The sequence below is a fragment of the Thunnus thynnus genome, chromosome 19 (genome assembly GCF_963924715.1).
Source record: "Thunnus thynnus chromosome 19, fThuThy2.1, whole genome shotgun sequence".
NCBI classification, from domain to species: Eukaryota; Metazoa; Chordata; class Actinopteri; order Scombriformes; family Scombridae; genus Thunnus; species Thunnus thynnus.
In genome coordinates, this window is record NC_089535.1 from 12,970,493 (window position 1) to 13,114,671 (window position 144,179).

Sequence of the window (144,179 nt, forward strand, 5' to 3'; positions counted from 1 at the left end):
CCTGATACAGTGTTGGTAGTTAGCCAGATACTCAATTTGCACATGCGGGCAGAACTATGGGCTTGCTCTGGTTTCACTATCAGTGCTGTGATATGCCATAGATATGCAAGATAAATGTATAGGGTAGATGCTGCATGTAAGATATAAGATACATTGAGTTTGTTGGCTCATGTTTCTCAGCTTTGACAAGAAATTTCCAAAATGTATGAATGACCTGTACAAAAATGTATCTATAACACATTTGGGACAAAAAAATTCTCAAAAATAATCTGAATTTTTGTAGTTCCATGGCTTTAAAATGCATCATAGTTCTTGACTTGGTCAATATTCAAGGAATGTACAAAATTATTTGAAAGATCACTCATTTTGTCTCAAATGAGAGACATTTTTTAAGAACAGAACTCACAAGACAGTGCTTCGTTTTGGTTTAGGTGACAAATTTATTAAAGTCCTGTGTCTTTAATCAGGAATCATCATCATCATCATCATCATTGTCATTACCAGAAGGAATAAATAAGACATAAAACATTTTCCACATAAACAAACATATACATCAGACCCTGGGTGCTACAGCAGTTCCTCCTTGGGGGTCGTTTTCAGTAGAACAAAACGAACGAGATACATCCGAGAACACACAAATGCATAGAAGTAATTGGACCCCTAGGTACCATTTAAGACAACATCTACATTTTTGCCTATATCCCTGTTAAAGAATGTACAAAGTCCTCATATCTGGGTTCTGATTCATGACCAAGAAGGGGTTTTGTATAAAAATAAAGTCTCCACAATGATAAACCATTAGTATATATATATATATATATAGACATTTGGCAACAACCAGACATTTAAAGACTCTTTAAACTTTGAACTGAATTCTGCACCTGAACACACTGTAGATAACAAAAAGCAGTGGGAGGAGATGAGAATAAAGAGGGACGAGAGTCGGTTAAACTCAAAATGAATGGTATCTGAACTTTCTGAGTCTGTGTCTGTGGTCTCTACATTGTTCTGAAAAAGCTAATAGTGGTACCTGAAAACAGAACTTTTTGACATATTCTTTGCTTTACGTCCAGTTTTTACTATTGAAGTACAATTATTAGGCCAAGTGCTTTTAATGAAGTACATTTTCCTCCTTTCTTTTCATCCAGATCAGATATTAAATGGACTTGATAATCAGATGTTGGTGAAATCCAAAGACAGTGTCACAGTAACTGTCCAGTCTGTCCTGTGTGACTATTTCCCAATTTCTAAAAATCCGACAGAAGACACAGAACACAAACAAAGTTTTAAAAAATTAACATGTCCAATTTGTTGTCATTGACCAATCAAAACTGCCCGTGGTCCACTTCATCCAACCAGGAGGCAGGACTGGCAGGGAAGTCTGGGTATCCTCCACTGCTTCCAGTGGAGAGGTCTGAGCTGGGTCCATTGGCTGCCCCCATGGAGACCCTCACGGCAGGGTTGATCCCAGGCCCGCCGCCTTGGGTCATGATAGAAAGGCCGGAGTCTGGGTAGACCAGGCTGGTGATGAGAGGCTGGTGTCTGGGTAGCGCCTGGAGTGAGCCCGGCGACTGCGGAAGGCCATAGGGGCTGTTGGAGCGGATGTCATGGAACTGGTCTTGAGTGGGGAGGACGCCATGCTCCAGAGGGAAGGAGCCATGGTTGTTGCCCCCTTGGCGGCCGCCCATGGCTGGAGAGGACTCACTCAGGCTGCTGTAGATGCCGTTAGTGTGGCCAAGCTCTGACATCGGTGGTTCATCTGTGCAACAAGGACAAGTAGACAGGTGGCATTTGTTATTGTGGTTGGATGGTATTTACTAAAATGACCAAGTAGGGCTGCAACTAACGATTATGTTCATTTTTTATTAAACTGCTGATTATCTTCCCTTCTTTTAATTTATTAGAGCTCACAGTGATGCCATCAAATGTCTTGTTTTGTCTGATCAACAGTCTAAAATCCAAAGATATTCAATTTACTATCATGTATCATGCAAAGAAAAGCTTTAAATCCTCACATATGTGAATCTGCAACCAGCTAATTTTTAGCCTTTTTGCTCAAGGAAAGACTAAAACAATTATTGGATTATCAAAATTGTTTCCAGTTAATTCAGCTTGTCACCAAGCTTCTAATACCTCAGTCAAACATTTTCTCAATTGAATGTCACCACAAGAAACTAAACAAATAATGCAATTTTGAATGAATACCTAATGATAAGCAGGTAAAGATCAACCATTCAGCTGGTATTGTGCGTGGTGGATCATTGTCACAGTGTCAAGCCTTACTGGACTACACTTGAATAACATTGTTAGTAACACCTGTTCTTGTCCTGCTATGCCATGTTGAAATGTATGCCATGACAAAGGCCTATTTGTCTCCTTTTGTGTGCTTGACTCTACCTGTAAAAGACACCTCGGCGTCGCTGTCCATGCCCTCCTCCTGGATGCTGTCCTTGTCCGATTTGGAGCTTCCCCGCGACCTCTTCATGTTGCGAAAGTACTGCCCCCACCTCTGCCGCCCAGCGTCTTTCTTCAGCCTTTTCTCTTTAGCTCGTCTGTTCTGAAACCAAACCTGAAGGAGAAAAAGAAGACATGTTATATTTGGCAATGGTTTTGGTGATTCATTTTAAATAGAGAAAATGTAATCAATAAAAAGCATTTCTAATTACTGAAAAAAAGCCTTGAGTCAGTTGCAGCAAAATTCAACAAAATCCTTTCTAATGCAATTTAATTTAAATTTATTTACACTATTCTATATATTTTAAACAAATAGTATACAGTGTGTTTTAGTCATCATGCATCTCAAAGTCCTCTACATGCAAAGACCACCTTAATGCACATATTATACTCCTAAGCATTAAAACAGAATTAATTTTCAAGGACTGTCTGGACACTGCTTGACTGAAACAGTGACTCTGGACAGTAACCCTGGGACCGGCATCCCCTTACACCCGATTTATCATGCTTTTAATTAACTTTACGACAGCTACAAGTTGTCCTCACCCCAGGGAGCAGACAGGTTAAAATGCCACTGACTTAAATTATTTCAAGTTTTCTATATCCTCTTTTGATCTGATCCATAAATTTTAGGTTGCACTTCAGGAAAACATACATAGATCTCAACTGCCTGTGACTTCACTGCTTGAAAATATCTATGAAATCTGATAGAAAATTAAATTTTCTCATTAATCTGATCTCACACACAGAATTAATCTATTTCTTGCAAGCACAAAAAGCAGTTTTACATGCTTCTTAATGATATTCCGCCCTGGGTGAACCCTCTTCACCTCTTTCCTTTCACTGAATAATGAGGAGCATTTTAGTGGCTTCCGTCTCTACTTTTGTCCTTGCAAATAAAACAATATATATGACCACCACCTAGCAACCGGCGTGAGGCTCCTCAGCAGCAGACAATATGCGAGGGGGCCCTCTTAGCATTGTTAACGAGCTTGCACTTAAACCATGCTGACTTTCATGTGGACTTCATTTTACTCCATCTAGCCGTAAATTCCCCCCAAACTCACACACACACACACACACACACATGTTCGTACAGTAGGCTTGTGCCAGTTCAGCCACAATTGTCCCTTGATAATGAAGTCAGGACACTAATGGAACAGCCCTTAATGGATAATAATATACTTTACCTGCACAACCCGCATATCCAGGCCCGTCTCTGATGATAGCTGCTCCCGGACGTGGCGGGCAGGTTTGGGAGAGTTATTGTATGCGTTCTTCAGCGTTTCCAGTTGTTTAGCCGTGATGGTTGTTCGTGGCCTTTTTGCAGTCGAGTCTGCTTCTGAAAGATGGAACAGACAATACACAATGTGAACCAATGCTGGGACAGAAGCTATTCTGTTGATAAGTGTATATTTTCAAGGTTTCTCAATAAAAATGTGAGTAGATGAATTTTATAATAATGAAATTCACAAGAAATAAGAAATTAGAGGATGTATATAGTAAGTGTATAGCATACAGTAGAAGTCTGATAGTGTTTTCCCCTCTGCCTTTCATTATCCTTGATTCATTTCATTGCTCTCTGATATAAAAATGAATTATGATAAAACAAATATACTATCAACAAGAGAAATCTTTCTGTATAGAGTCTCAGGATAAATTCTTCCTTTGCATACATGAAAATTTTTGATAAAAACACACATTCATAGCACCTAGTAACATAAAGCAGTTTGTATAATATACAACATTCTATTTTAACATGAATGAATAAATTCTCTTCTGCCTATAAAGCAAAATCTGGCATCCTGTGCATAATTGCATCATGTCTGCATAGCTGCTGGCCAGCACAGCAAAACACGGGGCACATCATCCAAATGGATGCCGCCCAAGTAATTGCGCCCTCTCATTAGTAAAATAAACGTGTGTGTTTTTTGTGAAAACTTGCGTTAACTCGTTGCATAAATCAGCACTTGGTGCAGGGCAGTAAATTCAAACAAACAGATGGGGAGATAAAACTTGACCATGTCCAGTCTGCTCGGTGAGGAAACAGTCTGCTGGGATTCCAGTAAAGTAGATGTGGTGTTAGTGGACTCTTTATTGATATAAACTGGGTATCTAATGAAAATGCTTTGGGCTGTTGGCTTTATAGCAGATCAACAGTGTTCAGAGGAAATCTGAAACACTATCAATGATGACAGATGTTAAAGTATATTCACTACAAGCTAACTATATATTTAAAAGCAATACATGTGCACCAACCTATATATAGTGAATATAAATATCTATAGTGATACTCATTGTGTAGTTGTAAAAGTAGATGTGATACATGATACATGTAATAAAAATATCATAAACATAAAGTAGTTAATTTGTAAAAAAAATTGTAAAAATGTAAAGTGTTACATCATTTACAGAAGTATGAATAAAACACTAATTAAATGTCTCTGTAGGAAATTGTCTCTAATACTTTCTGTATAAATAGAAAAAGGATAAATCATTACAGATAACAGATTATAACATTAATTCTCGTTTGATTCATTTTTTAGTTAAAAAAGTTAAAATAATGACTAACCCAGAGGCATGAACATTTTTGTTTTAATGCATTTACATTGTTTGTTTTTTAGTAAATTGAATTGTATTATATGTGACTAGCCTTGAATGTATTTCATGTATTTTGAGTCAGACATATATATCTTTGTGGTCAGAGTTTTTTACTGCTCAGTACCTAATAAACAAAAAGGCTAAATAAATGTGAAACATGTGCTAAAAAACTACCAAAATGTGAATTCATTCCAAATGGCATCAGACAAAACATTTAGACATTTAAATCATTATAGCTGAGCAGCTCTTGTACATCTAATGTAATAAACATAATAATAGTTTCCCCCCCTAACTTATAAATAATATGAATCCCTGCATATAATCACACAAAAATGCACAAGAGTTCTTGGGCTTCTATCTTCTCTCTCTCATACACACAGGTCGACACACACATCTCTCTCTCTCTTTGTGTCTGTGTACACGCACACACGCGCAGCACAATAACAGGAGTTATTGAAAGCTGATTCCCTCAAGTGCAAAGTGCACGTGTAAGCCTCCAGGCCTCCGCTTTACGCAGTTCGCTATCGATTGGGTTGCGGGCAACGATGCAATTAGCGCAGGTGGGTCAGAGTTTATGGGTGACCTCATTGTCACGCCAAACCCACAACTCAAAGCAAGTACTTAAAAACAGGTCTGTGTAAAATCGTAAATAATGTTGTCATCCAAGCCAATAACAGAAATGCTCGGGACGGTCATTTAAAGATGAACCTCACCTCTCTGTTTGGCGGTCTCGTAGTCGGCCTTGCAGACCAGCCTGCTGTCCTCCATCAGATAGTACTCGTCACCTGTGGCCAGTTGCCTTTTGCACACGATGCAGGCAAAACAATGCAGGTGGTAGACAAAGTCCTGCGCTCTCCTCACAACCTGTGTGGGCGGTATCCCCTGCTGACAGGCTGCGCATTTGGTCCCGAATCTCCTTTTGGGAATTTAGAAGGTCGCCATCAATACATAATACCTTTCCATACATTCATTTCTAAATATTAGCAACAAAGAGAGAAAAAAATGTCAAAAATATCCCTGAGACATTTTTTGAAAGCTACTCACTTGAAGAAATCGTCTTTGCAGTAGACGCTGTCGCCCCTGCTGAAGCACTTGTCCGCCAGCTGTGCCTGGCAGTCGCTGCATTTCAGGCACTTGCTGTGCCAGTGGCGATCCAGCACTTTGAGGATGAAGCGGTCCACGATGTGTTGATTGCAGCCTGCACATACTGGGATCTCTGCAGGAGACATAATGCGCAATAACATTTAGTCTAAAACAAACAAACAAACATTGTCCATAAAACAGGCTGGAGGACAACTGAACCTGCTTATTGTAAATACCTGAAAATATGTGCATCCTTGCCACACTTATAACACGATTATATGTTAATGATCGCACCTGTTTAATTATACAAGACTCTCATTGACGGGAAATTTTTCACCGTCAGTGATGTAGCTTATATCTTTCTGATCACGCCATTTCCCCCCATTTTAGCTTTTCTTCCTTTCCTTTCTGGACATTTATTTGGTCGTTTCATTTTTTAAAAAGGATTTTATAAAACAGTCTGTAAAATACTACACCAATTTTATTAGGTGATCAAATTACATTGAGCTGTATTCAACAGAACAGAATTGTCGTATATTTTCTAATCACTACATCATCATCATCACCATCATCATCATCATCATCATCATCATCATCATCACTGCCACCTCCACCATCACTCTTTTTGTATCACACGTCCCGAAAGAAACTTATGAATGTCATTAATCCACGCTTGCACGTAGTATGTAGAAAATGCAACAACACCACAGTTTCCCTAATTGCATAAGCACCACAATGCCATGATGGAGAAGAGGGCATGTTGGTGAAAGAAAGAAAGAAAGAAAGAAAGAAAGAAAGAAAGAAAGAATAAAATTAAATGGTCATGATAGTAGCGTGCACCTATATGAGCCTAGATTGGATCGCGTGTGTAAAAAGGCATGATTAAATAAGCTGGAGGGTAACACTTTACCTTAGATCCTTCTATTTAGCATTTATAAGCAAATATTTAATAAATGCTTTGTAACACACTATAATGTAGTTATAAAGATATATGAAGACATGTAAAGTGTCTATTATTATCACTATTTTTATTTTTATTTTTATTTTTATTTTTATTATTTCTTATTGTTGTTATTATTATAACTTCTCCTATTTTATATAATTACAACTGTGTTTTACTATATTGTCATTCATAATCTGTTTATACACCAGCCTCCACTTCTGGGTACCCACATGAAGAGTTATAGTTGTTGACTTATACATTGATAAACACTTATATCTGTTAATAACTACATAATAGTGTGTGATAAATCATCTATTAAATGTTTGTATACTATTTATAAATGCTAAAATAATAGAGGGACTTAAAGTCACCTGACATCACTCAGTGGTGTCCTCACATTCACTAGTTTTGGTGCAACCTAAAGATTTTGTCAAGCCCATGATATTGAGGACATCAATTTCCAGCAAGTCGGCCTTAGCTTCATGTGATCGAGGAAAACAAAAACAAACATTAGTCCATAGTCCAAGCTCAGTCTCATAATCAAGACAGGCCTCAAATATTTTATGTTATTTTACATTTCGGCTTTCTCATTCATTCACACCTGCATTTAAGTAAAACTATACATAATTAAACGACTCACAATATTTAAAGTGCTTATAAAATATGATATAAATAAATTGATATATGTCCTTATTTATAAACCATGATAAAAAAAAAAGAAAATTCCCACACTTATTCTGCCTATACATTACAATGAAAAATAGCTTGAGAATGCATAGTCTATATGGAAAATCCTGCAGAAAAAAGAGGAACATTTCAAATCCTTATATGGCAGCATCAGCTTAGAATTGATAGCTCATTAACGAATAGTGGTTGGTTGGTTATTATTTTGTCACTTTTAACAAGCTGCAGCCTACATTTACGCAAGGTCGGTTTCAGATACACAGGCCTGCAGAACAACATAAAACCCCATTTGAGGTATTTTAACCGTCCAGCAAACCCCTCAAGCAAAAAAACAACGGAGTAAGACAATAGCTTTCTGTTGCATTTTATTATCAAGCACTAAAAACAGCTAAAGTAGTAATAAGGGCAACTAAAATGCCAAGTAAGACGTTATCTGGCCACTTTATTACTTATTAAAAGAAGCGCAACCACTTCATATTCCATCCGTGCAAGGAATCGCATTCCTATTGTTCTGTTGTGACAATTCATAAAACATTAATGAGCCATTTCTTCTGGCATCACCAGCGAGCCCAGCACAAGTGCGGTGGGAGCCACGTCAAGAACAGGTGTATCCAAGTCATCATTAATTCATCGCGCTCTGTAAAACTAGAAAGCTGCGGCCTATAGTCTCACTGTGCAAACCAATAAGGTGTCCAAGCAATTTGCTCACCTTGTAGGCCCACTTGGAATATTACAATTATAGATCCCAATCGAAATATCTTACGTATCCACAATGTCTGTGTTTGGAGCAGGTGAGATTCGATGCAGCATGATGAAAATTGGACGTTTTCTGGATGTTGGTAAATAAGGCGGAAGCACAACCATTCAACAAAAGTTCATAGAAAAAAAAAACATAGCATCTGTTTGACACTGTATTCTTCCACATGCACAACCTTCTGAATCTTTACAACAGACTCTGGAAATGCGTAAAACCGATCCTCCAAATAAAAACGTTGATAAACTGAGTTACGTCTGATTTATCCTCCAAAACACAGGACTCAGGTGTAGATCTGCCCACGTTAGGCCGTTATATCGACAGTCAAACAACCACTCAAATAAATCAAAGGTTAAAGTCCGGTGCGTAAAAGTTGCAATGCCGAGATCTGATGCAACGAAAATGGCACATTTCCTCTGCCTCAAGTGCTTTAAAACGGCGGGATATTTCTCCAAAATTAAAAAGACTGCAGAGGTGTAGCATCCAATATCCATTTACCAGTTTGAGTATATGAAGTACCATCTCATTGAGCATATTGGAAGCAGTATCAGCAGACCGCAATTACTCCTACAGCCGTACTTTCAGGCCTATTTGAGAGGTTAGGTAAATAAAGACGCTAAAGTCCAGTATGTATGATCACACGCAGGATGTAAACACAAATATGTGTAGTATAAACAGCGCAAAAACGAAAAATTATAATCATATTTTGGCTTGCGGTTACCTTTCCGTAGTTCGTCACTGTGCGACAGCAACGCAAGGAGCATCTCCGTGTTATTTGGTGCCTCTTTTGGAGAGTTGCGCTCACCATGTCCATCCATTGCTCATGATTTACGCTTACATTAATGCAAATCTGTCCTGTGTGTGATCTATCCAGGCAGAGTTTGTCAAATTTGTGAATAGCACGAGCCCCCCCAATGTGAGCACAAGGGCGCTAGTGTGCGGCGGAGTTTTGCTTTTATGCTTCACTGTGTTGAAGCCTGTGCAGGATTACGCTGCGCCGTTTCCTGGGCGACAGGGAGATAGATTAACATCACCCACCTAGTATCTTACCCGGAAGGAGAAAAAAAACAGGAGGTGAGGGGGGTAAAAGCCAATAGAGTTACAGTATTGGGTGGTAACGTTACTCAGAAACGCGTTACAATATTGTATTACTTTCAAAACAAGAAGACAACAAGAAAATAATTTATTTTCTCTACCTCAACTTTTAATTCGAAAAAATTCAAATCCACTTTTCTCTAACTCTGAAATTACTTCGTCCCATGATATTTTATTTCTCTAAGTATTACCACCATTACACTGAACATTAGGATGTTAATAGCTTTTTGGTTGACCAGTTCATTCATAAAAAGGAAAGAAAAAGGCGTGCCAGTGCTATTACAGTGTTGTACGAGGGTTACAAATGCCTTCTTTAAAGAATAACTACAGCAAATATTATGCAACAGATTTTAGCAACAGCTTCTCCATTGTTTTATCAAGTTAGGACATAATAGTGTTCTCTATTTTCTTATCTGTTTTGAATTAGAAGCCAAAGGAAGAGCTTTATTAGATCAACAGATGTTAATGATCCCTGTGTGTGATCAACACAAACTAGATGCACAGCCTCAAATCCAGACACCTGGACATTATTATGTTTTAGATTTATTAAGTAAATCGACCAAAGTAGTTTCTTGCGAGGACACGCCTTGGGAATCCGTTTTTAATTCAGATTCCGGTACTGCTATGCGTAAAAGAAAGATTGGGCCCCCGAGAGAAACCTGCAGTTGAATTTAGACCCCTACATTGGCCTGTTTTTTTCAAGTAATTGATGTATTTTTTCTGCAAAGCATATATGGCTATATTGTTTATTAAAACAACTAAAATAAAAATAGCATTTGCCCAGCAAAATGCAAAATTGCCGTGCTTTTATACAGACAGTTGCAAGTATTTTCACACTTGAAAAAAAAAAAAATTCACTGTATTCTCCTTCTTCTTCTTCTTCTTCTTCTTCTTCTTCTTCTTCTTCTTCTTCTTCTTCTTCTTCTTCTTCTTCTTCTTCCTCTTCTAATTATTATTATTATTATACATAAACAATGCATTTTTTAAAAATGAATTTAACATACTTATTTTAACTTATGGCAATGTGTATCTATTGCTTTGTATTCGATGAGATTTTAAATAAGTGATTTTAAATATCTGATGTAGTCTTACACACACCCACACACACAATCTTCATCTCATGTGCTTTGAGTGCTCAAAGACAAGTGTTTATTTAGGGGAGAGATTGGCTGTTCAATAACATGTTGATCGGGCCAACACCCCAATGAATTTTATTGACACTGATCTTTGGCACAAAAGAGCGCCTGGGGAAATCACGGGTAGTGCCACAGCACGCCCGGGCCGCTGATGAATCTAAAATCAATGTCCTATTTGCCTGCATTTCAGAAGTATATGAAAGACGTTTTGGAGAAAAGGTGTGCGGTTCATGGGTGCCCTTCTTACTTTTAAGCTTTGTAATATTTCTTTATGTCATATTGATCGCTCAGTTTTGAGGGGTGAGTCCGACAGTAATGTGACAACAATGCGATAAAATGGCCATCATAGTAATGGTCAGTCAGTCAGTCAGTCAGAGAAAGCCATAAGGATGATAAAAAAAAATAAATTCCAGTTTTTCGTTTAAGTTTTTTGTGTTAATTTGAAATTTGAAATTGAAGTTGCAGTGGGAAAAAAAACATATAATTTTAAATTTCTCTGTCAAATTGCGTTCACAAACAACCCATTTATGTAGCTAAATACATATATTTTTGCGTTTAATGGCCGTAACTTAGAAAAAATGATGTCTTACTAGAATAAATATTTAAAAAATTAGGGCTCATTCACAGGCCAAACATGCATTTTCAAGTCTTTGGAGGCATTTTGAACAACCCACTAATAATTTAGTTATTGCTGCTGGAAACCTATGAATGCGACCACCACTGCGCTCCACCTCCTTCCCCCAGGCAACCTGAGGTGTCCCACCTGTCAGGGCAGGAATGTGACACCTGTTGAGCACTTTTGAGCCGGTGGGCTGCGGGTGAGAGCAGCTCCGCGTCTGCTGGCAGTCTGTCGTAGCTATACAGCCGCAAAAGGCTGCTGTCGCCACAGTGGGTCCGGTGGTCTCTCCCCTATCCGCTAGATCTGCACCCTGCGCTCCCGTGACAACCGCAGGCGGCGGTGTGAAATGACAGCACGCGCATAACATCTGTTCGTGTGATTCTCCCAACAATGAAGGCTCATTACAGATTCATAACGTCTCCCGCACGCAGTGCAAAAAAAGCGCCTCTAAACAGTCTGTATACAACAACATGGGTCGTTAAATAACGGAGCGTTTTCTGCAACTTTAATATCTTCACTTTTTTGTGCGCATGTCCCATTTGAGTGTATCCAAACCGCAAACTATTTAACATACATCATATTTGAAAACCTTTTTTTTAAGTTAACAGTCTCTTTCATGCTTGTCAGAGTTGACTCAACAATACAAGGACCCTCCCGTCCTGCTGTGCTGATCTCCTGTATTATCCTCCATTTCACGCCTAATTGTGACTCATTAGCGGACCCCAGGACATCAATTAAAACTCAGTACTTCCTGTATTTGATAGATGCTCTTTCCCAAACAACAAAAATACACCGCGTAGCATACTCACAGCGAAAAAAAATTTAAAGTGGCTCTTACCTTGGCCTGCACTATAACGGGAGAAATTTCCGGTGTTCTGACAACTTGACCCCGGGTGTTCAAGCAACATTTTGAAGATGCTTCGACGGTCCGACGGAAGAAAACAGCAGCGCCAAAAGACGCACGCCTGTGATTTTAAAAGAGCCTTATAAGCTTGTGCGTGTGCCCGATGGATTCAAACCCGCACTTTTCCGGCGACTTATCCTCCCAAGAGCGAGTTGAGCTCTGTTCGATGGCAGCTTGGTTTCTGAAAAGTGTTAAAAAGGGCGTCCGTCGACCTTTGTCCTTTCGTCAACCGCCGAGAACGGAAACTGTGAATATTCATCAAGTTGCTCTTTGATTCCGCGTTGATAAGCTCGAGATGAGGTGGAGAAGATGGGGCGGGTGGCAGTGCAGAAGTGTCTGACCATTAGCAGCGTCAGCTGACCTGACTGTGAGCCCGACAGCCTGCGACTTAACTTCAACTAAAGAAAGCGGCGGTCAGCGCTGGCTCTGTCCAGGGTGCTGAAAGGGGGAGTTTCTCTAAACGGGCTGGAGGCGTGTGTGGTGCTCCTATATCCCCCTGGACACACACACACACACACACACACACACACACACACACACACACACACACACACACACACACAAACACAAACACTTGCCCTCCCTTCTCTCTCCTTATCTATGTTGTGTTGTGCACGTGTCTGTCTTTCAAGGCGCACAATGGGGCAATTGGGCATTGCTGAGGACAATTGTTGTCAAGCGTTTCCATCTCTGCGTCTCTCTTTTGTTTGGTTAAAAATAGACTGCTTCACATTAATGATACAAGTGGTCGTCATACCGTTAGGTTAGTTTATATGGTGTTACGGTTACAGACTATACTCAGATTTTAAAAAACAACAACATCAACAAAAAAAACAAACAAAAAACAAAACAAAACAAAACAAACAAACAAACATGCATCATAAGACATGCCCATCCTTACTGTTGGGATTTGGTTAAAATGGTTGACATCTGTATTAATTTTGAAAGAAAACACGAGTTCTGAGAAAAGCAATGATAAGGTTTTTCTCATCTGCAAATGATTCCGTTAATGAGGAATATGGACACTGTAAAGACATAGAATGATTATGAGGAATAAGTGGTTTGAATCTTAAAATACATAGAGGTAACTCCGAATCACTAACATCTTTCTTTCTTTCTTACTAATATGTTAGCTAATTTTATGCTTTCCTGTAAAATTTCAGTTGAAGTAGGCGCTTGCGCAGAGCTGCGCAACTATTTGGCTGAGTGCCATGCCTCATGCTTTTGAGACCGTGCCAATTATCATCATAAACGCACAAAACTACTCTGACGTAGTCCTACAGCTTTGATTCAATTTTACTCGCCCAGCACGCCAGCCCGCAAGTGGTGTAAGCCAATTAGACCTATATGCTCTTCATTAGTCCACTCAGGGCAATTAGCCTCTCAAACTTGGAAAGAAATCAACTGGCTTTTTCCCCCTTTCGTCATTATATCTAAACTACTTTACAACCTTTTTGTGTCCACTCAGCAATTCCACTATACATTCCCAATGTCAAGATTTTTAAAAAAACAAAAACAAAAACAAAAAAACAACACTATCCTGTCAGTGGATGCTTGTTTTCAAGGATGAGAAACAAGTTTTTGTGTTTTTGTGCATGGGCAGTAATCTCTGGTCAACAAGTCGGTCTGGATCTTTATGCAGATTAAGGGAGAACTGTTTGTAAATCTGGAAGGAGCTGTACACAGTAACTAGGATCCTAAAGCCAATGCAGCATCAACAGAGCTTAGACTACAAGCACAACAACAGGACTGCTCTCCTTTCCTTTTCTCCACTGTGAGAAGAGAGCCTTTTCTCAGATTGTCTTTGCTGTTCCCCTGTAACTCTGTGCATGGTGAAGATGTGTAGATACTCATGCGTGTTTTACTAAAAGATCTATGTAATTCAGACCCCAAAAAACCCTCTTACTATTAAAGGTGAATGAATACTCTACGATGCATCATGAGTGAACCATTTTCCTGTATTTATCAAATGTTTTGGTATCCTAAAAACAGAATTGTTGCTAATATTAAGCAATGTATGCTGTTAATGTATGTTTAATGATGCATAGAGTGACAAACTGGAAGGAAACACGGGGCAAAAATCAGAAATAAAAATTATAAATGTATGAAAAACTATGCTGTTACTGACACTTTTCTATAATGACTGTCATTTCTTGCATGAACATTCTGTGTTGTGTGGTACCTTCATCTCCCTTGCGTGACTATTATGTTGAGCCGACAAAACATCTTCAACCATGCAGAGGCTTTTATCCTGTTGTGTTTGTCCTCTGTGAAGCCTATGAGCATCATCACAGAAAATTGGTGAAGTGTTAATACACCTGGGTCCTCCTTGAGAAAGCAGCTGCAATCAGCCCTTAATGGTCCTCCATAAAGACTCGGTCCTTTGCATCTATTAGAACTTGATTTTTGACCTTGAGTATGTGCAGGTTCAACAGGCTCACAAGTACCTCAGGCCCTTAAGGATTATTTCAAAAGAACAAACAATATGCTGCATATGAAACCTCTGTTTGCCTTCAAGTGGGGTCACTTAAAGTACCTGAAAAGAGGCTGAAATAGTTTCATGAATACAAATCTTTACTAAGATCAGTTGTGTTTCATGTATGATAGAAAATTCTCTTAGCTTATATTTGTAGTTTTACAATAAAAAGAACTTTAGTTTGGGCAGAAATATGTACATTTTTACTACAGGTGTAAACAAAAATAAAACATTAGAGTAGATTTGAACTTTATAGTGTCTGATCCAAGCTATATTTCAAGAAAAATGTCCAGAATTTTATTTTATTTTTTTAATTTCCCTGCTGCTAATACTGTATTTAAAACAGTATATTTTTGTCTGTAATATTCTATGACATATGCTTTCATGGATGAAGAATGTATTTTTAAAAAACACTATTTTGATTTGGGATTTGGACACTGCTTCACCAGTGTTTTGCAAAAAAGACAATGTATGCATCAACTGTACCTAAATATCAAATCTGGACAGCTTTCAAAAAATATATTTGTTAAACCAGCCAAAAATCAGGAGCAGTTTTCTAGACGATAAAACTATTTATATAATAATAATTGCCTTAATTTAACTTAATGACAAAAGTATGAATAGAAGAATGAAACATTTTGAGAATAGGCTCCTCTAATCTACTGGCCATTTCTCAAAGGAGATTTCAGAGATTTTCTTAGAAGTTGTGTTTATATGTTGTTTAAATACCAAAACTGACTATTGATGTACTGGCTGTTTTTGCATGCACATATTTGAGCACATGATCTTGCTTTGTTTGTATTTGCCATTTCACATGCTATTGTATGTCCACAATTGTCTCCGCGTGCCATGCTGTGCTGTCCTGAATTGTGTACATACAGTATATGTGCATACATGTCATGTGTTGTATGAAACAGCTGAGTTGGGACACTGAGTGTTACTGTGGGGGGTCCATGTGCACCCATGCCACCCCTCTGACACCAGGCTGCCATTGTGATCCTGTCATGATCAATCATGTCCTCCAAAGGCTGGCCTTGTCCAGGAGGGAGGGGACCAATCACACGCCTCATTACCCAGGCTTGGTTACTCCTAAGCGGAGTAGTCCCAGGACACCTCAGCCTGTTGCTGTCTGGAGAGAAAGAGGAAGAGAGCAAGTGCGTGTGTGAAAGAGAGAGAGATGAGGGTTAAGAGATGAATAGTTAGCAAGATAATGTAAATGTGACTCAGAGTCAAAGCTGAGAGAATGTCATTTGAATGAGAAAAACAAACAGTGGATACACAAAAGAATAGAAAGTCAAAAGAAATTAAATTTAGATAGCTGTGGTTAGTTTAAGATGGAAAAGTCAATTACACCTGGAAAACTTTAAGGAACTCAAAGTTGAGCCAAATAATATTTCTAAATATGGTGAACTCCAGCCACCTTCTCATTTACTGATAAAGGTCCACCCTCTCAGTCCCCTGAACAACCATCATCTAGTTTTCAACCATAGTGAGCAGCTCTCATTGTTTTGAAATGGCTCCATCTGGCAAGGTTTCACTGACCAGGCCAGCCGTGGCTCGCTCCCCCAGCAGCTGGCTAAACTGCCCAACCGCTTTTCCGCTTGGCCCTCGGAGTAACCGACACTCTTTGGTGGCTTTGCCTCTCAAACACACACGCACACAATAACACACGAGGCTAACTGTCCCCCGGCCTGCCAGTCTTGGGGTCAGCTGGCTGGAGTCGAGGAAGGGGAGGGATGGAGGGGTGGTGTGGGGCAGAATGGGTGACACCATTTAGCCCTTTGTTATTCACCCCAAGACATCCCGAGGATAGCTAACTGGAGAAATAGGTCAGAAGTGTTTCATGCCTACTGTAAAATATATTTATTTTTATGATCTTTCAAAATTTGGACGAAAGCTCCTAGTTGTGACTCAAAGTCAGCTTCACTTTTAAATCAGTTATGATTCATCACACTTCTTATCATTATGGGCTTAACTCAACAGCTGGCCCTTAAGAGTTCAATGCAGGTTGCATTATTTGTGCATGAGGGTCTACTCTAGGCTAAAAAGGCTGCCACCTCTGCCCGGCATCAGCCCCTTTGAATATTGATATGCTAATGATGAACAACACAGGGAACAAAGCCTGACTGCTACCACTGGAAACCAATACAATGGCCCTTCAGTCAGGCCTGACACTTTTACCACCCAACATGTGTCCTCAGTTTCATGCTCAGACAAAAAAGGCCAACAACTGTCCATCCATTTATATGGGTGATGCTGTTACTCTGTTCCGACGCACCGTCTGGGGACCTGGCTGGTTACGTTGTGTTTCGCTTGTCTTTGTCCAGGGTGGGAAATATCAGCTTTTTAGAGCAATGATAAGCCACCCAGAGGCCGACATAATGCCTGGGAGGTCAGAGTTCAAACCTTTCAGGCAAAGCTGAGGCTTGACCTAGCTTGTCATTACAGATGTTGGTCTGCTGTGGGGTCTCTCTGGCTTGCATGTGGTGTATTTTGATAGGAAAACTAAAAAGAGAAGATAGGAAATTCTGAAGAGCTTAGCGGTGATCTGAACTTTACATCTTTCAACTGGTTTAAAGTAAGTTAATCAGCTTTGGAAGTTTTAATAGGATTTTCTTATTGTGTTGCACAGTGACATGTTTTGATCAAAAAGAGGCATCCATGCAGCCATGGATGGATGTCCATGGCTCAGGGTATGTGGTAGATCATTTAATAGAAACAATATTTAACAGAATATAATACATAAGGATCGATGCATTATTTAGAGATTTATTATACGTCTGTGATGACTAAATGTTGTTCTATTTCAGAAAAAAATATGATTTTTAGCCGTTTTTAAAATGCCAGCCAACACAAATGGCCAACTGAACTTTTCCACAAGTAATACTGCTGCCGTGTGTCTTAATGACATTCTTTATATGCTTGTGGTGTAGCTCTACTGCCTTTCTGTCAGTCAGTCTGCAACTTTGGTCCAGACTGAAATATCTCAACAATTATTGGGTGGATTCCCAAGAAATTTTGCACAGACGTTCCTGGTCTGCAGATGACGCATACTACTGACTTAAAGGACCAGTGTGTGAGATGTAGGGGGATCAATTGGCAGAAACGAAATATAATATTCATAAGTATGTTTTAATTAGTGAATGATCACCTGATAATAAGAATCATGTTTACATTACCCTAGAATTAGCCCTTTATATCTACACAGGGACCAGGTCCTCTTCCACAGAGCCCACCATGTTGCATGTTTCTACAGTAGCCAGAACGGACAAACCAAACACTGGCTCTAGAGAGGGCCTTTCGTGTTTTTCACGTGTTTTGCAGCTACGATAGGTTATCTTACATGCTTGGAGGGGAAAGGGTGAGGAATTCAGTTGGTTGCAATTTGCAACCTTACTGATAGATGCCACTAAATCCTACACACCGATCCTTTAACTTTTCATCTTGTGTCACCATGCACTTGATATTTTTGTTTTTTTTAACAAAAAACTTTCCATAATTACTGTATGGATTGTCATGAAATATAGTTTAGCCTGAAAAACCAATGACATTCTGATCAGCCTCAGCTGTATTTAGTGCTTATTAGCAAATGTTAGTATGCTAACATGCAAAACTAAAATGGTGAACATGGTTAATATTATACTGCTTAAACATTAGCATGTTAGCATTTCACTGTGAGCATGTCAGCATGTTGACACTAGCATTTAGGTCAAAGCACCACTATGCCTACCCTCACAGGGCTGCTAACGTAGCTGTAGACTCTTATTAATTGAACAGAATACTTCTGTTCAGGACCATTAAGACCCAGCTGGTGTGCTTTTAGTATCATGATATTAATATCCACAATGTCCAACATCATTTCTGAATAGCAATTAGTCCACAGCTTAACAAGCTGATATGACTTGTCACAGCTGGAGAAGCACAGGTGTATCTAATTACATTGATGATGACTCTGGTCCATTTAGGTGTGTCAGTAATCCTCAGCAGTCAGCTTACATAATACTATGGCCCTGGCATTCAGACATTATCAATATTATTAGTATGTTTTACAAGTCAAAACCCAAATTCAAAAGACATAAATCAGTAGTCCTATTAGTCCCATAGTCCTACAGACCTACTGCCCTATACTGGATGGAAAATGGATGAAAAACAAGTTATTATTTTTAAAAAGCACACTTTTACACTTTTCAAGCATGTCCATAAGTTTGTACTCTTTAGAGGACCCTGAGATTATAAGATATATTGCCTGTGGTCCCAAATGACAGAAATGTAAGGAAAGAAGAAAAAAGAGGGCATGGCACAATATCTTGAAAATGCTGTCAAAATAATATTTTTCATGTAACTTTCTGTTTATTATCATGTCATGATGTGATTTTGTAAATACATCCTTTTATTTATGTAATGTTTATCCCTTCATAAGGCCTAAAAATTAACTGCTAGTACGACAAAATACTAAATCATGTGAAAAAGAAACAGTGGCTCAATTTAATGCTGTGTTAGTGAAGATTTTTAAGGAGGTCATGTGTGGCAGTGACCGCTTATAATTGAACTCTAATTGAAATCTCTGTTGCACCTCTCTCTCTCTCTAATGAGCCCTCCCAGAGACAGCTATAGTCCCGCAATCTGGTCCAAAACAATAAGATGTTCAGATTATAGTTCCCTCTTTGCAACATGAAACAGCCATAGCTCTAAAACACAACAAACACTTACACCCCATCTTTCGTTTTACTTTCTGTACACCTTTCACACTGTCACTCCTTCATGTATCCCTTTCTTTCACCATTAGTAGGTGGAAAGCAGAGAGAGGACCACTGATTAGCGAGTGCACAAGGCATCAGTGACCTCGAGTGATGGATGTAATCCTTCTGCTGCAAAATGAACGTATTTATTATTAGTAATTTATTTGCGGATTAATCATACTCGATGTCAGAGCATATCAGACAACCAGCCTGCCATTAGTATCACCGGGGTCAGCTGTTTAAAACCCAACATTTATCATTGTGTCGCTATTAGATGTCATTATTGCTGAGCTGGCCAGGATTCAGTGAATTAGAAAGCAATTCATTGGGAACGTTGTGCAAATCACACATCCCAGGCTGACATGCCAACAGTTTTTTAATGTTTGTTTAATTTTACACTAATAATACAATGTTATTTGCTTTGAATATGTACTTCCATGACTTTTAAGAAGTTGAGCAGATGCAATATAATGTACTTTTTTTCAATCAATTTGTTTTTTTCTTCTTTACATGAGCTGACAATGGTTGCATTGGGAGTCATCTCTGAGTTGTCTTAGACTAACAAACTAAAGATGGATGTTTGTGTACCCGTGGGTGGTGGAGGGTGTGTGTGTGTTTTTTTTCCTTTCTTTACCATTGAGGGGAGGGTGGGTCTAAACATTACGGATAAGAGGTTGCCCGGCACACGCCTGCCTGACGGTCGTAATCCCACAGTCTCAGACTCATGACCCACTTTCTTGGAGAAGCGTGATGGAGCAGCGGCCTCTTACCCAGGAGGAGCCTCCAGACGCAGGGTGGAGGGGAGGAGGGACACCCCCCCCCCCAACACACACACACACACACACACACACACACACACACACACACACACACACACACACACACAAGACAAAGGAAAAGACAGACTCTTGCAGAAGACTCCAGAAAGCCAAATAAGAGGTTCAGGAACACTAATACCTCAACCTGATGCTCTTATCATTCTAATAAATAATTCAGAGAACATGCCACTTTGTTCTTGGCTCAAGACAATTATTAGTTGGAGCCCTCCTTCATTCTTGATTTCACCTGTTGTTGTGTTTGAGATTCTTAATAAAGGATATAAAGTGCCATTTTATGCAGACGATGTTCTATTTTATTGGAAGATTTAAACTGAGAAAAGATATTAAAGAGGAGAAGCCTTCAGTGGAACAAAGTGGCAAATATGCTTGGCCATCATATCAGATGGATCATGATCTTCTTGGGATGCTTCTGAGCATCTTGTGCCAGTGTAATGCAAAGACTGAATTAAGCAGAGATCAGCCACTAATACAAAGGAAATCAAAAGAACAGCTTCTCTATTATTGTGTCTTATCCCTTGAAAACATACTGACCGACATCATGGCACGAGCCAAAGCCAAATAGGTCAACAAATGCTGCACTGATGCATTAGATCATATCACCACCATGCATCTTATTTTTTTATTAACCACCACCGCCACCCGCCCCTCCTCTTCCTTTTTTGTGTTGTTGAAAACATCTCCCCACGCACACCACAATACACGCCGCTCTTACTTCTCTCTTTATCTTAATCCCTGGCAGACTTTAAGTGTCTGGCATCGGGGCAAAATCCCAAACTGGAGAGGAGCGTGTTTGGAGACCTAATCCCCTTACCCATAGACTCGAGTTGCCCTCAATTCACCTCTCCCAAAGTAGGCCAAGAACAAGGAGCCACAACAGAGAGGCAAGCGGCTTCACGAGGCTCAGCATTATCATGCTGCCAGACAGACAGACAGAATGAAGCACACGTTGGCACAGACACACACACATACACACAGACGGACGCATGGACAGATGATGTATAAGCTGATGTACGGTATAGTACAGTATAGGCACACATGCGACAAGCTGATATCCAGACACACCCAGATGCTAACCTGAAAATCATAATCACGCTTTTGCTTCCATGGTTTCCTCTCCAAGGCTGAGTGACACTCTTCTCCTACATCACTTGCCTTTAACCTTCAACCTTTCCTGTCCTTCAACAGTCACCTTTTAATGTTTCAGTCAACCAGTGGAAGGTGAAACTGATCAGCTCCTCTTCAGTGTGTACAGTCTCCATTTCTCCTGATTAGATAATAACTTTCTATTAACATACAGAGGCTCAGTCAGAGATAACACCCTGTTAACAGTATGACAGGAGGTGCTGAATATAAGCTGTGAACACAAATCAATATTTTTTCTAAATCACATCCCCATATGCTGTTTTCAGCAACTTGTAAGCTTGTGCAGATGATTAAAAATATGTTGCAGGCTGCAGGAAATGCCATCTTTAAAAGGCTTGGTGAAGGTGAAGTTTCCATGGAAACTTATGCTGATAGCACTTACCTTAATGACAAGTGTAACTAATGACATGTCAGCCTTGGACAGTATTGATGAAGTCTTTCTTGATGTAAACATGTTCATGGTGGTCCGCTCAATGATAAATATAGACACTCATACACCACCTAAAACAACCCCTCACTTTAAATCAAATCAAATGGTCAATTGTGGTAACATCTTTCCAAACATTCTTAAATTCTTTATCAATCAAACACTTGCATACAAGCAAATATGGTATTATTTTCAACTGCATACCTATTTGTGACAGGTTGCTTAGCATGTAATGCATAAACTGAAGTACAAAATCTCCGTAACTCAGTGGCTTATACATTACTAGTTGTTAATATCAAATCCACATGATTTTCTATTAAATTCTATGCAACCATTTCCTTTGCATATGCTCTGTTAATGTACTTTACACTCACACAATCTTCACCTCAGCAACAAGTCTGTCTTGAGTAAACCCAAGTGAGAGAGAAGTAAACAACACTGCCACCCTTTGGCTGTCAGGAGGAAATCTACCCTTTCATGTTGAGTTTACAATATGTTGAAAAAAATATATATACCATATGTCCCTATAGACAGTATGACAATATGACAAAAATCTACAATTTACAGTAAAAATTTAAAAAGCAAACAAGACAAATTAACATTATATTGTTAAATTATGTGATTATAAATTTGTAATCTGTCAATCTGTATTTACTGTATTTCACAGACACAGTATACATGTAGCACATGGTAAAGGTACAGTAAATAATCACATGATTTGTTGGAAATCCCATTCAGAAACATGTCCGCATAACATTATGGGAAACTGAGGCAAACAACGCTTCTATATTAAGGGGGATTGTTGGAGGCCAAAGCATTGTCTTGGGGATTGCTGCAAGATAACAGGTTTAAGAGGTTTAAGGATAGGGCTAAGAGACTTCAGCTCCAGTTGGACTCTCAGATTTAAAGGCTCATCCATTGCTTTCCCCCCTTCCCTTCCTTCACTCATCTTCTCTCGCAGCTCCCAGGCTGAGTTCTGGAGAAGATTATGTCTGATTTTTCCATTATGCAAATTGTTTTCTCCGTCCAAGCCCTCTGTCATCATTTAGGTTTGTTGAGAGATTGCTTTCTCATTTGTACCAAACCCAACAGAAAATAGCCAGGTTTTAATGTAGTGCATTACAACAAGCTACAAAGGCCCATTGTCCTGCTTTCAGAAACCAGAAAGCTCAGATGTTTAATAGGTATTGTACTGTAGAGAGAAACAACACAGGATCCGTTATTGTAATGGATTTATCAGGTAATCTTGCACTTACTGTGCTGATTTTAAAATCCTAAAAGTTAAGTGAATGTTTTGATCACAAGTTTGACCACATTTCTGTCATTGCTTGCCAAAAATAATCATGGATTTGTAGCCTGATTGGATTGGTAATGTATATTTGAAATGACGTAATACAGTATGTCATTAAAGAACGTTCTCTTTGGCTCTATGGGTTCCCCAGAATGGTATGTTGCTATTGCTATTACATATTTTAATAAAATATCACATATTTTGCATTTTATTTTTTGACAATGCCTGGATGGATGAATGTGATAAAATTAACTGTACACTCAATACAGTACAGTACAGTATGACTTTGATCTCAAATTCAGTAGAATGTGACACATTTTGAGGCTGACTACATACATGGTTTTGCATATGTGGAATACAAAATGTAAAACAATAATCATTTAATAAATCTGGAAATTAACATAAAGTTCAAAACGTGCTAAATCCCTCTGATTAAATCAGCAAGGGCACAGATTGAAGGTAATCATCAGAATGCCTCACACAAGAGGTCAAGTGGTCTTAAACAGGCTTAATCTATGTATGTACCATATGATAAGCTCAAGCTTTACATATTAAGCAGGCTGCACAGTTTCAGTTTGAAGGGCCTACTGTACACCTACTGCAAGTAAACTACACTTAATTCTTTGCGTTCATGTTGCACCTTTTTAAAATAAGCTGTCTGGTCTGCAGGATCAGAGACAAATGATGATGTTGGTATTGTTTTAACATTATGCAGTCATAAATTTCTTACAACTTGTTTACAATCACCATTTATCTTCCTCTGTCTATTTAACCTGCCTTTCACCCACTGTCCTACATCCATCCATCCATTTTCTTTCATATCCTCTAGAGGTTCACGAAGGAGCTGGAGCCAATCTCAGCTGACATTGGGCGAGAGACGGACAGGTCACCAGTCAATCACAGGGCTGACATATAGTATAGAGACAGACAACCATTCACACACACATTCACACCTACGGGCAATTGAGAGTCACCAATTAACATTACTTGCATATTTTTGGTCTGTGGGAGGAAGCCAGAGTACCCACAGGCAGGCACAGGGGGAACATGCAAACTCCACACAGAAAGGCTCCAGCTGGCAGGTGGGTTTGCATTAAGAACCCTGTTGCTGTGAGGCGACAGTGCTAGCCACTTCACCACCGTGCCGCCCTCACTGTCTTACAGTAGGTGGAAAACTTGGCGTCAATTTATCTTGCAATATTCATTAAAGTAGAAGCTTTCTGATATTTAAATGGAGCCCCATTGTGTGATTCATGTTATTTGTCACAAAGATGTCACAAAGTCCTTGTCTAACTCTGTATTTACTTCACTTTTGAGATTGTAATAGAGGAAAATCTACAAGTACAGCGGAATCAACTCAACAGATTGAAAGAATATGTGTTCCTTATATTTTATACATTAAGTGATCATGTCAATTTTTTCTGTTTTGTTTGTCACGTACATAGCAAGATGGGTGTGCAGATGGCTGCCTCAGTGTTCTCTCTCTAGAACTTTTTCTGTTTTTGTTTATTTGTTCAGTCTTCAGCACTCCTTTAGGCTTTGTTGTCCTTGTTTTGGCTGTATGCCAATGTGTATCTTCCTGAAGACTGTTGTGTTTAAGTACATTGAGAGCCACTAGAAACCAGAGTCAAATTGCTTGTATGCATAAACATATTTGGCCAATAAAGCTGACTCTAATATGGAACTCTCTCTCCTACTACCCTCTTTTTCCTACTGTATGTACTGTGACTCATTGGCCTTTGTAGTTATACTGTACCAGATCTTTTGCATGATATAGAAGACGCTGCAACATGATTTTTTAGGAATTTAAAGCAAGCATTTCAAGTACTTTATAAAAAAAAAACAGGTACTGGTATGCTATTATTTTGTTTTTGCCTCAGTTATACTTCCTTTCATACACATACTGTAGTCTTGTAACCACCTGACAACTTCAGTCTTCTATTTCTCTGGTCAAAGCACAAACAAATACATACAACATATGCAACCCACTGGTCACTGATTTCTCACAAGCAAATATAAATAACTTTTGTCTCGTGTCATATAGTACAGTGGAAAACACATATCACCAGTTACAAGTTGAAGCATGAACTCCCATGTGATGCTGATGATGCACACAACTTGTGCAATTCAGGAATGCTTCCCTATACCTTTGAAATGGCATACAACTGAGAGGTCAGAATTTATGGGGAACTGGTGCTTTTCTGTGGTATTTTATAATTCAGTGAAACGCATGCTGGTAAGATTTAAGGCACACAGATTTGTGAATTTGTGGTTATAAAGTTTCATGAGGCTGTGATTATCCTAAAGATCACAATAGATCATTTTATACAGTGAGGTCAAGTTTCAAAAAATGGTCTCACTACAATGAAACGGCTACTATGGGGACTAACATCATCACACATGAACACAATTGGGCTTATTGAATCCACAAGAGTGCCAGCTTTCCAGTCATACCAAATTTATGCAATTCCAAAACTGTTTAGGGAACCCCAGTATGAAGACATATTCAAATACACCATTTTTTAGAATAGGTGAAAGTAACACATTTATACTGCATGCAAAAAAACTGCATGGTTTTTGCCCCAAACTGCCTGGGATTAGCATGAAGTGGGCATGTCTGTAAAGGGAAGACTCGTTGGTACCCATAGAACACATTTTCATTCAGATATCATGAGGTGAGAGGTCAAGGGACCCCTTTAAAATGGCCATACTAGTTCTTCCCTCGCCAAAATATAACTACTTTGGAGCATTATATAGCCCCCTTCCCAACAAGCTAGACATGGTTGATACCAATGGATGCCTTGGGTCGTCTAGTTTCATATGATAGTAGTATCTTCACTCTAGCTTTACAACTGAGCCTGTTACAGTCTCTGAAAGATAGTAATGTCAGCTGAGGACACCGGCAGAGTACTGAAGCCACAGTCTTGAATAAAACTAGTTCAGGTGACTGCTTGGACACTCAGGAACAGCAGCAGAGATGTTGACACAAGGCCATCTACACTATTCTAATAGTAACAAATGACACAAATTCTGCCACAATAAAAACACAAGAAAGAAGAATACAGATGAATTAAATTAATCAACCACCCACTCACTAATTCTGATGTTCTTTTTAGTGGTGAAATGTCACAAGCAGCAATTATTCAAAAAGAATGTCTGCCCACATGAGCACCTGTACATTTTCAGGAGGCCAATCAGAAATAGGTCCAGTTGTTATTTCTATCCTTTCAGGTTTGTGATGAGGATATAGAACAAATATTTTTATTGCACAGAGAGCGAATGGGGGGCCAAGGTGGGAATCTGGAAAATGCATCACTGACACGAGCCAAACCCTGGAACTGAGCAGGATTTGGAGACAACAGTGACTTCCCTGCTGTGAACAGGAGACACTAAGAAAACCAAAGGTTCCTTCTCTTGTTTTCCCTCCTCACTGTTTTGTGTTTTTGTGCCAAAATGGTTCAAGATAAAATATCAGAGAGAATAAAACTGTGACCCTTGTGACTCAATGTGAAACAGTACAGTTTTTTTTCCACTAACATGCAGTAATATCCAGATGGAGTAAGGAAAGTGCTTGTCCCTTTGTTACATACTGACTCCAACCTTTTGAAAAACAATACAATATGTTTAAGAGTACCTAATAGATGCAGGCAGATGGTTTTGTTTTTCTGAAATGGGCTGGCTCACAAAAGAGAAACAAATTCGAGTTGTTCAGTTTAAATCTGAAATCAGCTTACCTCAATCTCATTTTGCTTTTGTTGCTCCTCGTTGTCTGTAATGAGCAGTCGCTGGTGCTGCTGATATACTGTGTGGTTTGAGGATTAAGGCAAAAACATAGAAATGTCAAGCAAGAGACCAGGGGAAAACACTTTTTTTTTTTTTAGAGATAGAAAGAAGAAAAAAGTAGCTGTCTGGAGGAGCTTATTATTCTGAATGTACAAATGGTACTTCATTAGAATAAGTGGTTTCAATAGAAATAATGAAATGGCAGACAAAAACAAATATAAAGCATAAGTATGTTTTTCTTGTTATCCTTAGTTTGTTCAACCAGGAGTTCTAAATAATAAAGAAATTTGATAAATATCCATACATTTTTTCTGATAATGTAGTATTGATAAAAAAAGTCATTTGGAACAGTGTGATATACAGTATATGATGAATTTTAGCCACCAGCTGCTTTCTATCATAGTTTTTTGAACATCACAGAGAAGACCTGTGTTCAACATGACAGATGATGATCCTTTAAGCTTATCAGACATATTTAATATTTATAACACTTTATTGCCTTAAGTGTGTTACTGTGTGTTGTGGAGGTTGACGAGGGCTGGGAATTGCATGGATGTGTGGCTCTATAGATTAAATTCACATATCTGAATCCCATTATGCATGGTCATGTTGCTATTAGAATATAAATCTGTACATACAGTTTAATTTATAACAGACAAAATTGTTATATTTGTTATTGACAAATATTTAAAATTATGTATTATTGTATAAACAACTACAGTAGGTGCAGCATGTGCATATGAGATGTAATAGAGGGTGTAATCAAGTTTTGAACATACATTAATGAGGTCAATGAATGAACAATAATAGTACAAATAGTGAAATTAAATTAAATATACCCAGGATCCAAGACAGAGAAACATTTTGGGCAAGTAAATGGAATTAAATTACACAAAGCAACAATAAACAGCCAAAGATCATATAAAGACCTCACAATAAAAGCAATATTTAAGTATTTAAAAGATGGTGAAACTCAATGTCAATGTAGAGTCAACAGTTTTTGGTTTTGGACCCTCAACAAAAACGTATTAAGTAAGTAAGTATGTAAGTATTTTGCATTTGAAATGGATATCATTAGACTGATATGTTTGTGTTGTTGGTGTTCCATTCATGTTTCCTGCATCCTTGAGATCCTTGAACTAACAAAAACTTAGCCTGTTCATTGTCATTCATTAGTGCAATGCTGCACTCCTATGGTGAAACTCAGGTACTGCAGAGACCTCTTAATTATATGACGTCAATACACCACAAAACCTCAGTGTGACATGAAATAAGTCATATTTATGTAAACAAACAAAACAACACAGCTTTACATCTTCTTTAACATGTAATTAATTATGAAGGACACATTTAGCTATCGATATGTAAGTAACTAAATCCATATGGTGATTTAATACATGAATATCTGTGACAGATAATATTAGATTGGCATGAGATAAACAGTATGATAAATGAATAGATTGATTGATGGATGACCGTAGGTGTTACATGTTTATTAGGTGCATCTCTAAAAAAATGAGAAAACATTTAAGACAAACACAAGAATAAGACAGGATCATACCAGCAATGTCACTATTAAGATGGCATGTTGCTGTTGATACAACAGAAGAAGAACCTCATTATATAACTGTGGCAGCACAGGCACAACTATGGAGCAGAGGGATGAACCTGAGTAGTCTGATATTGGTTTTCACAAACTGATACATTACATAGTTGTCTATATGTTAGGTGGAACAGAACAGATGGTCCCAAATGCAGGAGACTGCAGGCAGAGCAAGGCTGACAAATAACTCATCTTGTCTAGGTTTGTGTAGGCAGAACAGAACAAACCAAAAACAGAACAAAGGATCCAACAAAACTGAACTGAAAACCAGAACTTAAATACAAACTGAACTAATGAAGCAACAAGGAGCAGGTGGCAAAACACAAGGGCAGGCTGGGAGCTGATTGGCTGGGAAAGACACATGGAGCAGGGCAGGGCTAACGAGACTGAATGCAGGGCAGGTGTGGAGGGAAGAGCAGGCTGAGGAAAACAATAAAAAAAACACAAAAGGCAATAGTTGCTCTGGGCTATTGAGGACAAATCAAAAACAGAACTCCATCCATGGGTAATATAAAAGTCTACAATATAATCACGTACAATCCTCTTCATATATAAACCGTCATTCATTAAACTGTCTCGGAAATACACAGCAAATTAACTCAGTCCAGTCTTAAACAGGCAAATTTTGGTGTGCAAGACTGCTTTGTTGCCCCGTTAGCTTTCAGTTTGCAATTATGAGGGCATCAAATCAGGTGGTGGGGTGAAGGGGCAACAGGGTGGACTACAAGGACAGAAAAAGTTCAGGATTGAAATTTGAAATGCTGCATTACTTATATTTAACCAAATATGATTGAAAATGTGTTTGGTATAGCTTAACAGCCTTAACCAACTTACATATCCTGCAGGAACAGAACAGCGTCATTTGGACTCCTCTTCCTCCCCACCTGTTGAATGCCAATCCAATATTTACTCTTTTAGACCTGACAGGTTCACTAATATTTGTATCTCCATGGCCCCCCATTTTCTGCCCCTTATCCAGGTCACATTAGCAGCAGGGTAAGCAAAATAGCCCAGAAGCCCTTCTCCTCAACTATATTTAGTCTAATGTGAAGGAGGAGCTTTGAAAGGAGACCTGTTTCTCTTTTACTTGTTACACAATTGACCTTCATGTAGTGTACAGCTGATTTGTGTAAATGATCTTGGAGCAGCTTGCTCACAGGTAAGGGGAAGGACTCAACCTGAGGAGGAGGTGAACTCAGAGAGGCCGGAAAAAACAAAACAGTAAGCGTAAAGGTGCTGAATAGTACCAGCAACACATTCAGATTTTGTTTAAAGGTCCTGAAAAACTATCTTTCCAATCAACCTCTTATAATAAATGAGGGTCTGACATGGACGCTAAATGTTCTGCCAAAGTTAAAACATTTTAGGTTATTTCACGCAACAGATTTATGTTTTTGTCTTGGCTTTTCTCACTGGTTAAATGGCTCATTTGGGAAATGCTGATGTACTTCTGTGCAACAATCAGGATTTAGCGACATTTTAATCAAAATGTGATAACATTTGATGGGTTGTTTGCTTATGATGCCAGCACTGTCAATCAAGCATATTAGCTGAGTGTTGGAGTGTTAATATATTAAATAATCATATTTTTTTTTACTTTACTTTACTAAGTTTAAATTTGATGGTTTCTCATTTAATCATTAATATTCATCGTCATAGAGAATACTTACAATTTGAAATCAAGTTTTAAGGTGTTTTAAAAACTAATAATTTATTTGTATGGTGAGCATTAAGAATTGTGGGCAGAGCTGTAGCCACCATCAAGGACACTAAAGTCACATCCTAGATATTTTTTGCTGTGAATCTGCAACTTTGGGTGATATTATTTTATGGGCTGGTTCCAGTATTTTTAGACTCAATATATTCTACTGATATTTAACTACTTTAATTAAATTAAAGAGTAAATGACTCAGTAAATGACAGTGTGGAGAGGTCTTTGAAACATTTAGATCTTCATGTTGGGAAAGAAGATTTACAGACGATATAACTGAACAGAGACGTACAAAAAGTAAAGCAAAAGTACCCTGTTATTTTTATTTTTTAAATTCCCCCTCCAGTCAAAAGTGTATCTTTCTTCTTCTTATTTCATGTAGATGTTTGAACTTCACTGTACACAGAGTTGGACCCTAGAAGACTTTTTCACATTCATCTGCTAAGGGGGAAAAGTTTCACTGTGCTCACCTTGAATCAGGTTTTGAGGCGTGAACCTACAAGTAATTTGTGATCTACACAACTACTTTGGAGCCAATCCTAGTCCAGTATGCAACTTACACAGTGTGATGTGGAAACTTGAAACCTCCAGTGAGTATACACTGAGAATTAAACAATTTGAAATGAAAAGTATTAGCATGTTCATAGCTTCTGAATGAGAAGAAGATGTCATTTTAAGGATTTGAACCTGTTAATCACATGTTTTTGTGGAAAAATCAGATCAGGCACAAATTATGATTCGAAACAGTATTTTTTTTGTATATCTTGACATGTCTGGAAAGGATCTTCAGTGTTTATTTGTATAAGGAAGCAAAATTAACTCATGCCACATACTGCAGCAAAACAGAACAAGACACAAACAATATGAAAACAATGATACAATAAAAGTTAAAATGACAAGCACCAGATCACCCATGACTACATGAATGATCCCTGATGTGATGTGAGTGTGGACCAGAGAGGCTTATGATATTTTTGAAGGACGCTGCATTAAGTGTCCGTAAATAAAAATCCCTTTAAAGAGAGAAAATCCTCAATTTTGGAGAAGAAACAGTGTTTTATTGTTAGTGCTACAGCTCTCTTGCATGTCAACGCACATATTAAGTGATGCTACATGTGAAAGACATTACCATTCCTCACTGTCCAGCTCCTCATAAGCAACTCCCCGGCCTGCGACGTCATGCCGGGGGGCGGGACTGTGTGTTTTTATGATTTATTTGCACAACACCTCACTTCCTCAGCAGCTGCCATTGCTGTGCTGCTCTGTTTGTGGTGAATGAGGGAAGACGAGAGAGTTGGGGGCGGGGGTGGGAAAGAGACAGTGGTAAAGGACGAAAGAGAAAGAGGGAGGGAGGGGACAGAGAAGCGGAACGACTCGAGAAAGAAGAAAAAGGGTTGCTGCTTCAGAGGGGAATAATTGTGAAGGGGCCTCATAGCGGGAGGAGGGAGGCACATTAGTAGCGGCTCTATGGCTCAGTCGGCTGCTAACGGTGTGGACCAGGATGTGGCCAGCAAGCGGCTCCACTCAAGGTAAGGATCCTAGGTGGTACATGGGCAGACAGGGGAGGAGGGGGGTCTTCAGCCTCGTAGCTTGTCATATTGAAGAAGAAAGATTGGAGACGGGAGGGAGCGGCTGAAAAGACAGAAAGGAGGGAGAATAAAAGAGGCTGCCAGCTCACTAAAGGAGGAGCTAGACAAGGGTGAACTTAACCAGTCAGCTTTCACTGATTTAAAGCTCAAGACCCAGCCACAGTTGCAGCCAAAGCCCGGTTCCAAGCCTCATTCCTGGCTCGGGTCATTGAGCTGCTGTGGCTGGATTCTGCAGACTGAGAGGAGCCTCATAAGATGTGGACGTAGGAGGGAAATAGCAAAGAGTGTCTGCGTCCAGGTGGACAGTACACACGTGCCATGGAGGTGCAGGATCACACCATATGTGCAGGGTCAAACGACAGATTGAAAAATGACTGACTCCATTAAATTGCTGTCTGATAGATTTGTATACCATGTTCCTTCCCCCCCCCCACTAATATCTGTGTTATTGTGCTATTTGTGTGTCAAAAAACAGTTTCAGTTTCAACTTTTAACTGTCTTTCAATGCTGGTGTTACATCATATTTGGTGACCCATCAGATTATGTGACCGACCCTGATATTCTTATCATAACCATCTAACTCCTCATGCCTAAACCTAACCAACACTACAGTTCACAGAATCTGATGGGTCACCAAATATAGTGTATCACCAGTCTCAATGGAGCACTCAGTATGTTAAGGTAATAGTTTGTCTGTTATGCAATATCTCACACTGTGGTATTGAGTTGTATTAATGGACATGACAACGTTTGAACTACTAATAGTCTTCTTCAGGTGACAAAACATATTGTAAGCAGACAGAAACTAGCATTCTGGCCTACTTATTCAAGGGCTGCAACTATTAGAATTATTCCCATTATCAAAAAAAATCTGCTGATTATTTTTTTGATTAACTTATTAATTGTTTTGTTGATAAATTATCTGAAAATGGTGGAAAATGCCCATCCTGTCTGATTCAAATGTTTTTTTTTTTATCTGCCCAGAGAGTCCAGAACTCAAAGATATTCAGTTTACTATCAAATATTATGAAGAAAAGCATCAATCACCCAGTTTTGAGAAGTTGAAAGCAAACCTTTTGTTGGCATTTTTGCTTGAAAAATGACTGACACCATTAATTGGCTGACTAATTTATGGACTAATCATTGTAGCTCTCTCTATAACTGTATGTTGACAGTGACACTTGGCTCAAGGGAGAGTTCAATGTGTTGTTTACTTGACCCTGTGTCATGCCATATCTCAGACACCACCGATCAGGTTTTGGTGAAACTTGAATGAGAATGAAATGGTTGAGTCTCTGTTTTGTGTTTTGACATTTTAAAAATTACTAATCACAGTAATGCTCATTAGATTAGCGGGGCCTCTTATCTTTGTTAATCTGTCAGGTAGAATAAATCACACAGACCACTGACTGGATTTCGAAAAAACTTCAGGAAATTATGTATCTAATAAGTACATGGTCACATTTTCAAAAGGAATGGTTCAAGAGATATTTTCTGAAAACCTGGTATTACACAGAGTGGGCTGCTGGGAATGTTAATAACTGTTGAGTTATGAAGTGACATTCATAAGCCCTACAAGGTTGTCATGGCCATGAGATACACACACACATAAACACGCATATGATCATATGGCCAGCTCTAAACTCTGTGGTAGCTTTCCCTCTATTTTGCAAACAGATAAAGTCAATACATAACCTTTCTAAAATGCGGGTTGTGGATATTTGTGTGTGTGCGCACTTGTGCTTTTTTGTTTGTAGCTTCTAAGGACACACATGTGAGAAACAAAAGGATATTATCTGCGGTGCCTTTGTCAACTAACAATACAATAACACGCTTTTGTTTTGCAAGGCTTTTGGCTCCAGTCATTAATTCTATTTATCGGATATTGCAAGATGAAAACCATGTCAGGCTAGAGGCAATTTTCAAAGCTTATGTGTATACTTTAATTACAACATGGGCCTATTCTGTTAAATTAGATGGTAATCTCTGCACTGAAACCTTAGTTAGACTTGCTTCTTTATATAATCTTTGTCCTCTCTCGTAAAACAGTTTTACTGTATCTCCATACCTACATTACACACACAGAATTGGCTGCAGAACATAGGCATAGGCATCAAAAGCAGGTGCCCTTAAGTATCCTTAAATATCACCTCATTGTGAATGGATACATGCCTGACACTGGACATGGGTATGTCATGAGATCCATGTCATGTTCTTAACAGAGACCATATCAAGGATCTTATAAATGAGTAATTCTTATTCAGTACATATTTTTAAGCCGCATGTAAATTTAAATTGACTCATTTTGAAGCCAAATGCTACAACAAACCTCCAGTGTGTCAATTTTGGAAGCTCTACAGTAGGAATATTATTCCTCCCTATTATTTTCTCTCACTCTTTTCTTGGACCGCATTGCATGCTACTGCGCCATTGATATTGTGACAGACAACATGATTTAGAGTGAAGAGAAACAGAATCATGGAGATTTAAAAAAAAAAAAAAAAAAAAAAAAAGCAGTTTTACAAAAGAATCAGACAAAAGAAGAAAGAAGTATCCAGCTCTAACTGAAAGAGACATGCACTGCAAGAGGAAAAACATTCCTAGAGAGTTTCTCTTTGGTTGCCCTGACAACGAGCCGTGGCACTCTGTAATTATGGCTGGATTACTACTCTGAGCACAGAGTTTCTTAGCGAGGCCAAGGATCATGGGGACAGTAATGTGGATCTCTGAATATGGAATATGTGAACAGAGGAAGAGCTCCAAGTAAAACAGAGAGATACTGCTTGTTTTTATAAGCAATATTTCATAATATATTTTCAAATAAATGAAAAACAGTGCCTAAAGATGTATACCATTTTCACCATGGGATTTAATTGTTAGTGAGATACATTTAATCACAATTACTCACACTTGTTGCTCATTCTGTATATAATATTCAGATTAGGGTTACTAATCTTATTGTATTTCAGCGTTTCTTACTATTTAATAAATGCTAAATCAGATCTTCAATGGAATCTCGTTTGATTGTCCTCTCCCCCTAATTATGTATGACAATAATCTGGGATATTTTGTTTTTGTATACACACATACTATATATATACTTTTATGAAGTGAATACATAATAATCATAATAATAAAAATCAAAAACCCAAATGGAATATGTTCTGTCTGTGGAAAGATTGCAGTTTGAGGGAGAAAGTGTGGGATCAGAATGACGCACAGTTAGAGTACATTTGTTGTGGTAAAGTCTGCATATCAAGTACAGCTGGAAACATAAACCAGAGGCTCAATTCGATTTGAGTTTGTGCAGTTATGGTCATGGTTATATTATGCTTTAGACACAGTTGATCACATGAATGTTTGTGAAATGAAACTGGACCAGAAGAACATTTATTTTTGACTGCTGACACTAATGCTAATTGTTTGAATTGTTATGTTAGTTAAGGCTGTTACAGTTATGTTGACATTATGTGCCATTCCAATATTTAGACCATGTTTGAGGATTTCAACTGTGAGTTCTGAAATTTTCAACACAGTGGAAATGGCCAATGCTGACTTAGATTTTCATTAAATTCATAAAAAACGCATCTGGAGAGGTTGTTTAGGGCATTTAGCAGGTACATATTGCTGCATATTCCCAAGTATTTTAGGTTGAAAAAGTTGCATTGTGTAGAAGGGGTCTTCTTAAATTATTTATCAGTGGCACTCCAGTGAATATCTTATTTTACGTCCTATTGTCTTTCAGAGGGGAAGAAGTACAGTATCCTCTACAACTATGTGAAAAAGGTGCAGTACAGTACCATTTATGGACAGAATGTTGTTATATAGCCTTGAGATGTAGACTAAACTGAGGCTAGCTTGTTTTACACTAACCTTTATTTGACATTGTATATTTTTCATAGATGGTTTCTTTCACTAGTCATTCTGAAAAGGTTACTTACTGAACCCTCAGTTGCTTCATCTTAACTGAACTTTTATATGGCAAAACGTAATCTTACCCCGATCTTCTTGCGGAGGAACATGATCTGCACATATTTAAGTATCAACAGTGAAAACATTGTGGTTGGTGATTTGACAAAGGTTCATTGTTCGCATCATGCTGTTTTCCACTGAAATGACAAACCTTAGACACAGTTCAGCTTACATGCAAACTTCTCTTCTATCTCTCTTAACTTACTCCCTGAAACCTGTCTCATATGTTACATGTACTCCGTGCTGCCATGGTAACAGCACTGGGAGACTGTCTTTCTTAGACCACAGGCAGGCTATTATGGGATGAGTGTCTCCCAAACAGACCAATTAGAGCAGTAATCAGAGGGGAGAATGGCAGACTGTACCGCACACATCCATTCTTACACCGACCACAAAGATGGCAAGAATGAAAGTCACTTTGTGAAAATCCTCTCATGCAGACTAATCCCTTTTTTTTGTTAATGTCTTGTTGTCTCCTTGCTTTGCCTTTCTTTTACATATTCATAAATGCATTTTTCTCACTCTTGGTCTGTTTGTTTCTAACCCCTCTTTCTGTTTGTCAGTTCTCAGACTACCTCCCATGCAGTAGCCTCCTTTTTTTTTTTTTTCCTTTTTTGACTTTGATCAAGATGCATTCTAACATATTGGCCTCTAACTTTACAACTTCACAGCTTAAGACTTTTAACCATGTCACCAGGTGCTCTTTAGGCTACACCCTTTTTCCACAAACTGTTTTACAATTCAGGGGTGGTTTACAGACGCCCCATCACCATCTGAAGCTGGACTCATATCTTTTTTTCTCATCTTCTTCCCCTCCTCTGTAACCACACCTCTGTAGTTACTCGCTTCAACTGAACTCCTCATCACTATCATGCTCTCGTGAAGACACTGCGCTGATGTCCGAACATCCATGTTTGATTGGATAGATATTAGGTTTCTATCCTACTGCTTCCATCCTTTACTCCTTCCATACAAGACACATATAAGTCCTTGCCAGTCATGTCCATTGCCTCTTGTACACATGTGAGCTCTTGCTTCCTGTCGACATGCTGAAACCTTGTCTTTGCAGCATCAGAAAGAATCACAGCCTGCTCAGTTCCATACTGCTGATGTAAGCTGAAGGGTCAGTGGTGAGTCTTAACAGCTGATTGGTAAACTACATCTGGCTTTTAGTGTCTCCTACATCATGGATGTGCTTGCTCAAATGTAAATATATTCCCTCTGTGATTGTTTGTAACTGCACAGACTATGTACCTTTCATCCCTCTGGCTACTGCTATTAATGCCTGCCCCACTTTCCTGTTTGCACTGAAGAGTAGCTTTGGCTAATCTTACAACTTTGTGGGTCCTCCTTTGGGGACTTGTTCAGATCTAGTTGCTGGAATTATCAACCATTCAGGGCTTTTTTTCCTGCTCAAGCATTTCAGAGCTGGAGAGTTTACCCCCATATTCAAAAGCCTCAACTGTTGGAGAAGTAAGTGTTACTATTTTAAGTCCATTTAATTTAATGTCAAGGAGATGATCTTGCATTTTCAAGAGCCTCATTGACTGTTATCCACAGTGGTAACCAGTTCTGTCCACTTTCCAGAGTTGCCAGCCCTCCTAAAATATGTTTGGAGTACTTTCACCTTTGGGCTCAGTTATGTTGCTCCAACAACATAACAATCATTTAATATCAGGTCACCCTTTGAGGGAAGGGGCAATGAAAACTTAAAGGTTCAGATGGCTCAATATTTATTCTTGCCTTAAGAATTGGTATTGGGGCCAATTAGGGCATATTTTGATGGATCTGCTCTCCTTCATGACAGCCCACAGTGCAAGGATTTCTCGACATGAAAGAGTGAAAATTAGAATCATAGTGGAAGCGAATTCAAGAAGCTTTGGCGTTGGGGTTGTAAACTGAAAGCACCTCAATAGCTGCTGAATTCATCCAAAATTGACCCAGAAATTACAAGTAAACTGATTTATGCTGTAGATTTAAAATTCATTTATCTCAAAAGTGAAAAATCTTTAGCTTCCACCTATTGTTAGCAGCACACGTGACAGAATTTTAATTAACTTCTTCCCTTGTATCCTTGACTTTTTTTTATCAGAGAACCAGATATTTTCTAATGCAGTTGTTAATCTTTTGGTCTGATGATTAAACCGGGGAGTTTCATGTCCATCCAAATTGTAGACGTGTGTAGGCTTTGGGAAGAATGAATGGGAGTGTGTCTGTAGTTCCCACAACACTAACAGAGTGATTTGTGCTCTCTCTAGCTGATTGCGTCACATAGATTTCAGAAGGGATAGATGATTGTTTTCCATATCTCCCACTCCCAGAGAGTTATAAGCATCAAGGGAAAAAAAGCAAAAAAACTAAAGACCCTCTGGTTGACGCTCCCATGGTGAGTTCACCCATGGTCAATTGATTTTTTTGTCAGATCAAAGAGGACATGTTTCTCCCTGGCCCGAGGCATCAGTGTCTGACTGAGAGGGGTCATCTGATTGAGTGGTCAAATGGGTAACTGGTATTGAGACACTGTGTGCATGTGCTGTATGCAACAGAGATAATGGAGATGGCAGTGCTGCCTGTCAACAAAAGGAGTGTTCTGGCGTTCTGTAAATGACACAGAGATTGTATGACAAGAAACAAGCGAAAGAGAAGGTCTCCTCTTCACCCAAGACAGACAAACGACTCCATTTATCCCTGCTATTTACACATATTAGAGTCATCTTATGGAATTAACAAAGTTTTTTGTAGTTAAAATGTTTTTTTTTAATCACATCTAAGCTGTCCAGATTTTTTTATGAGACACGTTCACTTTTTATTAATTCAACTTTGTACAACCTTGTCAGTTTAGTATATTGCTTCTATGACCTTATGCTTAGCTTTTTTGAGTAAATTTTATTCATTTGGTACAGCATTGCATGGAAATGCACCATTACTGAATGGAAATAAAAGAATCATTACTCTGTGTGAAGTTTGAGAGTCATAATTTAATTTAATGTTGATTATAATAAATAATTTCTGTATTGGGTTGGCAATCGAACCAACTATAAATGCCCAACTTAATGAATTAATCTGCATGCAAAGTCTTTGACACAATTTGGGAATTATGGGATTCCCAAGTTGTGGCAATGGGAAAATGAAAAGCTTTAAGTAGTTAATTATTTTAAGACAATTTAGTTGAGAGTCAATATATTTAACATTTGGCTGGTAACAAGTCATAATGTGATGTATTACATTATGTGTTTTGTAAGATGCATCATAAAAATAATTAAACCAAGAATAACAGACAAATAACCTGAACATAAATTTTGAGTTCTCATCCATACGTTTGCTTGCTTGCAGTGAAAGTAATTTAAAGTCTTGACATTTATAAGTCCCTTACCCCCTCTTCATTCACAGTCTTATACAGCATGTCTTGGCTGGTGACCTAATAATGTTTCTGCCGGTGTCAGCAGATAGTTGGATTAGTCTGGGCCTCTCACTGTGCTGTGTGGTCTCTACCAAGGAGGTGCAGGTCACTGGATTAGCGATTTTCTCCCTCTCTCATCCTTCCTCTCTGTTTCTCATTGGGGCATCGGTCAAGCTTAAAAGTACTGTGTTTGCTTTGTCGTCACTTACTGTCCCCCTGCTCTCACCCACAATGTTTCCTACATTATACCCTCCCTCGATTTTTAAAACGTGTCTTGTTATTGCTAGGCGGAACAATGGATCTCGCTGTCAAAGCTGAGGATAGGTGGAAGAGGATCAAAGGAGAAGGGAACACATTCCTAATTGGGATAGTAAAGTCTGAATGACATAACAGCAGCTGGCTTCTTTGCCTCTTGATTAAATTCAGTCGGATTAGTGAAACATGCCTTCTGTTAGACTTTTGAATCAAAATGTTTTGGCTAAGAAATACATCTGCAACTGGAGCCACTGTTTCGTGGGATTTTCTACTACTCCCTCCTGACTGTCGTTGCTACGAGAGAAGTTCAGCATTTAGTTTTTGGAAGGCTCACGAGGACTTGAAAAGCAGATGTGATTCTTGGCTGGTCTGGGACAGCGCATAGAACTTTCAGTTGGATTGTGTCCAGGTTCACTGCAATTTTGCTGACATTGTGGATTCCACTGGCGTAATCCAATGGACAATATGGACTTGACAGAAAAAAACAAAGAATCTGGTAGCTGGATATTTCATCTCGATTAGTTATATCAGCTGATATGACTCAGTATTGTATTGTCAGTGATAAGTGCACTGCTTGAATGAACTGGAATATCTCTGTAAAGTGTTGCTCATTACTCTGTTTTTCGGGACATAGGTAGTCTTGTAAAGCTTGCCCTCATGGCATCTGATCATTGCCCTCTGACTGGGGCAGAGAGAGCTATGTGTAGACTGGTTCATCGTGGACCTCGACCTCAAGCTATGCTAAAGCCTTTACGCTTGGAGCTACAGGTGTATGTGGACAAAACACGAAGCAGGCAAAAACACAGGTACCGCTAGAACACCAAAAAGGACCAGTTCTGTGTTAATTTTGTTGCCTGGCAAGCAAACATTGAGAAATTTTTGATAGAAGACATGCTAATAATGTTCCTAAAGCCCTGCCTGGATGTGATCACGTTGGTAATGTAAATTACTGTTAGTTACCAGTTGCAATAAAACCTGTTGGCACAGGTTTACAGAGGTACATTTGCATTTAAATTTACACCTTACACTTATAATCCAAAAGAGCTTGTACCAAGTGAAATAGTAAAATGTGCTTGTACCTTACAAGGAACCAAAGCAGTGATTTGTGCATAATGGATGCCTGTGTCCCTAACATAATCATGTATTATGGTGAATTGCTCCTGGTGAGGCAGATTAAAAGAAAGAAAGAAACAATAAGAACAAAAAAGATGGGAACCTGCTCAGTATAAATTGAGTGATAGACTTGATGAGAGAGGAGGTCTGCAAATGAGTGAAATGTCTCTTGAATGCACCAGTGGAACAAATTGCCAGTCCCTTGAGTTTTCTGCTAAACCAGCAGGTGAAACTACATATGGTGCACATCTCTTTGCTATACTTTTGAATGGTTCCATTTGTAAAACAGATTAGATTCAAGGATAATCCTTGCTTAGCTCTACATTCTAGTACCTTATCTGGAATTTAGAGCTTCAACCAAATTTGGTCAGTCTTTAGTTTATCCTGGATTATACAATGAATCTGGGGTGTATACTACTGGTTACAACTCAGTGATGACTGATGAGGCCTTGTTGTGCTTATTATGAATGTCTTCAGCATGTGCAAACTCATTTTTAAGGATCCTATGGTTAATAGTACACTCTGACACACATTTCTTATAACCAAACACAGTTTTGGCTTGATACATACATCAATCTTACATCTTGCAGTTGTAAAATGCTTACTTTTCAAATGATTAAAATATGTTCAATCAAGTACCTGAATCTCATTGTCCTCTTAACAATAAGGGACTTGTCAATAGACATAAAGTTAACATCTGTTTTACATTCCCCAAGTCAGCGTCATTGATCCAGCAGTTGCCATGGTAAACAAAGCATTGAGGAGGTGGTTGGAAGACTCCCCTTCACTTAGCTTTTGATAGTTATGTCTGGAATGTGTGGGTCTATTATATTTCAGCTTAGCAACGTACAGTACTGTACGGCAGCAGAGATACACTTGGATCAAATGGTTGTCACAGGACTGACTGAACATTACTGAACTGCTTGTTCATGTTCACAACATGGACTTTAAACAATATCAGTTAATGAATTACTCAAATATTTCTCCACAGAAAGCATGACTATACAATAATTGTGTAGACTGTGGAAAGACAAACAGATTAATCAGCTTAATATAATCAACTATCAATACAAGACAACTGTGTGTCTATAAATCAAACTCTTAAAAGACTGACTAATATGAGCAGTAATGAGTGAAAAGTGCAACACCTTTTCAAGGTGCTCATCTCAGAGCCTTAGACTCAGTTGCTAAGGCAACAATCCACAGATGTGGCTATAGAACTTGTTGTCATGGTGATACTGCCAATTTGTTCCTCACTGTGAGAGGATGTTGCACTACCACTGTCCATCTCACTGTACATTGTTTTATCTGTGCACGTACAGTATGTTTATATGGGTTTTCTCTCTTTTCCTGTGTGTGTATGTGACTGTGTGCGTGCACCATTCAGGATGGAGGCGTCTTGCTTGGAGTTGGCCTTGGAGGGAGAGCGGCTGTGCAAGGCCGGGGACTTTAAAGGTGGAACAGCGTTTTTTGAGGCAGCTGTGCAGGTGGGCACAGAAGACCTGAAGACACTCAGTGCCATCTACAGCCAGCTGGGCAACGCCTACTTCTACCTGAAGGAGTACGGCAAAGCCCTGGAATACCACAAACATGACCTTACCTTGGCCAGGTGAGCATTTTATCCTTTAATGACTGCTGTACTCTACACTGTATAGTAGAAGTTGCTCCCAAATTGCCTCTACTTGTTTTGAGCTGTACAAAGGTTTGAGAAAATAGGTACTGGATTGGAGATGCAATGATTAAGTTGTTTAATCGATTAGTTGATCAAAAGAAAATTTGTTGGCAACTATTCATAATCGATTAATCATTTCAGTTATTTTTTGAGCAAAATACCAAACATTCTTTGGTTCCAGCCTCTCAAATGAGGCAATTTGTTGTTTTCCATATATGATAGTAAATTGAATATCTAAAAATTTTGAACCATTAGTCAGACAAAACAAGCAAATTGGGTTCATCAATGTGGGTTGTGAGAAATTGTGACTGCCATTTTTTCACTATTTTTATTTGATCCATTGAGAAAAAAATCGGCAGCCCTATAATCCTATACTGGATATACTTACTCAGTTTACTTACCACTGTGTTCATTTGAATTTGAGAGGGGTATATTCATCCAGTCAGATATTAAGTAGTGTGAAAATTGCTCAACTGTACACCATCGAGAGTATCCAGTTGTATTTCTGATAAATCACATTCTCCAGCCTCGGAGAAAAGGGACACTAAACACATTTTTTTGTTGCTTGTTGGCTTTATTGGCTTAAAGCACTTAACAGGTACTAAAATAGAGTACAATATCATATTAATATCAACTTATACATAGGCAAATTCAATTATTATAAACTGTGAAGAGTCCAATGAATAATCAAGTTTATAAATTATTCACTGTATTAAATATGCATGTGTGATACATCTGTAGCAAATGAAGATGTGAAAATAAGGAATGCTCTTATTTGTGTGCTGATTATGGTTTAATAATTTGTGAAGGCAGCTGTTATCCCACCTCTGAAGTGGTGGTTTATTGGTTATAAGTATTCACATTACTACAGTGATGCAGATTTATGCAGAAAGAGCTCTGCTCAGTGCTGAGCTGTTCACCGGTATCTAGGAATGATGTTCTAATGATTCATTTGGTGTACAGAGAGTGTGAGAAGAAGATGATTCAGGTTACAACAGATTTTATTTACTTTACCAGATTTTAATATGTTGACACTAAAACAACGAGCATTCCAAGAAAAAGTGAAGGGACTTCCATATAGTAACAGCTGACAGCTACCAGCTGGATATTCAGCTTGTATGAGTAATCCGGTCCCCCGCAGTGAGTGCAGCTGGTATTTCAGCAGGGAAGTGATTAAAGACCCTGGGGAGATTTACCTTGTTACATTACAGTCTCACCAGGGCCACTGGGAGCTGGTTCCAGGAAGTAACCATGCAATTAAAATGTAGTATATCTCTCAATTAAATCACGTTACAGTACTTTTGATGGCTTTTTTTGAATAAATTAAAAGTAACGTAGAAAGTAGAAAATCTATAGCCTAGTCTTTTCTTCTACCACTGAATATCAAAAAATGTGTTTCTTTGCACCTTCAGAACAATAGGAGACAGAATTGGAGAAGGAAAAGCCAGTGGCAACCTTGGAAATACATTAAAAGTGTTGGGCCGCTTTGATGAGGCTGTGGTCTGCTGCCAAAGACATCTGGATATTTCTCAAGAGCAGGGCGACAAGGTAAGTTTATTCTTCAAAAAGCTACAATACATGCCTGTATGTTTATTTGGAATTTTTTTTTTTAACACTTGATATCTGCAGATCTTTCTTCATCCTTTTTGACATTTTTTTAACCTTTCTATTCTGTGTCCCTTATTGTCTGGCTGCAGGTTGGAGAGGCCAGAGCACTGTATAACATAGGGAACGTGTTTCATGCAAAGGGCAAACAGCAGTTATGGGGCTGCACCCAGGATCCAGGGGACCTGCCTCCTGATGTCAGAGACACACTGCAAAGGGCTACTGGCTTTTACGAGTATGTATTGTTGACAATGTACTGATCGTATACAACACCAAAAAATCATAAAGACAGTGACAATTGAGTTTATCACTGATCTACACAGAAAACTCCACAGTATTGATACATTTGAGAGTATTTGGTTTTCCAAAATTACATACAGAAATCGGCATGTATTGCTGCTTTGATCCCTATTTCCCAACTCACCTCTGGCAGTTGTTACACCTATATCTCTATTGAATACATCTGTGCCTACATGGCACATCTGTTTTGTTTTTTTTATCTTATATTTACCCACAAATTTGCTTAGGTTTAAACAACGTATTTGGAAAGCATCTGCAAAAAAGCAAACCTAAAGTCTTTACACAGATTTTCACTGATGTATCAGTCTTGGTTTTGGTAGCACCACTCTTTCACAATCCCTATTAAAAAGCAGTCCAGACTGAATTTGGCTGTATCAATACTAACTGCCCTTGGCTAAGATCTTGCACCCTGATATGCAGAATCATTAAACATTTACCTGACTTTGCCACTATTCATAGTTGACTTTAATCTCACAATCTCTCTCAGTCCCTGATGGTAAAAGCAACCTCACAACATGCTGCCACTGTCATATTTTACAACTGGTATGCTGTGAGAATTTGTAATAACTTACCTGCTCCTTGCAGTTAGGTCAAATGGATTACTGAAGGACAAGTAAAAGTATTCAATTATTAACATATATACTGACAGTCTGCTTTAATATCATATACATACTAGTTGACTTTGCACTTCCCTCTGTAGGATGAACTTGTGTTTGGTCAAAGAACTTGGTGACCGAGCCGCTCAGGGGAGAGCCTATGGGAACCTGGGTAACACTCACTATCTTCTTGGAAACTTTGTTGAAGCAATCAAGTTCCACCGTCAGGTGAGAAATCTAGAACCATATTCATACTTACAGCGCAGATATGAGTTATCAGCCTTGTCGTTGTGCCAGAACAGAACAGTGACCTTACGTCAGCAGTGTACTGTAGCAGCCTAATTTTGCTTGTGACACAAGGTCATTCACCTTCCAGCTATTCAGTAACTTTGTGGCTCACCATGATGTTGTCAGCATTAGCATGTGCAGGGAATGCACTTGATGGGGGAGGAATTACAAATAAAGGGACACAAAAAATGAATAAAAATGAATACAATTGTTCAATCTCCCCTTATTTATATCCGGTCTCACAAATACTATGATACTACTACACATGATCATGTTTTATGTATGTTTGGTTTGCCTTGTACAAACCATTGCCATACACATTAAAATGTGGTTTGGGGGTGTTTTGGTGGCTTGTGCACATGCTGTGTGGTCAGGGATCTTTGAGTGTCCTCTTTGAAGCCACAGTACCACATGATGAATCTGGGCTTCATCATCATCCAGTTCAGCCTTTTGGTTGTGCTTCTGTCATTTGCAAACCATAAGCAAACAAGTGGTTTCCACAAAATTTGATTTAGTGTTGCGTTGTGATCACATATGTTATCATGACTTGAGCTTTTAGCTTATAGGTGTAGTCAGATTTCACTTCAGTGAGGAAGCAAAGTACAGTTTATGTGTTTGCTTCTTTTTGGGAATACATCTTACCTTGTTTTCCCTAAAATTTTATATGCAAAATAGCAAGACTTACCAATGCACAGCAGGTTTCAGAGAGGAGGTAGGATGGACCTCTCCTTCAAAAAGTATTAAGTATTGTCATTTATTGAACACCTCTTATTTAATAAAAGAAATACAGCAAGGTTGGCAGTGAGTACAAGGACAGGAAGAGGGTAAAGAGTGTTTGATCAAAATGTGTGTTCTTTGCTCGTTGAATGATAATGTGAGATTGCAAGTCATGCTAGCCTTACCAGCTTTTTTGCAAATAATTTTCACCTTGGTGAGTTTTTCAGTGGGTCATGATACATCTCACGCTGCACCAACACAGTGTTCAGAGATTGATGGCCTCTCCTGGAAAAAAAAAATGTAGTAAATTGGTTTCTTGGTGGATCACTGGCAAGTACGGCTTCAGGCTCCGTCTGCTCATGTTCCCTGTTACTTTTCATTGTAAACCACTTGTTTTCCTCTTGGGAGCCAGTCTCTCCTTTCTCCCCCATTACAAATCTATTGATGTGCTGTGGAGGAGAACATGCTGCTTTTAAAGGGAATCAGATGAGCCGATTTGATGCACCACTGCTGCAGCAGCACCCCCTGGTCATGACATCATGTGCCTAACAGAGCTTGTAACTTGAACTTGTGCAGCTGCCTGTGCTTGTACATTGAGCCAAAAAAAATAGGGCCAAGTAAAGTAAAATGACCATAAGAATTTCACTTTTGTGCCATTGGTTGAACTTAAAAGTGTTTTGCGGATTCTACAGGGGTTGACTTGACCTTGCTGTTCTGTCATTCACAGCGGCTATCCATTGCCAAAGAATTTGGGGACAAAGCAGCAGAACGGCGAGCCTACAGTAATCTAGGCAATGCCCTGATATTCCTGGGCCAGTTCAACACAGCCACTGAGTATTACAGGTGAGAGAAGAGGGCAGTCTGACATCTAGTGGACAGAAGGTGAAGTGAAACATTTTCAACCAAAGAGGAAATGCAACTGAAGTACAAATGAAAAATGAGTAATGCATGGCATAAGGACTCCTAAAATCAATTTTTAAAAAATCAATGTTTATTTTTTCACACTAGTTGTCTTCTCAGGTTTGTGTGTCATCCCAACCGCTCCTATTCATCTGTCAACACACTCTCCTCTTACCTTCTTCCTTTGTTGCACTCGACATCTTTTTTTTCCTTTACTCACCTCATTGAGCCCTCTGTTTCTCATTCTGTAGGAAAACCTTGCAACTGTCCAGGCAGCTGAGGGACCAGGTGATGGAGGCTCAGGCCTGTTACAGCCTTGGAAACACCTACACCCTTTTGCAGCAGTATGAGAGGGCCATAGACTACCACCTGAAACACCTATACATCGCCCAGGAGCTTACTGATAGGTAGAGTGAGCACCTTCTAATGCATTCACACAAACGTGTGATGAACACAGGAAGTTTTTTTTACATTTGTGTGTGTGTTAATATCTCAATAGGGTTGGAGAGGGCCGTGCCTGCTGGAGTCTGGGAAATGCATATGTGTCTTTAGGGAACCACAAACAAGCTCTCCATTATGCACGAAAGCATCTGGACATCTCTAAAGAAGTGAGACATTGTTACAAAAAAAGAAAAAGAAAAATGCACCTTTGGTGAAGTTTAGGTGTCTTGCATTCGACCTAACTTCATCGTCCGGTTCTGTTTGTTGTTTTGTCCTCAGATTGGAGACAGAAATGGAGAACTGACAGCCAGAATGAATGTGGAACAGCTGATGGAGGCGCTGGGGGTCAACGAGAGCGACCTTTCACCCTCCAGTTCAGAGTTTGAGATGCAAGGTGACACCAAAACATTCTTTCTACCTCCTAGACCATGAACTTGTATGGTCCTTAGACTGGTAAATTAAAGGGCAGGAAATAAGAGTACGGAAAGGTGTTATACAGTAATTTCATGGAACTCTGAGGGATGTAACAAAGACTGGATTTCACAAAGTGGAGAGTCTGATTTAAAAGACCCTCCTGTATGTTTGTCATATCCTCTGCATTGAATGGTACAAATGGAAACAAACAAAGAAAAGAATCATGTGGTGCCCTTTCTCCCTGTGGATGAAACAGCTGACTTGCTGAACTGAAGACTTCAGTTCACTTGAGGTCACTGGCGTCTTCTCCACCAGTGTATTAACATGCACTTATGTAACTTGATTTCTTAAATGTCATGTAAGCATGTTACTCAGTTCCCTTAATCCTGACAAGGAAAAGGGTGTGGCAAATGAAAAAGCCCAACTCTGTGTGTGGGCGTTTATTTATGTGTTTGAATGCGTATAGAAAACAGGGACCTGTCTGTTTGCACTCTGCAAACTGTGGTTTAGGGAAGCTGTCTTTGAACTTTACTTGCCCTCCCTTTCTCCTAGACATGGGAACAAAAATGATGACTATTGAGTTCTAGAAAATTGCTTAAATCATGTAGAAACTTCACTGAAGGGTTTAGTAAATAGCCATTTATCGGCCACCTTAAAACTATAGACTTTAAAATCTATTTTCATAAAGTTCTTTCAAATAGGTGCTGCTCTTTTAACTTTCATGTTTGACAAAAATAACATTTGTGGGCTTGAGCAAGCTAACTGGAATACTGTATGTGTACACAAGGTGGCCATTTAAATGTAAAACTAACTAAAGTTCAGACAGACATAACAAGCGAGTGTCTGTGTTATGTCTGAACTGAGGCTAAATATGAGAAAAGCAAGAGGTGTGTATATTTTTGAGTTAGAATGAAGATTCTTGTTTTACCCCCAGCCTCAGAAAGAGGATCTCTTGCTAACACACAGTATGTTTTAAACATTAACCTCAAATAACAAAGTTGATTATTATGATAGATTCCCCTCAAATGATTTGCCAACCCACATAACTGGGAGGATTTGAATCTCCTATAAGGCAGTGTGGAGAAACTGCACAATTTTATCTGTGCAATCAGCCTGGCTTTTGTGTGATGTTTGCTTTCATGAACCCTCCTGTGGGCAGAAACTCACACCCATGTCCTACATTTCCCTCTCTGGTGCAGAGCTGGCAAACAGACTCTTATTATCTCCGACAGGCGTAAACCTGGAGGAGATCGTGTGTTTGGTTGTGTCCATGTGTCTGTCCGAGTAATCTAATCTAATCTCGTATAATACTGGACCTATCAGCCTAATATTTTTTGTGCATATTTATGACTGTATCTCATGGTTGCAGTGATTCACAATTGTTGAAAAAACGATTTTATAATGCGTTTTATATCAGCATTGACTGCTGACTTTTCACTCCTCTTAACCAGCCGGTAGGGGCTGCAAGTGATCAACAACCACAGCAAAAGGCATTTTCGGTAATTGCCTAGGCTAAAAACAAGTCTGTTGCAGGCCACATTTTGGCTTTTGTCGTGGCTCAAAGACTGACATCTTGGACCTTAGCATCTGCGGATTAATTCCATACCCGATATGTTATGATCCACTACAGTTAAGCATGATATAAGATGAATAAATCCCTGCTTTTGTTACCTTCGCTGCCATCTTGACTGTAAGGGAGCCGGGAAGGACAACTGAGTGAGATTCGACTCTTCTTTGTTTGGGAGGGGAGAGGGAGGTAGGGAGGGGTTTTACTTTGTGTGGTGTGTTAGAACAAAGTGTTTTAAATAAATATCAGGGTTTAAATTGAGAAGTTTGGACTTATCGTCCTGTTTATTCTTACCTTATTAAGTTTATGCAGTTAGGTGAACCTAAGAGGACAATAGGTTACAATACCATCACACTATTCAATGCATCTTAAAGAAAACTGAGACTATACATGCCCCCAAACACACAATGGAGATTTGCTCTCTACTGAGTGCACTCTTCTAGTTCAGATTGTTTTCCTGGTTGTCTGCCTAAACCTCACATCCACACGGAACATCATGGGACCTATTCTGATATGAAAGGCTGCTATAGAAAAAAGGCAAACAAGGAATGCCTTGTGGCTCATGATACTAAAGTTTTAATGTTATGTAATGTAAGGTTTATATCTGTTTTTTTTTCTATAGGAGCAAGACCCAAATTCACCAAGAGAAACAGCATGGACAGTGTAGAACTGTGGAAGTACTCTTCAGATAAGGTGATTTCTCATATTACAGTATGACACTCTAAAGGAAAATGTGCATGTGAAGGGGATCCACACACCTCTCCCCAAACAATAACAAGTCCCTCTCCAACAATATCTTCTTTAACTGCAGAACGGTGAGAACCAAGACTTGGAAAGTATACCCAGGAGATCGAAGAGTCAGCTGTCACAGCCAGGTAAAAGGAAAGGCTATCCTGACAGTCAGTCATCAGATGAAAGGCCGTGGTTGGATTCCCCTGTAGACACTGATGACATCACAGTGCAAGTTCCGCCTCCAGTGCCAGTGAGTATTTATAGCTTTACTATCGTATTAGCTTATAATGCTGACATAATATCCAATTGTGTTCCTTACGTGGTGTCAGGTATAAGCTTAAATCCAGACAAAGCCAGGCTAGCAGTTTCCCCCCGTTTCTAGTCTTTATGCTAAGCTAATTAACCAGCTCCTGGCTGTAGCTTCATGTATACTGCCCACACATGTGAGCAGTATCGATCTTCTCATCTAACTCTAGACAAGAAAGTGAATAAGCATATTTCTTAAATAACCATTTCATATCTTGGTAAAAATCTATCTTTGGCTTTAGTTGTGTAATTTTTTAACATTTCAGTCCCCCCAAGTCTTTAATATTGATGTATTTTTAACCATATGATTTAAAAATTTGGAATTAATATTGTATAATAACTGAAACTGTGTATAAATTGTAAGGTTTGTACTCTCCTAAATTATATATTACTGTACTCATAACTGACTCATAACGGACTCATACCAGACTCAGTTTTAGAAAGAAAAAAACCCCCCAAGAATCCAACAATTAAGATTTAAAATATAATTATTTTCTTCTTAATATTTTAAACAGAAAAAAGGTCTGTGTAATTCATAATTGTCCAAGCTCCAAATTCAATTTCATGCCTCTAAGTATTAAGATAACCACCAAAATGTATTATAACCATTCTCTAGTTCACATTCTCTTTGAATCTTGTAATCTTGTGCCTTGTAATTCAATCCCTGCAATCCCACCTGTGAAAAGATGAGATTAATTTTTGTCATAGAAAGTATCAAGGGGATCTAAAACGCTGACCGTTGAATTCACTCAACTACTTTTTCCATTCCTGTCTGTTCATCCCGTCCAACACGTCTTCAGGGCTTCTACTTTAAAGAGAAGATTCGAGAAATTAGAGAGATTCAATTGGGAACACTTCCTTTAATTTCCCATGAGATTATACGATAAAATGTAATCATATTGTATAACCTCAGTCACCTACAGTGTAAAGTGTCTTCTCATTAAATGCCAACAGTTCTCAATTTCCTGTGAACTAGATTCTTAATGAATATGTCGTTTCACAGCTGTTGTATCCCTAAAATTTTGTGTCCCCACTGCCGCTATTCATGCTCCATCCCTGTGACAGTGCTAATTGTTGTAATCAGCAAGCTGACATCTTGGAAAGGAGTGAAAATTATTGGGTTGCATGATGATAGTTCATTACAAGGGACTAGAAATAGCATTTGGAACTAAATGTTGGAAATCCTGACATTGAAGCATACCCTTTTCATGTCGTCTGATCTTGTAAAGTCAGTTGCTCATCTGTGAATTTGGGCCACTTTTTTCTTAAAGCTACACAAGTTAAACCTTTTGACCTTGTGATGTCATTAGGATGTATTAAATTAAGATTATTATTAAATGATTATTGTAGTTATCTAAATGAAGTTCACATTCAAACATTATTTCTTATGCACCAGCTGAAATCATGTTTGGGTGCCACAACCTACATACATTTTATTGGTCAACAACAACATCAATACCCATCTGCTTGTTCCATATCTTTTTGACAATACCACAGTCCTCATCAGCAGAGAGAGTTTACACTCTTGTTGTGGAACTGTAGATATTTTCCCATTTTAGTAGGACTCTTGTTTCTCACACATTGACTTTGAGCTCGACAATTCACTCTTGACCTTGGAAACAGCAGTTAACAAAACAATCTCAGTTGAACTTCCATACACTTATGTTTGTTCCATAACTATTGATCAAATCACAACTATACAGTACAAACATTTTAACATTTGTGCTGTTATCTGACACATTAATGAATATTTCATTATAAAACGGGTGGTCTTGCAGTCTGATTGGTTGATAAGTGTTGCCCTCAATCTGTAAGCAAGCAGGGACGACGCAGACGACACTACACCAACCACTTTCTCTGCAGCACCATTGTGCAAAAGCTTTAGGATGCGGCCCTTGAAGCAAGAGAGGTAATGTTCGTAAGCACAAATGTGGGAACTCTCTCCAGAACTATTGGCGACTGAAGCTCGGTGTCTGGAGAAAGTGGAGCAGCATCCTCGCCACACTAAGCAATGCATCTTCTAACAAAATGAGTGGACCTAACACGATTGCAAAGACTTTGCAATGTGACCCCGGTAACATTAGACAGTTTTCCATGGGTGTACAATTAATGGGGAACGTTCAAATTAATGTGAATAAATAAACTCTGGTTAGATTGCTGGCTTGAACATTAGTTTAGCAGTTTACTAACGTTGCACAGGAACTGCAGGCAGCCAGGACCTACTTTCTTGTAAATGACTCTTGTAATGTAATTGTTATTCAATTGTTATTTAACAGTTTTTATTGGATTCGGTCTATAAATTCTATATTGTAATATTTGGTAACCGTTTGGTAACCTCGCCTGTGCGTTGGGCCGAACAATGCCCCTAGCTGTGATATAATCACAATATACCATGGCCAGATGAGAGATATTCCTTTGACAATTGACCGTCCTCTAAGCCCTGTTCCCCCTCAGTCATTTTTGCTACGCCTATCAAGCTTTCTGTTCTCACATGACATATGCAGCCGAAGATTTACCATTTGATATTAGTGACTTTTGACACAAAGGGTTCTTGTCCTTTCTGAAAAAGTTAGACAAAAGCAGGCTTCTCATTTTTTGCCAGTGATAGTTGATTTTGTCGACTGAAATGACAAATTTCACAAGCGAATTTTATCATTTGTAGCTAGCTAGCTGAACAAACTAATGTTAGCTACGCGAGTTGGATGAAAATGGCGCCTCCGGCTGACTTTTAACATTTTCCAGCTGATTTGTTTTAAAAGCACTCTTATAGTGGTCTTAAATATGCACTCGGTGGCTACATACGTACTATAATGCGAAAAGACTGAGACTAAAGATGCATATGTCAAGCAAAACTCATGAGAAAAGAAACAGCATTGTTCTTGTATTGCAGAGTAAAGCTAGTTAGCCCAAGTATTATAATTATGATGATAAGCAAAAAGCTATATTTGGATTGAGTGGGCATTTTAATTGTTAATTTAATTTTAGTTTAAGGTTGTATGTCTTTTTTAGTTAGATAGCACTTTGGTGATATAATCCAGGAAGACAATGTCTTTTATTTTCCTCCATTCCATTCACACACTCACATCACTTAATTTCCCTACTCCTCTCACTCTCTTTTGCTAGCATTTCTTTCAGTCTCATCATCATCACGTGTCCCCCTCTCTCTTGTTTTGTCCCTGTGGCCTACTTTATTAATTGGACAATACAGAGAGGGAAGTGAGGAGATCCACACAGAGACCAAGGGGCCAAGGACAGAGGAGATAAATTGCTAGAAGTCATAGCTGACTAGCATGCAATGAGCAAGTAAATGCTAATCACATGGAAGACTTTTTAATGTCCATGTAAGGAAAAAAAAAATATTATAAACAGCTTTGTCTGAATTGAGTGTTGACATTAGTGGTTCTTCTCAGTCGAGGGTAGTTGATCTCTGCTGGTTTCCAGTGCTGGCATGCAATTTACTCATGACTATGCCCTTGCACCCATCTTTCCACTCCCTTTCTCCCCTCCCCCCCTTTGTCCCCCCAGCTCTCCCTCTCTGCTGATAATGTGACCTTGATCAGAGAACTGCCCTCCCCACAGGGTCAACCCCCCTGCCTCCCATAATGAGTTGTTTTCCCACAGTGGGCGAACGGGACAAAAATGGCCTGCAGGAGAGCCACAGAGAGAGAGAGAGTGTGAGACAGAGAGGAGGAGGGAGTGTGTGGTAGAGATTAAAAGAAGGCTGGAATAGAGGGATACAAGAGGAGAGGAAATTAGAGGGAGGGAGTCATGTACAGCAGGGGAGCAAAGAGAGAGAGGGAGAGAGAGAGAGTGATGTAAAGTGGTGGGTGAAAGTAGGGGAGAAGGAGGTGTGAGCCAGGAGTGTGGACAGAGCAAGAGGGGAAAGAGAGCTCAGAGAGAAATGAGAGAGAGAGAGTAGGGTAGATAGAGGACAAGGAAGAAGTACAGCTGGTAAGATGTTTCATTTATGTTTTACAGCTTGAATAACAACATGGTGCAAAGGATACCAGAGGTTTTTATCTATCTCATCCTGATTTTTTTTTTTAAGTACTTGTAGTTTGTGTGTTTGCACTGTATGTGCAGATGTTTTACTTACTTACTGTCTTTCAGGGAGTAGATGCAGTGTCAGTGAAAAACTTTTTATGGAAAACAGTAAAACATTTGTTGTGTTTGAAGCATAGTTTGATTTTCTATTATAAAAGTTGTAATAGAAAACACTCTTCGGAGTGAAATCAGGTGTCTGCTGACCTACTTCACATCTTGCTGTAAGGCGTAGGGATATTTACTTTAACCACTAGTTGTTGTTAAAGGTATTATATCTTGTCCTGTTTTGGTTTTAAATCAGAATAGTTTTTATAGTGAATACTGACTTTTTGTTAAAAACTAGTGGGGTAGTTTGTTATGGCAGGGGAGGAGCGTATATATACAATGGCTGTTCAGCTGATTAGTTGATATTATTGCCCAAACTATCAATTATGTATCAGCGAGATCGCTCAATTTTAGCTACTACTTTTAGAAATTACTTTCAAGATTATAGTCTTGGCTACAACCTATATTATGGAGATTTTATCTTCATATGCTTAGAAGCATAGTGTTCGAAGATGAAATACTGTTTTCCCAGTCCTGCAGGTTAAAGGCAAAGAGTGACCGAGGCTTTGGTCTAAGAGGCTGTTTTTAATTATTTATTTGGTTAAGTTCACTGAGTAAAAGGTCGCTTTGCAAATGTTTATGCTCCAGATTTCAGAAGTGTCCAGGTTTTCCCTGCAAAGTTATTCAGGCAACATAGTAAACCTGATTCTTAGATCATACCAATTTCTAAGTAGACACCTTGAAGTTTGTTGGATAAGATCAAGAAAGTACAATTTGTCTATTTTAGTACTTTATCATTGTGTTTGAAGTCATAGTTGAAAGCTTGTTTTATGATGATGTTTTTGCTTTCATCTGACAGTTAAATTAGGTTATTGGCAGTTTTAGATGTTCTTAGATAATTTCTCAGTGAGCCAGCAGCTTTACTTTTATTTTGGCTCAGTGTTGTGTAGAATCATTTTATTGCTGTTGTCCATTTGATCAGCTCTCATTCAGTATCATGACATCACAGCCTGATTGCCTGAATATTTCAGTAGCATTGCTCAAACATAATAAATTCCACATTTGCTTTGCGAGCTCAGTGCATTTGTAGCTAGAATATATTTCACGCATACATTATCCACTTCAGTTTTACAACTGAAGTGGATAATTCACAACGTGAAACTGGGTGAAGGAGCATCTTTCAGGATCTTTCTTGGTGTTATCTCAAAACAAACAATGGAAGAACTACAGACTAGCATTGGGGATGTACAGTGCACATAAAATGCATTTGGCCAGTCAGTTTTACATTCAGTCGAATCATTGATCAGGTGATCATTGATCGGAGCTATATGCTCATTTCCAGCACTGCCAACTGAATCTGAAACAAAGGACTGCTGGTAAATTGAAAATAACTTGTTACTTGGCAGTGTATGGCTTCCACAGCTGTACCTGTCTATATTTTAATCAGATTTTACAGGTTTGTGATATGTGGGCCATTTTACTTAAATGAAAATGGGTTATTTATTTTTACATTTCATGATACAGTATTGTACCACCTCCAGTATCTAGGTCAAGGTAGTCTCTCTAGGAAGACCATCCCTTGTGACTATTATCAGAATATTTTCTGGTCCACATGCCTTTCATCTTGAAAATCCTCATTACGTAACTCGTACTGGCATCGATTTTAATTATTTTATCTGCACTTTGAGGAACAGTTCAACATAAACAGGTAGTCCAGTGAAAACAAAGTGAACCAAATTCTCTTTCAGTTCACTTGACGATGCGGAAGTGCAACAAAAGAAGTGAAATAAAGGCCCCCATGAGAAAATGCATTGAGGAATGGAGTAAAGTGGAACAGAGACTAGTTTGGAAACGGGGCAGAATTTGTATTATTATTATTAGTAAAGAACATTTGATCACCTACAGATGTCCTGAGGGTTTGTGATGTACTGTTAAGGAAATCTGTATTCCAGTAAAAGCAGTAAATAAAATGACACGATTTCTAGAGATAAAAGGGTTTAGTCTTTGTGTGTTTATACCGAACAAGAATTAATGTTTTCCCAATTTGTCATTTTTCGTTTCAGAAGTTGGGCCGTGACCCCTCCGATGAAGACTGCTTCTTCGACCTCCTCAGTAAGTTCCAGAGCAGCCGCATGGATGACCAGCGCTGCCATCTTGATGAGCCACAGAACGGTGACAACGGAGAAGGTGCTGCTAACTCCATGCCGTCCCTGAATGAGATGATAGGTCGGTTGAGAGTATTCACATGTTCACATTGTTCAGTCCTGTATAGGCTTGTTTTTAAAGGAATACCTAGACTCCTTTTTAATAACAGTGAGATTTGAGATGTTTGAAGTTCAATGGAATCATGTAAGCATTTTTTTATTTTTCTGTGTCTGCGAAAAATGAATCCCTGTAACACTTGAGCGCATTAAATACATTACATTTTATTTATATTCTCCTCCCCTAGATCCTGCAATTACCACTTCCCCCCAGACCGAGGAGCTGTTTGATTTGATTGCTAGCTCTCAGAGTCGCCGTCTTGATGACCAACGCGTCAATGTTGGAAACCTTCCGGGTCTGAGGATTACCCATAACAACCTGGGTCACCTGGTGGGTGAAGGAGATCATCAAGAACCCAGTGATGACTTCTTCAACATGCTTATTAAATGCCAGGTAAGACCATAATTCATATATAACAAGAGCTTAAGGGTTTAATAATGTGTTTAGATTCTTAATCATTAGTCCTTTTGGAGATGGACTTTGTAGGTTATAGAGGAAGCTGCCTCCATTCTCTAAATGTATCAATCTTTCTGACTGTAGTCCTCCAGGATTGATGATCAGCGGTGCTCCCCACCAGAAGCAGGCCCCCACGCCCCCACAGTGCCTGATGAAGATTTCTTCAGTCTAATCCAGAGGGTGCAGGCCAAGCGTATGGATGAGCAGCGTGTCCAGCTGCCCACAGATGACCAGGACAGCCCTCCGTCCCCTGATCCAGAGCCACCTGGTGGTTTCTCCAGCTAGGACTTGGTGAAAAATGCAGCACACTTACATGTCAAAGAAAAAGAAAAAAAAATAGAAGAAAATGAAAGAAGGATGAGCCAACATTTGAAGAGAGCGCTGAGCGGTGAACTAACAAGATTTCTAAAAACAAGACAGATTCCATGTGCAAAAGGTGGTGTCCCGTCAAATGTTGCTCCTCGTATTAAGTCCTACATGTGTGTAAATATAACAGGAAAACAAGCAGAATTTAAGCGCGGCTGCGTGAGGAAGAAGAAGAAGATACAAGTTGGGATTTTACAAATTTAAAATGCTCTCATGATAACAACAAACATGAAATATGTACTCAATCTAATGCCTTAATCAGCATTTTTTTCGGGCTCAAGATTGTATTTCCTGGTGTCAGATGTGTTTTTAGAAGCACATGATGGGCACACAGTGTAATATGGACGATTAACGTGGAGACCTATGAGTTGAGGAAATCACAAAGATTTAATCCTAGAAACATCCAAGAAATGATGGATTTGCACTGAAATCTAAACCGGTTTTATAAAGACATGAATGATTAAAACAGCTAGATTTGACATAAATTATGCCTGTTTTCTTCAAATATTTATGTATTTTCTTTTTTTCTTAAAACAAGTACATACTATAATGTACATGCCAAATGTCTTTATCAAACAAGTTGAATTTTAGACAAAATGTATCAATTCAATTATTTTTTGATCATTGCTACATTCAATTTTTGTGGTTCCCACTGCTCATCGAGGGCTGGTGTTATTTGTTCAATAACAGTATTAGGGATGGCTATCCAGTGTTAAACTAACTGCTTTGGTCAGTTCAAACTTGAAACCACTGATTTATAATCACGCTTCACTTTTGCTCAGACAAAGTATGATTCATTTCAATTGAAAGACTGACTGAAATATTATTTTCCAAATAAATAATATAGAAATCAGCCTCAATCTCCTCACAGAGTAAGCAGTAACTGAGGTTACTGAGCAAAGAATATGAAATAGCTGCTTATTTTATAGAGTCAATATTAGAGTTGTGTGATAATTCAAGCTCCAATAAATGTTTCTGCTTAGCTTTTAAAGTGACTACAATGCTGCAATATCTGCTGCCCATAGTGTTCTGAACATCTAATAACAGACTACTGCTTACTGCCATTTTTATTACTTAACATAGGAATAGAAACAGATGGATGAGATGAATGTGTCATATTTTGAGGAATCTAAAACCATGAACGATAATGGAAGTGCTAATTCTAGGCTGTGCTGCTGGTATTCTGCCCCCATGTGGTCAAAACCTTGTATTACCTCTGTGAAATACAAGTGCAGTCTTTGGGGATAAAAGGTATTCCCTTTCCTTGACTATTTGTAGGACACAGTTGTAATAATGATATTGTGCTTTCAGCAACTTGTACCATAAATGTTGAGAGTTTTGTAAATCATTTCATAAAAGTAAGAGTCTATCGTCAAAATCGGGGAGGGCCAGGTGTACATTTCTATCCATTTGCTGCCATAAAAGCTCCCTGATGTACAGAAAAAAATCAGCAACAGCAGTGAAAACTGCAGAAATTTTGATTGGCTGAGTGAAAGATTTAGCTGTACAGAGCATCTGTATAATGGTACAAAAAATATTTGACCTTACCTATGGGCTTGCTTTTTCTTTAACAGTAGAGCATACCTCATTTTTGTATCTCAAAGGTTGTGAACCTTAGAGATACTGAGTTCTGAACCCAGATGGATCATATACCAAGTTCATTGTGGTTATGTTTGATTCATCTCTCTTTGATAAAGAACACATTGGGAGCTACAGTTAATATTTTCTTTCTCAGTTTTTTTTTGTGAATTAACATATTTAGAAAGTACCCGGTACACTTCTATTTGTCACTGCCATAATTTGTACATATATATATATTTTGTATTTATGTTCCATTTGGGGACATGAATATGTCCCCTCATGCTTTTAATAAAATGTTTCAGATGTTATTTTGGCTCTGTTTGTTTTTGTAACACTTCTTTTTCATTGATATATGCTGCAGAAATGACATTGTTAACACTGACCTCTATAGCACAGAAGTATTACTACAGTTAGAGCGCATTCGATTCCTGAGAATAGTGCAATCAATGGATTGAATTTCCCAACCTCTAATCTTTGGAACAAAGCACAAAGGACTGACCAAACGTGTTGGTTATCTTCCAGTTTGGTTGCATAATCAAGTCTGAGCAGGAATGTAAAGAATTTATTGAAACGAATTAACCATGTACATGCTGGTTATGTCTGATTTGTCTCTCAGTTCTCTTATAACAACAGTCAAAATATATTTTTCCATTTCCCCCCCTTTTTTGTGTCACTTTCATTTTTACAAAGCACTCCAGTATGGTTTCTGGTTTTGAATATTTGCACCAGATCATGCACACAATACATTACCATCACAAATAATCATCCGCTTTTAGCTTACATCCTCATAAATATGGTCTCTATAATACATTTTAAGTTTAAAAGAAAGCTGCAGTGACACATTCTCATGCAGCCATTTGTCACCCAATGACCTGAACTAATACTTAGTTGTGCACACTGCCACAGCCCTCCCCTCCTCTCTCTCTCTCTAATTTCACCCGTGCCTCCTCCTGTCCATCTCCCTTTCTCTCCCTTCCTCACTCTCCTTGCCTGTTCTTGCTCCCTCTTACCCAGAATGCAGCGCAGGCTGAGCAGGCTCAGCTGAGCTATAAAAAGGCATAGCATGGGGGAGGGAGGGCTGCCGTGCAGCAGGAACTGTGCAGACACACACACACGGGGATTCAGGGACGGAAGCCCCTTGCACTGGGATCTAGAGCCACAGCGCGAAAGACAGGTCAGTACAGAGGACAAAGGCTCCATAGAGGACAAGCAGGCAGGAAATGGCAGGGAAAGGGTCGGATTTTGTCAGAATGTGTAATGAACAGAGAGACATGTCAGAGAGAAAGAGAGTGGGCAGGCAGAGTGGGCAGGGCTGTTTGATGGGATGGAGAGTGAGAATTACAGAAGCAGAGACTGTAATGGTAAATTGTCATCTGTCTCAGCACTTTGGTTAGTCACACTGTTTAAAATGGTTGAGTGTCAGTAGATCAGGCATTTCTTCATAGTGCAAGGGCATGTAGGTCTTGTATGTCACCCACAGTGATGCCACTCAATGGATGGCATAATTACTCTGCTGAAAATATGTAGTCCTGTCATTGATTCTTTTTTTATTCTTTTTTTTTTGTTTACGGTTACTATAAAAACATTTTCCTCCACCTCCATCCATTGAAAGCCGTTTTTATACAACCTTTTAATTCCTCTGCCATGTTTCTAGCTCCTAGTAATGGTCATTGACAGCTGCTTAGGGGCTGAGTGACATTGATTCTTGTGAATAGACGGCACACGATTAAGAGAATCAAACCTTGCAATTTGGAAAACAAACACATTCGTGACAGTCACAGCTAACTCGGAAATTATCTCACTCCATCCTTTCACAAACAACATGGAATATTTCCCACTGCACTGACGTCAAAGGATCCCCTGTTCACCCTTAAAGGGACAGTGCACTCAATTAAATTGCAGAGCACCTTAGCAACCAACCGTACAGAGAGAATGCACTAATAGATTATGTGCTCAGTACTTTGTTTTCGCTCCTGTTGCTTCTAAGGGCAGTCAGTGAAAGCTTCATCCCCATGTGCTCTTTGAGAATGGTTGACATGCTATCCCTTAACAGCTGCAGACTGACTGAGTCTTTTTTTAGCTGGGCTACATGTTAAAGAACAGTAATAAGACATTGGGGTGGGACAGGCATGATATATTGACATCGGGTGGGGGTTGTGGTGAACCCAGTATCTTAATATTTCAATATACAGATAGAATTACAAAAAACCCACGTGTTCAAATGTGACTCCACTGATATATCTGGTTCTCTAAGTACTCTTGCATTCTGGCTATGCATGGCATTGCAATAGTTATGTATTATTAAGAAATGCGTCCATTTCAAGGAACATAATATGGATCCAATCCTAGTCCAACATTCACAGGGCTTTGTCTACATATGATAAAGTCCAGTTTAAACACCATGCCACATCTATATCTAGTAATTATACAACTTCTGTTGGGGAAAGTATTAGAGCAATCACACTGCAGCAAAGCCATGTTATGTTCCACCGAATAGTATGTTTCTGTTCCATAATTCCATGCCATATTGATTACAATATATAAATATCATTATGCCATATTGATTACATACAGTATTGATTGCAATTCATCTTGAGCTGTGCAATTTAGTAGAACCAGAACATGTTTGACATACCAAAAAGGCAAGACACCCTCTAGATGGCACCATAATAGGTCAGAGTGGGATTCCCAAACAGGCACTGTGCTGACTCAGATACCAGCGTCCAAGTGACATTTAGACAGGCCACAGGGTTAACAGCCGCTGACATAAAACTGGACACCTGAGAAGCAGCACCACTAGGACAGAGGACTATTGCAAGTAAGAATCAGAGAACAAGCTGGTAGCAACTTCAGTGTATAGTCTGCTACAGTATGTCCTTCATAGTGAACCAGGAAAGATGTGTTAGCTACAGAATTATTATTTTGAACCATGTTTAACTGTCATTTATTTGATTCTCTGCTTCAGTGTTGCTGAAGTGAAACAACTAGTATCACCTTTGATATTTATCATTCTGGCCTCATAGTAACAGATTTGTTTGAATAGCAGCCATGTGCCAGTGAACAAACAGCCACAAGGTCACAAGGTCAAATTCAAGTCTCTGACTTTAAAAACGTTATTAATATTACATGCAATTTTATGTACTGTCACCCATTTCTACTGTATCTATTGTAAATTAGGGTTTTGAAATAATGTAAAGTTTGGGATAACCCATCAAGAACTAGTTGAGTGTGTCTTAAAAGAGAGACAAATTCACTCATCTTTCATATTTCTTATCCTATTTTTGTTTTTTCTTTGCTATTTATGGTCTGTGTAAGTTCTATTTCTGGGATTGTACTCAGAATATTACATTTTAGTGTGTGGACAGATATTTGTAATTAGGGTAACTCTTCTTGAACTCCCTCTATTTTATTTATGAGCAGCTTTAAGTAACCTAAGAAATCAGCCTTTTTATCAAAAATCTGGTTTCACAGAACTCAGACCAGAAACTTCTCAAGTTACTTGATGAGCATAGTGCATGTGTGTGTGTTTAATGTAGTAACCTGGTAACCTAGTGACAAGTTCAGTAGTCAAAACTGGAGTTTGCATAACTGTATGCAAAGGGGGGGGTTACTGTAAGATGATAATATATATAGATGTTATATGATCCATATACTGTGCATTGACAGGTGGCATAAAGATGGCATTCTGACTCTGAAATAATTCCAAACATCAGTGGAAAATAGTTGTGCTGGTGAAATAGATACGTATCAGAAATCTGGCCTGTATACTATAGGCCTTCCCTACAGCCTGTACAAAACTAGGTGGTTATTTTGGCACAGGCAACACCTGTTGAGCCAAACCTTAAAATTATATTAAGTCAGTTCTGTCAAACACACTCATTTTCCACCCGAGGCATGACACAGACAAGCAGCTACTTGAACTAAGATATCTGTTTACACACAGCAGCACCAATGACTTTGCCCGATCTCCTTCCTCATTTTTGTCTGTCTTTAAGTCAGAAAAACAGGAAACCATCGGGCCGTTGTCTTCTTTAGATATACTCAGTACGATTAATCCAGAATTTATGGGGATTCCTGTGCCACAGATTGTTGTGGTCTTATTTTGAATCGTCAGCATTAAATAACCCTATGTGCTACAGACAGAGGCTTCTACTGTTCTACCACGGGTAGGCCAGGTTATCATTGGTTTGCAAAAATATATTCAAAATAGCTTAAAGGCCATAGGAGATAACTTTTTATCAGAGTTGAGACATACAGTGCAACTCAGTATTGTTATGCTCAATTTAAGTTTAGTGTGGCTACATTGTAATGTCTCTATTAATAAAGACATTGAAAATCAACTTTTCTCTGTGCATCATCAGTATTCACATTACGAAAATATGCACCAATGACACATCCTTGAGAGATGCATATGAGAACATCGATAACAACATTGCCAGTACTACTACTACTACTACTTCTGCTGATGTTTTTATGTGTTTGTGTGGTGGATGTGAAGCACAAGAGATAAGTTAAAAAGTCGTTGAAAGGTAGAGTTGAGTTGAAGGGTACCCGCATTTTAAAGAATTTTTCTGTTAGATAAGAGTAAACTGCTGGCAGCAGAGTAACTGCAACACTGTAATTCTACAGTACTGATACTTTTGACTGACTGATACAGTCTAGTACAGTAAAAATGAAATGCTGTATATTTCTATGCTTATTTGAATTAATAGTAACATTCTGGTTGGGGGGTTGCCAGTAGATTACTTTAACTTCTCACTGTTTTTCTAAAAAGACATAATTGATAATATAATAACTCAATCTTCAATGCAATTAACATTAGCACTTTATTGTTCTGTGGGCTACAGACATCTGCTTAAAAATATGCATTATTACGAAAATTATGCAAAATAAGAAATACACAATTTAGAAAGGATATAAATCAAACAAACTTTTATTTAAAAGTTAATAGTATCTGCTCAAAACAATGGCAATAAACTAAAAGTCTTACATTGCATGTCAGAGACTGCCCCTTACCAAATGTGAAAATACCTGAGATACAAATTGTAACTCCTTCCAAATTATTGCTATAAGTGATTTATCTTACCAAGCTTGATCTTAACCTTGGATCAAACAAGTGGGCTGAATACCAAGGCAACTAATACAGAGGGAATAAGTATTTAACCTATAAAGAATCCAATGAGGTATGTTTAGGTTCTCTCAAAAAGCAGTAAAAAATATCTGCAATATATAAATTTACTGCAATGTATTCTCTGCTGTAGTATTAAAACCATTTTGATAATTAGGAAATCATTTTGAAAATATGCAACAATAGCAACATTTGGAAAATAAATTGTTTGGGTTCTTTTTACTTCTGGAATATAATAGTCCTGTGAGATTGGCTTGTGTTTTACCCCTCAAAAGAGTCCTGTGAAGTAGGTGCATGCTGAGCTACAGGAAAAGTCTCTGGGTGTGGACAGTCCAAGCACGTAGCTCTGAGTCTGAAAAGTGAAGCCAATGCAGAAGTACCTTAAACCTGTATTCTCTCTAATGGCCAGCAGGGGGCGACTCAACTGGCTCTGAAAAGAAGTCCAATTGTATGGAAGTCTGATGTTCATTTTGTAAATTATGGCCCCATTCAGAGTAAAATAGATGATAAAGCAGGGTATGCTTTAGGGCGTGGCTAGCTTGTTATTGACAAGTTGCTACCACAGCAGTGTGTGGGGTGCTGTAGTTGGACCCTGGGGAGCTCCTCCCCAGCTCCACACTCTTATCCAAATATGGTCACTTCTCATCACTTCTGGCTACTAAAAACCAAGATGGCAACGGTCAAAATGCCAAACTCAAGGCTTCAAAACAGAAGCCCACAAACCAATGGGTGATATCCGGTGGCTACGTCCATTATTTTTATACAGTCTATGGGACAGTTCTGATTCAAATAGGAATCTTCTGGGTCAGTTAGATATGAACATCATCTGGCTGGTTGTCGTTCCTCTCCATAGATTTATTCCAGTGCTGCCACTGTAAAACAGCAACAAACAAACAAACAAATAACTAATCAAAATAACTCTTGGGAATGTACAATAACAATGCCTAATCAATGGTTATAAAGCTGATAATTCCAGGCTGTCTGTTTTACTACACCAAAGTTTCTTACCTGCACCCTCCTGTCTGTAAATCTCCTCCAGTCTTTGGCAGTTCTGCCCCACAGTCTCATAAATTTCTTCTGGAGGGAGTTGTGGCTGAAATCTTGTAGGTGTCTCTTGTATGTAGAACTGGATCTAGAGGCTCGATGCACAGCTTCCGTCACAGTTCACATTCTCAATGCGGTTTTTCACTTGAACCAAAGTGACATTAAACCTCCAACCAAAAGTGACCCATCTACTGTCACATCAGCAAAATTCTTTCGGTACTACTTGATATTTCGAATAACAGTGAGGCACTGCGAGTGAGTGGGGTTAGCCTCATACCTCCTCATTTCATCTACAAGCACTTGTACCATCTCCATTGCTCCACTGGTCCATTGTCGCTCCACAATTGCATATTTCCTGTTGCATTTGTTCCCAGGGAAAATGGAATTTTTCTGGCCATGTTTTCAGTATTTGAGATGTGGAAGGTCTGTTGCTTGAATCGTTGTTTCCTGCCTGGCTTAACAATAATGCAATGGCCGACAGCTGTGATGGGTTAGAATGAGATTGAGTGCCTGATGACGATGGCGATGAAGACTCAGAGACTGACAAAGCACTACTCAGTGGTGAAGAGCTTGGAATAATTTACAGATCCAACGTAACTGTCTCTGTCTCTAAAAAAAACATAAGAAACAAAGAAAGATTTTGGGTACATCGCTGATAAGCTATATAAGTGTCTCTGCAGACATTTGGCCAAATGTGGATTTAGAACTTTTATGGCCTTTCTTTTTCTGTCAAATTAGCTAAAGAAAAAAACAACTTAGTCTTTGTTTAAAATCCACTTATTTATCTTATATTAGGCATGTCTGAAAAACTTAGCTTGTTTTGCACCTGCCTTTGTACAAACATTCTTACAAAAATATGTATTAGTATTGACCAATATGGTTGGGAAAATTTTAAATATTGATTTCAACCCTTAAAAAGGGTGTCCAGCCCCCATGAATTGTGGTCTTTAGTACTGTTTTGATAAAATACAGTGACATTCAAATCTCAGCCTCACTGATAAGTGACATTTTTAAATCATACACCCTATGGAACCCTTTGAAGCCAGTGAATTGAGTGCTGTTAGCTAGCTAACTCACTAGCTACTGGGGGTGTGCCCGAATACAAATACATTATTTGGCAAAGCACAAATAGTGTTTTTTTTTAATGAATATTTGTCTCATAGAAATCTTTTAAAAATTATTTGTTTTCTGTAAGAAAAAAAAAACATGTCAAATACCAGTGTGCAGGTCAGTTACATCGCTATTTCAGTCTCTTACCTCTGCTCCACTGTTACGTCTATCAGCAGGTCTCAAAGAGGAGAGTCACATCCACCTGCTACATGACGCACATTTCATAATGTGGACATCACTCCCGGAGTTGGGGGTGTTCCCCAGAGATAAAGCTGAGCTACTGACACAAGCAAAGTGCTCCCAAGGGAACACTTCATGAACACTTATTGTAACACTTTAATTTTCTAAAATTAAAAGCATAATAAAAACAAAAACAGGATTTTTAAACCTCCTGCCACTTTTATTTGAATACAAATACAAATAATTTTGCTGCCTCAACAAATACAGATACAAATACAAATACTGGGCCCTCTGCACATCCCTACTAGCTACTCAATTTGCCCCGTTCATTCTTATGAATATTGCTCAGAAGCTTATGAAGCCAAAAAAGTCACTTGCCACTGTAAAGACATTGCCCAGATGAAAACATACTGCGCATTCTCTATGTGCTGCATAGGCCATGGAGCATGCTAACTAAAGACTTCCACTAGCTGAGATGGCTAACTTCAAGTTGAACCCTCTGGCTAACTTGAATGTAGATAAAACAATTAAATCATGCGGCTTTTCTAGACTTTTGAAATGTGATCGGACCAAATGGATCAAGTTCTGATGGTAAAACACTGGCTCTCTAGAGAAGGCCATATTTTTGGCAAACCGTAGGTTCTCCTACATGCTTGGAAGGGGAGGGTGAGGGGAGGGGTATTTACTTAATTGCAAGATGCAACCTCACTGCTAGATGACACTAAATCCTACACACTGGTCCTTTAAAATAATATGCCAATTTATTATCAAACTTCTTATTGAGCTCCAATATTCTCTCTGCAAAACCCAATTTCCAAAAAATATTGTTACTGTAATATAAAACATTAACACACTATTTAGGGCCTCTGTGCTGTTGTTTCAAATGGACCAGCCCACAGTGCATTGTTAAGTAAGGTACAAAACCATATTACATAAATAAAGCAGATTAGTGGTGAAAATTGGCTGTAAATTAACAGCAATTGCTTACAGTGCTGTCTAAGTACTAAGAACTATTGCCAAAGAAAAAAGTAGAATTCGGATTCCTTGGTAATTGCATATATATGCATAGAGTGGTACAGATTGTCTGAACAGATCATATGAGACACAAGACCAGAAGTGAACAAGACCAGAGAGCACTTTTGGAGAAATATCTTTATGATCTTGATTATGCTGCTACAAAAATAAATATAAGTCATTACTGGGACTGTCTTTGGGGATTTACGGAATAGTCTGTAGATAGAATGATAACATGCTCGACTAAGTATCTGTTGTCTTAATTGTGTGAAATTAACCCCTGCTTTGAAATGAGCCCTTGTCCAGACACTTAGACACTGTCAACCAAGAGGGTCAGTTCTCTATACAACAATGGACTTCTTGTGTGACCTTAAATTCTTCTATTGTCATCTGCTGTAGTAAAATTATTTACTTTTCTGTGTCCTTTTTTGTCTAGTAGTTGAAGAGAACACTCAACTAACGCAACACAATGGCAGGTAAATAACATGTGTGTTTAAGTAATATTGTAAATGTATATCAATAATGATTAATGATGTGGAAAATGTTGATTTGTATTTGCATTTTTATAGAGTTGATGTAAGGCAGAAGCAGACTTGTTTTATTTACTAGGACTCTACTGCCCTCTTTTGGTGATTTTAGAGAATACAGTGGAGGTCTTATTTTACATTTAAACACATATATTCAGTTGTTATTAAGCAGTCCAATAAATTATTAGGATATTATATACAATTGACAAAACATGATTTGCAATTATCATACAATAAAGTGACACCCATTATCAATATAGTTAAGTTAAGTTAATATCTTGTGTTTTATTAGAATTTTTTGCTCACTAGATTTATAACTCAGACTGCAGTGTCCTGTGAACAGTTGCATGTAGCTGCAGTGTCCTACCTGGCTACATAACATTATTAAGTGACAACTGTTGCCATGGTGACACTGTTTGAGCAATAACACAAACCTACACCAAAGCAAGCACAGTCAAAACAGCATAGTGGACCAGGAGACACTGTGTCCTGCAACTAAATAATGGAAAATATGCGTGTCGCTGATTCAACTGGAGGCGTTTCCTCCACATTTGACCCTCGAGATGGTTTGTTACAAAAAATCCTTTTATTTAACTCTTGCTTAAAAGAAAGCATATCACATGTATGGACTAATAACCTCATTTGTACTTGCTTATTTCAGACAAAATTAAAGATTCAAAGATCATCTTTGTCGTGGGTGAGTACATTCAAACTCTGAATTTTGTCTCATCTTTGGCAGCAACACATTTGACCACTAATAGTTACGCTTCATGCTGTACTGATGCCTTCTGTCTTTCTTTTTCAGGTGGACCTGGCTCTGGAAAGGGCACCCAGTGTGAGAAGGTTGTGGCAAAGTATGGCTACACCCATCTGTCATCTGGGGATCTGCTCCGTGCTGAGGTGGCCTCTGGCTCTGAGAGGGGCAAACACCTCCAGGCCATCATGCAAAAGGGAGAGCTTGTGCCCCTGGTAAGAAAGTGGGACTTAATTTAATTTATTTTTTAAAACAGGAATTGATTTCATCTTTTGCAAGTGATAATAATAAATAAGGCGCACTGTATTTATCCATTTGTGCAATACCAAACAGATGAAATAAAAAAGTTCATTGTGAAGGTTGATCATAATGTTTTGGGCTTTCAGGACACAGTCTTAGACATGATTAAGGATGCCATGATCGCCAAGGCTGATGTCTCCAAGGGCTTCCTTATTGATGGCTACCCCCGTGAGGTGAAGCAGGGCGAGGAGTTTGAGAAGAAGGTAGGAGATAATATGTTGGTCTATACTTCATACAATTCATACAATAAAGGAAAAACCTTAAATCAGCAAACTCTCTTTGATCCCAGATCGGCAAACCCTGCCTGCTGCTGTACGTTGACGCAAAAGCAGAGACCATGGTCAAGAGGCTTTTGAAGCGTGGTGAGACCAGCGGCCGTGCTGACGATAATGAGGAGACCATCAAGAAGCGCCTGGACTTGTATTACAAAGCAACTGAGCCAGTCATTGCCTTTTATGAGGGCCGTGGGATTGTAAGGAAGGTGAGTACATCTGCAATGCTTGTGAAAATATAACAGTGAAACATGAATCCTATGTGAAATCTGACATACACATATGGTGTGATCTTGCTTTGCCTAGGTTAACTCTGAATTGCCAGTGGATGAAGTCTTCAGCCAAGTCTCCAAGGCTATTGATGCACTGAAGTAAAACAACATAACTGTCTGGTTGTTGTTGTTGTTGTTGTTTAATTATTGTCTCAGTGTCTATTTCATAAGGACGAAACATGAGCAACAACTGAAATAATACCCCTCTCACTCACCTTGGTAAGAAAAACTGAAGCCTTAACTCTACTTCTAATCCAGCAATAAGAATCTACATTTTTAAACTCAAACAACAATTAATCTGTTTATACATAGCAGCACCTAGAAATCCACTTTTGTCTATATTTAAGTCTTGTTTCCATTCTGTGGTGAACATGTATGTGGATGTACCCAGCTCAAAAACTACTGTATAAGGGTATAAGAGGTGAAAAGTATTTTTACACATGAGGTGTGAACAATCCTCTAACCTTTAATGCACACGCTCACTCTGGGGAAAACCTGCACTTTACACAATTTTTTTCTTTCTCTTCTTAAGCCTACCATAGAGAGTCCAGAGTTCTCATTTTTGGTTGTGCCATTAGACAATGGCAGAGATCATCCACTGTGGCCTAACTGGTGAAACTCTGTATACATGTACATTGACAAAACTTTTAAATTACTTCATAAATTAAGTTCTATTAATCTATTTGCAACTATATTTAAAGCACAGAAACATTTTAGTTTTTCATCAGGGTGTACACATGTAACATGGATGTCTATAAAGTGGTATAAGTAAAAAAAAAATCTGAATTAAAGAATAAGGAAAAATGTCTAACATTTGAAATTAGTTTATTAGCAATGACTGTATTTTACTATTTAGAGGATGCACTTTCCAGTACTATTTAATAGTACACAGGCTGACATTGTAACTAATCATGGACAAACACAAACTGTACAGACACATATGGTACAAAATGTCTAACATTTGAAATTAGTTTATTAGCAACGACTGTATTTGACTATTTAAAGGATGCACTTTCCAGTACTATTTAATAGTATACAGGCTGACATTGTAACTAATCATGGATAAACACAAACTGTACAGACAGTTAAACAAAAGACTTCAATGCTTCAGCTTTGATAAAGGAAACATTCTTCTGTTCAGAAAACATGGTCAAGGTGCTGGAGCATGTAGACACAACAGGATGCAGGACACGTTGCTTCAGGCAAAGGTCACCACTGTTATGTTTCCTTTGAGCCCGTGATGTTCAACAGGTCCTCCTTTACCTCACACCTTCCTTACACACACACATACTTCCAGCAGGCTAAGCAAACACTGCAACAGGTATCCGGACTACCCTCAAAGGAGAGCTCTGATCATGACTCTGCGCTGTAGGGATGAGGAAGAGGAAGACGGCTTCTGAGGGGGGACAGGATGCGTACATCGGAAAGTCAATCAAGAAAAGGCGTCTGTAAGCACTTTCATAAAGTCATCGAGGATACTGCCTGAATGCTAGGAATGCTGCTCTCACCTAATAAAGGTACAAAACAAAGGGGAAGACAGGAGGTTGCAGTGTAATTCATCACGTACAGCAGAGAGAGAAAAAAAGAGAAACATGACTGAGAATGTGAGGGAAACTATGAGCATATCTGTAACTGTGTGTGTGTGTGTGTGTGTGTGTGTGTGTGTGTGTGAACTGACCAACAGTACAGTCCTGCAATTCAAGGGTCACAACCCAGGTTAAGCTATTATGAATTAAGGCTGGGGATCAGCCCTTGAACAGCTAAGTGCAGAACATTTTAGCATTCAAGACAAGTGACAATTTTCTTGAAGCCACTATATCAGGATTTGAAAATGTCTGACTTCAGCACCGCCCCCCTGTGGTTGTGTCAAAAAAGACACTGTGGCAGATGGCAGTTAGCTGAACACCATTCTCAGTTTGGTAAAAAGTCCACATCTAGTCATCTAGATTACATCAAAATAAAGTAGCATTGCAAAGATCTTACAATAAAGGCACATAAAATCTCTCACATATTGTATATGATCAGTGCATCGACTTTTGGTAAATTGACAATAGACCAGTTAATAGAACAGTAGATGGCTATATGATAGGACCCACACTGAACAAGCTTGCATTCAATCAAGTGGGAAGTAGCAATTATTCACAGGTGTCAGATAGGTGTCAACAAAATTACTTATTTTCCATCTACAGTAAATGCAGATCTAATGGTTAAATCCTCCAAATAGGCTTTATAACCACAGAGATGTGTTAATATGAAAATTGCAAATTAGCAGCCTCCTGTTTAGTGCTTCCACCATGGCAGATAAGATGAACTTAAGAATTATGTGCCCACCATATAATTGTGTGCACTTACTGTAGCTGCAGAGTCTGACATAATTGCAAGGAGAATATTGTGCAATCAGCTATGAATATCACACACCAGTTGGGTATCACCTACTTGGAAAAAGGGCCATTTTTCAATTAGGTTAGTGATAAAAAAAAAAAAGAATTGGATGGAAAACAGCATGAAGCATCTGAAAATTATATATACTCTATGTATGTATATATACATACAGTGTATATACAATTATAGATGTTATTTTTGTTTCTGCTGTCTGCATAATAATGACTGCACTAATACAATAAAGACAAACAGCCCAGGAATGAACTACATGAATAGCCCAGAAATTACAATTACTCTTTAGAGTTCTATTAGAAGGCTGATAGGCTAAATGTGACATAGACATGCAGTATCTCATGGGAACCGTCTGGGCTGCCAGGCAGCAATCCCTCCAGGCGTGAGACAGGACATGCAGAGTTTAAAACATGGCCTGCTTGCTGAGAAAATAACTGCCTTTTAGCACGTCACAGACAATTACATGTGGCTTTATGGCTGCAGTGTAAAATTAGAGAGACCACTCACTTAACTGAATCCTAACTGCGCTTGCAGCAAAAAAAAAAACATGAATTACATTCAAAAGTTTAATATGATTTTGCAAATGGGTTGTTTCCGCGATGAGGGCCATGTCAATCAGTGGGCTGGGATTGTAGATGTATATTAAATGACTTTGTAAGGCTGACAGGTTTCTGGTCATATGGTCAGCCTCGGATATTACCAGTGCAAGGCCATGCGTCAGATCCACCCCTGGAGGACGATAAGGAAATGATCACTTTATTCTCTCTCTCTCCTCTGTTATGGACTACGGCGCGCTGGCTGGCTGGCACCACAGAGACCCAGTGGCACCGTGCGGGAACCAGCGTCAACCTGTGATGAAAGACGATGGCCGATTGTTTCCTGTTATTGAAACACTACTCATGGATGGGTGTGGGTAGTTGGCTCCAATAAAAAGGAAAGCCATTGAAAGAGAGTGCTACTGTAGAAGTGTCCTTAGATGTGATGGAGTACCTTAAATGAATGCCTTCTGTAACATAATACACCTCAGCCAAGTCATGTCAACTTCTAGAGGATTGCAATAATTTAGTTAACACAGAATATACACAAAGTAGAGTGAATTTATCTCTACTTAGTGTAGTGTCCCATGTGCATTTCTTTGTCTATGCTGCCTGAAGGAATGAGGTCAAAGCAGAGTCACAGAGTCAATAAGCAGAATATCAACTACTCTTAGAAAACAAGGCTCTGTGTATGACTGCTGTCAATGGACTGTAGGATTTTTAGCACTCTAACATGTCAATTAACCCAGCTAGTCATTAAGCACTTGTGATCTCTAATCATGGATTAAGTAGATTAGGCCAGTAGGATGTCTATGGTTGAAGTGCACATGGAGCTCAATTTAAAATGATTGAGGCAGATATATTAATTAAATTCTCAAACTTCTGCAACTAAAAAAATATTCACACTTGCCCTGGTTGAGAATGCCAATAGAGTTCAAATCAGAGTAGCAGTGACATTGTTTCACATCATATTCTTACATATCAAAATCAACAGCATAAACCCAGTTATATCATGAACACAAGGTGTTCATGATACCATTTGCCATGCTTGTGATATACAGGCACAAAGTGTGTGAAAGCAGTTTCTATAAGGTTTCCTCTGATGAGCAGGTACAGTGTTTTCCTGAATCACAAATTCCATACATAGTATATAGGAAAAGACACATGCTTCATTTCAAACACTCCTTTCATTTACAAAAAAATATCTGGATACAAATTTAACTGTAAATAACTTTTTTATTTATTTTCTTTTATTTGCACAGTAAAACAAAGCAGCATAAACTCAACAACAAAAGAGAAGAAACAAATTGTGCAGGTGAGATTTAGAAAACCCCTAGAGGCCTATGATAGTAATCTCACCTCATTACAAATTATAAGCAAATACAAAAGTCATGTGATCCACAAAAATAAGCAAACATGAAGTAGGCAGCTCAAACCAAGCAACTTGACTGACTTTTCTCACTGGAGTGAAAATGGAAGAAGATAGAGTTGGTTTCTGCTGTTCTGTTAGTATAATAGCGCTGCGGTTAATACCTAAAAGACATGACACACGTACTGTATGGAGCCAAAACACAGAGAGAAAGGGGAACAGAGCTAGACAGAAAGAGTAGCACTTTGTGTACTTTTTTTTTTTCTTCGGCACTATTGTATGCTTTTCTGACATTGTTGAACTGTAGTCTATATGTCAGTTTTTTTCTGTTTTGCTGCTTCACTGCTCTGCCCAAAGACTTTGTGTGGAGAGTTGTTGATTTGACGGGATGATGACTCCTCTGAGTCTGTTCAGTACAGAAAGGATGTTTTGTCTACTCTTTGCTCCGGTCTATTTTTTCTCACAAAATAGCGGTGGTGCAGTAGCTAAAGATAAATGCTGTTTCTTCAAGAGATGCTTTTTCTTTTTCTCTTTCTTAACTTTGACCAGGATGAAGTAAAGATTATAAGATATTTTAATATGCCGAATACCAAAAGAACAAACAAACAAAAAAACAAAAACAAACCTAATTCGAAATAAAAATCTTTTGTTATTGTGTGTGGCTCTGGCTTTCAGTTGTAGGCCTATTCACCCATGCAGGTGTTTTCACTTATTTTGGCTGATTAGGCCTCCTCTCAGGACTGTGTGTGCATGTACAGGTTGACAGGCTTATTTAACCGAAGATATTTTGACATGAGTTGGAAAAGCTCAAGTGTAAATGATAAAATTAACAATGGCTGAATTCCATTTAGCTGCTTCTGGTGCTGCTATTGTACATGCTGGTTCACTGTCAAGTCTTACTGGGACATTTGAACAGAATGAAACCAGTGATAATGTTATCAGTAACACCTGTGCTTTTCCTACTATGACAATTCAAAATGTTTGACAGCTGTGCAAAAGGCCTATTGACATCTGGTTCTTTCTCCTGCCGTTAAACTTACACCTTTATAATTTATTAGAGCTGTATGTGAAACCACTCCCTTGTTCATGCATTTACTACTCTCTACATATAGATACTAAATAATTTACTCTATATGATAATAATAATTCAGACACCAATGACTCATTTTCATTTTACACCATCACTGACAGCTGTAGAGCTGAACAATAGTATTTTTTTTTTATCTTTGAAATACAGGGCATTGCATTGTGAGATATGGACACTACTTTATTCACATCATTGTTGGATTTTCTGAGGTCACTAGCTATACAGAGCATGAATTTCACACTCTGGATTCAGACACATAAAATGTTGGACAGTAAATGTGGTGCTCTGTAGGGAGTGATTTCAGGCCCAGTCTTGATGATGTCACACAGTTCCCTACATAGCTATTCCCAGTTTCAACGTAGACAGAGCTCTAATCATCAGAATGATTGAAAACACCTGTGTGAGTGTGAAAGGCCTTTAATAAAAGGATTATGTAGCAGTTGTTTCAGCAAATGTCCAAAATATGACATATTTACAAGTAACAAAGCCCTCTAGTGGCCATGGTAATAATGCAAAGAGGAAATAGTGTGACATTATTATAGAGCAATGGATCTGTTCACAGGGACATGTTGGGCAGACATTTTGACTAGAAAAGCACAGGTGTAAATAATACTACATTGACATTAGAGTTGCGAAGTGGGAGTGTTTTTCCCTGTTCTGTATTCCCATTTCAAACATTTCTTTAAACAATCTCCTCAATGATACTGAACATAGAAACTCAGGACTCTCTCGGATAATGTAATGATACGACCACCAGTTTCAATTATTTCAACTTAATTTCTGAGAAATCACATGTCCGTGATTTTGGCATGATGGATGGCTAAGAATACTACAGTACCCATGAGCCTCGGCCCCCGTTGCTATGGAGAAGAAGCTATGGGCGCAAATCAGATGATCTTCATTGCTGAAGTTGTAAACAATAGCCATAGTTGCTGAATTCACTCAAAAGTGTCCCAGAAATGAAAAGTAAACCTATTCACGCTGAAGACTGTAAAATCTGTTTTTTCACCATCATAATCTTTAGCTTCTGTACATCTGAATTTTAAGCTTAGTGATTGGCAGTTTCTTGCTGTAATGCTCCTTGGGAGTCATAGTTAACTTCTATCTTGAAATTTTTATGTACACAGTCTTGTACCTTCGAGAACCAGATATTGTCTAACGCAGCTAATCTTTCACTGGGAGAGTTTCATTTCATTTTTACTTCCCACTTTGCAACTCTATGGCTCTATTCCATTCATTTCCCTGAGAGTGGCTCACCAAAATGGAAAGCAGAAACCATTAATATCATTAATTCCATCTGTGCTGTTCCTGCTTTGACAAGTCAAAATGTATGTAGTGAAAAGGGTCTACTGGTTTATCCTGATCAAACTTAAGAAGGAGAAAAAAGCAAAAGCGTCTTGGAGGGACAGCATTTATCTTTGGATACCACCATTAGCACCACTACTTTGTAAAGGAAAAATAGACCCAAGCAAGGTGTAGACACGACATCCTGTCTGTAGCTGTTGAACAGACTCAGAGGAGTCATCATCCCATCAGATCAACTCTCCACACAAAAGTCTACAGGCAGAGCAAAAAGAGCAGCACAAAAGAAAAACAGACATACAGTATATAGACTATACTTCAATAATGCTACAAAAGGATTTAGAATAATTACAGTATGTTGGTAGCAAACCAAATTACAGCTAGGGAGAAATGGTTAACCTAGCTAGTTTAGGATTACTGGAAGCAGGGGAAACCATACATCTGTAGAAAAAATAAATGAATAAAAAATCACCTACCAGCACCTTTAAAGGTTCTGTATGTAGGAATCTTAAATTCCCTCTCATTAGTGACATCTGTGGCCATTAAATGAGCTGCAGTCAACATCCCCCTGCTCTTGCTCACAAGCTCGCAGCATGAGATTATTGTAGGTGATGTCTTTTTCCTTGCTTACACTTCTCATAATTACATAAAAGATCTCTTTTTGTTTTTGTGTTTTGCACCATGTTTCAGCAAAGCATCTTTCACTCCCAGTCAGTCAGGGAATATCTTTTTGAAGAATGGTGTTCATCCCTCCAGAAGAGTTCCAGAGATTTGTAGAATCAATGCCAAGGCTGATGAACACCATTATTCAAAAAGATATTCCCCCATTTAGTGTTTTGATGATGGTGGTGGAGAGCTCTGTCTAACATGTCAGTCCAAATTATCCCATAGGTGTTCCATTTGCTTTGAGATCTGGTGACTGTGAAGGCCATAGCATGTGATTCACATCATTTTGCATACTCATCAAACCATTCAGTGATCCCTCGTGTCCTATGAATTGTGGCATTGTCTTCCAGGAAGAGACAACTCCCATCAGGATAGAAATGTTTCATCATAGGATAAAGGTGATGACTCAGAACAACTTTGTATTGATTTACAGTGACTCTTCCCTCTAAGGTGACAAGTGGACTCAAACCATGCCAGCAAAAAGCCCCCCACAGCATAACAGAGCCACCAGATCCCTTCACTGTAGGGGTCAAGCATTCAGACCTGTGCCAGTTTTTCCTTCAATTTGTCATCTGTCTGTATATACTCACTGGTCACTTCATTAGGTACGTCTATGCATTCCAATACAATCCAATACAACAACTCTGCCATAAATTCTACATTTACAAAGCTCATACATCTTCAGTTTTTGTTGACATTGTACTGTGCATTGTATTGAAAGGTGTTCCTAATATTTTGCCCCCCTCATGTATGTTAATTGAGTGGACAAGATATTAGGAACACCATTTAACAACAACAAAAGCTTAGGTTACCAAAAAGTTGAAAAATAATGTTATAAAAAGCCCTACTTCCAGGTAGTTACATTTTTAACGTGTAAGAAAATATAAACAAGTTATTTTGGGAATTATTTTGTTTATCAGATCATCTCATGGTCTTATTTGTCTGTTCTGTTCACCATAAGCAATACATTAGATAAATTGTGCCTATTTTAAACTAAAAACGATTTGTACATTGTAAGTTGAGGTAAGCGTATGTGGTAAGTGTGGTAAGTGGTAAGTGTTAAGTGTATGTGGTCTAGGGTACATAAAATACCAAAGTAAGTATATACATATATATATATATATTATATATATATTTCTAATCTCCAATTGTATATTGGTCCCATGCTTTAAATTCAGAATACATTGAGATATGAAACTATGTAAATTTCAATGAAAATTGGAAAAATTGAGGTGTACTAAAACTTTTTCTCACTGAGATTCACGTACTTCATTCCGTGGAACAGAGAAGACGACTGTATAGCACGTCCAGCGCGTACTAGAGGGGAAAAGGTCGGTGGGAGGGGTACAAAAGTAAATCTGCACCGCCCAGGCAGGCGACACAAAAAGTTTGGAAAGTCCTGACACCGTTACATCGCTTGAACGCAGCCACATCCTCGCTCGTGGATTATAAAGCCTGATACCTAATTCAAGAAATCCACCCTACTTTAAAAGTAAGTTTTGAGTTTCATAACTTTGTTTTTACTTCCATATTTTCGTAGTTTTGCGTGGTCAGTTGTATTTCCTTGATAACCTATAGCCCACACTCTTCCCTTGATTCTCTGTATGTCAGTACTACGGTCAGATAGCGATATAAAGTGCTGTAATGTTTCTTAACAGTAGAGTTGTGAAATAAAGTAGTTATGGTCAAAAAGGAGGCGCACAGTCGACTGTAAAGGATCTTTAGTCTACTTTCCATGTTACTATTTCGTCTCATTAATCCCCATTAAGAACGTTTATCAATGGATGCTTTTTAAGCCCATTTGATTTCTTTCTAAAATACACTTTTTGTATTCACGTCGATAGATACGTTGTTCTCTCATAGTAAAAACTGCAGTCCAGGGAAATAACGTGACTTTTTTTTTGTTTCCCTTTAGAAGTGCATAAACAGTTTATACAGGCTCTTCCTCTCCCTCTATATGAATCATATAACAAGAGCAGTCTCCTGCTTATCTGATCTCGGCATTGTGATATTATTTAAAGAAAGCGATGCAGTAGTGCTTCCTGAAACAGTCGGCCAGAAGTTAGTGACCAGCAGATAACCCTTGGGTTCAGACCCTCATTGTGCACCAGGAAGACGGAGAGAAATATTGTGGGATTGTCCTCAGGAGGAAAATCCTGTCATCCTACTAAAGGAATTCAAGACATTTTAACAACACCATCAGGGTTATGTTAACAGAACAAATTGTGTAAGTGACCAGTGTCCTTTATGGGTCCTAAGTTATTATATTGAACTGATTTTGTTTCGTTATCTAGTAACATAGAGGTAGCATCATTCATTCAAAGAGCAGCATTTTTAATATTATGGTCATAGATAGGCTAATATTGATCTTGTGTATCCAGCAGGAGCAGAGAATGTGTTTTATAACCTTTACATGACACAGTCTTGGATAACAGGAGATAGATTTGCATACAATACTTGTTTTGACATCGTATGCCGAGTATTAAGTGACCTGCATGTGATTGGCAGTTAGTCACGTCCTTATTGAAAATTCTCATCCTCTTATTGATTCCTGGCGTCTTTTTTTCCCCTGACCTTTCAACCTTTTAAGACTAGAATTGTCTGCTCTTCCGCTGCCACAGTCATTGCAGCTCTGCCATTGGACAAGGACACTTCAACCACTGCCCGAGTATCCATCCTCACACTCCAGAGACCCAGACTCAGCTTCTGCCAGCACCTGAAACTTAAAATTAACAGAGATGGAGGGACACATGGCGCTGTTTGCCCTGCTTCTGTGTATCACTGTTGCAGTTTCTGGTAAGTGAATGGATTTCTTTACTAAAAATTGCATTGAAAAGTGCACAACCTTAGACAACAGACCACAGGACACAGAGCTGAGTGGATTTTTAGCCTCCAGGGCATATTTCTGTCAACCTAAAGTTCAAAGGCAGATATTAACATTGTCCTGTCATGGGGGTTTTGTTCTGGCGTCATTTCATTCTGAAAACATAAAAGAGCACTCTTTCCTCTGTTGTTTTTCTTGCACGGTAAATCATGATTTTACCACAGGTCTATACAGAGGTTATGTGCAAAATAGTTGTTTTCGAGTCTCTTGGTTTGAATGATTATTTATCCTTAAGCCCACTTTCCTAACTCAAGGATTACATACTACACAATATTTTATTAGAGTAGGGAGAAAAATACAATGACACAAGAGCTGAATTCAAAACCTGTGTAGTGCCAGTTTGTATTCAGACTATTGAACCGTTAAGTCACCATGGGAACCATTTGTTTGTGCAGTTTTGCAGGGTTTATCGATAAAAGAATATTTTTGTTATAGACAGTCGAGACACAAGAAACAAGTAAACATGGGCATTCGTAGATTTTATGTGATCCTCCTCTGTTGACACCTTCTGTCAGTCCTTCCACTGGCTGCCTGTGGCTGCCTATATCAAATTCGAACTTGTAATCCCTACAAGGTGGCAAAGGGAGCCGAAACCCTCCCTACGCCCTCAGGCCATAGTCCAGCCACAGACTCGGTGCTCTGCATTGCTGCTTCAAGGTGTTTGGGTCTCACTTCCCTGCAGCAGTCTGGCATTAGAGGTGCCCACATGGTTTTTAATTAAGAAAACAATGCTAAATAATTTATTATTTGATTAGTATTCCCCTTTTGTGCAGCTTTGATATATTGTTTCAAACCTACTGATCTGAATTTAAAAATATGAATATCAAAAGTGCATCATGTTAAGCAAAGTATTTTCACATATATATTTTTTTGTCCAGGTAGAAGACATAGTTGAATCTCTTATTTCACATCACAGTTTTAGACAATGCATCATTTAAAACTCTGCCTATCTAAGTACTAAATTGCTCAGAGCTGTAAAAAAACATATAAACTCATTGTTACCAGAATCATTTAATAGCTAACTTTTTTTTTTTTTTACCTGCCACTATGTATTACAGTTTTAACATTAACTGTCAGCAAAACAATCGTGTTCTCATTCATTTTTCAATGCCGCACTTGAAGGTGAAATAAACACTTAGGTGCAAGATAACCTTTTTCAGACTCTGGAGTCTATAAACTATAAACCAAAATAAATAAACTGGCATTTCTAACTTTCTTTTTAGATAAAGCAAAACAACCCTGCCAAGCATACATCACTGTTAAGATTATGTGCCAGAAAAACAAGCCTGTTCCCTGAATCTGGCTTCCGTGCTGACCTACTGTATGACAAATCACAATATTGCCACAAGTGCTAAACACCCTCTCAGCAGGGGTGCTGATGGCAGGGATACAGAGGTATTTTTTGGCCAACTGGCAAACCTGCGGAGAGTTGACCTCATAGCTTCCACCGCAGGGGATCTGTCTCGCTGTCTGCTGGTGGAGTCTGTAAGGAGCTGTTTAGCTCAGCCTTAATTGCCACTGTGACACATAGTCCTGTATTCGCTATCAATTTTTTTCTTTCCTTTAAGAGGTTCCAAGGATTTTCGTTTTCTCTTCCACTTATTTTTGCATCTTCTACAGCAGCTGTAGGAGGGTACCCAGAGGGAGCTACAACACTGTTCTCAGTGCTCTGTACTGAATGCTGAAGCATTAATCAAACATTGGCATGATGTGATGATTGCTCCATCTCAAGCATTGTTTATTCATCATTAAAGTATATAATATAGTCCAGTATTGGCATATTAATTGGTCATTTACTATGACATTGACTCCTGGGCTTGGTACTGTGCTGTTGTTAAACAAATCAAACCTTAATATCAGCCACACTAATACCAACAGTACATTCCATACAAAATCAAATTTAGCACATTCCCAGACTGAATAGGTGCTGTGAAAAATAAATCACCGATATATTCACTGTGATTTGAAGTCTGTTTGTTTAATAGCATCCTCGCCAGCTGCGAGTCACTGTGGGAGCAGACACAATGTGAAAGTTCCACAAAGAAGAAGTAAACACAAGTAAAAGTAAATCAAAAATAGCCTGCAGCCTGCAACAAATCCCAAGACACACTTCACCAGTTTCAGGCTATGGTATATTGTATTTTACTTGAGCTCAATTTTTCTTAAGCCGTATTTAAACTTTTTATATGTTTGACCCTTCCTTCAGCTCCTTGATATCAGGTTGATTAAATCATTTGTGATGTCTGAAGCATGCTTCGAATCTGCGGCAGCTATTAAACTCACAGTAAAAGTAAACCAAACACTCCAAGTATATATATCTATAGATATACAGTAGATAGATAATATTGCTAAGTGACCCAGTAGAGCAAGTGGATGAGCTCCCCTCTCATGTATGTTAATGGAGTGGGCAAAATATTAGGAACACAATTCAATATAACGCACCTCAGTACATCATCAACACCCACTACAACCTCAATAATAAACATTAAGTAGGATTATCACCTTTCTGACAATGTCAACAAAAACCTGAAAATGTATAAGCTTTGTAAAAGTAGAATTTATGGCAGAGCTGTTGAATTGGGTTGCATTAGATTGCACAGGTGTACCTAATGAAGTGGCCTGTGAGTGTATATACTTACTTATCCACTTCATTTCCTGACACTGGAAACTTAATTACTCCTTAGCTTACCGCCTTGGACTGTGTTCTGTGTTCATGCATTTATTTGCCTTTGGACAAATGCAGTATGGTAACTGTCAATGGATGAAGTGACATTGTACATTTAATCAGTACTATAATACTTGAGTGGTTATACACTGCTGTGTAATCCTAGATGTTTCACTGACACATTTACACACTGTTACTGTAGGTTGTTCTTATGCCACATGATTGAAATATCAGTACTGTTGCAGCCCGAGGTACAGTACTTTCCATTAAAATCATATTATCTGACCAATCTGCTCAATTTAAAAACTGTATTGCTGATGTAAAATGCCGGGTGGCTCAAAGCCTTCTTCGACTAAAACAGAGTAAAAAATGTGGTTATCTCGTTAAGCCTGCAAGACTTTGTTTCTTGTGCCCTTCTTAAGCTACAGGAGAAAGAACCCAGACAGGACTTTTAATCTTACTCTAAAATTTGACATACAGATAAGTCTGGTTGTGAGATCCTGTTTTCATCAGCTCAGGATCAACCACTGCCTTTCAAACCTAAAATCACCCATGCTTTCCTCTTATACCTTGATTATTAGAATTTCTTATATGTTGGGATCAGTCAGCCCTCTCTTTCTTGTTTACAGCTTGTCCATAATCTCTGGACAGGTTTCTGTCAGGCTCCAGTAAAACAGACAACATCACACTGGTCTTAGTTTCACTACGCTGCCTCCCTGTGAGGTTAATTGTGTTTAAAATTTTGCTGTTTGTTTTGAATCCCTTACATGGTCCAGTCTACGGGTTTATCTCCTAGCACCTGTGGTGCCACAATTTGTCTAAATCCCCTTAGTCATGGTATTTGTTTGTGCCAAGATCATGCAGGCGGTGATGCCTTCGCAAAGGGGGAATCTGTTCTCCCTCTACGTTAAGTCAGCTGAGTCCCTCCTTTTTAATAAAACACACTAAAATCTTGCATTTTCTTTCTTTCCTTCCTTCTTTCTTTTCTTTTCCATTTTTGCTTTGACGTTATTCTTTTTTTAATCTTGATTGTTCCAGTCTTGTGCACTGCCACAATGCAACACTTTCTTGCAATCATGTTGTTTAAAGGCATTTCATGGAGTTTTTAATTTGGCACCTTTCCTTATGGACCTTATAACACTTGCTACATCTTGACTAGGCAATATACATGTCCTCTAAATACATGTTTACAGAGGTAAACATGTATTTAGAGGACATGTAGAGGTTAATAATTAGGTTCTTCTATAAAATTGGCAGACTCACAAGTGACAGATTGTCCCAAAAACGTATATTTCCCACAATGCAACCTGATAGTGTCTTTTAATACACCTTCTCTGCCTGATAAACACCAGGCTCACACACTCAATTTGTAACACATGCTTTCTGTTATGAATTTGTAGTCTCCAAGCCCAAACTGAGATAACCCCTAATGACATCATCAGAGTTATTTTCTGTAAGGCTTTTAAATTAAAAATTTTGAGCATACACATATTTTTCCCAGGTAGCATTGCTTGGCTGACCTGCCTTTGAAAGACTTCCAAGAAATGGAAGCTCTCAGATTCTGTCTATCTAGCTGCTTATTACATGGGAGGTAGTTTTGTAGGAAAAGATTTTCAAAATTTTGTTTCCAGACCACTTTATAAGGGCAAACATAATAACCGCTACCACTTAAACTGACTGTAGCAGTTGGACTCATAAACAATTATCGATGCGTCCAACTGAAGTCTTCGTATTTAGGGGTTTTATCCACTATGTGCCTAGCATTTCCTGGCAGGGAAATAGTGTTCAATATGCCCCATGCTGCAGCAACTTTCCCAGTGGGAGCCAGGCATCATGATGTTAACTGCCAGACCTCCTGCTGGATTTTGCCTACCCCAGAGTCTCCCGCCACGGGCTGTAGGAAAGTACAAAAGTGATTAGCGAGCCCCTGGAGAACGAGGCAGGGCTGTCTGAAAATGGATCTTAAAGAGGGAAAGAGAGTGAGACAGACAGACAGACAGACAGACAGATAGACAGACAGACAGACAGACAGACAGACAGACAGACAGACAGAGATAACAGAATTCATAAAGAGCCTTTCATAGAGACAGTGAGGAAGTGGGGGGTCAAATTTCTGTGACTGTAAAAGAGCAGATAACTGCTTCAGAAGGAAGATGTGGGGAAAGAGAAGTAAATAGGGGATTAAAAAGACAGAGAGATAGGAAAAGGGACCAGACAGAGATAAAAAAAGGGGGAGATATGAAGACCAAGTTAAATTGTAAGTTAGAAAAAGTGAAAATGTAAGACTTTGAGTAATTAGGCAAAAGAGAAAGTGAGAAATATACATAAAGAAAACACAAAAAAGAGAAATTTGTTGGCTGACAGAAATGGCGTGTCAGGGATTTAAAAAGAAAAAAAAAATGGAAAGAGATGACAAAGGTTTCTCGGAAGGCATGCTGTAGTAGAATAAAAAAAAAGCCCCTCATGTTAAAAATGGCGTTGAGAGTCAAAACAGTTCACTTCCCCTGTTTTACTGGAGTGAGCCAGCTCTGCCTGCAGTCAGACTGGGTGGCAGGGAGACGCGACCACTTGTCGCTGCCTCAGACCGATTTCAATCTCCTTCAATGTTATGCCCCTCCCAAATAACAATCCATTTCTGCCTGCCTTGCTTTTCCTCTGTTTGAACACAGAATGCAGTGCAAGGGAGCCACACTAATGCTATGTTCCTCTCTTCTGTTTGTTCCCACATGACGTCCACTTACTGGTTATATAAATGATGATATGTAGGAATCTAAAAGAAAAACATGACAATAGAATGACATATAGTGTAAGTCTGTTTTCAGTTTTGAGCGCTGATATGTCTGATCTATTACCTGCTCCTGTGTTGAGAGGATCCAGTCCCCTGTAAATGCTGTTAAGCAGTAACCCCTTACAGAAAACACTGTACTTTTTGGGTTATTTATATAACTGGGTTAAAATGGCATTCCAGCATTGCTTTAATTGCCATCTCCAACACGAGCACCAAGCCTGATTATAAATAATGTAAGTACAGGGGGTGTTTGGTATATCACCACTTTTAATGATATAGATTTCAGATACTGGCTCTTTGGTGTGTCTGAATTTCTCTTTTACATCACCAATGCTTTTCATTATGCCGTTGCATGAGCACTGAATGGCTCATTAGTAGTGGGTGAGATAAATGCCTCGTCAGCATGGCGACCACTTGTGCCCATGTCAACATGCCTGCTGTCTGTGCAGATAAGGCATGGCATTATGCACTCTTATCTCTAGGTCTGTCTGCCCATGGTCAACCGTGGGGTCTGCACAAACACAGGACATGTACCTGTACATTTGGATGGAATTTGGAGGGCATACTGCTGACCTACCTATGACTAGTCACCTATAATAAGTCAAAAGTGCTCAAAAAAGGGTCAAAGAAACTCTAGGGGGGCTTCCGATCTCTGGCTAAATGAGAAATTATTTTACAATATAGACATTAATATCACTAAAACCTTATTCACAAGTGACTTTAATTGATGAGGATATTATTATGCTGGGCAGAATCAGCCCCTTAATCCTCCCTGACAGAACAGTCATGAACAAAATGTTCTCAGCTAAAATGTTCTAAAAATGCTTCATATCATGTTTTTGCACGAAGGAAGAGCCTTTTGCTCTGAACTTTTCTCTCGGCCTAAATGATATTCCAATAAACATCATCATTTGTGGAATTGATATTTACCCCAAATAACATTTTAGAGAATGTTAATGCAATTTATTCATGCTAAGTTCTTGGCAATTTTCTTTAAGAGAACATACTATCTTTCTGCATAGACATAACCTGATTTCTAAAGTGATCTGTGCTTTACAATGTGCAGCTTGCAGTTGAGTGATGTTTCATGGCAGAGCCTCTGGATTCAAGCACTGGGTGGGTAGTTTTCCTGTTGATTCAGGTGCCACACTGGTCAATCTGTATTTAGAGAGCTGAAATCTCTCTCTGATGTCTGTGTGTGTATATGTGTGTATTTGTGCAGGATGTCTGTATGTTTGATGTGATAGGAAGAATCCTCACTGGATTTGGACACTGGATTTTTCATTTGCTTATATTTCTGATATGTCAGAAAGCAGAATGTGACTCAAAGAAAAAGCCTTGAGACATTTGACAGATTATTTAAATCTGCTCATGTACTATAACTACAACAAATCCAGCAGCCATACTCAGGATACTTAATAATCTTTTCACGCTGGAGGGAATAAACTTACATTTGTCAAACAACTCTCCCTAGTTGAGACACTTCCATTAGCTAACAGTGAAAATGAAGTCTTGCACTTGAAGCCGTCTCATAGATCTCTTAGAGATTCTGCTTATTCAAAAGATTTCATGTTCTTAGAGGCCCAGCAATTGTTTTGAGACACATAAACTACAGTTTTGTTCACATAGACAGCATAATTGAAGTCTTTGAACTATAGATAAGTATCACTGATGTCAATAAACTTTTAACAGCATCGGAAAACATTCAAATGTTAGATGTGGTTGTTGTGGTTGATGTGGGAATATTAAATGATTTTTTGGAGTGATACACTCTCTAATGCTGTATTTTGCACTTTTGATGGTGTTTCAACCTTTTTGTTTACACTTTGTACCTCTAACTTCACTCACTTAAAATATGTCAAAATTTAAAAAAAAAAAAATCAGAGCCATCATTGCTATGCCACCCTCATATCAGAGCACATTAATATTTACTGGCAAAAATCAGTCAAGAAAAACAAGCTAATCTCTGTTGGTTCTACATGAAGCATATGTTGTGCAAAGCTACATCAATCTTGAATGATTGGGAGCAACCACTGTGCAATGAAACTAACACTTCAATCTGCTTTGGCTGCATGCAGTTAGCATGAAACTTGCTAAATTAGTTTATCTATCCACCAATTAACACTCAGATGATTAATTGTGTTTTGCTAGTGCTCTTTCAGTGTTACTGGTGGAAAAGTAGCCGCATAAGCAAATAGAAGGGGCAAACTCAATAACTGATGGTGTCTGGAATATAACAGATAACCTGAGGGTCTGTATATGATTATATATTTTTCATGCCTGCAGCTACTATCCATACAATCAAATGATCTGCATCAAATTATATGGAATAGCTAATTACTAGTAGCAGACAGGGCATAAAGTGAGTGAGTGAAAAACGGAGGAAGTGAGCCATAGACCTTCCATACGCCACTGTTGGACTTGTTGTTCTGCTGGCTTCCGACAACGATGAGACGACGGACAAATGGCTCCCAGAGGTGTAAACAGAGCTAGTGTGAAGACAGGCTGTCTCCAGACCCGCTATCACATCCTCAGTTCCTCTCCAGCAAACACTGGAGCTTGCAAAGTTTGGCACACAGGCACACACACAACAAGTGTTAAGGCAAGACTAATCACAACATTTTTTTGATAGAATTTCAGGACTTAGGAGAGGGAGGTGAGATGGTAAGGAAGCTTGTGTGTTGTATGGAGTGTGTAATGTGTAGTATGCAGGGGTGAGAGGCCAGGGGACAGTGCAGGCCCCTGCAGACTACTGATAAGAGCTTGTTTACCTTCCTGTGGATGGTCAGGCCTCAATCTGCAGTTGCGGAAACGCTGGGACAATAGGTGTGTGTGTATGTGTGTGTGTGTGTGAGATTGTGGAGTCGAGAGAGAGACTTGAGCCAGCCTTGAAGCTCCCTTTTCCCTGTCCGACTAACTATGATTGGGCCGCTGACCCCTCCCTCCCCCTTCCCCATCATGACTCCGTCGCCCGACCCTGGACACAAACAGTTTACTCTATCCCAGGGGACCAGGGGAGACAGTTGGTCTTGACGTTGTCTGCTGTCAGGGTTTCCCTTTCTGTTCTTTTTTCTCTTTCAAATGCAGCCGTGCTCTTTGGCTACAAGTTCTACAAGTCTTCGTTTTGCATCTAGACTCTAGGCAAGTAGCTCACGCTCTTGTCCACAGTGACTTACAATGAGGGAGGGCATGAAAGACGGCATGAAATCAAGCTGGCCTGCTCGCTCGCCTGAAGTAAGGGAAGAAGCAGCTGGTTATTGGGCTGTAGGTACTCAATCCCTTTAATCTAAATCAACGTTTAGTTAGTATGAATGCTCAAACTGAGGCAACAGTGTTCCTCACAGGCAGGCAGCTCTAGAGATCTTTAGTCTACTGGCTAGCTAACACAAACAGTATTAACAGTAACTACAAACCTTGTCTTAAAATTTAATGTATCAAAATTTAACTCATTACATATATTCTTGGTGATAAATGCAAATTAGTGATAAATGTATGTACAAACACTCAAAATATGGAAAACCTAACCTCAGCAAATCACATCAAACAATCTCAAGCAAATTTCTTGGTACTTTGACTTTTTAGAAAGCTTAAGAAATTCCCATTGTATTCCCAGAATGCTGTGAGTTGTAATTTTAGTAAAGGTCATTTTCATTTCTGCTGACCGATGACATGCTGACACTCCAGAATATGTCCAAAAGAAGAAGTGGTAATCAGTCAGTTATTAAAAATGAACTTTGCATACGTGTGTAGTTCTGCTTTTGAGGTGTCATAGACAGTCAGGAGCCACACTGATTCATTTCCAGGGCACACAATGTGACTCCTCAATTATTTTTTGTCTAATTTTGTCATGTATAAGTAGCTTATATACAGAGAAAGTAAAGCATCTATACTAAAATACACTGTACCACATGAAAGTGATGATTTGTTAATGACAGAGTGAGGCAGGACAGGACAAAAATCATTGGATAATGACAACAGTAAAACTACCTTCATATGAGAATAACTGGTGAGATACAGTACCAGTTAAAAGTTTGAACACACCTTTTGATTCACTTGAATGAGAAAGTGTGTCCAAACTTTTGACTGGTACTGTATATAGTTTAGAATTTAAGGAAACCAATTTTGTTTTGCTACTTCTGAGTATGTAAATAGCATGTACTGACAACAATTTAATCTCCTTGCTTAAGGTGTCTGTCACCACTCTGCTCTCAGCCTCTTGTGGTTTTCTACTTGCAGCTCTCCACTTTCTCTCCTCCAACAGAAAGAGAAAACTAATTCCAGTTTGCTTCATAGGATTGGTTGAAACAGAGGCATTTTTTCTTATTACCAAAATGTTAACAGAGTGTGGAACAATGTGGTAAATGCTACCTTGAAGTTGGATTATAGGCTGTTAGCATACTGTGGGATGGTGCTCTGAGTGCACTGCTCACAGTACACTCACAGCACCTGCAAAGCATCTTTTGTCTTGCTAATGTCTCCATGGGTGCCCTCATTACGAAAACTTACTTCCTAACTTAGCATAGCATAGCTTCTTAGCTTTCATAAAAATATAATGTCATTTGGTCCACCTAACTTTCAAAATATAAATTTTCTCTTTTGGATCCATGGACCTTCTTTAACATTTGTAACACATTTCACATTTACATTTTTCGGCCATTGTTAAAGTCTTCTCGATAAGTTTAGTATACTTGTTGGGTGGTGCATGTGCGCCACCTAGCAAGGCGCCACAGCTACAAACAGGTCAAGACAGATCTGACAGCTTTTGCATGCATTTCTTCTGAGAAGAAGCAGAAGAAGAATAAGGAGAAATACAGGATGTTAGCAGTGTGTAGGGCTACTTTGATCCCTATAATGATAAATCACCTCAAAGTCTCCAGTAACGCCCAAGCACAGTCACTGGCCCTAGTGCAGCTATGGTGCACTCTACATAATTATGTGGGTCCTTCGTGGACAGTGAAACTTAATTTAGGAGGTTCAGGTTGGCATTCGGAATTAATAAAATTTTTACAGTGTTTTAATTTAAGCCTAGAAACAATGGAGGGAATACTTGGATGCTCTCAGGGCCAGTCCATTACTGGGATGTTGTGGGTCAGCCTAGTTGTAATGTATAAATCTTTTATTCAATTCTGTTCAGCAAAATATGGGAATGAATATAATTAATACAACAATAATGTAATATTACTGTCAAAGTACAGCACCCTTATTAAATGCACCAGAGCATAATGGATAATAAAGTTTTTTTTTAGTTTTTTTTTTAGTTTATTTAACAGGGAGCACTGCCCCTGGTTAGGCTTGGTTAGGCTTTTTGAAGTTCGAATTAAACCAGAGTGATTGAAACAGAACATAATTCATGTCAAGCTGATCATGAAATGTCTTACAATGGTCACAATAGTGATGCTGGCTTAATGGTACTATGCACAGTTGAACACATGCGGAAAACAGATGTCTGTGATTTGGTGAACCAGTCTCCAATCTTTTTCTTGAATGCCCAGGAGGTTAAACAAGCAAGAGCAGATGGATGCTGGACATGTGAGGGAGCCAGTTGGTAGTTTTTGTCTCCTTGTTAGTTGGGGCTCCAAGGTGCTGCAGATATTCAGGAGAACTGCCGAGGCCGGTTTTAGGTGCATCATACTGTAAATCATTTATTAATCGCTCTCAGATTTTTGCATAGTCCACAAAGATGTCTTTCTCTGCCTTTCTCCAAAAGCAGCTTCACTAGTTGCCAATTGTTCATTATCGATTTTGGCTGCACACTCATTAGTCTTAATATTATAGTTAGCTATATTGTGTTCCCAGTAAAACAAAAAAGTGCCAAATAAATCTATTAATTTGATCATAGTGTTGTTAATATGTAACAAAAAATAAATGGAATTAGTCTGTTTGGGCAAATGGATTGATTCCCATTAAATATGAGTTGCACTAAGAATTCAAACAAAGTTTAAGATCAGATGTGATTATATGCACTTTTCATGAATTGAGGCCATTTTCTGTCCCCCCAATTCCCTAATGGTTTCTATTCACATCTCCCCCTCATACCTAACATCTAAATGGAAATCACCAACAACCATAAACATGTCTTCTCATGGAATGGAAAATGGAGGGGACTGATATAAGTAGATAAAGAAGACAGGGAAAGGAATGGTACTTCTATACCTCATTTACCAGCAAACCGCTTAGCGAGGCCATTGGCATTTCCTGGGTCAAGAGGGCAAAATGAATGTTCTTCATATCCTATGGTGACTCGTAAAAAGGAGACCAGTGACACATGCATGTGCACACACACACACACACACACTCTTACGCAATCATTATGATTTATACCAAGACCTCTCGGGTGACAGTCATGGGCCGTTGACTCTGTCACAGCAGAACAAGAGAGAAATAACTTTATGGATGTGGATATTGAGCAACAGACATTAACACAGAGGGCCAGAATAACAGGAAACCAGCCTTGACCTCCAGGGTGAGGGAGGTAAAGAGAAATGGCAAAGGAGCAAGGATGGCTCTCAATCTTGATTTGCAAGAGAAGCTGTAGACCAAAGCTAAGAAACAGTAAAGATGTTGTTCCACAAATGATACAACCACCCCCTTCCCCCCATTACCTAATAAGTTCCAAATGTGTCCTTGGTTTGACCATTAAATAACACAAAAATGCAGTGGTCAGATTACTCCCCCATAAAGGAGCAAAGATTACTTTCAAAACATTCAACAAACTCTAATATGCAGCATCTGAGATATTGTGTGAGACAAACTAATTAAGAGCTGAAATTTTGAAAATGACATAATTGTGATCAAATTAAAATGAGTCACAGATGTTATGAACAAATAAATGAATTTAAGAGTCCATAATACCAACCCAATTTCATTGTGGGGGCATCAAAAGCAGGAGAAAGAACTGATTATGTAAGATGTTCTAGCTCCCCTTTTTTGCAGTCATTTGTTGCATTCATCACTTTCTATTCTGTTAAATCTTTATCTCTGTCCATCCTCCTCCACTGCTATAGTGATGACATTGCCTCAACGAAGGTCTTTGATTAGTGCCGCTTCTAAATAAGGCACATCCTGTTGACCTTCCAAACTTTGCCATTTCCTATTAACCCTTTCCCCTGTATTCCTCTTTCTTTCTCATTTCACTGGTTTTACTCCACATCCCCTCTCTCTAAGGGATTGTGGCCGGCTGGGTAAACAGACCAAATACATCATAAAAGTCAGTGGAGCAGTATGTCATGCAACATTGCTTACTAAATTAGTTGTTTGTGTCATGATCTCACACTTGGTTTCTCATATGTCTCAGCAACAGCTATTTTGCAGCTGATCGAGGCACACATGGTGGATTCCTGGGTGTATTTTACTTATATGCATCTTGCTGTAGATATGCCTATCTAGTGATTAGGTGCAGGACAGAGTAATTCTGACACCATCCATTCATTAAGTTTTTTGTATTAAGTCTTCCTAATTTCTTGGTAATAACAGGCTAGTGTTAATTTCAAACTAGTGATTTACTAAATCGGTTTACACCACTAAATTTAAGAAATGTCTTAGCTGGTAAAGACTTTTGTAACATGTAAATCTAGGAAACAGATGTTGTTCGGAAAATCTGTAAAGCTGTCCAATCAAAAGTAGCCTCGAGCCATGGAACCGAATGTTAATCAGAAGAATCAGATCTGTTATCTCCAGCCAATCACAGCTGCTCCTCAACCAGTGAGTCTCACCATGCCTGTTAATCAAGCCCTCATAAATGCAAGATGTTCAACAAGATTGTTTTAAACAATTTTATTACAACCTACAATTTGGATTTTCTATTTTTATCAGAGACCTGGTTTAGGTCCAGTGACATCAGTTCTTTCACCTAGCTTTGTCCCCCCAATTATATGTTTTTTAATTCCCCCAGACTCACGGGTCATGGAGGTGGCCTTGCTGTGGATCTTAAAAAACATTTGAGATGAAGCCTCATCTCAGTGGAGAAACCTCCTAGCCTTGAAGTGCTGATGTTCAAAGTCAGTTGTGATACCCCCATCAGCTGTATTGTTATTTAATGTCCCCCTAAATCCAATAATACCTTCTAGTATTTATGAATCATTTAACCTGAAACAGCATGTATCACATCCCACACATGAACAAGGCCACACTCCTGATTTAGTTTGTACTGTGGGTTTATCTGTTAACTCCTTCACCTTGAAAGATTTTGTCTCTGATCACAAAACTGTCTTGTTCAGTATTGCCCTTCCAAGTAGCTGCTCCTTCCCAAAATTTACAGTTCACTCTAGCATCCTTAATGAGAGATCTGCTGATAATTTTTCCTCTGTTTTCTTTACTCAGTGTAGAGCTTAACTCGGTTTTATGATGTAAATGACTTGGTTGATCTGTTTAATATTTTATGTTCATCAGTTTTAGATTGCATCTCTCCCCATTAGGGCAAGGTCAAGGTGCCAGTCAAATCCATCACCTTGGGTGATGAAACTCGCCATCTAAAAAGATAATTAGAAGAGCAGAACGAAAGTGGAAGAAAACTAACCTACAAGTCCACCTCCTTCATACGAGAGAGATATTGTCTGCTTATAATTTATTAATCAAAAAAGAGAGACTTACATATTTTACAAACCTCATAGCTGCAAAAAAGCATAACTCCAGAGTTCTTTTCAGCACTATTGATTGACTTGTAAACCTTGCTCCTTCAGCTGTTTCAGCCTCTTCTGTTGAAGATTGTGATACGTTCTTAACTTATTTTGTTAAGAAGGTTAGGAGTATCAAAGCCACCATAATACCCCCTACCTCATGTATAACTTCTCTAGATGCCTCCCCTACATTGTTGAATGAATTTACTATTTCCTAGAATAATCTGCTTGATATTGTGTCACCCATCTTTCTGTGGCATTGACACTCTACTCCCCAGATTTTTCAAAGAGGCATTAGAAGTCATTGCCTTTTGTCTTCTCTCTATTGTAAATCAGTCTTTGTCCTCTGGTTTGTTCCCAGACTATTTCAAACAAGCCTATATTCAGCCCCTTTTAAGGAAACTTGGCCTTGATCTGGCACTCCCTCATAATTACAGACCAATATCTAAATTACCCTTTGTCTCAAAAATTGTTGAAAAGGCTTTTGCTCAAGAACTACTGGAAGTAGTGGACAGTAATAACATTGTTGACCCATTTCAATCTGACTTTTGCCAGCTGCATGGTACTGAAACTGCTCTGTTGAAAGTTACTAATGATATGCTTATAAATACAGATTCTGGTCATCACTCCATTTTAGTGTTGTAAGACTTAGGCTATCGAGGCACACCCAGGTCAAGTCTTTAATTTGTCCAATACATTGGTGTATGACCAAATACCTGCAAAACTTATGATCTTCCCATCAGCCTCAGCTGTACTTTGTGTTTTATGCTAATTAGCAAATATTAGCATGATAACATGCTAAACTAAGATGATGAACATGGTAAACATGACACCTACTTAACATCAGCATATTAGCATTGTAATTGCGAGCTTCAGCATGGCAATGTTAGCAATTAGATCAAAGAACCACTGTACCTAAGTACAGCTCCAAAGTTAGCATGGCTGCAGGCTCTTAATCTTGTTAGGTTATGACAAGGTAAAGTTTGAACTTATGAAGAGTTGGTGGAACTGGCTGCTGGGGTCCCCTGAGGTCCCAATCCATTAGTTGTAAGAGACATTGTGAGGTTGGGAGGCCTTCTAAGGTTTGGCCCTTAGGAGTAAATCCAGAGTAGAGACAGTTAAGCCACAAGCCAATAATGCCCCAGTCAGACCCTTTCATCTCTAATCAGCAAAAGGTGGGCCAGGAAAGAGGTCCCTGATTGGGTTGGAGAAGACATCTGACCCTTTACACTGTTTTCTGTCTCCTCTGTTCTTCTTGAGGAAAGAGGAAGTTTGCTTGAGAATATTTCTGTCCCTGCCAACTTCAGGCAGGTTAGAATGCATGCACATACTCACTCTAATCTAAAACAGTAGAAAACACACACACACACACACACACACACACACACACAGCCCAGGTCAAACACCAGGCATTTATACCCAACCTCATTCATGACCGCACAGCCTCAGCCCGATTAATTCAGCCTCCAGAGACATGGATCCCCAGGTTAAACAGCAGGCTCATAGCAGAGAGCAGAATGAGCAGGCTTGATGGATGACTACAGCCTGGTATCCTGACACGTCTGATAAACGTGAACCAGCAGATCCGCTTTTAAACAATGTAGTCCTACCCACATATTTTACATCCATACTCTGAGACCAGGGAAAAGCTTTCACAATGACTTATAACAAATTCAGCCCCTTTCGGACAAGGAATCTGTAACATTCCTGGGTTCATCTATCTGTTATATAATGGCTTTTTGGCTGTACTGTGTGACAGGACTGTTTTGGATGAAGCTGTGATTTGCAATATTTGGCATTTGACATACAACTCTAGATAATGCAGGAAGCTAAGGTACATAGCAAGAGACAATTTTCTGTAACATGATTATTTGCTGCTGACACTGCTTAACCATTTGTACTTGGGTTCTTTCAGCCTCAAGTCCAACATGTGATCCAGTGGCGGTTAATGACAACTCCTTTGTCTACGTGAGAGAAATGCATATTGGCTGTTGGACCAGCTTCGTCGGAGAGGACAAGGCAGAGGTCCACATCCTTAACCTGAACTTTGACACCCAGGTAAGCATGTCAAGGTTATACAAATAAGAAGCTTAGCAACTGCTGCTAATTATGTAAATGTGAACAAGTGACAAATCTGCATGACATGGACAGTAATGTAAGATCCTATGCCTGTAGAATAGGAATTTTATAATGGAAAATACTCAAACATTTTGCATCCAGTATTTTGCAAACTTTACTTGTATAGCAATAAACTCCAGAAAATGAAACCCTCTTAATAGATCAGGTAATAATTGTAATGCTGAACTGCAACAGAATGTAGAAAGTTAAAATGTTGCACAGTCAACACAATCACAAAGTGTTAAGCTGTCAAACACAGTTTACTTGCTATTTAAATGCAATACACCATGTTCTGTCATGGCTATGTCATCTTCTGCTGGTAAATAATCCTTTTCAGTTGACAGTACAATATGTTAGGGCCAGAAGCAGTGTACAAGTCCATGCAATGCACACTCCTTGTATGCATGTCACACCTTTTTGGTAATGAAATCTGTCACTCACTGTTAGAAATAGAAGGAATCAGTTTTGAGCATAAAATTTATTTAAATTTTACTTTTGTTTATACAATTGGAGACGCTATCACATTTCAAGAAATGTGGCATAGCATTAAAATCTAGCAAAGCCAACTATGGAGGCTAACCTGTGTAATTAAGATTATGCATCTCTTAAAGCCAAACATAAGTAGGAGAATTTACGAAAAGACGTGGAATGGATATTAATCCTCTCATTTAACTCTGAAAAAGGAAGCAAATAAGTGTAGTTTCCAAATTATTGAAATTTTACTTTTATATAGACAGATGAGCAGCAGAACAGAATATAGGCTGAAATGCCAAGATGATATGGATGATCTGATAGCTCTGCTTTGTATTCTGATGCTGATTGCATGTTGGTTAACAAGGTAAGTGGGTCATGTGATTAGCTGTGGCGGGAAACTCAGCAATGATGGTTGGCAGGCAAGAGAAAAATGGCAGGTCTAGAATGACCGAATGAGAGGTTTGTATGCATAACACAGAGTGAATCAAATAAAACAGGAGGCAGAAGAGGGATGAAGGGTAGACATTTAACATGATTTTGTCGGTACATGTAACTTTATTTTGGTTTATATCGTTGTTGCTGATAATATAATAAACCCCAAGCCTAATCCTTGAACTAGATAAGCCAGAAAAACAAACTTTCTTCCCACATTGTAAAATATGAAACATCTCCCGTTCTATTATCAGCCATATAACAAGCTCACCATTAGCAGATGCCAGACATAACAGAAAGATAGGGTTTCCTGCAAAGTCACAATTTTTTTTCTCTCTCTTGCTTTATAACAACCCAGCTGTGGAAGTTTCGCTGTGTGTTTAAAGAATTCCTTTTTTTCAGCTAAATAAACACACCATAATTGCAGATTGTGCATTAGGTCATTTTGATTGTAAAACCTTTAGCTGTAGGGGGTGACATAGAAAAGTAACTCCAGAAAACTTTTAATCTATATGTTGTTATTGCTGTGCTAGACTCCATTTTTCACTGTCCAACATTGTCGGTCAGCTAACATTAGTCATTTCTTTATCAGTGTGTGCTGTTTGTTCTCACTTAGGGTTCTTTGTGTATTACTTTCACATAACTTGTGTTAAGCAACTGCTTTTTATTTTTCACTGTGCTGGTTGTTCTTCCTCATTTGTTAATGATTATGATGAGGGAGGCCGATGTGCAATGTGTACCACAGCCAAGACATTTTCCTCCAGTTGCTTTTTGGAAAGCTATAAAGAGTCCAATTGTATTTGTTCGCTCAAGGGAAGCCTTCAACAGTAAACTAAGCTGAGGTATACAGTATGTATATTCTTCTTTCAGAATTAATTCTTTTGAGTTTGACATTTAAGGATAGTGAAGTTCAGTTTACACAAAGACCCATCAACATAAGTGTTGAAGCAATGAAGCAGACTGGCTTGACAAATTCCCAGATCTATAAGCAGTGTGTTTCCTCAATTTTCTTACTTTAGAAAGATGCTATATCAGATGTTTCTTGTTTTAACTAAGTTCTGTTTTGAATAAAAGTACTAACATTGTGCAAGCAGCTTATTGTCTTTGTCTTTCTCGAAGTCTGGGTTATTTGGCATAAATGTTGCTGAATTCTTTTAACTGTGTCTTTAGTATCATTTAATGGACTGCAGTGTTATAGCATATTTAATGGACTGGAAATCAGAAGAAAAAGCTGTTTGATGACAAAACAGATTTAAAGCATATTAAGAGGGAAATGCTCCTCTCACTCATCTTATTAGGCCTGAAGAGTAAAACCAGGCATAATATGTTGTTTGGGATACTAAAAGAGTAATTTCATTGCCAAAAAAAGCAAACAGTGCTGCAAGTTGTTTTGTAAAATAGTAGAAGTTTGTGTGGGGTTTGTGGGAGTTCACAAAAGGAATTTGGCATGGGATCTGTGTTTTGCAATGGACATTGTATAGGGTTAGCATATCCTGTTCTCTTGTAGGACTATGAGTGGATGTTTTATCAATTTAAAGAAGAAAGTGGACATAAGATCTTTTAACACAGACCCCTTATCTACTCTTGACTGACTGTTCAGAACAGATTTTTCTTGTAAACACAGAGGAGGGGGATCATCTTCATCTCTTGCCAAACTGTCCAGTCAGTTGGGAGCTTTGCTCTTGCCTCCCCCTTTCTTTGTCCTTTAAATTTTCTTATCACTTTCTTGCCTATCCCTTTGTTTTTCATACTGATTTACAGCCTGCCAGAGACCGTTGACTCTTACAGTTTGACCGCACAGAGAATTATAGAGGGAGCATCAAGGGGCCGCACAGGCCAGGAGAATTCATAGGGAGGAGCTGCTTGTACAGGGCCCATTGATGTCACACACTGGCTTGGGTAGTCAGGGTCTTGGCACTAGGCCGAGACTAGACCAGCGGAGCCAATTCAAGTTAAGGGAGAGAGCCAAAAGAATAACTGGAAACTGCATCAGCAAAGGCCCTTCAAAAAATGCTCTTGAGAGAAAAAAAAAAGCCTGAAAAGGAAAACAATTGTATCTTGAAAGCACAGGAACAAAAGTAGAAAAGGTGAGTGATCAGGGTCAGCAGCAGTCATGATTCAGAGTTCAAAATGAAAGAATGAAAGTCACAAAAGGATGAAGGGAGGGAAACCAGACAGAGACAATGAGGCTCATTAGAAATGAGTATTTAAGGAAAGCACCACTGAGTTATCTCTGCAGGAAGCACAATGAACTCTGTAGGAAATGCCATTCATTCATTTACTGTATGTATGTGTAACACGATTCAGGTAAAAACTGAGTTGTATTTCTGTGAAGACATTGTGTTGTTACAATTCAAAGTCTTAGACTCCGTCTGTGATAAGTGGTCACAGATGTTATAATAATTCAGTCCTTCTTATGTTCCTTCTCTCTTCAGGGCAATCAGGCTTTATTCATTTTGTAATGAATATATTATGTGCTGAAGATGGAAGGAAAGTGCCTTATCAAAATGTGGTTACCTGCAGCTCTCTTCGCCATAGCCACACAGTATAGCATGCATTATAAATGCATAAGCACAGCAACAGATATGAGTGTGATGTTGTTATGATGGACACAGCGCAGTGCACGAATACTATATGCAGCAGCCGGCTCTCTTGGAAAGTTATTATTATTTTCATGCTCTGAAAAAAGGCAACAGTGAACAATGGTTCTTTCACAGATGATCCTGATTCCTAGTCCATTCAGTAATAAATGTCAACATCTTTTTACCTGGGATGGCATTTCCCCCTTAGGTCAGTTTTTAAAAAAGCAAGGACTGAACACATTTATGATGTGCAGTAGCCATTATGCAAAATCCACTCTGTACAAGACATTGATAATATGGTGTGTGTCTGTGTGTGCGTGTGTGTGTGATGACAGATCCCTCTGTCCATTCGACTCTCTCTTTCCAAATGCATCTGTGTTTTGCTCATAGGCAATTTGTCGGGGGTCTCCTTAGACCTAATTTGTTCTGCATGGGTCTAAAAATTTCCATAGCTCAGGCCTAGCTCATCACAATTCTCTTGGATCATGCTCAACAATATCAGGTTGCAAGTAAATGAATTTAATATTAGGGCTTCACACTGTTTCCTCAGCATGCTCATTCTCTCCCCAACAGAGCTAGCACTGAAAACAATATACCTTCAAATAAACATAACAGTATACACTATTTGGTATCACAAATGGAGGAAAGCAGAAATTTGTATTTATGAATGTTAAATTCCCACAAAAGCCTCACACTGGAGAGATATTTCCAAGCTTTTGAAAAGCTGTTGTTCATTTCTAATGCATTGAGACATAAAATTGAACTGATTGCAAATCCGCAAGTCTTTCACTTTTCTAAACTCAATTATCTTGGGGCTATTACAGAAGTAAAAGTAATTAGAAGCAGGATTTATTGGAATTAAGTCAGTCTTGAAATAAATGTCTCTAAACTCAGACTTATTATTCTGCACTGAAAAGGTTTACTCACCACCACTTACATCCATAAGACTCAACAGCACCAGCTTTACCCCACGCAAATGTAGAGCACGGTAATTAAGGCTGATTCATAAAGTGACTGTGGTGGCGATTAGCGAATCACATCACCATTGTGTTACCCTCAGCTGAAATATGGTTAATGAGGTATTACATTATGTATTAAATTATGTTAATGTGTTTTTTTATACAGTATATAACGACCAGGATCAGTCATGTGTGAGAGGACAGTGGATTGCATATTGTAAGAAATACTTAAAATAATAATAAAAATACTGTTCCCAAAATTGTTCTGAGTGAAACTGTAGGTTTCTCCAAATTCTTATTATTACTGTTATTATTATTATTAATGTCATAGCATGGTTGTAATTGTCAAACTGTTTTTGTCATTACTTCACAGTATTATCACACCGTTTGCCACAGTTTTAACATTACAGAGACATTAGCATAAATTAAACAATACAGCTCATTGCATGTCAGTTAAATAATGACTTTTGATAGCTTTTAATTTCATTTTTTTTGTGTGTGTGTTGACTTGTGCTGCATAGAGAAGTAATAATAGAACCAAGCTCCATCACCCCATTAATGCCTGTGTCAATACGGAGACAGACAGCAAAGACAGCTTCCTTCCTGTCTATCTACAAACCCTCCTCAAGTGACTGGCACTGCATTTTCTGGAGAGATGCATGTGTTGACATTTCATAGTTGCAAAAACAAGGATACTTGTCATATCCCCCACTGATTTTGCAATAGGGTAGAAATGGAATCAAATGTGTGCAGAATTAAACTGCATTTGGAACTATTTTTAAGGTTGGTGTTGCAAGCAAATGTGTCTCTGCTCAGTCAGCTTGAGGTCTGTTCATTTAATGACACTGTGTCAGACAGGGAGACTTGCGAAATGGAGGACAGCTGTATCAACTTTCACACACAAAACAAATGCTGGCTTGAAATTGGCACATTGATTTTGTTTCTGTATGAAACGGTCATAATAATAAATGTTCATTTTGTTTGTATTCTCACTGTATAACTACATGGTTATGAATTTTCCAAAATTCTCATATTTTATGTCACGCTCTGTAAAATGCATAAAACACATATTTATGATGTTTTTCATCAATCATCATCCATCATGGTAGTAAAGCCAAAGAGGATTTCATTACATTATTGTGTATCCAGTTGACAAGACTGCACAGATACTGTGCTGTATGATAACACAGTTAACAGCTATGTGATAGGAGCCAAGAAACTTTGTTTGAAGTACTCAAAACATTTCATGAAGTTTTTTTGTTTTTTGATTTTACTGCTTTGTTTGTATAACACTCGGCATGGTACACTTACCAAAGAAATTCATGATGGGCTCCCATATGGATGGTGAAGAGTGGTGTGTAAGGAGGAGGATGGTGTGAATGAAGACTTATGCAACTTGATTTCTCTGTCTTATTAATCACTCTCAGTGTTCCACCTGGAGATTTAGACCACTGCCAAACTCTCCTGAAACACAATCATAAACTCCAAACTATTGGGCTTCACACAGAATTAGAAGTTGTTAACTCATGAACCTGCATAAGCAGTACTGAATTTGCCGCTAACTAAATGACATATTTAAATATTTAAAAAATGCAGTTTGAACTTAATTAACCATGTAAATACAATACATGGTTGGGCTATTTTAAGTGTTTTGCTCTTGTTTCCTATCAGGATCCAAAGATATTTGAACTCAAGATGAGCAATGTCAACCCAATTAACCTAATCATCACATCACGAGAAAGTGCCTATGGTCTGCAGAACTTCAACACCAGTGTTAACGTTTATGTAAGTAATGTCTCTTTGTTTTTCTATATCAACTTTCAGGCTGTGTTCACACCTTGTACTATTCAGGGTGCAGAATGGATTGATGTGTCTGGATCACTTGTGAAGGGAAATGAATTCTGATCATGCACTATATGTACCTTTATTTACAATTATTTGTTTTTGTTTGATTCCATTACCCAGCCTGCTATTGGTATAAGAGGTTGTTTAACATTTGCTAACTAACCATAAAAAATGAACAGACTGTGGGCACACCAGTATAAGTGATTTTTTTTTCAGTAATGTATAATTTTTAAAGTCCTCCAGATGTACTTAGCTCTTGTCTAGTGCCAGCTGTTTTACGTACAAACTGCTCTATGGGCCTGTTAAAAGAGACAGTGAACCATGTTGGTTCTCTGTAGACATTCCCCAGTGGCTGCTCTGCATGAGGCAGGTTATGCTTCTGTGTTTTTATTATCCATACTATAAAATCAGTAAGAGAAGTTTACAGTGGTCAGCAACGAGAGGGGCTGATGGCATCTGCTGTAAAATTAATGCTCTAGTGAAATTGGAGATTTTGACTTTTACACACTGCTGTCAGCTTCTATCTGTGCATTAAACCCAGGGAGACCACAAAACGACTTTCATTCAGCTGCTTGAGTGTGTAATTAAATAGAAGGATAATACTGTTATGTTGGCAAAAATGCAGCTTTTGACACGGTTTAGTCATTGTGTTGTGAGACTATTATTGTATTTAAACTGACATCGCTAATGACTCTAATACAGTGAATCAAACATTGAAACACACCTTGTTACTCAATTACGTTTTAACAGATAAGTCTTAGAATATGTCAGAGACAGTTATCATCAACTAATTGACTCGTCTCAAACAGGAAAATATGTTAAAAAACCACTGAGGTGTTCAAATAAATGAGATTGCCTCAAACCAGATAAACTATTAACTCTAAATATGTTACAGAACACCTCATTTATAAATAAATAACATTAATACATTTAAGTTGTGGTTAAGAATATTGGAACTAGTATCTGTAGATAAGGAACCTTATCATTATGAATAGTTATAATAACTTTAATTAAACCAATATTTAAACTGTTAAGCAACTTGGGTTGTTAGTGAAACATGCCAACTAATCATCTATAGGTTACATTATTGCTGAGCATTTTTCCAAAGCTTATTGGTCTGTGAAGTAAGTAGTTTCAACCTCCTGTGCTGTTTTGTTGCACTATTGTGCCAACTTTATATTGCACACAGTAGTTTTCAGTGTCAGTTGTACTTTTGTACAAATGACTGCAGCGCTTAGTGTTCTCTTGATTGATGAATGTGTTTTTCTTACCTTCCTTGCAGTCAGTCACCGGTGTCAGTCCATATCAGCATGCTGGACGGCATGGAAGTTAAATTTAGACTGAAACTTCCTTAGGAATGAAAATCACAGTGAATAGTTTATCATCTTTATCTCTTTCTTTTGCGAGTTAAAACCTTTGCAATCTTGGATAGTTTTCAAAAGTCATCTGGGGAACACTAAATACTGATATATGAGAGTTGGCTGCCAAATCGTAACCTTTTAGACATAAGAAGCTACTAAATTCACATAGTCCTGTTCATGAAATTTGTCTTGCATATCAGAGTATATGATAAAGAAAACCTCTAAAGTGCAAAGCTGTTTGGCAGCTGGCTAATTTCATGTTGACAAAAGAGTTAAGATGAATTAACGTCTACTGTGCTGATAACCTGTATGTTAATGTAATTTCATACTGACATGAATTAAAACTATTGGCTGCTGAAATAAAAAAAAACTGTTTTTTAAAGTTAGGATATGCTCAACACATAGTTAACATTATTGTAAACAATTTGCAGATGTAGATAATGTGTTAACACGTAAAAAATAAATAACTAAATAAAAGCTGACAGCTGACCAATTACAATGATGAAATGTTTATAGGAATGTCATCAGTTACTGATATGCTGACAGCAGCGTGATACCACATCCTGTATCATGTCCTGTTGAGGGCCTGGACAATTTTGGCTGTGACTACAGGATGTTTTCGTGGGATGAGCAGTATCACTGGGGGATAATAGTGTTTTACTGTAGATTGCAGTGTAAGAGAAACAGCATCTGTTCTGCATCTGCGAAAGTACGTCATCAGCGTGACAGCTTGGCTCTGTTTCACCATCACAGCTCTTGTTGGCTTCCCAAAGCTGAGTAGACAAGGTTGTTTTTAAGATTAAAAAAACGTGTGAACAGCAACATTTTACATAGCCCTATCATTCCATGTGATAATTATTTTTTCCATTATATTATGCCAAAGTTTGTGAGTTGAAGCTGAAAGCAGATTTTTCACTGTGTTGCATGCATAATACTGAAGGATACACATCATCTTCCATAGCATGATAGTGGAACATGGATAGTTTTTACAGTCATGAAGGTTAGGGCGCCTGTTATAGAGGCATCTATGCAAGGTCATTGATAGAAGATCTCAGTATGTCAGGTGAAAAGATGAAGCTTAGCATCTGAACCTCATACATCCATCCCAGGACAGACTAATGGGGAAGGAATATCAGAAATTTCTGTGATCTTCAGTAAACAAAGATGCTCTTTTCTCTCAAAACATCCTGTCAGCCTGCAGAATATCAAACTGATTCCACAGTGCCTAATCTGAGTAAAATTCTACTGTAATCGTTAAAACAACTTCCCAATTTCTCCCCATCCTTTTTTTTCTCCATGGCCTTACCCAGGTTCTATCATGACTGGCTTTCCTTCTTGTTATTTTTGTAGATTTCCCTTCACGCTATTTTTGATCCGGTGTCAATCAAATATTCATGTAGAAAGGCCGATGACTCCCTCAGGCTTACTTAGCTTTCACCTTTTTATTTTTTGTTTCGCTATTTGACACAAGGACACACACACACAAATAGTCACACACATTTTACAGCTCAGGAGAAGGCTTTCCATTACTTAAACAAATAAATTCACACTTAATTCACACTAATAGGCTGGTTTCCTCTTTTTTACACTTGGACCTCATTTTGGTGAAATGCTGAGCTGTAAAACATTTGTGGTTTGTGTTCACTCGTGGTCCAACTGTCCATCTGTGGTTGCAATATTGTGGTTAAGAATGATGAAAAGACACATGGAACAACAGGCTGAATTGTTGAGTCATAATCCAGGATGTATCACACTGCCCATGTGTGTTCAATTTAGAGCTCAAAAACAGATAAAACAAATAATTTCAACAAAGTACAAAAAGCACACAAAACATGAGCATTTCTTACAGATACTTTTGGTTGATGATCTTATTGCACTGTCCTATAAGTATACTTCCTTAAGCAAAATTTGCTGTTCTTGACTGTCGGTGGGAATAAGTGTTTACAATATGAAGAGACGCAGTACTTGTACAGCACTTTATTTTCTGCTTCTGCCTCTTGACCGCTGAGGAAGAGAAGAGCAAATGGGTATAGATTAAAAATCTGTTAAAGGTTGAGCCTAAAAAGGAAACTGGAGCACATGTTTTCTTTCTTGAATTGTTATTTATTGTGTAAATAAATTTTACATATGTCTACATGTGCAAAAGCCTCCTGCCTCTTTCCCCAATGCCCACCCCTGCCTTCTTATTCATGCAAAGCTTAATGTAAACTCCATTATTTCCCATTGGCTCAGACGAGGAAACAGCAGAGTCTAGTCGATGGGGAACGATGTATATATTTATACCTTGTATGGAGCCAGATTCCAGCCGACTGCGGTGACGCACAAAGCTAAAAAAGGTCCCATTTCCTGGCCCCACTCAGGAAGCAAAGGAAAGACCTTGGCTCCAACGGGGTTGTGCAACTGGGCTCGTGGACACTTAACCATAATAAACATTTCTTTTTAACAGGACCCTGCTAAGAGAATAGAGGGAGAGTTGGGTGGAGGGTAAAAAAAGTAATAGTAGAGAATGAAAGGGACAAAATTTGAGCAGACATGAGGTAAATATGAACAAATACAAAGCTGGCTCACTCAGTTCTGTGGTATATTTGTAGTGCGTAACAGACAGACTCATGCCTTTTAGGACCTGGGTGATTCTGACTCTGTTGTCTCTGGAAATTGTATTTAATGAAACTAATTACAATGACTTTGGCTCTACTTTCCAGATATCCAATGACTCCAAAATTTCCTTATATCCTAAACAAAACCAAACCAAGATTCCCCACAAAGTAGACCTCCCCACTCAAGATGAGGAACTGGTCAAGTGGGCGACACAGAAGTTCGGGGGTGTGACTTCCTTCACCACAATCCAAAATCCAAAAGAAATCCACTTGACAGGAACAGGTGAGAATTATTGGTGTAACCTGGCTAATATTTTAAGGACACAATTTTAATACTGCAATTGTTTCTTCCTAAATACTGTAAGTCATAGGCTTAATTTGGTGAGCTGATGAGAGTTAATTTCAAAGTTTGTTAACATGCCAAACATATGATAGGAGGATACGTGTAACACAGCATTATAGGATTCCATCACATCACCACAATACTCTATAGTATTGTAAATAACTTTCTGCCTGCATAAGCATTTTAGATTTGTGAACCTTGGCACCCATGATTTTTTTTTTAATCTGAAATATGCTATCAGCAACTTTGTTTGGTCTAAAACAACATATTTGGCGCTGCTGAGAGAGAAGTAATTGCAGTCAGTGCACCATACAGTTTACATAACTCAGCAGCGGGGCACCAGTACAGTAATCAAGAATGGATGTAGTGCTGTTTCCAGAGCTCTCTCTCTAAAATTCATCATTAACCATTTATCTAAAGTGTGTTTGAAAAGCTTTTGTGATGAAATCACTGAGAAAACACTGTGCTTTGATGTTCACATTGCACTTAAATTGTGAAGTCCATACTGCACTGAAAATCCTTTTTTAGTGCCCACAAGTTCTACTTCTTAATTTTCATGGAAATAAATTAGATTAAAAAAAGGTTACAGTATGCCATCCACACACTGATTTCCAATGTGGCCGTCAGTTTATAGGACAATAAGCCTCAAAACTACACTCCTTATGCATTGTTTCTGAATAATGTAATAGTGCAACAGTTTTTTCAACCATAGATACACACTTACATAAAAATAAATGGGAAAGGAATCAAGTATGTTGTTTTAAAGTTTTTTTTTCAAACCACAAAACTTACAAGTATGTGATATTATAACTTATCTCTTATCTACACTTTAACGTAAGAGTGACAACGACAATGACAGACCCCATGCTGTTTAATATTTGCAGTCTTCTATGTACTGTATGGGCCAAACACCAGCTGCCATGCAGCCTTTGTCCTACAAGGCACCTTAAACCAATGAGGGAATATACAGTCTAGTGAAATATATCACTGTGTATAGTATGCACTTAAAGGTACCCTAGAGTCTTCGACCTCTAGTAGAGCTATTGAGCAGTTTTTTTATGAGTGCTCAGGGAAGAGGAAGACTGCTATCTCGTTGTTGTGTTGTTTAAATTATTCACCCTGACCGTATATTTTTATAGGATAGACAAATTGCATTTGATCATATAGGAACCATCAGTTCCTCACTTAATATTTTCATCAATGTCAAACTCATACTTTTCACATTTTATATGTACATACTAATACTGCCCATAATAATTTGCACTAAATTGAGGATCTGTGCAGACTTAAAGACAAACCTGCTGAGAAACAGTTGTAATTATTTTACCATTAACATATGGAGCACCAACCATGCAGAGAGAATGTTTTGCTCTGTATATTCCGAAAATAATCTGCACAACTACTGATTGTAAAGCTCAGTAAACCTCTCATAGAGTAATGCTGCATGTTTGAAACACAGTTATACCACAGTTATACGTATATATTGACAGACTCGCCATATGGTAAAGCAAAGTGCTGGGGACTCATCAACATTCTCAGTGTTGACAAGACAACATTGCATATGATAAATCATTTGGAAGCTGTGGACTAATAACCACTGATGCTGAAGATGGAGGCACAAAAACAGAAGCTCTTCGATCCAAACCTTCAGCCTTCATTCATGGCTGAATGAAGGCTGGACTTTGAAGATATTACTGGCTGCTATTTCCAGCAGCAGTAGCAGCAGGATATTCAGTGCAAGCACAATTATTTCCCAACAAAGCCTCCTTAAGGCGGTTTGAGCCAAAGCAGAGCTCTGACATGGGTTTAGATAGAAGTTAACATTGGTGATGCTGGAATTGTGGTGGCTGATTTTTCAAAAAACTGTGAAAAACAGTATTTTGGAGTAATTTAGTTCTAATCTCTCTCTTTATGATTGCCTGACTTTCTCCAGCTGTATGAACTATAGAGTTTGAGGAATATTTCTCTTTTCTCTTTTTAAATATGTTTAAATTTTAAGGAAATGCTCAACCACTCTTCGTTTTAGCTTAGTGTTTTAACTGACTCACATTCAACAAGGGCATTGAAAATACTCAAGCAGTGGAGCAGCTTACAAATCTATCTGTATCCCTTGGCCTGTATTGGGGTATTAGGTGAACTTGCGTAGGCTTTGTTGTAGGTGTTTGAAAAATGTTTGCAATGACTACACAACAATCTGTTGTCAAGTTGAAGGCTGGCTGAGTAGCTGAATAGAAAACATGCACATGTCCCTGAGGTTTCTTTAATGTCTCAATGTGTTTTGATATATTATTGTCATGCTATTGCGAGTGAAAAAAGTAGTCACACAATAAACAGCTTTGAGAAAGCGACTTTTAAATTCTAGTTTCCCAGCTACAAGCCAATCATGAAACCAAAAGTAACTTCAAGTGATATTGCACCGACAAATTCCCTGGAGGCTTGAAAAGTGGCTGTTAAAAGTTGGTAGTTTCCTTTATGATGGAGAATAGTAACCGTAGCCAGTTTGAATTCAAGTTGGTTTACTAATTTTCAGTTGGAATAAAGCTCTCTAACCACTCCTGTATCATAATCCACATCCACGTGCTTAGCATGTTCCAAACGCATATTTTTTTTGACAAAATAGCTGAAATATATGCTGCTGTATGTTTCACACTGCTTTCCTGTGGGAAACTGATATCATCCTCATTTCCAGCACAGCATTTTAAAGCCAAACAAAATGTGCGTAGCCATTTGAGCAATGCATCAGGGTGCACCTGTAAACCATCAGTTGCCATTATTTGATCAAACGCTGAGAATAGTGAGCTCACATGGGGCTGCTCCTGCAACATCTTCCATAGAGGGAAAAGCAAGGTGCTTAAGCGCCTGCCCTGGCAGTTTGGTCTTATGTTGTAGACTGGACTATGGCTCCCTAGTACTGGCTGCTGAGTAAAACACTTTATACTAAGATTTCTGTTCTGTTGCCAGCCATAGTGAACGGAAATAGCCTCTCAGAGCATCACATTCAATGAAACAAATCTGTTAAATACATATAAGAAAACAGGCTTTAATTGTAATTGCTTATTGCAGCTACTCACTGCCCAATTATTAAAACAGAAGTGCTGGCAGTATATTTTTTGTGATGTCTTCTTTATTATACGGGTTATGTAGAAATTATTTTATTTTCTCATAATTTCCATTGAAATGTCATTAATATTTTATATTAATGTTTGTGCTTTTATAGGAACCAAATCTGGCTCTCGTGACTGCATACTTAAGAATGAAGATCCATCAGAAAAACACTTTATGAAGACGATTTATAAAAATGTACACAGTTCAGTCAAATCTTGCTCCCCACTGCAACAGAACCATGGTGAAGATGAGCTTCATATCATCAACATCCCAGAGAATGCCAGCATTCGGTAAACCTTGGGATTTACAAGACATAACATCTTATGCATTATTGTGCTATCCCCATTGGAAAGAAATTCTCTTTTAATTTTTGATTCTCCATATTGCAGCAATGTATCACTTCGCACGGGCACAAAGAAGACCAACATGTTCCTGAGAGGTCCTCAGGGCACCACATGGATCTTCCTCAACCCGCAGTATACAAAGTTTGGTGTAAGCTTACACACACACACACAATCCAGTTGTTAAAGCACAGAGAGTTATCATATTTATTGTCCTGCAATAACATGTGAGATTAATAAGAGGATAAAGACTCAACTGTATGTGATTACATTGTTGTAATTAGTGTGATATAGCTCACTTAATAACAAGGCTACAGTAAATGATTTCCAACACAAAATAAGCTTTCCCCTGCCTTTGAAATTCAGCACATTATTGACTGAGTACTTGTACATGACAGTCTGTAAGTCATGACTGATTTATTTCAACTTGTCTGCCTTATCTACAGTCTAACAATGAGATCCTGCTGCCCACCATCCCACATAAAATTCAGCCTGTTTTAACACTGAACAGTGACAGAGCAGAGGATGTGCAAAGGATGGCTTTAGATCATTTTAAAGCCAGTACTTTCACCAGCTACACTGAAATCAAACCAGAGGGCTCTATGGTTTTACTGGTTTTCGAACAAAAAGAAACCCCTGCAGGTAAGATGATGAAAGGTAAAACAATGTTTTCAACTTTGGGACTTTTTCTACAGAAAGAGTACATGGAGTATTGCATGTATAGCCCACACATAATACAGGTTATGCAATGCTAGCAGTGAGATGGGAAATCATGAGGATAAAGTCTGCTATAACAATAACAGCAAAAGAAATATTGTTTATGGTAATGCCTCATCACCCTTGTCATTATTACCACATTCAAACTATTATTTTGCATGCATAATGCAAAAAAAATACCCTTATGGTGACATTAAACCCTTATGGTTTTTTAAGCTCTCAAAATAAGCCTTAAATTTTTTTGCTATCTCCTAAAAAAGATTTTGTCTTAGCCCCAGAAAGAGTGGTACAACTGCATAGAGTCCACAGAAAAAGGCACTCTGTATTAAGTACAATATAAATTCAAGACAGTGATAACATTGATATGTATGGCTAATTTTTTGTTGATCCATTTCTCTCTCAGTTACAGAAACAGTACCAGTTCCAGTCATTTCCATTACAACTACCGCTCCTCATCAGATGCCTCTGTTGATGCAGCTATACGCCTCCCCAGATTACCGCTCTCCCCTGGACCCTAAAACCAAGGTGCAGAGTGACAAGAGAATTTATGCAGAGGTAAGAGCCTGCGCATCCTCTTGTCTGGATCTCATGTTTCCTTACTCAGCTCCTGCTCAGAAATTGCTCAGAATAGATGGTGGATGTTCTTAGAACAGTTAAATGATTTGACTTTTTTGAAAAGCTGTAGCACACATAAATGATGAAAGTGTCAGCTTTTTCCACATATGAGAAGAAGCTGCAAAGGAGAGATTAAGGTTGAAAATTCCAGAAAGTAGCTTTGAGTAGAAAGTTGGCCAATGAATTAGATAAGTTTAATTTACACTATTATCAATGTACTGTGTAACTTCATTCCTTCTGATGTTACCTTTGGGATAATAATGACACAACAGAGACTATGGGCCTCATGCAAGAAGCACTTGTACGAACAGATTTGTTAAAATGCACTGATTTTCTTAAAATGCACATACGAGTAATTTATAAGAACTTTTGTGGCATTCATCAATTTTCTCTTAGGTACAAATGAAATTTATGCGTGGTCCAGACCTGTAGTACGTGGTCAATAGATCATCTCTGCCTTTCTTCACTTGGGAGAAACACTCGTTTGATTTACAATTATAATGTCCTAATCTGAATTAATTTTGAATTTAAATATGATACTGAAATTACCAAAAAAAATTAATATGTAAGTAAAACCACCTTTATACAAACAAAATTTATATTCTGTTTACCATATTTTCATCATCATTGCTGCACATTTATTTAAAAGGTTTTTCAGATTTTATTGGCATATTATGGCACAGCAACTTCTACATTTCAGGAGTTGTTGGAAACTTCTTTCACTCCGACAGCTGCCTCGTGTCTCTCTGCAGGTCTGTCAAGTATCATCTTGTGTTGCAGCTGACAGTGTAACATCACCTGTAGACTATAATAGACTCCTGTAACATCTCTGTGACTGTCACATCCTTTGACTGCCTCCCATCACGGAGCGCTTTGCTTTAGAAAGATGTTTTTTAGCATCTAACTTCATGTCAAAGCATTCCCTCTCTAATTTCTGTCACAGTGCAGAGCTGTTCTGATGACACGTTAGCTGGATTCATATTTCCTAATTGTGTCGGGTCTCCTACTGTCACTCCTAAATTTGTTATGTTTGTATTGTTTTCTGATTTCTGAAAGCAGGACTTGAAGGAAAGACATTTTTGTGAATGAAACTCGCCCACAAGTGGAGCAGAATGTGGGGCCTTATATGGCAATTTTAGGGGTGTGGATTATGCTAATGATCACATCTTATGAATGCGCACCTCCCCATAAACAAATGGCATTCATCAGGCTGAAACAAGCGATTTACAACAAGTTCAGGCAGTTACAGTAAGAGAGTTTGTTGAATCCCATGTAGGATTTTCTTATTTTACTCTTATTGCTTTGTGCAAGAACAAATACAAAAGAAAAATAAGAAAACATTCATGCATGAGGCCCATTGTGACTGATTTCTTACAGCAGTAGAAAGACTTATTACATATAGTACATTTAATCTCTATTTTGGTCATTCTGTTCCAAACATTACAAAAATTAATACATTTCTTGCATTTGTTTTTGTCAGTTGCTGGAATCTTTAGCATACACCTTTAGTACCTGGACAGATTGCAGTTCATGAGGATTTACATGCATGTGTCATAAATTCCAAAGAACACAATGTAAAGTTTTGTGGGTCATATGTTGCTTTTTAAAATTTTGACATTGAGTTTTAATGTAAATATTACTATAAGCATTTCACCACACTGTAATGTTGTGTAGGAGGTTGGAACACAAACACAATAGCCAATGTAAGAGGAGAATACATTATCTGATCTCTGAAAGGCTTGGATATTGTTTTTTTATGCTCTTTTTGCAGGTGTAATACCTTACTGTGCTCAGCTGATGCCCATTTGACAGATTCTACTCCAATTTATTTAATGTTTTCTCTGTTTTTATAGATTTCAGGGAACACTTTAGGGGATATTGTTTTGACCATCAAGGTGATCCACTGCTTTTTGCGCTCCAAGGGCTCCTGCCCTGTAGTGAAAGAGCTACCCTTCATTTCAGAGGCCTGCTCCTCGAATTCATGTCCCAACAGCACACGAGTCAGCTTTTCTTTAGATCAGCTCCAAGAGCTGACATCCACCACGTGGGACCTGGAATGTGCTGTCGATGTTTGCTACAGTGAGGTAGGATTTTATTTCAAATGTATTATTTTTATGTACATTTTTTTACAAATATGTCAAGGGAAAAAGTTTTTATTCATAAATACATTTATATATTTAAATTACCAAAGCAATTTAAATGTTTAACAACTCAATGGCTTTTCATTGAAAAATATAACCTGTGTTACAGCTTTCCTTTGGTTGCCTTAAATATACTGCCTGGTGTAATTTGTATAATATTCATGGAGAAAGTAGTGTTAATGTGGATCTATTGCAATGTAAATGTTGGCACAGGATATGGCCTCTCTTTATTTCCAGCACAATCAAAATACTTAAGCTTAAAACATTTTTCTTTGACCTGCTTGCTAGAAATGCGGAGATGGAGGAAGAGTGAAGAGGAATCTGGAGGTTACTCAGCCTTGTCTGCAACCACCAAGTGAGTTCAGTTTAAACTCCAAAATATGGATCAATACATTTTTGAATCGAACACACTGAACACTCTGAAGCAGATTCTACTTAAGCTAGAATTGGGTCAGATTTGTATTCATGTAATCTTAAGCAGCTTTTTCATTTTTTCCATATTCTGCATTTTCCATATTTTTACGGTCCTCTACCTACTGTACTGTTCTCTCGACTCCCCTTTTAAACATATAATTTAAATGTGTTTCTATAAAGCATACAGTTTATAGAATTACTGCACTATCTACATACAAATTCCAATTTGTTGGTAGGCTACCAGGACCCAGCTTATTGTTTTTTCTAGTATTTTGTCATCTCTGTGTCTTTCTTTTTTTAATGATTTAAGTACTAAAACTGTCTTCCCATTAATTAAAAGACACACAATTAAATGTGAGATTAGTGATTTTGTTGTATAAAGATGCAGTTCAGTAGAGAAATGAATTTCAAAACAGTATTTGCAACACTATGAAATACAGGTGTAAATATAAGTTTTCTTTTTTCTTGATTTTGTGATAAATCACATTTAAAAATAACTTTTATTTCTCTTACATTAATAAAATGTACCAAACACAACAAATGTAGAAAGGTCCTGTCTCAAAAATGATCCACACAAAATTGTAGGAACAGTTGTCCTGATGGTGGTGCTATAGCAATTGCCTGAGTTTATTTTCTTTTATTTTTGTCACAAACCCTTACTATGAAGATGAATGTTTCATATTTAATTCTCATCTAACAGTAAACTCGCTGAACTCTCAGAAGAAATACTAAAACTGTTAAATTACCTTTTTTGCCTTGAGGACTTAATTGCTAGTCTGGATTCTTGGTCAGTGTGTTTGCTGCTTGCTGTTATAATTTTCATTCCTATTGTTGCTTTCTGTGCACAACAAATACTGTGCAGGCGGTTGTCATAGCAGTGAACTCAGGATATGCAGTGAAGGCTGTAAGTGGGTGCGGGGCAGGGCCTCGTCCTTTAGGAAGGTCTGCAGGCTGACCTTGTGGCCACAATCAGAAGTAATGGCCCTCACGGGAGGGGGCTGAAGTCCTTTGTGTTTCCAAGGGGGTCTGACTGTCTTGCTGTCCAAACACATTCACTGGCCCTGGTTCTATTGTCAGACCAACAGTCAACACATTTGAGTCAAACAAGGGAAAGGTGTCTTTTCTTCAAAGAAAGGATAGATGATTAATTTCTAGGAAAATTCAGATGAATCAGTTTCTGAGCCAAACAACACAAGGAAGTAGATGTTGATAAAATGGGGGAAAACCTGGAGTTTGTCATACTTATTTGTAAAACAGATAATGGATTTATATATTTCTTAAGCTTCCTTTATCCTCTGTTTCTGTCTAGAAGAGAAATATAATGGTTGGTATGTCAGTGTTGCAGCATATGTGGTGGGGAAGCTGACTAAACTATTCATCCATGCTTTCCTGTGTCCTGTTTGTCATCCTCTCCTCTGTTTTTCTTTATCTTACGTAAATGGAAATATTTCTCTGGAGACTAGGACCTACTAAAATACAAGAATGGAACTAGTTGTAAAGGAACATCCTTTTTTGGTAGGTCTGTTTTTGAAGTTCCTTTCATTAGCCAGTGTCAGAGTTACAAGGGTTATATCAGCAGGACTAGCAGACTACATTCTGCTGTGAGCCATCACTGGGCAGCACTGAGTGCACCATTCAGCAATCCTTCCTGTTTGGTAGTTTCCATACAGAGGGCTCCAGGGAGTCACAGCACAGGCCTGCTGTCTGCCTCCTCCTCTCCACCTGCACTGGAGCTTCTGCTTCCTGCTCCTGTTTATTCAGCTTTGCTGTCAAAGCCACACTTATACAAACTAACACGGCAACTGATTACAGAAAAACGTCTCAAGAGAAAGCCTGTAAGAGTGACTGTGATGTTTCTGGCCTATTCAGGGTCAAGGAATGTTCCTTGCTGATTTATCAACAAACTGGGTTGGCTGCCTGCGATGCAGTCAGCCCAAATGCCCACAAGATGTCACTATTTCTGTGCTCTCAGCTGATATTAGGTATTGTTTAATCCAATATCAGTACGATAGTGTTTAAATGAAATTAAACCCTATGGAGTCACACATACAATATAAGGCTTCCAACTCCCATAATGTTCATACAGTTAGGCCATGCATCAAGGCTCACCGCACAGGCAGGTGCAACACTTCACACACAAAAATAATTGAAATGCACATGATGCACAGACTGGTGGCAAGTTTCCTGTCGTCTGTCCTCCATGTCCTCTCTTTAATGTACAATACTTCAAGAGAGGCAAGCTGTATTGTATTAAGACTAGTGTAGTACATAGCCTAGCACATTCCACCAGGAGGCAGGACGCAGCAGAGGCAGGTGAGAGAAACTCTTGCAAAGGTGATGATAGGTTTCTTCCAAATGTTCAGGATACTTGTGGCATCTCTACAGGTAACAATAGTAAAGATGAAGATGAAGGGGAGAGGGAAAAGCATATGTTTTACTGATATGTGGGGACTTTTACAGCTTACTGGCATGTTGTCAGACAAATCTGTATCAAATGTTCAAAATTTAAGTCTGGAAACAGTTTTGCAATTCAGTTCAGCCAGGCTAAATACAGCACATACTGAACCAGTCAAAGTTAAGATGATAATAACCTTCCAAGCTCCCAAACAGCTTTCTATATCAAAATAATTTAAAAAACTGATTTTGGTGGAACATTTTAAAGACATTTTTCAAGCATTTCTGAACATTTTTCATGTTTTTTCAGCAAAGCTTAGGTGTCGGAAGAGTTAAACATGACATTTGAGTGAAGGGTTAAACTATAAATTATCTATTGTATACCCATCTTTACATCATTCTCAAGGTAATTCATTCATGGCCTTGCCAGACCACAATGAGTGAAGCAAAACTGGGGTGGCCTTGTCAGGCTATAAATACGATACTGTAAGTCAGAGGCTTGAGCGCGTCTTAGTGTTTGCCTGTTCTTATACTCTTTCAGAGCTGTTTTGAGGAACAGTGATTTTTTTACTGCTGCTGGCTCACAGTTTTATGTTTTCTATTAAGTTTGTTAGCAGTGAAGCACATTGTGCGGTACAAGCCAACACACAGCCAAAGAACAACACCAGCGCCAGACTTCATTGTAAATCGAAATTTGTATCATTAAATCAGAACAGAGAAAATTATTTACTTTTTTATTTCAGCTATGCAGAGACCTTAACCCCACACTAGTTATGAATTTAATACATACATTAAATTTATTATTTAGAGTATGTGCTTTGCTTGTATTGTCATGGTAACTAAGAGGGGGGCTGAAAAGCAGTATTAAAGGGCCATACCATATTGTTAGTCACTTTCAAATCTACACTATAAATCTTTAAATCTTTGAGGCAGCTGTTAGTTTTGGCTCAGTTAGAAAATCAACTTAAATATTGGTTGGTAGCTTCCCATTATAGAACATTTTGTTGTCTCTTTTTTTCATAAAAAATAATCAACATTGCATAGTTCTGTATTTGAAAATGGACTATTGTAAAACACATCTTTATTGGTGCATTCATGGAGCCTGAATTTGAGATTCAGCTGCCTAAAAACATTGTATGCACTAGACACACTAGTGCAGCTACTGTTAAGAACTGCAGGAAAATTCAACACTTTGCCTTCATGTCCGCAAGGCTTCACCAGAGAAAATAGCCAGTGCAATCAGGTTTCTGAAATCCTTGAAATTGAACTGTTATCCAGGTGAAACATATTATATTATATATTTTTGGACATTTGCAATATACTGTATAACCAAACCACTGTTGCATTGAGAACTTACAACTGCATCACCATGCAACAATAACATTGCTTTGACAAAGAAAACCCAACTATTTTAGAATATTCACTGTGATTGACTACTCACTGTTCTGTATGTTCTGCATATCATGAATATACATGAATAACTTGGTTGCTGCTGTAAAATATACCCAGTTGTAATTATTGGGGTAAAACATGCAAAACCACATGTGATGTTGATTAAAGAGGTGTAACTTGTGGTTGTTGTGATTGTTGTTGTTTAACTGAAGCTTGCATACATTGTTTTTTTCATCTGTATGTTTCAGCCCCACCATGCTTTGATTTTGGCCTACCTGGTGTTCTGGGCATCGCATTTGGAGGGTTCCTGATTGGAGTTTTACTTATTGGAGCACTGTGGTTTATCAAAATAAAAACAGGTAAATGTAAGTGTAATGATTTTGTGTTTTTTGGTTGAATATAGATCTGGATTGTCTGGATTTGAAGTGATCTCATTCTGCTTTATTCAGGGTACCCAACTGGACTAGACATGAGCTCAACTGCAGCAAATCTTCCTGGTGAGGAATTTATCTTTTCCTTTGATCAAGTTTCTTTTTTTTCATCAGGCTCTTACTGGCTTTTCTCTCCTCTCTCCTCAGGATGTCCCTGCTCAGGAGCAAAACGACAACCTGTTTCCACCAACCCTTCCCCCTCTGAGAACAGCAGCGCCAACGCAAGCATTGGAAGCACCCAGAGCACACCGACCAGCAGCATGGCATGAGATTATGGTAATCTCCACCACCAGCAGGGCCACCATCTCCCTTCAAAGTCACCTATACGGGTTTTGTGCTTTTGTATTCTTTAATAATGCTCAAAAGGCATTTTTGCCCTCCTTGCCCCCCTTTAAATTGTCATTAAAAAGCGCAACCCATGTCTTTGACACACAAGCCTGGAATGAATGTGATCTGGGAGTTTGTAATGGTGGATGGGAGGGGGGGGTGACGGGTAACAGAAGTCTAATCAATGGCTTCTGACGCTCACCTCTGCTGCCTCTCTGTAAAGTCAAGCTCCTAGACAGGAAGTTAAAGAGGGCAAGAGAAGAAAAAATTGGCTCCCAGAAACAGGAAAAACAAACCATATCCCCCAAGAGCTAACAGGAAATTCACTGCATTCCTTTCAATGAATTGTGCTTCTGTGATCGCAGTACAATAATAGTTAGACAGGAGACAAACCAGTCAAAAGACTGACTTTGAAAAACAGATGAAAAGCTGTTTTGCATTCACATCCAAGCGACAAAAATATGAAGGGCTTTTGGCTTGGTCAGTCCTAAAAGGTTATCAACAACATCTGTGGGACTGAAAAGCTCAACATGTTAGGATCTCAAACAACTAAATGAAATGCTCGCTCCAAGGATTATTTGTCAAAATTAGTATTCAAGGTCAATGGTTAACAGCTACCTCCTATTATTTAGAAATCTGGGGCTAAGTTTAAACTTAAAACTAGATTTCTCTGGTGAATTGATGTTATTTTCTGCCTTTTTACATTTTTTATTCTGTGTCACTGAAGGTGAAACTTGTAGTTGACCTTCCAGGTTATTTGTAGCTCATGAAGAAAAGGTTTTGGTGCAATTCAGTGCTATCCAGTAGCTATATCAAGGCCTTCATATCAAAAGAGTTTTTTCCCCCCCGTGTTTATTTCAAATTACAGAGAAATATATTTGATTTCCTATTTGCTGTACTCAACAAATCATCGTAAATTGCATTTATGGCCCAAAGGTAGCAATAAATTATGAACCATTAAGAAAAATTACTTTTATTTATGTGAGCTCCGAAATAATCACTTTTATAATGTAGAATACCGCATGCAGAGATATATGGCTGTATTCAGAGCTGAGTAATGTCCCCGTAATGAGGAGTTAGCACCAAAACTCAGACTTCAGACTCACATATCGACGTAAGCACCACTCATACAGCTACGCCCACAGGGTGGAGTTTCCCCAAAATAGACTGTCTGGAGGTGGAATCCAGTAATTTTCCTTTGCACAACATCCAGTCTCACCAGAATCTGTAATAAGTCCATCACCACTGCCTGACAGTTTGTTGTAACCACAATTCTTCTTCATAAAATTAATGTGTATGTGGTAACAGACACTGACATACATAAAAAGCCCTTTATGTCCTGTATTATTATTTTTGCTGGTGTATTCATCACCCTATAGACCTAGATGCAGCAGTTTGTGGTGTATTATTCCATCCTACATTAGAAGATCAAGACTCGACATTAAGCAAGTGCAAACTGTCCACCCTACTTCCTCATATTTAATGTCTTTTCATTCAAAATGCAGTCTGCCACTAATGTTCCTCTCTGTCTTGTGATTGAAGATGAGTGTGCAGAAGGGAAAGAATTTTTAGACCTCTAATGGATGTTACGGATCAGCGATGCATTCAGAGATTCCGCTTTGGCAAACAAGCCATCCTTGATCTCTACTACACGCTGAAGAACTGCCACCTCAATATGACCAAACTCCTAGAGCCTTTTTTCCTTACGGCAGGGGGGGAGTACAGGTACTAACAATAGGCTGTAATATTCTATTCTGAATTTCATATTTAATTGGCATTTGTTATGGAGAAGAAAATGAAATATGTGAGATTTCCTTAAAGGCATACACAAATAAAACCTGGCAAACTCAGATTTGTGGACTATATTGGTAAATTTGATAATCTAAATTTAAAAACCTGCAAGCTCCCCTCACTAAATTTTGACACTTTTTCCTTAACTTTTAAACTTTAGCTGCCCATGAAAGTCACCAGCTCTGAATACAGCCGGTGGGACTGCTTAATATAATCAATAGTATCAGTAGTATGAGAGCTACTTATTGCTACAATTCATCAATCAGTTGTACTGTACATGAAGTATATTTTTAAAATTTAAAACTGGTTTTATTTTCAGCTGTCACATGTCAAACATTATGATATGGAAATTAGTGCCTTGTTAAAATGATTAACTTCTACTTTCTACATTTGATAGGCTGCATCAGCCATTGCAGTGCTAATGCTAGACAGAAGCTGCATAGATGCATGTTGGGGGCTTTCATTAGGGCTACAACTGTAGATGGACGGTTGATCCGTGAACCCACTATTTGTTTCAATGTACAAATGTAAATGTATTTGATGTTTTTATTGCTACTCTTTTCACCTCTATAAAAATATTCCCATCTCACGTCAAGTCTTGTGGTATAAGTAAGCAGGCAATGTTTCAAAAAAGAAAAAAACAATTTGTAACCACATAGCTGTGTTAAAAGCACCCAAAATTTGATGTTAAAGGTTTTCTTTATATACATTTGATACACTGATGTACTTTTACTGATGCATATACTGTATATTCACATTCCCAGTAGTTACTCACTTTCTGATTTGGATTGTTAAAATAACTTATTCACCTTCAAAGTTAATCTTAACAAAAAAAAAAAGATCAGTGTTTTCCAAACCAACACTGCATTTGTAAAATGTTTCCTCATTGTCTGTATTTGAGCTAAGTAGCTTATTCCCTCTCTCTCACTCAGTGGGTGTGTGCATGTACGTTTTCCTGTGCATGTCTGATTTTCTTTGTGTATTTGTGTTGAGACAGAGAACAAAGAGGGCCAGTACAAATTGCCACTTGAGTATTTGTGCAATATGATGAGGTAAACTTGTATGTAATGTCTATATGTAGTTTTTTTTTTACTATGTTTTTTTGTAAGTGTTGTATGATATTCTATTCTTCTACTATTTCCTTAACCTGCTTTGTTCTTTTCTGCATATGAAGAACTGGGACAAACCCTAATCAAGGCACTTATTAAATGCACAAGATTTGTTTTGTATTTGAATAGTTTTTTTCCCAACATTTTTTTAAAATTCAGTTCATTCGGTTTGTTGGTTTTACCCCTGTTTGACTTATCCCCTACTGATTCCCCTACTGTCCAAAAACATGGCATAACTTTGCTGATACTGACATCCTGACATTGTATTATGTTCATTGTACTATCTTCTGTGGGTGTGATGGGGAAGTACATTCTCAAACAGAGTAGCATCCCAGTTAAATATGCAACACTCATGTGCAGTTTGCAGGAAACATTCAAGCTTAGAATGTGGCAGGTCGTTCGTTGGCGCTACTTTTCTTTTAATTTTAGAAAATGATTGCAATATCAGACAAAGTCTTTCCTCCCCCCTCAAATGTCACGTATTCTGTACCTGTGTTAAACTAGGCTCGGTGAATGCCAAGTTCTGTCTGAGCACTGACAGTAAAATCGGACAGGCTGTCAGTTAATTCACTTGTTAAGCCTGCAGATCCCTTCGTTACCTCTGACAACAGCTTCCTCCTCCTCAGACACTCTGCACAGTTAAATGAAAATATGTGTGCTCTGGGTGTGCATATACTACAGTCTATGTACTGTATGTGTATGTGTGTGTATATGTGTGTGTGTGTGTGCGTGTGTGCGTTTGTGTGTATCTGTGTAGGTGTACAATAGAAACTATGTCTACATTTATGTGAGCGAATTCTTCCTCCAGATTCTTAGCCTTGTCCAAATTCAGAATTCTTACCAAACAATCTGAAGTCTTAACTACACGTCAGAATGTGTGCTTTGGTTTTATAGAATATAAAATGCAATGTTATTTTTGTGCTAGAGTGGGCAGCCATTAACCCTTTAAAATGGGTCCATTGGTTGAGACACTACTCAACTGATGTTGTGTATTTCTATGTTGTCTCTGAAGAAATATATGTTTTGTCTGAAATTATCTTAATAAAGTGAATATGACAAATATTCTATGTGTTTTTTAGTGTGTGTTTTACAGCCTTGTTGTATTGAAGTGAGTAAGCCAAGTGGTGGTGTTGGAAAAAACAAACTCCCAGGATACCTGGAATCTCTGAGGATATCAGATAGCAATATCAGAGTTATAACACAGCACACTTGGCAAAGCACTGACACAGAATAAAGAGACAGAAACACTACACACTCTACTCAAAAACATATTAATAAGAGCATGTTAAAAACTTATCAAGGACTCCAAAATTATGATTAAATTTGTGTGTGCTTAAACATAGAAAGGAGTCATAACCATCCCTAAATCACAAATCAGATTGCACCATTTTTCACACAGGCTGTTAAATTATATAAGCTTCTGCTTGTAGTCAGGTTTCATCAGTGCCGGGAAAAAACAAAAACAAAAAAACAACCAAAAACAATTGAAATACTTTACTCACATAAAAGTAGAAATACCATAATGTAAAAATACTCAATTACCCCAAATAAAGTAGCCATAAAAAGCCATAGTAAACAGCCATAGGAAACATATCAAATGTAAAACTACTACAGAAAAATGCCCCCTCTCAATGTTATATTATCATTGATCTGTCTATGTTCAAATCACTAATGAAAACTCACCCTTTCAGAACTGCTTTTAATATGTGATGAATGTTGTGTGTTAGCTTGTGCTTTTAGTGTGCTGTTTTTATGATGCTTTTAGCTTATGTAAAGTGTCTTTGAGTACCCTGAAAAGCACTCTATAAATAAAATGTATTATTATCTACATATTATGCTATTGGATTATTGTTAGAGAAAGACAACCACTCACACTCACATATACATACTGGGTAGATTGACCTATGCATTGTATTTTATAAGTTAAATAAATGTAATGGAGCAAAAAGCACAATATTTACCTCTAAAATGTAGTGGTGTAGAATTATTAAGTTGCATAAAAGAAAAAAGAAAATAGTCAATTACAGAACAAGTAAAATTGTCCCTTTTCTCACAGATCATTTTAAAATTAAATGTGTGAAATTATTTGTTTGTTCAAATCATAATTATGTTGAAAAATATGTTTTTGTCTTTGATTTGATTCAAGGCAGCTTGACTCATAACTGACCTAAAAAACAATGAGCTGAAAGAATTTAAAACATTATTCTATAATGATGTTTTGTGTCATATATACCCTTTATTGTTGGGCAAAAGGATGAAAATAAAGCTGGGGATTTTTTTCTGTCTGTGGCTCTTCCTGAACTTTCAAGTGTTCCCTTTTATAAACAAATTTGTTCATGTTTTCAGGACTGGAGCCAAGGCATACAATATATGTTTATGGACAACCGTCATCTCCTGATATGACCATGGAACCATTCGGCCTTGCACAGGACACATTGTGTGATGTGTGTGTCTCTGTTTGTGCTTGTATGTGTGTGTGTGTGTGTGTGTGTGTGTGTGTTTGCTTGCTTGCCTATTCAGGTTGTTTATGTCTCAGAACAAATTTTTCGGCAAAATTGGGCCTGCTGAAATGTTTTTGTTATCTGTGCCCAAAGCATGCAACAATGATTTCAAGGCAAAACCAGTCTCCACAGATCTCTTCTATAAAAACTTGTGAGTAGGTAAGAGGAAAACAATTTTACTTTGCTCTTTACAGTGTCATGCGGTCTGTGTGTTTATACGTATGTGAATAAAGAAACAGATGTCAGTATTGTATTGAGCTGTGATCTCTAAAGGCACTTCTTATAAAACCCCCTTTTTCCCCCTTTTCTGTCTTTGCAAACTGAATGTAAAAAAAATATAATATTGTTGCCAAGGAGTTGCTTCCCAACCATATACATCATACTGTGTTGCTAGGCTCCCAAGGGCAGCAGAGTCAGTATCACATTAGTATTTAGCAATAGAGCATTAGAAATCCAACTGCTTGTTCAAGCAACTGAAGATGAGTTTAATAATTCAGCCTGACGGCAATACACAGGTAATATATAGAAGATGCAGATCAGATAATAAGACTCAACTTGCTACAAGCTTACATTGTGTTTGCATAACATTAGCAATAATGTTGATTGAGATCACTTGACAAGTTGGAATTATAGAAAAGCAAAACATTTGTCCAAAGACTTAATGCCTCATTTTTTCTGTTTTCTGAAATGTCCCTCTTTCTCATCATCCTCCTCATTTTTCTTCCAGCTGTGAGTAGCTTTTAAATTTCCCATGTGCATTGCATTGTGGGGCAACAGCACACTCAAAAATCTTGCAAATGTATTATGCAAACTGACATCTCTTAATTTAGCCTCACTGTGTCTATGTGAGCACATTACATTTTAGAATTATTACGTTGTTTGAAATTAGGACACAGTCATAGTGTTCATATGCCTTGTGCTGGGTAATACAGTATATTCTACACATAGAATAGTAATATAACTTTTGCAAGGGAGTCGTGATTTCATCACTAACACACTGAAATAGCATGTTTTCTAATCAGTAGCCAACGAGATACCACTTCTGGATGTTCTGACAACTTTTTTGTAGTACTAACATCATTTGATGCTCCTCTTGACACTGCACAGGGTGAGAGCATACATAGATCTACTTAACTAACCACACTGCAACATATAATATGGCCAAGATGGAAAAGCACAGAGAGAGAGAGAAAAAGACTGGATAAGACAAGGAGAGATGAGCTGAGCTGGTGGAAATCAGATCATTGGCAGGTGAGTGAAAGCCAAAGGCGTAGTCTTGTCCCTTAGCCCTTATTAAAATGAACCTCATATGTAGAGGAAATAAAATATGTCTGATGTCTCTTTGGACAAGTTTAAAGGCACTGTGAGGAGCAGTTAATTAACATGACAAACAAATTAGATAAAGAATTCATTAATCAACTATTCTAAATTTCCTTTGTTAGGATTTATATTGATTTGGGGCTTCTTTCCAACTTAACATCTTAAGAAATATTCTAAAGAAACAGGCCTTAACAAAAGAAATGAGATGTTATTAATTAAGCAACTTTCACTATTAATCAGTGAAATCTCTATCTTTCAACCTGCTGTGAAATGGGAGCCATAGGCGTCTTAACATTTCCTGAGTTTAACAACGACCCTAATATTGTTACACAAAGGTCATGTTTTTAATTGCATGTCCCTGAGCACTGCATAAGTACTCAACAAACTGTCAATTGCGAAGAGTTGACCGGTGACAATGATGAAATTAAAAAGACAAACTATCCTCGTATAGCTTTCATTATAGTGTTAGATTTGCTGGAAACACTACATAATGAGTTGGCTGCAGGGAAACGTCCCATTACATTTAATTACTCTGATAAATGGATTTATGCCGGCCACCACTAGATGGTGCTATATTTTTATATTTTCTTTGAATGCACAGATGGTATTGCTTATGAGCAGAAGAAGACAAAGAGCCTCATTGTCAAGCAAAGCACCAAACAAATTTGCTGAGGAATACTTGAATAATTAAACTGTGCAGGGTAGAAGAAATTAAAGATTGCACTGTGACATCATGCTGCTGCCTTTATTAAAAAAAAAAGTGAGCCAACACATTCAAACAGTGCGACTGATCTGGTCTGCAGTGAACTGCACAATTATATTTTTATAAACAGCTTGAATTTTACATTATCATGTATCTATATTTTAATACCTACTCTAAGAATCAGGTGACTGATCCTGACATGAAGCCCATAAAGCCTGAGGGCATGTTGAATTCAGGAAGCTAAACGTGAGCATAACTGAAGTTTCTTGAAGTAAGCCGCCTCTTGCTCAAACTTTCACACCCTGAGGCACTGTGTGACACACAAGGTTGTTTACGCACTTCGAGACTGTGTACAAGGCTCAACCTCTCTCCCCATCACTCACCCACACTCCGACTTTCACTCTCTCACAAAAGCACCCATGCACACACCTCACTGAGTATCCACAGCCTGGACTGGGGTAATCCTCTAACGTATAGGCAGTGTTGTGTGCTCGAAGCAAATCTCATTCCTTCAAAATGCAGACACCTCTGGAGCTGACATGCGGTCCAAACACCTTCGAGGTGATAGAACATAGCTTTGTTCATGCTCAATTTATGTTTGCTCCTCTCTTGCTCCTCTACATACAAATAACTATTGGACATGTGCAATTTAAAAACAGGCCCTGGCTACAATTTCTAAAATAATTGCTTGTGTTATTATAAAATGCCACGCATTTTACAGGCTACTAATTGGGGTAAACATAAGTCGATTACTCAGTTTTCTAAATTGTCATGAAAGTAACAATTTAGTGTGTTACAGTTTTTACGAAATTAAAAAAAAAAAAAAACATAATTACAGATCTCTTCTTTCTTGCCTTTTTCCTTTTTGTGATTTTGAATTAACATGACATCAAAATTAACAGGGTGAACACTGGAGGGGAACACGGAGGCAAACCAACTAGGCCGTACATTTTTGATATTTTGGAAAAATACATTTCCACTTCCGCGCTCTCAGTCCAGATGTTTTTTGTGTGATTGTATTTGGTGAAAGGAGTATGTGTATGTGTTTTAATCTTACTTTTATCCCTACCAGAAGCTTCAACAGGATGGGAGAGACAACAGGTCCCCCTCTTGTAGCAGTTATACAGGACCTCCACGTATCCTTTTTCATCTCCTCATAAAAAATTGCCAAGTTGTCAGTGGTGCACCAACTGTATGTTTCACATCCTTCTTTCAAATGGGACACCTGAACGTAGTGTCTGAAGCAGTGCATTAATAACTGCTATGCTATATAGAACTAGATCTATGGCTCTGACAAACATCTTAATGTAACAGAGTAAAAGCATGATTGACTCAATATAGTGGTGGGACAGGAAATATATGTATATGTACTGTATGTACATCATATATATGCACAAGGTTCCGACATGTAACCACATGTCAATCACAATCATGTAAACAGCAAACAACATTTTCTTACTACTCCAATAATGTCAAAAGTGAATTAGCATTAATGTTAGCATCAACTACCCAGTCCGTGTTCAAGCTCAACACTGACTATAACAAGCTCTGGGTAGCTATTTACCCAAGGTGCAACTTGTGAGACTGAGATTTATTTTTCCCCAGAGAGGAAAAGAAGGTATTATTGTGCCTATTCACCCACAACTAACCAAGTCACCTAAACTGTCTTTAACTTTCATGGAAACCTAGTTTACACAAAACCATTCATTTTACATTTACCTTAATGCATTGGGGCAGGGCTTTGTAGCTTGCTAACAGCCTGCTTAGCTTTGGATTAGCACTTTTTGTGGCAAATTCTACCCTGTGGGATAAGCAAGGTAAGCACTGATGTCCCACAACCCCACCCCACCTTTGTTTTCAATATGTTACCAATATTGAAAAACAAATTATATTTTACCTTTAAAAAGCACAGAGGTCCTTGAGCTTCTTACCTGGTGAGCCAGCTGATATGTAGTGTGACCACCGCTAAATGCTTTGCAGGTATTGGATTCTATTACTCTTCTGGGTTGGCTCTCTGCTTACTGCCACTACAGATTATGGTTTTCTCATCCTACTGCTCTCTCCTTTAACCGCTAATGCTGTTTCTCTCTGAGAGCACTTTTCGTGTTTACCACCTTTACTGAGACTAGGCTGAGCAAAGGAGGCTACCAGACCTAAAGTGCTCAATTGATGCGGTGTGTAACTTGACGTAACTAATCTCAGCCAGACACCCCTGAAACTGGCTAGTTAAGCAACCCCTTAACTCTGTGTTGTGTTGTGTTGGGTGAGGAATGATGGAGGGCAAAGTTACACAGCCAAAATGATATAACAAATACAGTAACATGAAAATATGTATATCTGGATAGGAATATGATGTACTGGTCAGTCATACAGTTAGCTCACACCCAACACAACACCTAGCTAGCTTGTCTGCACTGTTTCACATTATATTACCCATTTAGCATTTAAAAGTGCACTATATCCACTTGATACACTTTTCAATAGCATTTCAAGTTACAACACTAGCATGTTCACACAGAAGATTTATTGATATGTATTTGCTACATTTGTGCAGAGTGTTAAGCTAACCTACCTCAGCCATATTTCTCATTAACTTACACAGGTATAAGCAGCAGGGATAGTGCCAGTAAGCCAACAAACCTACAGTTCTATCTATTGCAAGTGAAATCACAAACTACAGACTCAGTTATTGAAATATACACTAGTGCAACAAACAAAAGGTTTATGCCTCTCTCAAACTAGAGAAACATCATGGTGAGTTGAGAAACTATCTGTCAGGAGTGGGCTACTAAATTGTACGTAGCCACAAGTACAACACATCAGAAAACATTGTCCACAACCAGAAATATACAAGTACACATACTGATGAAGGAACACAAGACTAAAAGACATAAATCCCAGCTGTACACAGTCAGTATCATCTTGTGAGCTGCGACTGTCATTTTAAGCTAGCAAAATTTAAAAATAGCAAAGATGAGAAGCTGTTTCTTTTTATAGCCTGTGAATGAGTCTTCTACAATAGAAAAATATAAACACACATTTAACTGAGCTTTGGCACAATTTTACCCCTTACAATAGGTGAAAACTTTTTGTTTTTGACAGACAGTCTTGTGGTTCATTTGTGAAATGAAATATGAGAGATGGTGATATGCAAAGTCAACTCTCACTTTATCAACTAGTCAACTAGATGATTTTCTGGATCTGGGTGTTTTATTTATATTTATATTATATTTGTTTATTTTTTGGAGAAATGCCATATGCTTATTTTTGTTTAGACCAAAATCATTATCAACCTCCTCTTGCATGATTTCTGTGCTGGTGATGATGTTATTGCATCAGCATTCTGTTTCTCAAAACTGAATGAGTGCCCATGTTTTTATGGTGCTGAAACGGCCAGTGTTACTTATAGCTTAAATGTGATTGATGAATTTATTCTGTGAAGGCAACCTAGCCCCACAGTGGCAGATATGGAAATAAGTGGAGAGGAAAACACAAATGTAAATTAGTCTAAGCAGTAAGTGTAGCTCTAGATAAACCCCTGACTGGCTGTAAAGACAAGTGCCTCCGTGCACAGAATGCTGAGCACAGCTAGCCCCTTGTAAACAAAGCTTCTGCTATTTAGTTTCAGTTGGCTTAATTAGAATGAATGAGGGGGCCTTGTGCAAAGAGGACAGTTTTTGTGGGTGGAGGGAGAGAGGAATTGGCCATGGTGGATGGAAAGCTGGACTGAGAGATAAAGTTACTAGCGGGTGGCACAGACCAATTGGACAATGACAAATAAAGCCTCCAGCCAAAAGCACAGCCATAATGAATTTAGAGTAACAACATACATGTTGATGTGCGTTCAAATCAAATTATTATGATTATACTCCATGTTTTATCTATTCACCAAAGAAATATGAAGCATGTGTGTGTGTGTGAGAGAGAGAAATGATAGTTTTGTGTGTCTCTGAGTACGCATTTGCGGTTGCGATTTATTTTTGCAGACTAATATTTAGCATTTAAGTCCTGCTGAGGCGCTTCATAAACATAAACAAAACAGCGAGGGGAACAGATTGCTGCTCATAATCATTTGTAATGCCAATATAATGCAGAAACGGCTATACCAAACAACAATTTTATTTACAATTCATTAAAATGAAAGAGACTTTTCTCCTTTGATTAAATAGCAACAAGAAAAATCAATAGAAGGCTTCAATGGAGGCCAAAGACACATAGCAAAAAGCTCCACAAGAAAAATAAAATTGCCTGTACAATTGAATTGGTAACAGGAAAACTACAATCTAATGGTTGTCTTTTCTAGCACTAAAAAAGAAGCACATTAAAATACAAAAATAAACATTACAACAAACATTTAACCAAATATATGCAATGTAAAATACACAAAAATAACATCTACCTTGCTGGACTGAAACATTTGTTCCCAGTCAGAGACAAGTAGATTAATGGTGTAGCAAGGTGACTAAAAACAATTTAAGAACATCACAAGCAAATCTTATTTCTTGGCTGATGTGCCAAAGTAATCACTATAAGTTTTAGAATCTCAAAGTATCAAATATTTAATTTAATGCTGCTTAATATTTTTTGGTTCTACATTTTAAGTCATGCTCTTAAATCAAGGCTGAAGACTTTTCTGTTTGCTGCAGCCTTTTATTAAATCAAATAATTATTCATTTCTTACACTGCGCTGTAACTTTTATTCTTGTATTTTATACCTGTCTTATTCTATTTTAGCTTGTTTTCATTTTCTATTCTTTTGGCTCTTTAAAGGTCCAGTGTGTAGAATTTAGTGGCATCTAGTGGTGAGGTTGCAGATTGCAACTAACTGAATATTAAATTAATGTTTAATGTAAAGCACTTTGAATTGCCTTGTTGCTGAAATGTGCTATATAAATAAACTTGCCTAAGACCTCAGTTGCTGTCTCTAAAGAAAGGCCCAGGTGAGCTTCAGCCCCTTTTTATGGACAGTATACATTTCATAACTTTATTTACTGCATCATGGGAATGATACAGTTTTTTGTTGTACTATTTCACTCTTGTCAGTTTTCATTATGTGGATGAATGCACTATATACCACTCCCTGTTAGCCATTAATATGTTCTGTGTGTACTGAGTTAAGTGATACGGCAGCGTATTGCTGCCACCATGACAAAAAAAAAAAAGAAGCTCAGTTTCTTGTTATAACATGATTGTTTTCTTGTTTTAATGCAATCCTTTTTATGCTATTACGACATCCTTTTCACATTTTAACAAGAGTTTCATGTCATAATGGCATATTTTTCTCGTTACCACTAGATACATTATTCTGTTTTAACAGGAAACTATTTTGTAAAAACAACAAACTTATTTTGTAGTTTGCAAAACATTTGTGAGACACCAAATCCACTCATAATTACATATAGACACACAGAATAATATAGGAAAGTAGCTCTGTTAAAACATCATGCCGCATACATCAGCCATAAAAAACCATAAAAAAAATAATTTTCACTTTTCTAGCTGATGTAGGCTACATTATCGTCTCTATAGTCACTGACTGGATCTCTTTCTGGTTTGAACGACATTTGGAAGTTTACATTTTATAACAACTTACCAACTTATCATGTTATACCGAGAAAAGTTTGTTTTAATGAGATACGGTCATTTTGTGAAATAACAAGAAACTTTTACAATTAAATGATATAAGATAAAGTGGTATGTTGTTGTAACAAGAAACTTTTCTTGTTAATGGTTCCTGGTTAATGGAATAATTTAGACAAGAAAAGTATGTCATTATAATATGAAACTATCTTGTTATAATGTGAAAAGGATCTCGTAATAACATGATTTTTCATTATAACAAGAAACTGAGGTAGAGTGAACACTGGATGTGGACAAAGTGGTTATTTTAGGTTGTAGAAAGAGTGTAAAATGTCATCAGCACAGCTCCAAATATGTGAGTTACTGCTGAAGTGCAAGCCGACTTAATGGGACTTATTCAATGCAAGTAAAAGCAGAGCAAATGATGCATTTCACTATGTGTTTTCTTCCCCCAAAATGGAGAGTTATTGTGTTGAGTAATGATTCTTCATTTGATGCTTTAAGTAAGTTTGACTTGAGTAACTTTTAGATGAAGGGGACTGCCAAACATTACCTTTGTTTGTGGCATGAAAATATCTAGAGGTACATATACTAGGGTTTCTTTTCATTTTTCTTTTCTTTTCTTTCTTTTCTTTTCTCTAAAATGTAATGTGTTCACACCTTAAGATCTCTGTAAACAAGTTTAGGCAATATTTGTGACCACTAAGTACAGAGCCAGAATTCTACTTATATCTTTACAGGCCTCTGTTTTAGGTCCATATAGCAACTTATCTGAGTTTTTACTTTCTCTAAAAACCTACGGCATGATATTCTATTTATGTACTTTCTATATGTTGTATATTTTTTGTCTAAAAGTCAACAATGAACATTTTACAACCCTTTGACAAATGTAGGCCATCAAAACCTCATGGGGACTGTAGTAGCACCATAAAGAGGGAAAATATAAGATTAAGGAATTCACCAGTTCCATGTTCCGCCCACAGACATGACATGAGGGTGAGAGGTCCTGTCCACATAGATAAGGTGATAATGACTAGTGTTTGGGACGAAGATGGAAACTGGAACTCAATCAGGTATGTGTCACACAGAGTCTTGTCAACCACAGAACACTAGATGATAGAGTACCTGTTGTAAAATGAAAATGATAAAAAAAGAAACAAGTGACTGAAAAATGTGAATTTAAAGTTTTAAGGGAGCAGATAAAAAAATCTGATAAACACTAAATGTACGACAACATCTGACATAAATGAATACAGGTAATTTGCACTTAGTTGGGAATGCATCAGGCACTGAACAATGGTGATTAATCAACATCTCCTATCAGATTGTTTTCTCTCCCCCATAGGTTTGATACATACACAACAATAACAGAGGTTATTATGTGATGTGTTCAAACACGAACAAGTCACCCATATTGACTTTGTGTCACCCCACCACTTGGCCTTTTGTTTTTGTGGGGATAGCCTGTCACTGCGATGGCAGTAGAAGGAGGGAAGATTTCTCTGAGGGAAGACAGCAAGGGAAAGGTCATGGTGAATAAAAGGCTTTTAATCTGAGTACCTTGTGTCGTGTGCCCAGGGAATATCAAAGTCATCCCATTTCTAGTGAGGTCAGACCAGAGCAGCCTCCCTGTTTGCCCACTCCTCACTTGTTTGTGATGCCTAAATACCCAAGGTTGGAGAGCTTCAAGAAAAGGCTAGAAGCAGCATGGTGTTTTGTTTAACTGTCTGCCTACGTGCTTCTCTTCATGTGTTCATGTGTGCTTGTGTAAAGCTCACTGTACAGAGATAAGATATGACATATGGCTCTGTTTGAAGCTTAAGGCTTTGTGATGTTACCAACCCCAAACAGAAGGAAAACTAGATACTATATTTGCTGTCATTTTGTTTGCAACCATTGCCTGATTCAGGCGTAAAGACATCATAAAAACAATTATATTTCTATATACAAGTTTTAAAATATATTCTAAACTGTAATTTTTGTATATTGTTTGTGTCATTGTCAGTGGAGATATAGATAGTAAAGCTTTAATTTGATGTCAGCAGTGTTGTCAGCTTGGCCAAATGTCTGGGCCTTTATTTAGGAACTCTAGCAGTCAAGGGGATGGCTTGCCAGTCCATTGTGTGTGAAGTGGAATCACGTTTTCCACAACACTGGCCCCAAGCATCCATCATGTCACACATTGACAACTATTCAACTCCACTACAGTGCTCCCTGGTTGCTTTTAAAAGCACAATCTGTGATCCAAACATCAACAAAGACAAAAGATCCACTGAGAAAATGGAAAAAGCTATCACTTTAAAACTGGCGGGCAGTTGTAGGAGAACAAATGCATCAGGTCAGGACATTTACAGGATAAGAAACATATTTTTGAGGACAAAATGTACAAAGCTCTGACAAAGGGTACTGTATATGTGTATGTGAAACTTGAGAAACCGTCAGGAGAGGTGGACTGCAACACTACCTGCCTGCTACTTCCACTGCACTGGTTTCAGGTAGGATATTAGTCTGTTATTAACAATAACAGTCTATGTTTTGTGAGCAAGCACACATGTCAACAGCTATACTGCTGTAGCTTGTAAAGGATTTCATGATGTATTTCTTTTCAGTACATGGATGAATGATGAATTTGGTGACTTAAAACACTGTGGTCACAGTACAGAAACATGCAGGTTGGTTTAACAGGCAGGAGACAGTGGTTTTCTTACATCTGAATGAACCAGTCAGTGTATCCAGTTGCAGGAATATTAAACAATCATCAAAGACGGCACTGAGCTGATATTATTTAATTTCTCCCCGAGTTTAACTTTACACCTAAAATCCTTGGTTGGATGCAGACACATTAGACTACTGTAAATCCCATAATTGGATGCACTTTGTACAAATCATTTTTAGAAATATGTTCAGTCTGCTGTCTCTCGAAGTGTAAATATTCATTTTTGTTTATTTATTTTTATTTATTTAACCTTTATGTAACCAGAAGAGTCCCATTGAAATTAAGAATCTCTTTTTCCAAGGGAGACCTGGCTAGGACAGGCAGCAGGAGACAAAAGGAGACAAAATTAAAGAGAACTAAAAAGAAACAAGCATAGAGAACTCACATTTCAAAAGAGAAGTCAGTTTCGTAACCAGGTAAATTAAAAACATTGACATCTTATGGAATCTGCCTCTAATTCTTTCACTTTGGATTTAAAAGCATTTAAAGGGGATTATTATGCTCATTTCCAGCTCTATACTTTTATTCTGGGACTCCACTAGAGTAGCTTTGCAGAATACACAAATGCCCTTTTTCCAATATCCATATGAGCATTTAGGACAGAAAGCATAAAGAACCCCTGAAAAAGCAAAGAGTATTGTCTGGCACTTTTCTGCATGATAAAGACACAGAGGTATTATATATAGTATCTTATATATAAAGGTGTACCAATAAAAGAACATACGGGCGGCCAGAGCAGGCCATATATTAAGGCGATTCCAGTTATACTTTTTGAACTACAGGCACTGGAATGATTTCAGTACCATTCAATGTTTCTGTCCATGGTGCTGAAGTCAAATTCTTTCTCTGTGTTGTTCTCCATAGTGCTGCAAACTTCAAATCCAGTTTGCTGTGTCTGTTACATCTAAGAACATCTGTTACATCTTACTACTGCAATCACACAGTACACCCAAAAACAAAACAAAACAAAACAAACAAAAAAAACAAACGATACATACTCCCCAGCAACCACCAAGAATTTCCATAGCAACCACCCTAGCAACTTTCTAGCATCACTCATAAACCCAAGAGAATAGAGGCTGTCCTCCCAAGAAAAATGACACAATAGGTCATAATATCAGTTGCCCAAAAATTACCTATAGTTATATTTGAGTGACAGATGCCAGCTAGCAGCCGTAGTAAATATGATGCGGAGCAGTGGTGCTGTTCACATATATATGTCGACAATTTTTGTCATTTGGAAGAGGTGGGGTGGATGGATGATATGATCCCACAGTGGACTTTGCCATAGGAGACTGCTGTTCATTTCCTGTTTCTTACCGCCAGTGTCACGTTTCCAACCGTGAGTCGGGACAGAAAAAAAGGAAAAGAAAGTCAATGATCGCCCCCAAACCATAATCTTTTCCTAAACCTAATGAAGTGGTTTATGTGCCTAAACCTAACCAGACCTTAACCATAGTGTTAACACATCATAAACATAATTATTTTTTAACAGTGATTTGAAAGGGTTTTGGAAAGCACAGACAAATTATGTTGTCCCGCCAATTACTGCCAGATTAGAAAACACTGTTGTGTTGCTCATGGTCAAACAAACTACTATTTGTTCATTTAGTTTGGAGGACTTGTTGAGAGAACACCATATCAAACACCTTGCAACCCCACGGGAAACACTCTAGCAACCACCAAACAAACTCCTAATGTCACCCTAGCAACTGTAGAACATCTGTCTACGTTATTTGCTTCTCAGTTGTGATAGTGAATGATTAGCTGTAAGTTACACTTGGTACTAACTGCATATTGATTATGAAAATATCAGTAATTGCACTTGTATATTGTACACAATGGAACATAATTCAAGTCTGGAAAGAGGCTAGTACAATTGAGCTATTTCCTACCTTACCATTATGTTGTGCATCTTGGTGAGCATTAATGGAGGCCGTTCCTTTCTAAAAAATATGGCCTAGCTCAAAAAATGCTAATTCTTATACACATACTTTACCATACAGTAGATCAAGATCAACGTGTCTGTCTTTTTAAGGTTTGGGGTGCAGATAGGTGATGGTTTTCCTTTGATGGGTGTGTAGCTAGATTTTGAAATGTATGCCTCACCAAGCTTGACATCATTAGTGCTTATATGAATGGTAATGGGGTGGGCTTTTAAGTTCATGATGGCAGAAAAAAGTAAAGGTAAACAGTAACAATATATTTCATGGATACTTGTATGTTTGCAGTTTCATATGTTGCACTTGTGTACATTATATTTGGTCACTAGAAGACACACTAAGCATATGTTTATAAACCATTTGATTCAAAGGTTTAGGGTTAGCATTTTTTTTAGGGTTATTCAAACACATTTTTAATAACTTTTCCCATTAAATGAGAACATGACATGAGAACAGACATATGTGGCCGGGGCTGAGGTTCGTGCAGACATTTGCGGCAGCAAAATCAATGAGTGTTAAGAGGTCATGTAGGATGTAGTAATCTGTGTTCATTTATATTAACCACAGCTCCCTGTAAGGGAGGGATTCAGGCAGCTTAGCATCCTCCTGAGTTGTATTAAATGAGAGAAGTCAGGGATGACACACGTGTCAGGACTAGTCAATGTCGGAGGAACTGCTCCATGACTATTCATTTTAACGTTCTCCTCCTCCTCCCCTCATGGACTGCTTTCAACACTCAGTATTCCAGATTGCCTTTATAGAACACTAGTCTAACAAAGCATGTTCAGACACTGGGGGACTCAAACAAAGCACCCAAAAAAAAAGCGATAGGGCCCTGGCAACTCAACAAGAGTGTTATGTGTCCCATTTGGTTTGCCACAACCACACTGGTTTTATGAAATCATGTGGACAGGCAACACCTGTTGCAACAGCTTCCCTGTCACTCGTTCTTCTTATCAAGATTTCCCATTATTCCCTGTGTCAGAACTGGTAGCTCAGGTCTACACCTTAAATTAGGATATTGTGGATGCCTTCAAAGTATATTTAAATGATTTCTCACACGCCAAATGGGTGTAAAAACTTTTTGACATGTCAATTGTATTGGGATGCCACCAGTTCTCAGCTGAAAATCTCACGAGACACAAGAAATTTCAATATACCCATCAGCGCTAGATTGTAAAAGAAAAGAATGGGAGTCTTTCATGAGTTGGGGACAGGATGGCACTATATGAGGTCAGCAAGATGTATTGACAAGAGCTGTGGAAGCAACAAAACCTACAGTGGACAGATGCTTTTGTATCAGAGCACTGTGTCTGGTGTTTTGGATGAAATATTATGAAAATGCTAAAAAAAAAACAGCTTTTGTCCATAAATGTCAATTTTAAGATCAGATTTATATATATGATAACTTGACCAATGAAAGGCAGTTGAGCAGAAAAAGGTGTGTTGAATGGGGTATAAGGTGGCTATGCTTCACCAGAGGAATGTACATCTTGGACAGGTTGACCTTTCTTGTTGGGTTCAGTGAAGGTAATGACAACACTTTCACAGGAATTCCATTATACTTTTATGTCCTTCCTTTCCCTTGGAAAAAAGAAATGCACTTGTCTTATGCAACTCTATAGCTGCACAGGAGTATTCCTGTAGAGGGCTATTTTCTGAATTAATCGTTTCTTCTGTTATACTGAATGGGATTATGTGACTTTCAATTCTGCCTTTGAGTAGCTTTCAACATTAGGAGGGTAGCAAGAAATATTACTTGTTGATGTGCCAGGACATCGATTACCATGCTTGGCCTAGGCAGCCCGTCGTATTAATGGACTAACTTGTGAAGTAATTTAATGCAGAAATTACTTTGTGTTTCTGCAGAATAATTTCAAAACTAAAATGCAGAGTGGAGGTTGGTTCCTCTGAGGGATGGAAGATGGAGCTGAGCCTGAGCCCAGGCTTGAGAGGATGTGTCTGCCATGTTGTGTTTGATTAATGGCACCACAGGCCCGCTCATCAAGAGGTTATAAAATATGAGGGCATAAGTCAGGCCTCCTCTGGCAGGTGTTCAGGTCTTTCTTTCAAGCACAAGCCTCTCAAAGGTAGTCCAAACCAAGAGATTCATCTACATCCTCTTTTTCTGATGCTTTCTCTGCCATTGATCTCTCAAAACCAGAATGTTCACTTTCAAAAGATTATGAAACATTACATTTTTATGCCAGTAATATTTTGATCACACTCAAAAGTAATGGAGCTGGACAAAATGTAATCTACCAGATGGCATAAAAGCAAGACTTTCAGCCAGTGTTTCAAAAGAAATGGAGGCTTGAAATTCCAAACTCAAGGTTTTGTTTAGAATTCCTAAGAAGAAGAGCGTGTCTACCGAGAATGACCAAGAAATATGCTGTCACAGAATGTCATGTTAGGAGATGGCACACCCAAACAGACAGTCTTAAAAATCTAGTTAGAGGAAATCTATGTGTGGCCCCAAAACCAGCTTGACGAGAATGTGTGAGTATATGTGACTGAAAAATAGAATGAAGAATGCCAGTCACCAGAACCATTATTTAGCCAAAAGCTTTGGAAATCACCAAATAGCTGAAACCCTGGTTCTCAGGGCTACAGTTTTTCATCCTACTGCATCTATTTGCAAACAATTCCATTTTACTGTTTTTGTTGGTTTTATTAACTTCATTTAAATGTGACAATACATTTAAGGCCAATTCAGTATTTATTTACATTCTGTAAGTACCTTCTGTACTGTATATGTTAGTCGTCTTGGGTGTGAGTGGGTCCCAGCAAATATGCAAATTTGATGCACGCAAAGGGAATGGTTCATACACAAATATGCAATATTGTCAAATACAGGAGAGAGGAGCTACTGTAGAAGGCAACATGCTAATGGCTAATGGGACAGTAGCTGAAGAGTATAATAAAGAAGACAATCTACCACTGACCTACCTTCCGAATAAAACACTCAGTGCCCTCCCAGTTTAACTGTGATGGTTTGTTTTGAAGGGGTGTTTGCTCTACAAATGTGTCTGTCAATATTGAATTTGTGTAACGTGAAAGTGTGACGTATTGATGGGACCATCAGACACAACCAATGTTACCAAATCCACCAAAACAGCACCACAGAAACAATCTTAGAGATGGATAGGTAGCAAGTGGGAATTTGTTATGCTTCACTTTGAGGTGATTTGCTCAAGCCTATTTTCTTCTCTCCTCGCTATCTTCACTCTCCTCAAAGCCTTTGCCTGAAACAGCTCACTCAATTGGTATTGAGTTGTGATTCCTATTACAAGCCAGAGTAGTAGTTCTTTAACATATTGCAATTGTCACTATCTAGATATTAAAGTGCAGCCTTGCATATTGTGACTACATATACTACATATACATTATGCCCAATATTTTGTAGGCATTAACACACTACTACATTTGACCTGCAAGTCATAAAGTTATAATGAAATACCACAATGAATCATGTTTTAAATTTCCTGTTCACAGAGGGTTTGAGATGGTAATAGCTGATACTGCTACTGAGAGATCATCCTATAGGTGAAATTGACTCCCCTTGCCAGACTCCTCTTTATTCCATGGGTTCCACAGTTTCTTATTCAAGAAGATATGTTTTCATGTTTCATATTAACAAAATCATATTGATTTTTTCCCCATTGTGACCCACAAAATGTTTGTATATATTCACCTTCTCCATATTGTTGATACATATTGACATTTTTGGCCTTTTTGCAAATCCGATTCAATTAGGATAATTGTTCATAGCATATAAAAGTGTCAGTCATCCCAATAATTTTCCTGAAGGTCAAAGGAAGTCAGGATATTTTCCCTAGAATGAGAACACAACACATTCTCATCCCAGGTCGTCAAATACCGACACTTTATCATGCCCATCTGGTGTCTCATGCAGATGCACAAGGCGCCCTTTGGTGTCAGTATAGCGACACACCTGGCTTTCAACTAAATCCAATGTAGACCCGAATGAGAATGTGCTGGTAAAGCCCTTAATATGTCAAAATAAGTTTGTATTTGAGAAGAGAACGGATAACTTTGCTGCAATTACTGAACTTTAGATTCAGTGCAATTCAAAGGACAAACTTGTCCAAGCATTATAAAAATATATCATAGATGCAGCAGTAATACAGTCATTTTAACTTTTATCACACATTTAAATTATTTTATTTTATTATTACATCTTTCAGGTGATATTACATATAATGTATGTAATATCCATATTATACAAGTGAAAAGGACAATATAGGAATGGAATGAATAAGGACGTTTGTACTTCTTGAATCAGTGGAAAAGAAAGCTTTATTGATGAAATGAGGCTTTTCAAGCATTTGAAAACATGTTCATTTCACATGGTTTCCAGTGTAAGCACCTAATAAGTCAAAAAATTTTAGACCAGGCTAGTATATTGCAGATAAAGACCATACTTAAATTTGTGCAAAAGTTGCTACAATATGAAATATCACATGTGTGGGAGACTGATATGCTCTCTTTCATCCAATTATGGGATGCTGTCAGAATGACTTCATGTCAGGCTGTCACTCGGGGTTTGCTCAATCAAACCAATGCATTTAAGCTCAAACAGGGCTTTGTTATAACAAATAGAAGCCATTAAGCAAGAATTAATTACAACAAATAATAAAACCTTCAACAGATGGTGTCCTCATTTAGCTCAATAGATGATGAGTGACAAGTGCTACTCCAACAATCACTTAAAATTTGGTAAGTTGTTTACCTGTAGAAGTTGCGATAGTGATATTAAGAGTGCTAGCCAAGCATGTCCCTATTTTCAGATTTACTTCTTGGTTTTGTGGTGTGAAAGAAAATTGAATAGTAGGTTATCATTTTATAAATCTTTTGTATATATGTTACAAATGTTTTCAAACTAAGGAGTCAATGTTTGTCATCAACTGAATGTGATGTAATGTCATCGTCATTTTGGGGACACATGTTGGTGAAGAAATCCTACTCCTAGGCTAGTTGAACTCTTGAACCTGTTTCTATCTGAGGGTTGCTTGCTGACCTCTGGGGTTAGCTAGAGATATCTTTGTCTTAAGCCTACTGTTTTAGAGACCATACTTGTTTGTAAGAAGGTGTAATGGTTTGTGGAAGTGTCCATTTAGGGACCAGACTGTTTTTAGCTTTGCTTCTGGAGAGGTATAAAGCTGTCTAGTTTGAGTTCACAATCTTTAGAGAAAGGGCTGGCTTTAGGGAAAGGGCCAGCTGAACAACATGCTTTCTCTCCAAAAATACAAGATGATTGTATTTTTGTTTGTGTTTGGACATTTGTATAATTGTTACTGATGATGTGATGGATTGTACAGTGTTTACAACTGCTTCAACAAGTAACAATGTTTAATGCTTTCTTTATGTCTCCATGTGCCTTCTTTCTCGAGAGAAAATTTCCCCAACAGTGGACATACCTTTCCTACCCAACTCATGGCACATACTTTTGTTTAGAGACTTTATTCAGAAATGTTCAGCTTCTTAAGGATATTTTGTTTGCTTCTATGCAAATATTTTGATGATTGTTTTAGTTGTTTAGTTTAGTTGTTGAGATATTTAACTTATTTTTTTTCCAATTAAAAGCTATTGAAAGCTAGAGTGTACATAATATAATCATAATGAGAAGCTATGCTGTTTACGAATTGAAAACTAAAATGTTCTCAGTCACAGAGTTTGCACATTTCACACACAAATTATACATTTAAAGGTTCCCACAAGCCTCCTCTCTCTCAAAATATAAAACTCTAACTTATGTAGTTGAAATCTTTTTGTCTTTAATGCTTAATTGATGGGCAGAGCACTTTCAATCTCTCATATACTGCAAATGAAATAGACAACTGAACCCTTCTTCAATTTCTTTTAAACTTAAAGATTCTCACTTAATTTCAATACTATATAGTCATATTCAGATACTCCTGTTGCTATTCACAGTGTAAAAAAACAAGTGCTACATGTCATTGTCTGAATGGGGGCTTTCATTTTCCATGTCTTTCACACAACTGTCTGTGACTATTAAGCACTTGGAGGACCCCAAGGCCTATGCATGCCTGCTATTTGTTGATTTTAGCTCTACTTTCAATATGCTTCAGCCCCATCTGCTAATCCCGAAACTGAAACAGATGAGTGTCAATCCTTTTATAATTGAGTGGTATTTTTCCTTTTTGACCAATTGAATCCAGCATGTCAGGGTCAAGAATATCCTTTCAGAACGCAGATCAATCAGCACAGGCGCCCCACAGGGTTGTGTCGGCTCACCAGTTCTACAAATGAGTGTATGAGCAGCCACCGTAAGAATCACTAACTTCTAAAATCTTCAAATGACACTGCTATCCTCAGCCTGCTACACAAAGACATAAGTCCTTCAGACACTGCTATCCTCAGCCTGCTACAGCCTGGTATCAGCCCTCAGACTGTGATACCAACTATCTCATTTTAAAAGTGGGAAAAACTGAGGAGATGGTACTGGAACCTTGGTCAGTAGGGAATCATAGTCCAGTGGTCATACATGATGAACCAATTAATCGGGTCTGCTCCTACAAGTACCTTGGCATTTGTTTGGACAACACCTTCAGCTGGAAGGCCCATGTTAAATGTGTGTTCTCATTTACAACAGAGATTATACTTTTTACACAGACTCAGGGTTGTATGGGCTGGATCAGAGGATTATGTTTTCATTCTATCAGGCTGTCAGGTACGGTATGTCAGCATGGTGTGGCAATCTCTCTGTACAGTTAAAATCTAAGCTTCCACGTCTGGTACAGACTGCCATGAAGGTTATGGGGAGGAATGAACACCAGTCCCTCCAGTCAATATATGAGCAGTCTGTTCTCAGGCAAGCACAGAGAATAGTGTCTGATCCATCTCATATTTTCCACGCCGAGTAGGAACTTTTACCCTCTGGCAGACGATATAGAGTACCCCAATGTAAACTCAACTGTTTTCAAAACTCATTTGTGCCTACCTCAATTAAATTTTTTATATAATGTTGCTTGAGGCTGCAGGGTTGTGCAATAGCTTCATGGTATGATGTGAGAGGTTGTGTAAAAGATTCATGACATGATGCGAGAGGTTGTGTAATAGATTTTTGATATGATGTGAGGGGTTGTGCAATAGATTCATGGTATGATGCAAGGGGTTGTGTAATATTGTGCTTGTTCTTATCACTGGTTGTGTAATAAGTGCAATGAGTGTAATTTGTTGTTGTGATGTGCTACAGTATGTGTGGTTTTGTTTATATGTTGTTTGTTTTTTATTATTAATATTATGGACGCAGCTATATGATAATACAATATGTCATGTGTCATATGTGCAGCATTTGAGTCCATGACAAATTTCCCTATGGGGACAATAAAGTATATTGTATCATAAAACAGTAGCCATCTCACACAGGTGCGTGGCATTTGGCTAATTAGACCTCTCCTCAGGACAGCGTTATGATCAGTGCTGTTGCCTCACACTAAAAAGCTCTCTGGTTGGTACTTTCTTTGTTGATTGATAAAAACCAACAAATGGTAATTGAAGTTGGTTGATTTGATGCAACTTAATGCTTTCCAGCTCACACGTCTGGCTAATTAGACTTATCCTTAGAAAACTGTGAGCTTGTGCAAAGCAGTTTGCCTCACAGATGCTGTAGCTCAGCTGTTAGCACAGCTGCTGAAAGGTCTTGGACTCAAATCCATCTCTGGCCAACATGCATTATGGTGCTAAGTATACCGCTATCACTATCCTTTATCATGACACTGACCTTACAACTGCAGCTTGAATATCCTTTTTGTAGACTTTGTGAAATGTATTAAAGCACTGAAAGACAGAATGGAGCACAGAAGAGCCTGTTTGATAGATATGCTTTTATTTTAAATGGGAAAAAGTGGAGAGTGAAGCCAGAGCCACACACATAGAGAATGAACTTGCAATTTAGAATGAGTTATTTTCAAGATCTTCAAAATTGCATATCATTCGTTATGAAAAGGTTGAATCTTTAAGAAAGACTGGCAGGGCTATTGAAAAGCTTTTGAGTGTTTTCTGATATAGCAGAATTGCATTTGACCTCCTTGTTGTCAAAACCTGCTTCTCTACCAGCTGAAACCCCAG

General features: G+C 38.2%; 4 protein-coding genes across 7 annotated transcripts; 3 read left to right on the plus strand and 1 right to left on the minus strand.

Annotated features, from left to right (window-relative positions):
- Positions 1–421: 421 nt before the first annotated feature.
- Positions 422–12,946, minus strand: lhx3 (LIM homeobox 3). Its single transcript, XM_067574111.1, has 6 exons — positions 12,208–12,946; positions 6,100–6,271; positions 5,769–5,971; positions 3,645–3,796; positions 2,398–2,569; positions 422–1,759 (listed from the first exon to the last, which is right to left on the minus strand). Exons 1-6 carry the CDS (start codon positions 12,275–12,277, stop codon positions 1,326–1,328), a joined length of 1,203 nt encoding a protein of 400 aa, XP_067430212.1. The 5' UTR covers positions 12,278–12,946; the 3' UTR covers positions 422–1,325.
- An 18,602-nt stretch (positions 12,947–31,548) lies between these two features.
- gpsm1b (G protein signaling modulator 1b) lies at positions 31,549–59,214 on the plus strand. The gene is made up of 14 exons (XM_067573815.1): positions 31,549–31,814; positions 42,002–42,223; positions 43,699–43,834; positions 43,984–44,126; positions 44,892–45,015; positions 46,520–46,635; positions 46,944–47,099; positions 47,192–47,300; positions 47,413–47,527; positions 49,737–49,807; positions 49,926–50,096; positions 56,305–56,467; positions 56,691–56,896; positions 57,044–59,214. The coding sequence occupies exons 1-14, from the start codon at positions 31,753–31,755 to the stop codon at positions 57,242–57,244; spliced, it is 1,995 nt and encodes a 664-aa protein (XP_067429916.1). The 5' UTR covers positions 31,549–31,752; the 3' UTR covers positions 57,245–59,214.
- Positions 59,215–59,924: 710 nt separating this feature from the next.
- On the plus strand, positions 59,925–69,625 carry ak1 (adenylate kinase 1). Of its 2 annotated transcripts, none has more exons than XM_067573645.1 (7): positions 59,925–60,080; positions 67,822–67,858; positions 68,571–68,606; positions 68,715–68,878; positions 69,050–69,166; positions 69,253–69,444; positions 69,542–69,625. In XM_067573645.1, exons 2-7 carry the CDS (start codon positions 67,852–67,854, stop codon positions 69,608–69,610), a joined length of 585 nt encoding a protein of 194 aa, XP_067429746.1. In that variant the 5' UTR covers positions 59,925–60,080; positions 67,822–67,851; the 3' UTR covers positions 69,611–69,625. The 2 variants fall into 2 exon arrangements, with proteins under 2 accessions (XP_067429746.1, XP_067429747.1); XM_067573646.1 differs by lacking the exon at positions 59,925–60,080 and adding an exon at positions 61,704–61,724.
- Positions 69,626–78,207: 8,582 nt separating this feature from the next.
- eng (endoglin) lies at positions 78,208–122,366 on the plus strand. Of its 3 annotated transcripts, none has more exons than XM_067575318.1 (14): positions 78,208–78,353; positions 79,483–79,657; positions 95,729–95,871; positions 102,050–102,163; positions 106,287–106,464; positions 109,742–109,919; positions 110,019–110,121; positions 110,417–110,612; positions 111,091–111,242; positions 113,156–113,386; positions 113,732–113,798; positions 117,892–118,008; positions 118,093–118,140; positions 118,222–122,366. In XM_067575318.1, the coding sequence occupies exons 2-14, from the start codon at positions 79,600–79,602 to the stop codon at positions 118,341–118,343; spliced, it is 1,707 nt and encodes a 568-aa protein (XP_067431419.1). In that variant the 5' UTR covers positions 78,208–78,353; positions 79,483–79,599; the 3' UTR covers positions 118,344–122,366. The 3 variants fall into 3 exon arrangements, with proteins under 3 accessions (XP_067431419.1, XP_067431421.1, XP_067431420.1); XM_067575320.1 differs by having other exon boundaries at positions 117,892–118,002; XM_067575319.1 differs by having other exon boundaries at positions 78,241–78,353; positions 79,452–79,657.
- The last annotated feature ends 21,813 nt before the right edge of the window (positions 122,367–144,179 follow it).

Bases quoted from the DNA above. Each gene is read 5' to 3' on its own strand.
- ak1 (XM_067573645.1), top strand. The intron at 68,879-69,049 runs GTAAGAAAGTGG...TTGGGCTTTCAG, and splicing joins AGGGAGAGCTTGTGCCCCTG to GACACAGTCTTAGACATGAT. The intron at 69,445-69,541 runs GTGAGTACATCT...TGCTTTGCCTAG, and splicing joins GCCGTGGGATTGTAAGGAAG to GTTAACTCTGAATTGCCAGT.
- gpsm1b (XM_067573815.1), top strand. From the start codon at position 31,753: ATGGCTCAGTCGGCTGCTAACGGTGTGGACCAGGATGTGGCCAGCAAG. The intron at 44,127-44,891 runs GTATGTATTGTT...TTCCCTCTGTAG, and splicing joins AGGGCTACTGGCTTTTACGA to GATGAACTTGTGTTTGGTCA. The intron at 46,636-46,943 runs GTGAGAGAAGAG...CTCATTCTGTAG, and splicing joins ACAGCCACTGAGTATTACAG to GAAAACCTTGCAACTGTCCA.
- eng (XM_067575318.1), top strand. From the start codon at position 79,600: ATGGAGGGACACATGGCGCTGTTTGCCCTGCTTCTGTGTATCACTGTT. The intron at 110,613-111,090 runs GTAAGATGATGA...TTTCTCTCTCAG, and splicing joins ACAAAAAGAAACCCCTGCAG to TTACAGAAACAGTACCAGTT. The intron at 118,141-118,221 runs GTGAGGAATTTA...CTCTCTCCTCAG, and splicing joins AACTGCAGCAAATCTTCCTG to GATGTCCCTGCTCAGGAGCA.
- lhx3 (XM_067574111.1), bottom strand. From the start codon at position 12,277: ATGTTGCTTGAACACCCGGGGTCAAGTTGTCAGAACACCGGAAATTTC. The intron at 6,272-12,207 runs GTAAGAGCCACT...TGTCTCCTGCAG, and splicing joins CCGTTATAGTGCAGGCCAAG to AGATCCCAGTATGTGCAGGC. The intron at 1,760-2,397 runs GTAGAGTCAAGC...CTTGTTGCACAG, and splicing joins CGCCGAGGTGTCTTTTACAG to ATGAACCACCGATGTCAGAG.